This window comes from Podarcis erhardii, assembly GCF_964252035.2.
Source record: "Podarcis erhardii genome assembly, chromosome: 11".
NCBI classification, from domain to species: domain Eukaryota; kingdom Metazoa; phylum Chordata; class Lepidosauria; order Squamata; family Lacertidae; genus Podarcis; species Podarcis erhardii.
The window spans coordinates 39,594,921-39,738,192 of NC_138501.1; the positions used below are offsets into that span (position 1 = coordinate 39,594,921).

The 143,272-nt window shown below is 45.2% G+C and overlaps 4 protein-coding genes and 1 long non-coding RNA gene across 6 annotated transcripts; 3 read left to right on the forward strand and 2 right to left on the reverse strand.

Moving 5' to 3' along the window:
* Nucleotides 1-9,574: 9,574 nt before the first annotated feature.
* LOC309352878 lies at nt 9,575-10,809 on the forward strand. Its single transcript, XR_014161434.1, has 2 exons — nt 9,575-10,666; nt 10,704-10,809. It is a non-coding gene; the product is annotated as an uncharacterized lncRNA (long non-coding RNA).
* On the reverse strand, nt 10,517-19,778 carry LOC309352786 (F-box only protein 4-like). The gene is made up of 7 exons (XM_081881612.1): nt 19,056-19,778; nt 16,421-16,656; nt 15,634-15,854; nt 14,157-14,229; nt 13,511-13,680; nt 13,100-13,278; nt 10,517-11,721 (listed from the first exon to the last, which is right to left on the reverse strand). Exons 1-7 carry the CDS (start codon nt 19,230-19,232, stop codon nt 11,632-11,634), a joined length of 1,146 nt encoding a protein of 381 aa, XP_081737738.1. The 5' UTR covers nt 19,233-19,778; the 3' UTR covers nt 10,517-11,631.
* A 643-nt stretch (nt 19,779-20,421) lies between these two features.
* RIMOC1 (RAB7A interacting MON1-CCZ1 complex subunit 1) lies at nt 20,422-29,540 on the reverse strand. The gene is made up of 6 exons (XM_081881661.1): nt 29,337-29,540; nt 27,982-28,088; nt 25,495-25,641; nt 24,219-24,350; nt 23,317-23,431; nt 20,422-22,511 (listed from the first exon to the last, which is right to left on the reverse strand). Exons 1-6 carry the CDS (start codon nt 29,431-29,433, stop codon nt 22,225-22,227), a joined length of 885 nt encoding a protein of 294 aa, XP_081737787.1. The 5' UTR covers nt 29,434-29,540; the 3' UTR covers nt 20,422-22,224.
* A 4,796-nt stretch (nt 29,541-34,336) lies between these two features.
* LOC309352808 (F-box only protein 4-like) lies at nt 34,337-42,293 on the forward strand. Of its 2 annotated transcripts, none has more exons than XM_081881654.1 (7): nt 34,337-35,536; nt 36,812-37,047; nt 38,082-38,302; nt 39,935-40,004; nt 40,482-40,651; nt 40,901-41,079; nt 41,668-42,293. In XM_081881654.1, the coding sequence occupies exons 2-7, from the start codon at nt 36,833-36,835 to the stop codon at nt 41,755-41,757; spliced, it is 945 nt and encodes a 314-aa protein (XP_081737780.1). In that variant the 5' UTR covers nt 34,337-35,536; nt 36,812-36,832; the 3' UTR covers nt 41,758-42,293. The 2 variants fall into 2 exon arrangements, with proteins under 2 accessions (XP_081737780.1, XP_081737781.1); XM_081881655.1 differs by lacking the exon at nt 34,337-35,536 and adding an exon at nt 35,975-35,991.
* A 6,548-nt stretch (nt 42,294-48,841) lies between these two features.
* On the forward strand, nt 48,842-107,530 carry OXCT1 (3-oxoacid CoA-transferase 1). Its single transcript, XM_081881537.1, has 17 exons — nt 48,842-49,074; nt 55,062-55,170; nt 56,513-56,603; nt 65,093-65,228; nt 69,359-69,508; nt 70,097-70,203; nt 72,090-72,150; nt 77,595-77,702; nt 83,861-83,975; nt 84,103-84,197; nt 84,295-84,343; nt 85,955-86,027; nt 87,065-87,140; nt 98,994-99,083; nt 102,194-102,274; nt 102,738-102,839; nt 106,107-107,530. Exons 1-17 carry the CDS (start codon nt 48,988-48,990, stop codon nt 106,146-106,148), a joined length of 1,572 nt encoding a protein of 523 aa, XP_081737663.1. The 5' UTR covers nt 48,842-48,987; the 3' UTR covers nt 106,149-107,530.
* Nucleotides 107,531-143,272: the final 35,742 nt, after the last annotated feature.

Sequence of the window (143,272 nt, forward strand, 5' to 3'; positions counted from 1 at the left end):
TGAAGCAAAGTTCTTAACCCGAGGTACTATTTATGGGTTAGCGGAGTCTGTAACCTGAAGCGTATGTAACCCGAGGTACCACTGTAATTTGTTTTTATATATATAATTACATTTTCTGTTTTACAGTTTAAAGTACTCGTTTATACATCCTTAAGATATCAGTGACTTCCCTTCTTTCCATGGTTCATTTTACAAATCATAAATCCCTGCATACTTTACAGAAACTATACCATTCAGTATTCCATTATTACATCCATCATAACTTGTTTACACTGTTGAATTTATCTTAATGCTGTCAGCATTTTCAGCTGTACACAGTTATTTCCCTTATATTCAATAACCATTTTCCAATCCACTCTAAACGTATGTTCTTCTTGTTCTCTTATTCTATATGTTAAACCATCCCACTAATTTGGCTCAGAAGGATACCATGGTCATTAAGTGTCCACAGAGAGATCGAATAAGAATAACAGAATTGCACTTCTACTGACAAAAGCATTTATCATGAATGTACAACCCATTCAGAGGAACGGGGTGTGGGTGTGTACAGTGTGTACACACACACACACACACACACACCCTCCACTCTTAGCTTCTACCTCCCCTGCTCTCCAGTGACTCCATTTCCCTCCCCCCAAGTCTTTGACAAAACCCAAATTTTCCAGAGCTTTTGATTTTACTTCTGTGAAGCAGGAAGGAGCCATGCTGTAAGGGGACCCAGAGACACACAAGTAAAGTGCTAAAAGCCCCAACAGTTTGTGCATAGCTGTAACTATGAGCACCCACATACCTAGAGCACTGTGTGTAAATCTGCTCATTTCCTGGTTCCCTGCAGACTTCGGAGAAATATCAGCTTGTTTACTTCATACTAGTCCTTGCTATATATTAGGTTTCTATATATGTCTGTGCGCATGCACGCACACATACATTCCCTGGAAATTATCACTTCCTGAAATGAGATGAGAGAATCACACCAACCATCAGCCATAATTATGGAAACCAAATAATTTGTTTCCAGTGCAATTTACCATTTGCATTTGGTATGACTTTGTGTAGAGGCTGGTGCATGCCAGGTATGTTATGTGAGTGCTCTTACTGTCATTATGCACCTGGGTAATGATTTCCATGAACACAATTACCCAGTAGCTCGCTCAGGAATAGATGTGTTTTTTTAAATTTAATGTCATCTTTCCTCTGCTATCTCATATAGGCAATATGTTGTTTAACCAGAAGAATTCAAGGGCAAGGGTGGTAATATGGCACAAAATCTGGTGTCCTCCCAATAAATATTTCTTGTTGTCATAATAATTCCTTTTGGTACAGTTGCATTTTTAATGGCTCTTCCCAGTAAGTACCCAAATAAATATAAATTTTAAAAATTATTATTATAATTTTGCGCCCCCTCAGCTTAGCGCCCTGTGTAGGGGAACTGCCTGCAGCACCCTAAATCCAGTGTTGCTGAAGGGCCTACTTACTCCTCAAAACATAAATCTGATTTACGAGTTCTGTGATAAATTGTTTGGTCTAAATCTTGTAGCCTCACATGCCAATTACAGGAGGTGGTGTTAAAATTTAGCATTGTGTTTATGCTGATACAGGACCCTCTTCACATGCACACCTAGTAAACTTTTGTATGTGTGTGAATTGGGAAACTGAGAGGATCTGCCACTTTTTTATACATTACCACCATACGTTTAAACCATACATTTAAACAGTGCTTTTTTCTGGGGGTACACAGGGGTACGCATACCCCTAGACATTTTGTGAGTCTAATTTTGGCCTCATTGATGGGCAGTATTTCAATATGAGTAGGGAAATGAGAGTACCCCTAAACAGTTTTTTAGAAGAAAAAACACTGTGTTTAAAGCACTATGAAACCAATTTAAATAGTCATGGCTTCCCCCAAAGAATTCTGGGAGCTGTGGTTTCTTAAGGGTACTGAAAGTTGTTAGGAATTCCCTGTCCCCCTGGCAGAGCTACAATTCCCAGAGTTCCCTGTGAAGGAGAATCAGTTGTTAAACCACTCTGCAAATTGTTAACTCTGTGGTTGTCTGTATAGGAGCATCGCTGTGTGATAATGTACTAAGGCAGTCTGAGAATGACCGCTCCCCACTTAAAAAACGGGGGGCGCCCTTTGCGTGGACGCGCGCAGCCCTGGATCTGGAGTGGCCCCATCAACATAGGCTTTGCCTTCCCTCAGGTGGGATACCTGGAGGTCCCCGCCTACCCCAGTGAGTTGTCCAATCCCACCTGGGGGAAGCGTTGCCAGGGAAACCAGGCCAGGTAGGGGGAGGGATTACCTGCCCACACAATAGAGGGTGGATCTTAATTGGTAATCCTCACTTGGCTCCAGAGCTTCTCCCACCCTACCCACCCTCAGTTAATGTCTTTTTTTGCAGGTTAACTTTTCTTCATAGGTTTTGCAGGTTAACCTGTCTCCACAGGTATGCGGGCGCTGCTACGATAAGGTCGCTGTTAAAGGGCCGGAAAGGAATTTCCCTGCATTGGCAGGTTTCGCCTTTCCCGTAGCAAAACGTCACAACTTTGGCGGTATCAGGCCTTGGGCGGAATCCTTTAGTCCATCTTCCTCTTTGCGGCGGCGATACCAGGGTTCCCCGTTAAAGGGGTTTTTGAAGGGAGGCTTTGGCCGTACGCTGAAAGGTCGTCATTGCTCTCCCCTGCGGCGGCGTAACGGGGGCGGCTATCTCTGCTTGAACATATGTTCTCCAGAGCCGGCCCATCCCCCCCACACACACTGGATAACCCTGATGCTCCCTAGGTCCCCGGCTGGGGACTAGGGAGGGAGAACGCCCAATGCCTGAGCCAAGGTCTACCCACATTTGAAATTTAATAAAGTTGTGGCCAATTTAATCCCATAGCACGTTGTCTAGAGTCGTTATTCCACATGACGGGGGGGACCACTCGGGATCTGGGGACTCCGCCTGTCCACGCAATTCAGGGTGCCCACTGCTAAGCTAACTTACTAACGGGTTTCCTGTTTCTGGTGCGACAGGAATGAAGCCGCTTCCAACACTGCGACACACACACACACACACAGAGAGAGAGAGAGAGAGAGAGAGAGAGAGAGAGAGAGAGAGATAATCAGATAATGATGGGGGAATTTCATTTTCTGGATTCCTCTTCGGTTGGAAGAGAAATCAGGCTCTCATCTGCAGTTTGCCATCATGGCCTGGCACTTGCTTCCCCATGGAATGTGAGGGCAGGCAAAGACACTGGGTGCATGGAGCACTCCGGCTGCTGCGACCCTCGCCCCAATCCAGTTCCTGGAAGCACAGGTTAATTGGATTTTAATTGAAGTAAACTACACTGCCAGAGACAACGAGGTCAGAAACTGCAAAAACAACCCAACTACAAGGATGTGAATGGTTTGGATTGAGAGTGGATTTCATTCAGTGAAGAGATGATGAGGGGAGGGGAGCCCACAGTTTGCTTACTTAAGGTTTTTCTCTACATTTATGATATGGCAACACACACACACACACACACACACCGAATGCAAGTTTTATTTTAAAATATCTGCACAAGTGAGGATGGAAGAAATTGGAATATAATATGGAATTTAACAAAATTGGAACTTTGTGTTTGAGAGAAAGGAAATGAGAGGGAAGGGGGGAAGAAATGCTGTGCTTTTAAAATATAGAGCAAAATCCTCCCTAACCTCCATTATCCCCAAAGGAATGTGTTTTAGATAAGGATAAATGGCCATAAATCAGCGGCAAGGAGGAAAGGAGTCGACTAGCTGGGAGAATAGAAGTTTTTGGATTAACTATCTGCAGTCTGGATTCAGACTGTTATTCCTAGGCTGGAAAAATGGCAAAGACGGCTTGTTTACTGGAAGCTGAATCACTGGACGAAGTGATGCTGTGACTTTTGGAAACTGTGAGATAACAGCTTCTCCTGAGACATGACAGGAACCATCAACAGTTGCAGGATTAAAAGATACACCATATATGGATGGGAAAACACCATGGGGAAAATTGCCACACACAGGAAAGAATAAGGATTACAGCTAAAGTTCCTCACTTGAAACGTTATAAATTACCTATTATGCCAACACGAATTGAAATTACAAGATTGTAGCTGTTATATAAGGGATTATTATATATGAATAGAATGTAATGGAAATTATTAAAATTTTGGAACGCAGAAAAAATGTAAAAGAATGAACTCATCAACTCTAGCATGCAAGGGGGCCAGTTTAATTAAATTGTATAATTTTGGCGTTTGAATAATTGGGATTAATAATTGTATTAATTGGATAGAATTGGTATTGTTACAATGAGGCTGTTATTGGAATATTGAAAAATCAATTTAAAAATACGTATTTTAAAAAAAGTTAACTTACTAATGTGTTGGTCCTGAGGGATGCACGAAACCACTTTTAAAAAATATGAAAGCACCCTGAGAAGAGCCAGCAGATAGATAGATAGATAGATAGATAGATAGATAGATATTGCACATACTTCTGTAAAACAGGAAATCTATGTCTCTTTTTTCGAGTTACATTTTCCACAGATCAGTTTCATTTGTTGAGACATTAGTGTTACATTAGGAAGAAAAGGGGGAAAGAGGTGGAGGGGGGAATGGTGAGTGGGGTGGGGTCGGGTATCAATGCTTCTATTCTTCTACTTAGTGCATGTGTGGGGTTTTGTGTCAGTGTCGTTTGTGCGAGTTCTCTTTACTATTCGCTTGCATTCCTTTGGTGGTGAGAGAGGTTGGGGTTGGCCTAGGGCAGTGATGGCCAAACTTGGCCCTCTAGCTATTTTGGGACTACAGTTCCCATCATCCCTGACCACTGGTCCTGTTAGCTAGGGATTATGGGAGTTGTAGTCCCAAAACAGCTGGAGGGCCAAGTTTGACCATCACTGCCCTAAGGTGTGGTTGGTTGTCTTTGATTGGCTGTAGTGAATTTTTTTTTCATGTGTGAGTGGTGTGTGTGTGTTTGGATCAGGTTAACCAGATTGATTCAAATGCTATTGGTGGGTCCTTGTTGTCTTGTTGGGCTATGTATTGAATTGAAATACTTTATTGTTACTTGTACAACTTGTATACAGTGAGATTACACGAGCACCCCCCACTCAGCTCTCTTAGTCTTAATACCCCTCGTTTACTGACACACACACACCAAACCCGAAAGTCAGTTGCCCTGTTGTTATCTTTTCATTCAGCAGCCTAACAGCCCACGGATAGAAGCTGTTCTTTACCCTGTTGGTGCGACTAATCATATCTATATCTTCTGCCCGAGGGCAGGAGATCAAGAAAGTGCTGGCCAGGGTGTGAATCATCCCTGATAATTTTCCTCACTCTCCTGAGGCAATGTTCTTCCGCGATGTCATCCAGCGGATTCACGGGGCAGCCCATAATATCTTGTGCTGTATTCACCACCCTCTGTAGGCACTTCCTATCAGTTGATGTCAACCCAGCATACCACACCATGATGTAGTATGAAAGGACACTTTCTATTGTGGACCGGTAGAAGGAGATCATCAAATGCTGATTGACATCATTCTTTCGCAATACTCTGAGGAGATGGAGTGTCTGTTGGGCTTTCTTAACCACCTGGGTTGTATTGATTTTCCAAGTAAGTATGTGATAAAGGGGAAGGGCATCTTCTTCTATTTGCCCCCATGTCAGTTTCAGTTTGTTCGTTCATTTTTCTAATAAGGCTGTTTCCCATACTATTTGATACCATTGGTCTATTTCCTGACAGGTCTCTCCAGTGTCTGACTATGATGTTTCTGGCTGCTGAGAGTACATATTCCAAACCCTTCCAATCTGGATTCCCCCAGCCCAACTTCGCAAATGAGTCAGCAGACTTTTAAACAGGAACATCACCAAGCTGCTATTCTCCCATGGGGAAATTCATCTTTGGGTTTGTTCCTCTAAACGGCTTTAATTTAGTTTGATGTTAGCACTTGTCAAGTAATATGCAAGCCCTACCTTCCACAGTTTCCAAAGCTAAAAGCACTTGTTTTGGTTCAGTTACCTCATATGCTAATTCAACTTTCAGCAAAAATGCCCACAAGAATAAACACTGGCAGTTTGATGCTGCTTCACAGACTTGCTAATGGCGCTTATTTAGAATATCGTTGTTACATTTGTTTGGTATGTTGATCCTTTGGGAGACCAAATCACAAGCAGAGGGAATCATCTGCTAGCAAAACAGCACACTGGAACGTCTACAATTATTACAGGCTTTCTGGTAGGTTTGGTCTATGAGAGGGATAGTCATTCCCAGGGATGCCAAATCTGGAAATAACAGATTCTGGTCCCTAGGCAGAGCCTTGGATGGGATGCCTATGAGTTATACGGCAAAGTCAACCCTGAACAGATCTTGCAATGTTTTCAGAGAAGGATTTATTGTGGGGTGGGTGCTCAGACAAGCATTTCATCAATTTTTTTTGGAGCATCCACACAAGTTAATGCAGTTTTATCCTTCTGGGGTAGGGTGGTAGTGGTAGGAATCCTGTAAGCTTTTCGTAAAAAAGTAGACTGTTGCCAATCCCCCATTTTGAGATCTGAATGACAACTTACAATATGAAGCTCCCTTAGACAGGAGGCAGAGTCAGGACCTGGCATTTTTTGGTCAGTTCAGAGGATGAGTCTATTGTACAAAAAGTCAGTCAAAAGGAATCTAAAATCTAAAAGCCTGCTCAACTTTCTCTACTCTGCCCCTATTCCAAGTGCAATTTCCGTTTCTTCTTGGTTGCCGTTTCCTCAATCTTTCTCCTTTGTAGGGAACTCCACGTTACACTCAATGAGGGAGCAGTACAGTTGTACCTTGGTTTTCAAACAGCTGAGTTCTCGAACATTTTGGCTATTCCAGTTTGTGAACTATTTTTGGAAGCCGAATGTCTAACGGGGCGTCTGCTTCCTGCAACCAACCAGAAGCCGCACTTTGGTTTCCAAATGTTTTGGAAGTCAAACTCATAGTTATGCACAAAGTCAATGAGTCTACAGTATCCCCATATGCACACACAACAGCTGAGCTACACTAGGGCTGCCAAACGCCCCAGACGTATACAGGATTTGACCCTCAGCAATCGGCAAAACATCTGGGAAAACCCAGACAAATGGCAACTCATTCCGAAATTGTTGTTTTTGCAGAAAAAGTGCTTTAAAACTTCAGAAGTTTGCCCCCCCTCCCAAAAAGCTCAACAACTCTTTCACACAAACATTTACACCTGAATGCAAAATGCAGATAAGATAAAAAGGAGCTAGATTTTTTTTTTCAAAATTCTGTTCCTTCACTCCTGTGTAACATAGGTGACACCTGGTGGCTGGGAAGGAGGTGCAATAGTTTGAACACTTGCTTGCAGGTAAAGCCTGAACTGCATAGTAAACTTACTTCTGAGTAAACATAGATTACTCTTTTGTACAGTGGAGTTTCGTTTGGAAGCTCCTAAAATATCAGGAGCCAACTCTGTAACAACTTAGGAGCACGGCTTTCCATGCGGCAGGGCTGGTTCCAGGGGGCAGCATCCCTGCTGAGACTCAGTAAAAAAGGTAAAGGGACCCCTGACCATTAGGTCCAGTCATGACCAACTCTGGGGTTGCGGCGCTCATCTCACTTTATTGGCTGAGGGAGCCGGCGTACAGCTTCCGGGTCATGTGGCCAGCATGACTAAGCCACTTCTGGCGAACCAGAGCAGCACACAGAAACGCCGTTTACCTTCCTGCCGGAGCGGTACCTATTTATCTACTTGCACTGGGATTTGAACTGCCAACCTTCTGAACGGTGAGTCCTAGGCTCTGTGGTTTAACCCACAGCGCCACCCACAGTTTGTACTTTAGAGACACAACTAAAGACATATTTGTTCCGATAGGTTTTTCCAGCTGGCCCAAAAGGTGTTCATTCTGTATAGTTTATTTATTTTATTTTTTTTATAAATATTTATTAAGAGTTATTCATTTACAGTAAAAAAAAAAAAATGAACATAACATTGCATATCACATATTTTCTTATCACTTCTGGACTTCCTCACATCTCCCGCTTCTACGTTCTAGTTTAATACACTTAAAACAACAATTTATTCCCTTATCTCCCTCCTTACTGTCAAATTTCGAATATATTTCAAATTTTAGATACGTTTATTCCAATCCTTACAAAAGAAAATTTAATTTAGCCTAATAATTATCTAAAAAAAGAATAGGTTTTTCATCTTATATTTAAATTATCTTCATGATTTACTTCATCTATTTTGATGGTGCCAATTTGTCTAAAATCAAGCATCCTGCTTAACATTCATACAGTTTACAATATTTTTGCAGATAAAGCTTAAATTTTTTCCAGTCCTCTTCAACGATTTCTTCTCCCAGGTCTCGGATTCTGCCGGTCATCTCAGCCAGTTCCATATAGTTCATCAGTTGCATCTGCCATTCTTCCAGTGTGGGTAGATCTTGATACAGATAGGTAGCCGTGTTGGTCTGCCATGGTCAAAACAAAATAAAAAAATTCCTTCCAGTAGCACCTTAAAGACTTAACTCAGTTGGTCTTTAAGGTGCTACTGGAAGGATTTTTTTTATTTGGTAGATCTTGAGTTTTCCAGTGTTTAGCAATAAGTATCCTTGCTGCTGTTGTTGCATACATGAAAAAAGTTCAGTCTTTCTTTAACACCCCTTGGCCGTCATTCTGTATAGTTTAAAAACCTAGCTTTATTTATCTTTACTTTTTTTTTTTTAACATAAGTCACCTTAGTCTTAAGAGGAAGGCGATTCATACATTTTAATTTTTTTATTTAACAAAACATAGTAATATAATTTGACTGTAGCAAAACCTTCAGGCAGTTTAAAAGAAATATTAGAATAATCAATTTTAAATCATTTAAAGACAATTAGCAGTAAATTAAAACACGTCTGTATCTACAACTGTTACAACTCCCCCCTCCTTCCTGTGGGCTGCTTTGTCTATTGCCCTCCACTAGTGAAGTCTACATTTATTTTTTGACATTTATACCCCATCTTTCCGCTAAGATGCTCAAGGTGGTGTCCATGCCTCCGCCAATCTCACTACAGTCCTACACGGTAGGTTAAGGTGAGAGACAGCCACTGGCCCAAGTGAGACTCATGGCCAAGTCAGGATTCAAACTCTCATCTCCCAGGTCCTAGTCCAGCATGCCAACCACTATTCCACACTGGCTCCAACTTGTGCAGGAAGACTTCCTACTTCAAGGGAATGGGCATAGCAATGCAAGGCTGTGGTAGAGCTTGCTTAGCTATATATATGTATTAGGCTGTAGATTATGCTGTAGGCACGTACTCAAAAGGAAGCGGCTTGTGAATTTGGGACCTTTTAGTTAATAGGAGGGACGCAGGTGGCGCTGTGGGTTAAACCACAGAGCCTAGGGCTTGCCGATCAGAAGGTTGGCGGTTCGAATCCCCGTGAAGGGGTCAGCTCCCATTGCTCGGTCCCTGCTCCTGCCAAACTAGCAGTTTGAAAGCACATCAAGGTGCAAGTAGATAAATAGGTACTGTTCCGGCAGGAAGGTAAACGGCGTTTCCGTGCGCTGCTCTGGTTCGCCAGAAGCGGCTGTTCGCCGGCTCCCTCGGCCAATAAAGCGAGATGAGTGCTGCAACCTCAGAGTTGCTCATGACTGGACCTAATGGTCAGGGGTCCCTTTACCTTCAGTTAATAGGAAAGGAAACTAAGAGTGGGCACACACGGCGTGGAGGAAGAAAATGGATGGGAAAAGGTTGTTCTTCCTCTTTCATAATACCAGAACTTCGGGATGGCCAATGAAGCTGAATGCAGGCACATTTAGGTCAAAAGAAAGCCCTTGTTGATGCCATGCATAGTTAAAACTATGGAATACTACAAGAGGTAGTAATGGCCAGCATGTCTTTAAAAAAAGGTTAAGACCAAGGTTTCCCAAACTTGAGTCTCCCACTGTTTTGGGACTACAATTCCCATCATCCCCAACCACTCGTCCTGCTGGCTAGGGATGATGGGAGTTGTAGTCTTAAAAAAAAAAACAGCGGGAGACCTAAGTTTGGGAAACCCTGGTTTAGACAAATTCATGGAGGATAAGGTTACTGATCACTGCTGGCCATGATGGCCATGCTCTCCAACCACTGCCGGAGGCAGTATTATTAACTACAGCTAACTTTTGGAGGAATATTTTGAGTTTTTCTCCTTTGTTTTGCCATGCCTCCCTTGTTCTGGTTTTCGTTTAACAACTGGCAACTTATCACAGTAAACACACATCACTGTGAGAAACAGTAGACACACATGAAGAACTTTATCCATCCAAAGACACGGTGAAATTCTCCTTGCCCCAAGTAGGCATGCAGTAATGTGTATGTGATTGAATGTGTTTGTAAAAGGAAAACCTTTTCTACAGTCAGCCAAACTCAACGACCTTCAAAATACCCCCTCTGTATAAGCGAACATTTAGTAGGGCATTCAACCTCATAGCTTCATATGGCCAAGGAAAGAAACCTCCATAGTATTTTTTTTTCTTCCTGCAATGTTCCAACAAAAAGCGTAAATAGAAAGTGCTGTGATATTGTTTTATTTGTTCTCTTTCACCAATGCCCTCCTTTTTTTCCTTCTGAGAAAGCAATATTTGTAGTTTCCAGTAGAACTGGGTTCAGAAAGACATTGCATTGTATTTCAAGTTATTGTGTTTGGTTTATACCAGCAACAGTTTTCTGTTTTGCAGGTGTGAGTTAGAGAACAAGAGGTAAGGTTTGATTGATTGTTCCCAATGAATTTGACCAGAGCAAGTTTCTTTGTTAAGATGTTTTAAGTGGTTTTCTGAGACATACGGTAAGAGCGAGAGAGCGAGAGAAAGAAAGAAAGAAAGAAAGAAAGAAAGAAAGAAAGAAAGAAAGAAAGAAAGTTAGTTTTTGTATGGGTTTTAGATTGACCCCTGAAGGAAAATCATTTTCGGAAACATGTTGGGCATTAACAATAAATTTGGGTGGGGGCACATGGCCAACTTTTCTCTTATGTGCACTTGATAAAATGGTCATTCATATTCTCCACTCCAAGAAATGTCCATCAGTTACCCATCTATTGCAGAGATTCCACTAAACGTGTGCATTATGGTCCAGAATTACCTGGTTAAAAGCTTGACATTCCAAATTGCATTAGATACTGTCAGCACCATCAACAGCCTAACACAACTAGAATCCAGCAAGCCTGGCATCACCACATGGCATCTTTGGGCAGCTGCCAGTCCCCGCCCCCCACCTTACTTTTTAAATGAATAAATCTGGTGCTCAGGATTGAGTGCCTACCATCGTAATTCTCTGGTGCTGCCCCAAAGCAATGTTACATTGAAGTCACTGTGGGAAATTTAAATGGCAGCAGCCTGGCACCTCTCAGAGGAGATTTACTACTGGATAAACTTGCCAATGGGGAGGGGCACTAGCATAAGAGGAGCGCCACCACTATGCCAATGCCCCCCCCCCTTAAGGTATAATCCCTCCCTTTTCTGTATTATCCAGTCTGCATTTTAAATAGCAACAGGTTTAGGGCAATGTTGGTCCGTGTTATGCACAAAAACCTCTTCTCAGCTCGTGTCAAATTAGGGAGAAATTGCTTGTAAATAAGGCATTTGTTTTCTTTTCTTTTAAATCACACTGGCATTTGTAAGCATGCCTGATTTACTGGGCATTTTTACATTCGGTTTCTTCCAGTAGCCACTGAATTCCATCTACCAGTCCATCCAACGTGGAAACTTCAGTATCCTGAACCTGTAAAAGCCAAGAAAGAAGCAAATGTCAGTATCTTACACAAAGCTAAGGTGCTTGAGGTTTCAGCTTGATCGGCATGGAGCTGAAACAAGAGTTTGGATTTGATATCCCGCTGTATCACTACCCGAAGGAGTCTCAAAGCGGCTAACATTCTCCTTTCCCTTCCTCCCCCACAACAAACACTCTGTGAGGTGAGTGGGGCTGAGAGACATCAGAGAAGTGTGACTGGTCCAAGGTCACCCAGCAGCTGCATGTGGAGGAGCAGGGAAGCGAACCCGGTTCACCAGATTATGAGTCCACTGCTCTTAACCACTACACCACACTGGCCTGCTTTCTGCAGGCATTGCCTCTGTGAGCAAACTTCCTGTGGAGTGAACTGTTTTACACCATTTATCTGGCAGGCATTGGCTCCACCAGTCATCAGCTAAAGCCTGCTTTCCCTTGGCAATGCACAACTCGCGATGCACCTTAAGGCTGCCAATTGGAAGCTGCATCTCTGCCTGTCCCACACCTGGTATCACATATGAAATGTGAGCAGGTGAGCACAGTGCAGGGAAAATGCCCTTGTGGACTAAGTCTGGCCTGCAGGCTGCTATAGACATACAGTCGGACCTTGGAAGTTGAACGGAATCTGTTCTGGAAGTCCGTTTGAGTTCCAAAACATTCAGAAAACAAAGCGTGGCTTCTAATTGGCTGCAAGAAGCTCCGGCAGCCAAGCAGAAGCTGCAGAAGCCCTGTCGGACGTTCGGGTTCCAAAAGAACGTTTGCAAACCAGAACACTCACTTCCGTGTTTGCGGCGTTCGGGAGCCAAAACGTCTGAGTTCCAGGGTGTTCAGAATCCAAGATACGACTGTACAGTGGTACCTCAGGTTAAGAACTTAATTCGTTCTGGAGGTCCATTCTTAACCTGAGGTACCACTTTAGCTAATGGGGCCTCATGCTGACGCTACGCCGCCACTGCACAATTTCTGTTCTCATCCTGAAGTAAAATTCTTAACCCGAGGTACTATTTCTGGGTTAGCAGAGTCTGTAACCTGGAGCGTATGTAACCTGAAGCATCTGTAACCCAAGGTACCACTGTAATCCTTTGGGTTTTGTTTTTTTAAAAAAGCCATCCTAGGTACAGGCCAGTTCTTTAACCTACAGTTAAATTCTATACAGATCTACTCAGAAGTCAGTCACATTGGGTTTAACAGGGATTACTCCCATATAACTGAGAACAGATTGGCAGCCTCAATTTACACCAAGTGGAGTAATAGTGCTTCCAGAACCTATTGTCAATCTGTTTCATAATTCTAAAAGTGGAATGCAGGCTGGGGCAGACACTTAAACAAAACAAACAAGAGCAAAATAATAATAATAAATAATAAATGCTACCATCCATGGCCGCGGGCCAAGCAGGTTCAGCTGCAGCTGATGCGCCATGTAAACACAAGGAATCCTTTCGATCTCAGCACAGGAAACGCAGGACAGGACAAGCAGAGGTCTATCTGTAGGGCCAAGGACTGGGTCAAGCATGGCTGCCAGCCAGTCAAATTCAAGTTGACGGTTGTTTCCTGCAAAAAGAGAATGAGGAAGATAAAGGCTTTGCCACCCTCTGCCAGCTGTACCCTAAAAGCTATGTTGGCATCATTCAGAAGCCCTTACATTTATTTAGTTTGTAAAGGTTTTCATTGGTATAAAGCATATACACACAACTAACTATACAGAATACAACAGATCCCCCAACAGATTGGGTGGTATAACATAATTATTCCTTTTTAACCCACACAGAGCAAAGCTCCTTACTTTTATCAACCTCGGCATCTGCAGCATAGATGAACCCATCAATTTGTCTGCACATGTTTTTAACGGGCTCGATCAGATTGTAATGTGTTTTCCCATCAATACTGGACTCCGTAGAGAACATCTTGTTGACAGGATCAGCGTCCTCTTCCTTCGCTCTGAGTCTTTCCTTGCTGGAAAGAGAGGAGAGAAGCCAGTTTCTTCAGATACTATGCACGAAGGAAGGAAGGGAGAAACTACGCAGAACTGAAGTTGCTAAGGACTAGTGCCTTAAGAAAGAACAGTGTAGTCTTTTGTACACATCTAGGCCAGGCAGTTCAAGCAGACGAACAATTCACAGGTCTACTCTGGCTCTTGGGGATCCAAGTTTCCACATTCCTGCTGAGTGAACAGAGCAAATGAGGCCATGTCCCAGATTGTGGCCAAAGGTTTCCTTGGAATAAACCTGCACAGAATAAGCACTTCTTGAAATGGGCTTGATCTCCTCTTGAGACAATCCAATTAGTGTTTGAAAATTCCTGTGTGAATCTACACGATGATAGAATCTAGAATTTTCTTCTTTTGGGACAATCCTATCCCTGTTGGAATACCGTTACTCGAGAAGAAAAAAGCAAGCAAGCGAAAAACAGCACCTTGGATAACAACTTACCTAGTTTTTGTATACAATGTCAGAATGGTGAATTTCTGGCCATTCAAACGAAATGTGACCCCTGATCCTATCCCTGTTTGAAACAAAGAAAGAAGAAATGAAAGGCAAAGAATTTGAGAGCTGGTAGGTTTTCAGAAGATCATATATGAATAATAATAATAATAATAATAATAATAATAATAATAATAATAATTTTATTATTTGAATCCTGTCCATCTGACTGGGTTGCACTCTGGTCACGCAGCTTCCAATAAAAACATAATAAAACATCAAACATTAAAAATGGCCCCATACAGGGCTGCCTTCTGATGTATTCTAAAAGTTGTATGGTTATTTATTTCCTTGACATCTGAAGGGAGGGCATTCCACTACCAAGAAGGCCCTCTGCCCGGTTCCCTCAGAGGCAGCCTAGTGTGTCATTTGAAAGCATGAACTGGAAATTCCCCAGATATAATAGACTGGCACTGATATTAGGCAAACTGAAGCAGCTGCTGTTTTAAGCGTCATGGACAACAGAGTGGGGTTTTTTTGTTTTGTTTTTAAATTGTGTGATAAATTATTTAGGCTCTGCTCCAGGGAGGGACAGAAGGGCTTGTGTGAATTTTCTAATATAGGTGCCGAAATAACTTGACCAACCCTGGCTTTGGGCATGTGGACAAATAGGCCAACTTGATCCTCTACTTTAGGCAGCAAAAAGCCACGGCTTGGTCCTGTCAAATCCAGTGAAGTCCAGTTGTGGCCGAGTCTGGGGTTGCGGCGCTCATCTCGCTTTATTGGCTGAGGGAGCCAGCGTACAGCTTCTGGGTCAGGTAGCCGGCATAATTAAGCCGCTTCTGGCGAACCAGAGCAGCGCATGGAAACACCGTTTACCTTCCCGCTGGAGCAGTACCTATTTATCTACTTGCACTTTGACGTGCTTTCGAACTGCTAGGTTGGCAGGAGCAGGGACCGAGCAATGGGAGCTCACCCCGTTGCAGGGATTCGAACTGCCGACCTTCTGATCGGCAAGTCCTAGGCTCTGTGGTTTAACCCACAGCACCACCCGCATCCCCTTGTCAAATCTTAGTCCTCCATTAATTCACAGAACCACCACCCTGGCCAGCATGCTTTAGGAGAGACAATGGGTCAGTGGCAAGGCACAATACGTGGCACCTTCTGTCAGACGCTCCCTAAGACAGCAAGACAACCCACTGGGCCATCAGCTGAATCTTACTTCTTCAAAGGGTAGCTTGGGGCCTACAGGGGGCAGGCTGCATAACACACACACAAACATCCAATCACTACCTCCCCACCAGCATTTGCCACCTGAAGCCTCTGCCTCTCTCTGCCTAACGGGTAGGGCTGGTCCCACTCTGCCTCCAGATGAACCACGTTCTGTAGCAGGGTCAGAAAACATCCCACACAGTATAAGAAGGCTTCAAATGTTCACCATGGCCCTTTTCGTTTGCTTGTTTAAAAGAAAAGAAAATGACGTTACCGTGCATTTGTCTAGAAGGTCTACCGGCCAGCGGCAAAATATGTGGGCTCGCCATCATTCTGTGCACCAAAGACTCGTCCAGATTTTCCAAGCCCGGCCCAAACATTGCAAAGCGAGGCTCTGCCTGCGTGATCATCGACTGCAGAAAAGAAGTGACGGATCCGTAATAGGGCCGGCCGGCTTTCGGACATCTTTTACGCCTGGAGTAACACTTCTTGTACCTGTGTAAAAATTAAAAAGCAACAACCCACCCCATAATAATGAAAACTGATTGCCAAATCTTAGGAGGAGTAAGGCAAGACTCAGCATGAGTTGAAGGGCCCCACAAAAGAAACACAAGAAAATGCTCAGTGCTGAGAACTCGGAGAGCCCAACAGAATTTAATGATATACGAATGGGCAAGTATATAATTGATGCCAAGAGTTAAAGAATGTTTACAAAAAGAGGAGTAATTTTAGAATCAGGCTTTAGAATGAAATTGTACCTTTAAATTACTTATTACTGAAGAGCAGTCCATTAATTTATGCTATCATAAATCCTTTTCCTTTTTTTGTTTTATATATACATATACATATACATATACATATACATATACATATACATATACATATACATATACATATACACACACATATAAATAAAATATGGATATACATATATATATATAAATAAAATATATATAGACATATATATATACATATAAATAAAATATGGAAGCATTCAACACAATCCTTCATATGCCTATAAAGATGTACATTACCTATATGGAATTTTAGAGGATACTTACGCAGCCATGTAGTCACATGAGGCACTATTATGAAGTTCAAAAATGGATTTATTAAATATGTTTGCATCAGGAACTGACTCCCAATCAATAGAATGACAGGAAGGAAGATCGCGGATGAGAAAATAACGCCATAGCAAGGGATCTTGGATTGTTAGCTTCCAGTAGTGGTTGGTGCTTCCCAAATTACTCAGATCTTTGGGTGTGAGGTAGGACATAATGTATAACTTCACATCTATCTGGAAAATAAAATTTAAATATTTATGCATAAATCATTTAGGAAACATAAAAACTTAACAGCAGCCGCTGACAAAATTTCCTCTTCACATAAGAATGCATATTTTTAAAACAAGGTTTACTGCAAAATATATGCTAACGGTATCAGATCCAGGCAGCTTTACACCATGCATATAGAACCCATGGATTCCCTGAAAGAATCTTGGGAATGGTAGTTTTCCCCTTACAGAGCTATAACTCCCAGCACCCTGAACAAACCGGAGTTCCCAGGATTCTTTGGGGGAAGTCATATGCTTTAAATTTATGGTGTGAATATGCCCAGCAATGGACCTCCAAATAAAAATAATAATGGCATACTAATATATACAAATAATCCCCTGATCTACCTAATACAGTGGTACCTCAGGTTACATACGCTTCAGGTTACAGACTCCACTAGCCTAGAAATAGTGCTTCAGGTTAAGAACTTTGCTTCAGGACGAGAACAGAAATTGTGCTCCGGCGGCGCGGCGACAGCAGGAGGCCCCATTAGCTAAAGCGATGCTTCAGGTTAAGAACAGTTTCAGGTTAAGAACGGACCTCCGGAACGAATTAAGTACTTAACCCGAGGTACCACTGTAATGTCTCATAACAGCCAGACATCTTTAATCACTAGATCCAGCAAGTATTAGAATTTAAGCAAGGCTAGGGGTGCTAAACAGGGTGCCAGACATTTAATCCTTGGGTCCAGCAAGCATGAAAAACACATCAAGCCAAGTAATCGCCTGGGTGATGGACCACTAAGAAAGCAAAGGAAAGGGGTCTCTATGCAAGATGTCAAATTTGTGGGGCCCCTTCTTCAGCTCTCAGATAAGGACAAAATCCTAACTTTGAGAGCACCTTTCGCTGTGATTCGACCTAGAGGAAAAAGCTGAAGTCTGGAAAGGCAGAAGAAAACCCATGGAAGATTTTTGCTGCAATCCAAGGCTGTGGTTATGGGGAAAACAAGACCATTTTGTTCTGTGAACTCCTCCACCGTAGGCTCAGGTTGTATATATGTGTAAATAAACCCGATATCATAAGGATACCGCAATCTCAGCTGTGCCTCATTCCCAAAAGGAAACACAGACCCTGGGTGAATAGGCACTGGGACCCCCGGAGTCTCACAGCCCTCAAAGACTGGAATGGCATGCAGCAAAATATTGTTACAAAAGCTGGGTGCCACTCCCACTCTCTCCATGATTCCAGGGGGTTCCAGGCACTCACCCAGGATCTGTGTTCCTTTGGAGAATTGAAGTCGTGGCCGAGCCTGTCGTAGCTTTGAGAAATATGGTTTATTAACCTGTTTACAGCTTCAAGTGCGCATGGAGGGAACCCAGATCTTACACATGGTCATTTCAAGAGGGGCTTGTTCCCTGAGCCATGGAGTCCAAGGCATTTATCCTAATTCTGCTGTTCCTAACAACTAAGCATCCTTTATTCAGTTGCATTCTAATGGCCAGCTCTTTTGGTGCTTTGAAGTACTAATGGTTAATCTCCCCCCCCGCCAGGTGTCACCTAACAAAGAGGTTCCCCTTACTTCATCAGCACCTGTAGATTGACTGGGATTAAAGACTGGTACACACTTAGGACATTTACCCAGGTTTACTCTGGGTACGCGGGTGGCACTGTGGGTTAAACCACAGAGCCTAAGACTTGCTGATCAGAAGGTCGGCGGTTCGAATCCCCGCGATGGGGTGAGCTCCCGTTGCTCGGTCCCTGCTCCTGCCAACCTAGCAGTTCGAAAGCACACCAAAGTGCAAGGAAATAAATAGGTACCACTCCGGCGGGAAGGTAAACGGCGTTTCCGTGTGCTGCTCTGGTTCGCCAGAAGTGGCTTAGTCATGCTGGCCACATGACCCAGAAGCTGTACGCCGGCACCCTCGGCCAATAAAACGAGATGAGCGCCGCAACCCCAGAGTCGGTCACGACTGGACCTAATGGTCAGGGGTCCCTTTACCTTTACCTCTTCACATGCTAATTGCTGATGCTCATAAGTCCACAGATTCCAATACTCTTGGATCCTGATGACATTCTCAAGATCCAGTCATTACACATCAACACCTCAACCTCCTTGCATAACTCCCTAATACATAGAGATTGTCTTATAACATATCCCAGTTATAACACAGAAATTTTACTTAAAAACTAATATTCACTAAACCTAAACATTGAGCACCACAGATCTTTATAATATTAAAATAAAATAAAAATTGGAAAGTGCAACTGCCTGGCGTCAAAGGGGCGGGGCCGTGAAGGGACCAATGGGAAGCCCAGCGAACAGGAAGCTCCAACGGGGAACTTTCGGCAACATTGCTGGAAGCGGCGGCCGTTCCCCTCGCTGGGATGCGCCAGGCGGGCTCGGGGGCGATGGCGCGCTTACCGGCAGGGCCTCCAAGGCGGTGGGCGTCGTCTGCTTCTTCTCCTCCTCTTCCCCAGCTCGATCGTCGCTCTTCGGGAGCCTCCCCGGTTGCTGCTGCCCCCACTTGCCGCGCAGGATGCGCAGGCTGCTTCGCAGGAGCGTCTCCAAGCTCTGCCACTCCCCGCCGCCCTGCGCCATCGCTCCGGGGCGCACCGGCAACCCTCCCCGTCTCTTCTTACTCAGCTGCGATTCAGCACCCCCGGCACTGCAGCAGCTGGAATCCTGCGCCCCTTGGCGTCGGAGCCCGGATCCCACCTGGAGGTGGGTCTCAGGAGGAGGAAAGCGGCGTCCGCGCAAAGGCGAAGCGCGCGGTGGCTCCCGGCGGCCGCTGCTTGCGCGCAAGTAAAGTCTGGCGAAGAAGCCGCGCCCCCCACCGGGATTCCGCCTCCGGTTTGTTCCGGAGGCGTGGGAGGCACTCGGGCCACCTCCCCTCCAGCCCTGCTGGCAACTGCGCGCTGCTGCTCCGGATTCGTGGCCAGCGCCACATGGTCCTGGGTTAGCGCGCGAGCATCGCAAGAAGCCAAACCCCCGTGATTAAGCATTCGCAGCCGCGTGGAAGTTCCAGAAGTCGTGGTGCAATAAAAATACGCACCAAAGTACGCATGAATAGTGGTCAGGGGTGATGGGAGTTGTAGTCAGTAACATCCGCTGGTTGGCTACAGTGGACACGGAGCAAGCTTCGTTTTCTTCTGCTCTAAAGGGTAGGACACGAACCAATGGCTTAAAGTTGCAAGAAAGGACTTAGCTCAATCGGCAGAGCATGAGACTCAGGCTCAGGAAAGTGGTTTCAGGCTCCACGTTGGGCAGAAAATTCATTGCAGGGGTTTGGATTGGTTCACCCTTGTCCTCCCTTCAAACTCTACAGTATTCTATGACATGGCAGGAGTCACCAACACTTCCACAAATCCATTCCATTCATTATCTCCCATCTGTTTCAAAACACATTAACCCATCCCATCCTCCCAGCTTGACCCCCTTCCATTTTTTGCCTCCCCCCATCAGCTCTGTGCCTCAGCCCCACCACCCTATGCAGCTCTCCATCTTAAAAAAGAACCAGCAGACTTGGCTTTGAACATTGCTTCAAAATGATACAGAAATGGTATCTGACCTAATTATGACTACAAAAATTACAATTGAAAAAAACCAAACCTGGAAAAAGAGCTTACATCCTATTATTTTTGAAAGGCTCAAAAAGGTCTTGTCTCTTGTGACAATGGCTAAATTAACCTACTATAGGAGAATGCAAACTGACCCACTAAAATTATGGAGAAAGGAGTGTTCCTGATATACTGGAATAATACGGTAAGTACAATGACAATGTACAACCTTACGTTGTTTTCAATTTATTGAAATGTTATTAGTTGGGTTTTCTTTTGCAATGATACATTTTTATTCATACAAACTTAAAAAATAAATAAAAAGATGCTTCCATTGCACACCAACCTTTTTTAAAAAGCCTAAATGTTGCAAGTGGAGGACAGTGATTTTCGAGGAGGAGCTGTCTGCCGTGCTGTCATCCCAAATTGTCCCTCCCGTGCCAATTAAGCCCTTTAAAAACCTGATGTAGGATGCAAGCATATATTTATTGTTAGGCCTGCCCTGCAGCATGCAACAGTTCCAAGGTGGGAATTAAACCATGCTAATGAATAAGCATTAAATGGAAAGGTTATTCTGTTGTCTTCCACCTAATCCACGTAGAAGAGGGAAGTATGAACAGGCAGCAAAATGCAAAAAAGGGCTGTCAAAGAACAAAACATTGCCAGAGCAGCCCAGGAAGGACTGAGCGCATTCAGTGGCCACATGGTGCTGAGTGGCTGGGAGAATGAAATATTCTAGAAAAGGAAGACACCCAGAAACAGAGCACTTTACTGAGACATTGCTGCAGTTTTCACTTCTCTGCTGGGGAGCAGAAATTCAGCAACATCAAAGTCACTCCAGAAGTGGTAGCAACCCTAGAACTCCTGCAAACATGGAAATGACATCTAATTTTTATTTTGCATCCTTGTGTGCTGCTTGTCTCTGTGCACGGGGTTGATGCCAAACTGGGTTTCCTCCAAAGTCTTAGGTATCTTCAATGGGTAAAATAATAATAATTATTAATAACAGCAATAATAATAATATGTAATGTAATTGCAGCTACTTGGTAATCATTTTTAGTTATTTCTAAGCAATTTCGCATGTGTTTTATGTACCAAACCAAGCAAAGCTAAATTATATGGATTTTAACCAGAACATCTTTCTTTGGTGCTGCTAACACAGCAGTTTGACTTCACTCCCCGCCCCAGCGCACTCCATTGTCTCTAGACGGATGCCAACAACTAAGGTTTACCTGAAACTCTACCTGGAGACCTATACTCTGTCGGCAACTGGAGCAGCTTCAGAAGGATTACTGTAAAATAACTTGTACGGCAGTTTCGTAAACAGTACAGAAATTAAGTCAAGATATGCTCTGAAATGTTGTGTATTTGTTTAAAGGCACAAATTACACCTTCAGGTTTGCAAGGAGCTATACAAGGTTGCCCCCGGTTTTCTGGGAAGGCACACCATCTGCTTAAATCAGGGACAAGGAACTGCCAGCCTCTCTGCCAACCCCAGCCCACAACACCTTTCCACCTGGCCTCGGGTGCCTCCACCTAGGCCCCAACCCCCTCCTCTGCAACTCCCTCCATCTCCTCTGCTGCAAGCCAGCCCCCTGCTTCCCAGTCCCTCCCTCATTCCGCTCAGCAAAAGCGATGGCTGCTGGGAGAAGGAGAGTTGGGAAACTCTAGTTCCCATTCTTTGTGGTCAGGCCTCCAAGCTGCCTGGAGTTTTGTTGACTCTCAATTCTCTCCAGCAAAAGTGGAAGCTGCTACAAGGAGAATGAGCCAGACAAGACACTGGGAATAGGTAGGGGAAGCATCCTTGGCACCTAACCCAACAAACATTCCTGTCGCTTCAGAACTTCCAAGGCCAACCGTGGTTAAGTGAAGATTTGGAGGAAGGGGGAAAAGTAATTTGTGGGGAGATTAAAAAAAGCAGTGCTCTAACCACCCGTGCCATGTGGTCCCCAATGGATTATTTGCAAGGGAATGTAGCCTCTAAAAGGAAAAATAATGTGTCCCCCCCCCATTTCTCAGTGGCCTTAAGTCAATTAGGCAGAAAACTGCTTAAAATAGTCCAGTATGAGCTTTGCGTTTTTGGTATCCCAGTCATGCAGTCTCAACGGTCCTTCGCACACAGTTATGTATTTCAGGAGCACTTTCTCTCCCGTCTCTCGATGGTCCAGAACTTCGCTCTGTGAGCTTCCGGGTTGCTCCCTGCTTGATCCTGCCTCTACGCTTCGACTTCGTTCCTTAACTTCTCTGCAGTACTTCAGTCCCCAGTAGCACATTTCTCCGCAGTACATCATAGCCAGCAGGTGGGTGTCGCTAAATATGCCTGCCAAAGGTAGGGAAGAGAAGCAGCTGAAGGCAAGCAGTGGTGCTGAATAGGTACAACTTCCATCTAATAGCTACATTTCGCAAATGACAAGGCTGCAATTTGTGAGCAACAAACATACAAGAGAAATCCCTAAAATTGCACCAAAGGTAAATACATACACACAGTGTGTGTGTGTGTATCTATCTATCTATCTATCTATCTATCTATCTATCTATCTATCTAACAAAAGTCAGCATTTATTTGAATTATTCTGTCCCTCTTCATAAGTTCTGTAGTGTGCAGCATAAAGCTCCCAAGATACTGGTCACAGGTGGTTTATTCCAATTGGGATACCAATGTAGTTCTTGTGGAAAGGGGAGTGTGCAAGCCAGTGGCCCATGCATGGAACAGTAAACCATGGTTTAGCATTTGTCCATTGACAAAAATCTCACAATTTACTCAAGGGTGATACTTTTATAGACTGTGATAACAAAAGCAAAAATAAGCTTATTGTCGCATCAACTGTGTTCTTTTGCTTTCCTGTTAGGATCATTTAATGTAGAAGATAAGGCAGGTAGTAATATATATCCTTTACTTGTTCCTATTTGGTTTCTCAATCAGTTGAGAATGCTTTCTTCCTACTTAACCAACCACCTCCTAAGGTAGGCAAAAAATAATCAAAATTATAGATGGGGCCTCTGGAGGGAAAGATAATGGGTGGCTTAAAATAGCTTATATCCAAGATTATCTTTGATTTGTGGTTCTTTTAAACAACTCCTCTAAAAGAAAAGTAGACCAAAAAAGCACCGTACGAAATATTTACCTTCATGTATTAATCTAGCCGTGTCCGTGTCTTGAAACACAAAGTCCTCAATGGGGTGATCAGAACATCTGAACTCAAGCATCTTTACCAAGTACTGGATTCCTTCATTAAGAAACTGAAAGAGAAAATATAAGCACTGCATTTTATGTATTTAGTCTCAAACTTCATTTCCTCATTCTGAAAGAGTGCCCCCCCCCCCTTCTAGTCACAAAGCTGAAGAAACAGTACTAAATATGACAAGGAGGACTCAGTCATGGCATGAGAGCCGTCAGGTGCAAAAGAACCGCTTAATTTACACAACTCTTAAAGAAGGCAAACACAAGCTGTTGCTTTAATACTGAGCCAGGCGACTGGACTTTACAGCTCAGTATTATCTACACTGATTGGCAGTAGCTGTCTGGAGTCTCAAGGCTGGGCAAGACTCCTGTCAATGGCAAAGATTGAACCTGGACCTTCTGAATGCAAAATACGGGCAAAACAAAATAAAAAAATTCCTTCCAGTAGCACCTTAAACACGGCTACCTATCTGTAAGCAAAATACGGGGTCTGCCATTGAGGTACAGTCCTTTACCTACAGTCAGGTAACCTTTCAAACCTTTCAAATATACTAAGGAAAAGAGACAAACATTAAATTGTAAAGTAAATCTGGACAAAGATTGGCAGGATCTATGCAATCCTAAACATGCTGGGCTTTATTTACCAAGTTTGCATGATGTCAACTAACAGAGCAATCCTAACCCTGGCTGGGCAGCAACACAGCATGATAGAGTGTTGTAGCCACGGCTGTATCTGCAGTCCTGCTGCTCTGCTGGGCAGGACTGAAGGCAAAACCCTGCTCTCTCCACCGTTGTCTCAAAACAGAAGGGTGCCAAAAACAACTTTTTAAGCAGAAAGGGATTTACCTTTTTGAACAAATCAGTCTTATTCATCAACCTCTCCTTCCTTCCTTTCACCGTGTGGCAAAACATGTAGAGTAAGGCTCCTCTCCTCCAGTAAAGACATTCCAGCAGTTCTACACCAAGCACTGCGAGTGGCTGGAAATGAATAAATAAATCAGATATCCACATTGATTAAGATGCCTAAACCTTGAATAAAAAGGGCAAACATAGCCTATTTGGAAATGAGTTGGTGGAATGAGTTTGAGGTTGTTGTTTTTTTTAAAAAAGTGTTTCATATCTTTTACTATGAATGTCTCCCAATGGCATGAAACAAATCAGATTCGTATGCTGTATCCACACTCTCAGGGATTCAGATTCACAAGACACAGGAAACCCAACTGTTTGTAGAACTACATATATTGAACAGAGCTGACTGGGTGCACAACTAAAACTCTGCCACACGCAAAGCCTGTCTCAATTTATTTCCCCCCTGGGCTTCCCTCATTGCATTATTTCCATTATATTCAAACACCTCAGGTTACAAACACTTTGGGTTACAGACTGCGCTTTTACTGTGGTGAAATAAAACAAAACAGACAGGCAGGGTCCTATCAGAATGGGTGCAATCCAATGTACCCTTGAGCAAATCTTACTACAGTGAAACTTACTTCTGCATGAAACATGCATAGGATTTGTGTCACACTGTCTTCCAGTAATCTAGCTAATGAGTAGAAATGCACTGAGGTAAAGTTATAAGCAACAGGTGCTTATTTTAAATATATAATTTCATTTTCTTTTATTAAAATTCAATCTTAAGGCAACTCAATGGGTGGTATTTAACTAAGTTTTACTCAGAGTAGAGCCACTGAAATTCATGAACATAACCAGGTGAGTTCCATTAATTTCAGCAGGAAATTACCTGGAATAAAACTTAGCTAAATAGTACCTAAAAACTTTAAATTAAGTTATGTTGCTTTTATTTAGATGCGGGCCACTGTATGGCATTATCCTCTCACATCTTAGGGACCCCACCACCAACACAAGAATTCTAGCTTGAGGCCTGACAACAGTGAATTTCCCTAAATAAAAGTTAATACAGTTCAACACAACCATCGGGTGTCAAGTCAGTACTTATTGCTGATAATACCACTGAATGCTATAGGCTGAAAAATTCAAAACAAAGAAAATGGGAATACAATCTGAGCAGAGACACTGAAGGTAAGAGGGCTTATAGATTGTTTTTGTGTGTTACATGAAATTTAAAGAAATATAGGTGAATGAGACTTAACACAGTACTCACTTCTTGAGAGGTACCGCTTTCATCAATCAAGATCTCTGGTTCTGAAAGTGCGTTGATTAGTTCCTCAACTTTCTGCAAAGAGGACTCCTCTGGAAAGTCTTCATCGACAAGCTGGTTCTCCTCAAAATATGTGATATCCAGGACGGCCTTTAAAAAGGTGGCAGAATATCAGCACCACAATCCGCAACCTGTTCCGTCCTTCCTAGCTGACCGTTCACCCTGTCCAAGTAAGCTCTGAGTAGTACGATATATCTTTATTGTCATTGTCCCATGCAGGACAATGAAATTGAAAAACTACATAAAACTACGTAAAAACTACATAAAACTACCACAAAACTACATAAAAACTACATAAAACTACCACAAAATTACATAAAACTACTACAAAACTACATAAAACATTAAAAAAAGCCCTAAAAACTCTAAAACCCTATTTTAAAATACACTATACTGTAGAAACCCCTTATGCTGCGTTTAGAACCAGAATTGCATTTGCATAGAAACTGTTTCTCAGGCAGCTAGTCCTGGCCTTTATAACCCTATACCTTCTTTCAGAAGGCAGAAGCTGAAAGAGATCATTTCCGGGGTGCGTATTATCCTGTGCTATCTCTGCCGCTTTCTTATGGCACCTGGCAGCATAGATTTGATCTAAGGTGGGAAGAGTACACCCAATTATTCTCTCTGCAGTCTTTGCAACCCTGGATAGCATTGTTTTTCCCCAGGCCATGCAGCTCCCAAACCACACACACAGACCACACGCTATGTTACTAGTAGGTCACGAAGAGTCGGACACGACTAAACAACTAAGCAAAGTACTATGTTAAGGCAACTTTCTAAGAAGGGGATTTAAAGCAAACCCCTTCTACACTCTCCCCTCTCCCCTGACCAGGCTGCAAGGATTTCTAAACCATAAGTTTACAAACCACAGTGCAAAGGATGGATTTGCTAATGCCAGCATTGGGCTGGATTCAACCTGTACAAGTATTTTCATTGCTGTATCCTAGAATCCCTTTCCCAAGATCAGGATAGCATGTTAGAATATACAAACTGGGGGGGGGGGGGCATGCATCAGTAATCAGTGCAAGACCACATTTACCTTCAACACTTCCAGGTCACCAATACCTTCTCTGTAACCTCAGAATTTGAAAATTAAGCATCCTGTGGTGGGTATTAGCATAACAGGTCTGCTATTCTCTGCCTTGACAAATATACTGATGCAATGAATCAGCTCAGCACCTCAGTTTTAAGGCTGTTCTGGAAGGGGTCGACTTCAGTGGTATAAGACATGTTTTACAAGCAGAAGGTCCCAGCTTCAGTCTTTGGCATTTCCAGTAAAAAAGGGATTAGGTTCTAGGTGATAAGAAAGACCTTGTAATGTTGCTGTCAATCGGAGTGGGCAAAGCTTGACTTTATCAATAAAAGCCTGATAAGGCAGTTTCCTATATGCCTGCTCTACGCTGGCAAGAATTTGTGCTAGCAAGTATTGCTGTGTTTATCAACCACTGTCTTAAGTCATAGAATCATAGAATCATAGAGTTGGAAGAGACCACAAGGGCCATCGAGTCCAACCCCCTGCCAAGCAGGAAACACCATCAGAGCACTCCTGACATATGGTTGTCAAGCCTCTGCTTAAAGACCTCCAAAGAAGGAGACTCCACCACACTCCTTGGCAGCAAATTCCACTGTCAAACAGCTCTTATCTGGGGCAAGCAGTCTGAGCAAATCTAAGAACAGTGAAGGTCAGAAGTTATCATGTCATGGCTATATAACCGTATCCAGTGCTTTTTTTTTTTTTCTTTAAAAAAATGTTTAGGGGTACTCTCTTTTTGACTCAATAAAATCACCATTTTATAGTTCAAATCGGGGAAAATAAATACAGTAAATGGACAAAAGTACAAAGATTCACAAAATGTTTAGGGGTATGCGCCCCCCCCAAAGCACTGACAATATCAAGCACTCTTAATTTCTTTTAAATAAAATTAGAAAATGAAACAGAAACAGTAACAGTAACTAGAATATAGAACTGCTCTACAGTTTAAGCCACAGAAAGATCAAGGCAGAAAACTGCATTTGAGCAAATTTAATAAGTCAATGGAATCACAAACGTCAGCTCATCTTAACCACCATTAAGCTAGTTTTTTATTTGTGTCACTGAAATTTGACAACAGCACCTCAGTTTATACATACAAAATAGGGTAAATAAATAAATAAAATTAATATTTATACCACACCCATAAACTAGTTCATGTGCTGCCCTGTCTGTTCCTTTAAACATACAACTCTAAGATGTATTCACAGTGCTATTAATTTTAACCCCATTCCAGTTTAACCACAAACAAAGCATTTATTTCATAGTGACTCTTTCACTGGGAAATTCTCTTACTCGCCAGTACGAACCATATTACCATTCACATACTATGAATCCTATTGTCCAAGCATGCTTAAAATTGCAGCCTGAAAAGCTGAAAATTCAGCACTGCACAGTACCTGCGTATAAAGTTGCAAGAGTTTGGAAAGTGTGCCATTTTCTCCCGGCTGGTTACAAAGGTCTGTCAAGTTTTCCAGTGTAGCAGAAGCTTGCATTAAGAAGGGATCTGTTGATTAAAAGAGACAAAGACCTTTTCAAAACACAATCCATATGAAACAGTATTTCCCCCACAAACATCATTGAGATATTACAGTATTCAGAACCTGTAAAACATTAGTGGCTCATGCAAAAGCTTCTGCACAACCCAATGTGGGGTTCGAAGCAAAAGTCTCATACTGAGCTACAAAGGTGCCACAAAAAACATGCCCGACTAGTACAACAATCCATTATATTTTTTAACCATTTCTGGATCCATGGCCCCCAAGAAATTAGAAGGGGCTCAGGTGTGATACAGAACCCCAACCCCCAAAACCCTCACAACATAGATAATGAATGAGAACCCCTTTACAAATCCAGGAGAACGCAGCTGCTCTCAGGAGCAGAGAACCTCCTTTGCATGCCAAGGCCTCAGATTCATCCAGGTAGGGCTGGCAAGGTGCCTTTGACTGAATCCATCAGAGAGCCGCTGCCAGCCAGTGTTGGCAACAATAAACTATATGCGCCCATGGTGTGGATAAGGCAGTTTCCTACGTCCTTAGGTTTGCGATCCTATGCAGACCTAGACATCTAAGCTGGGAAGAAGGCCTTGCTTCTGGTTGCACCTCCATGGGCATATACAGGGCCGGATTTAGGTTTGATGAGGTCGTAAGCTACTGAAGGTAGCAGGGCCCTTTATATGTCCAGCTGTCCTTTGTCAACAACAAATTGTTGGCTTTTTGTGTTGAATATATACTATATGGTGATTTATGGATCTAATAGGTATCTAAAGCCATTTGCACATGTTGCCATGCAACCAATCCATGCAGAATGTGGGCACCCTAAATATTGAAATGAGCAAACCAGTGATATTTTAGGGAGCAGGCTAGCAGGCAGGGGCCCATTACTTACATCATAGGAGCCTACACAACACAAAACACTGTTGCAGTATGTAGGTTTTATTTTATTTGTGTGTTTTTTCTTATATTTTGGAAATGTACATCGTTTTCCCCCTTTTTTGCAGGCCCCCCAAGAGAGTGGGGCCCTAAGCTATAGCTTGTTTAGCTTATACGTAAATGCTGCACTGGGCACATGCCCTACAAATGCCGCCGCCGGTGAAAAATACCTAAGAAATGGGAGGTTTTTAATTACGAAAAAAACAAACCCTAAAACCAAGGACCGCCCAATTAAGCTTCAAGGGGAGAGTGGGAGGTTCAATGCAAACAGGAAGCGCTTCTCCCCGCAGCGGGTTTCGCAGTTTTAACCACCCCGCTCTTACCCTCGGAGCCTTCTTCGCTTTGGCTCGAGCGCTGCAGCCTGCCTTTGAGCGCCGCAAGCCGCAGCCGCAGCTCGGCAGCGAAACCGGCCCCGGCCATCTGGAACGCGCGGAGCTCGCCTCCCAGGTCCGGGCTGGCAGCTGCAGCGCAGACCACGCCTCTTTCTTTCTTTTCCTCGTCACGTGATATGCTCCAGCCCAAAGGAGGGGAGGGGGGAGGAGGAGGAGGATCGCGCCGCGGAGGCTTTGTAGCCACGAGAGATAGGAAAAGTATAGAAGGGGGCAACTTGCCTGGATTCCTGGGCTTTAAAACCGCCGAGGCCACTTCCGGGTTTTGCGACACGCACGCGCACACCCCCCCCCAGCCATCGATACCGCAGATCTTGGTCCGGATTTAATTCACAGTGGAGCATTTGTCTCTTTTTCTTTACAAGATCGGTTTGAAAGGCGAGCTGACTGTAGGTCTAAAGGACTATACACCGCCTTGGGGGGGGGGGGGGGCAGTTGTTGTAAAGTCAGCAGCTCATTTGCACCCATCAGCTCTGGAGCCAGGACAGGGTCCTGGTATCTGAAGAAGTGTGCATGCACACGAAAGCTCATACCAAGAACTAACTTAGTTGGTCTTTAAGGTACTACTGGAAGGAAATTTTTTTTTATTTTGTTTAGGACAGGGTCCTGTTTGTTTTTGAGCTTTGAGTTTGGAAGTAAGAAAAACAAACAAACTTGAACGCTCTTTCAAAATGGGGGAATGACGTTCACAGCCTAAATATATAAAATGAGCAGCACTTAATTCCCTCCCCCCTTCGGTTTCTTTAAGATGCTTGAGTTCAGTCAAATGTACTCACCACCCCATCGAGGACACAGACAAGGCTAGATTAATTAATGATGAAGATAAATACTGTATTTTCTCCCCTCGTCTTTCAGAGGAGCTGTTTAGAAGAACCATAAACCAAAGCTATCTTGAATATAAACTAGCTTAAGCCACCCATTATCTCTGCCTCCAAAGGCCCCATCTATAATTTCGATTATATTTTTTTTTGCCTACCTTATGCGGTGGTGGTTAAGTAGGAAGGAAGCATTCTCGACCGATTAAGAAACCGAATAGGAACAAGTAAAGGACGTGTATTTCTACCTGTGTCTTACCATCTTCCAGATTAAATGACCATCACGGGAAAGCAAGAGTTGATAGGGCAATAATCATCAAAAGTAAAAACATAACCGTTAAAATTTCGAGGGGATTTTATTTGTATTTTGGAGCAGGGGGTGGGAACCATATTTTTATTAGACCCCGACTTCTCGAACTTCCACGCGGCCGCAATTGCATCGCCCATCGTGGAGATTCTGCTTGGCCGCGAATCTAGAGGCGGAGTCACGGGGGGAGGCTGCGCTCCGCCGTTGCGCAGTATGTCCCAAAGGAGCCACCGTAGGGCGAGGGCAGAGCAGCCCCGCCCCGCCTGCCCGCCCTCGCGCCGCTTCGAATTGACTTTGAATTCAAAGCCGCGCACGGAACGCTGCCCCTCCCACCGCTCGGCAACCGTCACTTTCCTGTCGTTAGCGGGCGGGGTTAACCCTCGTCGCCCTTTCGGCCGCCCTCCGCCCCGCTCGCCACGTCCTGTCAGGGCGAGGGAATGGAGGCCCGGCGGGGCCTGTCCCAGGCCAGCCCCGGCGCTGAGGGAGACCAAGCTAGGGCGAGCGGGCAAGAGATGTCGCCGCCGCCGCCGCCGCCACTACCACAGCAGCAGCCACCTCGCCGGCTCCCGCTGCCTCTGCTCTCCTCCTGCTCCGGGTGTCTGATCTGATCTGTGCCGGCGGCAGAACATTATATTGGCCGGAGGGGACCTTCGCGCCGGCTGCGAGGTGACCGACGTCCCCATAAACTGCAAGGCTGCCGACGGAGGAGATGGGAGGGATTGCCAGTTTTGTCGTCGCCCTGGGTTACAATACCCTAAAGAAACCCACTGCCTTCACCCGCGTTGCGGGTTTCGAGGCCTATATCCTGGAAACCAGATGGCTAACTCTCCACGATGACCTGACCTGCCTTTTGCGGGACTCCCTCCTTCTTTTCCCTGTTCAGGGAAGTTTTTTAATGTGTGACATTTTCATGTATTTTTAATCTTTGTTAGAAGCCGCCCAGAGTGACTGGGGAAACCCAGCCAGATGGGTGGGGCACAAATAATAAATTATTATTATTATTTGCTAGGATCCCTCTTAGTCCCAGAATAAAACAGCCGAGAAAGAAGAAGAAATGGCGCCACCCCAAGCTGCAGCAGCGATGCCCTGCGTGCCCAAGGCTTGGGAGAGTTCATTGCCGACAGCAGCCGTACAAAACCAAACCAAACAACTGGATGCTTTGCCGAATTCTAAAAATCCGCCTGGACACCATTTTTAACACTGAAAAAGAGGATGTGACCTTGGGGGCCAGTCACTGTCTCTCAGCCTTACCTACCTCACAGGGTTGTTGTGGGGATACGATGGGGGAGAGGAGAACTGGATTTGCTGTCTTACCTCTTTGGAGGAAGAGATGAAGATAAATGGGGTGGATGGGTAGGTAGGTGGGTAGGAAGACAGGTAGATTCCCCTCCCCTTTCAAATAACTCAGTGACACTCTCAGGATACAGTCATGGCGGCTCATGGGACCCTCAGAATCAGCCAGCTCAGCAGCGTATTGTACTAAGTCCCAAAGTGCACTTGGAGCAGCCATGAACTCAGCTAGGTGGCAGTTGACTCCAAAGCCAACTGAAGGCATTCTGGAATTTCCCTGTCCATGCATGGCCCCCATTGTGAGTTCACCAGCCCAAGGTTCTCCAGAACTCCCATTGGCTGATCTTCTGGAGTAGACAAAGATTTCCTGGGCCCCGAAGGCATAGAGAGCCCTAGTGGCTGGCATCTGCCTGCCACCTCCCCCTCAGCTGGCCTCCAGCAGAAGGGTGCCTGGGAGGGATGCAGCAGCTCAGGTGCCCTGCAGGCCCTGCGCTGGCTGCAAAAGCAGCGTGGGGGGCAGCGCCCAAGCCACTGTCCCTCCCAGGCGCCCTCCAACTCACAACGGGGCAGGGTGCCTTGATGTACCACCACCCCACCCCCCAAGAAAAAAATGCCCAGGGCAATGCCCCCCCCCCATTCTAGGCCCCTGGGTAGGTAGGAAGACAAGTAGGTTCTTTTTACCTTCTAAAGAATTGCATGTTTCCGCCTTCCAGCCCCTGGCTGCACCAGTCCTTCATTTCATTCAGGTAATGGAGGGCAAAACCCCCCCAAAAGACAGGTGGCACAGATGCTACTTAGCACAGCCATTATGATGGAGAAAGGTGCCACCCTGATGCCTTCCTCAGAGACACTGCGTGGTCCACAGACCTCAGGATTGTGTGCTGCTGGAGCTGTGTCCCTCCCATGTTGCCTGCAAAGAAGCGTGGGGCTTGCGCCCAAGCTGCTGCATCCCTCCCCGGCACCCTCCACCCAGAGGGCAGCTGAGGGGGAGGCGGCAGGCGGATGCCAGCCTTACACTGTTTTTTCAGGCAGCGCAGGACCTGCAAGGCACCCAAGCCACCTGCAGGGCACAGCTAGCCTCAGTGACACTCTGGATGGGGCATGCTGGCGAGTCTGGGAATATCCCCCCCACCCAGTTTAGGATATTCCACCATTCTTTAGCAGAGTTTCTTTTAGCAATGTTTCTTTTAGGAATTTGTTCAATACAAGTACTGTATATGTCAAACAAAGCTTTAATAATAAAGAAAATTGTAACATAACATACTGTCTGAGAGAAACTAAAACAGCATCATGCGGCAAGAATGACAGTTGGCCTGTCCATTTGAACTTAACCGAACACCCAAAAGGAGGGGCCGATTCCAGAGCACAACACATAAGCCCTGCCCACCTGATGCCAGACATCCTAATAAATGTCACAAATGTTACAATCTCTTCACTGTGCCTAATTTGAATTAATAAAATTTAGTTTAGCACATAACTTCTCAAAACTTTCTTTCATTTCAACAAAGGCTTTGCTAAAATATCAGCTGTCATTTCCATTGTTGGACGATGCTGCATTTCAATAAACCCATTCTGGCTCAAATCTCTTATTGTATAACATTTTAGGTCTATGTGCTTAGTACGTGTATTTATTTACCTTCCCTGACCGCACCAATTTCAGACAACCCTGATTGTCTTCCATGACCTTAATGAGCTTAGAATCTGGCATTCTGAGATCCTCTAAATTAAAAAATGGGTAGGCAAACTAAGGCCTGGGGATCGGATCCGGCCCGCGGACGGTCCGGGAATCAGCATGTTTTTACATGAGTAGAATATGTCCTTTTATTTAAAATGCATCTCTGGGTTATTTGTGGGGCAAAAGAATTCATTCATTTTCCTCCCAAAAATATAGTCTGACCCCCACAGGCTCTGAAAGACAGTGGATCGGTCCCTGCTCTAAGCCATTGTGCTTCTTCACATGTTTCTGAAGCAGAAAAATACTCTGCTGTCATGACTTCCACACAAACAAATGGGAACAAATGCACAGTAAAACAGTCTAACCTTTGCATAACCTTGGGCCAGCAAATTTGGATGAATGCTCAATAAACAGCTCATCTAGAGGCGACCTTTGTTTTTCATTCTGCACTGGATTACTTATGCATGAATGTAGCACATGAAATGCAGACTATGTGAGGTGGCTTGAAAGTAACTGCCAAATAAGGTGTTCTGTATACCTGAATGGATACTCAACGTTATAAGAAACTTAGATGAATGCTATCTTGTGGCACACGTGCAATTTTGATATAATGAAGTGTTTCAGAAGTGAGTTTTATGTAGCAGATCTTGCAGCAGGTTGAATAGCATCTGCTAATCAGAAAAAGCTCAACACAGAGATGCAGCAAACGTGAATACTGTAAATGTAACCAGTCTCAATCACAAAGTTGATTAAAATGTTGAAATTTGCTGTACCAAAAGATTATATTACATTTTTTAAAGGATTCCACGTCCGACAATGTGCCTACAAAGCCATATTTTTTACTCCAGATTCACTACATGCATACAGTGTAATCCAATTCTTTAAAAAGCACACAGGAAGTTGCCTTATAAGCAGCTCAGGCTATTTGTCTACTTAGCCTACCACAATCTGCCCAGTGTTACCGGTATCTGCTTAGCCTTCCCCAATCTAGGTTCCTCCAGATGCTACGCAAACAGATGTGCTGTCTGAGGCTGATGGAAGTTGTAGTCCCAGGCTGGCCTTCACTTGGGTCCATAAGAAGTTTCACTTTATAGCCCCCTTTCAAAAGACTGTTGGTTTGCTTTTGGGATTAGAGGTAGACATGCTATTAATTTGAGCCGACCCCCTGACCCCATTTTACAACCAGTGCTAGTAACATTCACATTGCAGAACGGGACATTCTGGTATATCTGCTCTTGCAAATTAAATGAATGAGAATGAATTTCAGCCAGTAAACCCAAATCTGACAAACTGAAAGCTGATGCCACAATTTATTGACTAATAGTGTTTAAGGTGTTCGGTTGTTTTTTATTGAGGCTGAAGTTTTAAACGTATTACTAGAGAGTAAGGCCATTTCAACATACAGGGGACTTGCATCAAAGTAAACCTCAAGAGATGGTTGTTAAGTAGGAAGGAAGGATTCTCAACTGATTAAGAAACCATAGAGGAACAAGTAAAGGACGTGTATGTCTAGCTGGGTCTTATCATCTTAAACGTCATATGATCCTAACAGAAAAGCAAAGGAATATAGTTAATGTAACAATAATCATTAAAAATTAGAAATATAATAATTAAAATTTCTAGACGGTTTTATGTGTACTGTATTTTGTAGCGGGATGTGGGGACCATATTTTTATTGCACCACGACTTCTGGAACTTCCACGCGGCCGCGAACGCTTAATCGCGGGGGTTTGGCTTTTGCGATGCTCGCGCTCTAACCCAGGACTAGAATCCGGAGCAGCAGCGCGCAGTTGCCAGCAGGACTGCGGGGGAGGCGTCCCGAATGCCTCCCACGCCTCCGGAACAAACCGGAGGCGGAATCGCGGTGGGGGGCGCGGCTACTTCTTCGCCAAACTTCCCCTTCTTACTTGCGCGCAAGCAGCTTCGCCTTTGCGCGGACGCCGCTTTCCTTCTCCTGAGACCCACCTCCTGGTGGGATCCGGGCTCCGACGCCAAGGGGCGCAGGATTCCAGCTGCTGCAGTGCCGGGGGTGCTGAATCGCAGCTAAGTAAGAGACGGGGAAGGTTGCCGGTGCGCCCCGGAGCGATGGCGCAGGGCGGCGGGGAGTGGCAGAGCTTGGAGACGCTCCCGCGAAGCAGCCTGCGCATCCTGCGCGGCAAGTGGGGGCAGCAGCAACCGGGGAGGCTCCCGAAGAGCGACGATCGAGCTGGGGAAGAGGAGGAGGAGAAGTAGACGACGCCCACCGCCTTGGAGGCGCTGCCGGTAAGAGCGCCGCCGCCGCCCCCCGAGCCCGCCTGGCGCATCCCAGCGAGGCGAACGGCCGCCGCTTCCAGCAATGTTGCCGAAAGTTCTCCAGTGAAACTTCCTGTTCGCTCGGCTTCCCATTGGTCCCTTCACGGCCCCGCCCCTTTGACGCCAGGCAGTTGCACTCTTTATTTTATTTTATTTCAGTATATTGCTGTGCGCCACCCCCATTTCAGGGGTTCCAGGCACTTACCCACGGTCCGTGTTTCCTTTTGGCAATGAGGCACAGTTGAAACTCTGGTGTCTTTATGACATATAATTTATTAACTCATATATACAACCTGAACATATGATGGAGGGGTTCACAGCATTGACACCCCAAAAGGGTCTTGTTTCTCCCATAGCTGCAGCCCTGGATTCCAGCAGAAATCAGGCATGGTTTTTTTCTGCCTTTCCAGCTGACAGCTTTTTTCCTCCAGGTCACATCACAGCAGAAGGTGCTCTAAGACTCAGACTTTTGTCCTTCTAACTACCTGAGAGCTGGAGGAGGGGCACAGAGCCCTCTCTCCTTTCTCTTTTGATGGCCCATCCCATTTCCTTTTCCTTCTTAATGGCCCATCACCCAGGTGATTTCCTGGCTTGATGAGCTTTTAAGCCTTGCTGGATTCAGGGATAAGAAGTCTGGCACATAGTTTTAACACCGCAAGCCTTGATTAAATTCTAGCACTTGCTAGATCCAGAGACTGAAGAGGTCTAGCACCCACAAACTCCTAACACTAAGTTTATTAATTTTTAAGAATACCACCTGCAAAAAGTCAACAAGATGCACAAATTGATTGCATGAAAACAAAAATATATATGTGACTCTGTCAGGCTGTTTGGGACAAGGCTCCAGGCCATTGCTGGAGCATCTCATAGAAGCATAGAATGGTAAATTTGGAAGGGACTCCCCGAGGTCATTCTTTTATATACATATATATATATGTATATATATATATATATGAATGATAGGGGCTGTTGTTATGTTTTTATGTTTCCTAAATGATTCATTTATAAATATTTAAACTTTTCCCCCCAGATAGATTTGAAGTTATACATTATGTCCTTCCTCACACCCAAAGATCTGAGTAATTTGGGAAGCACCAATTGCTACTGGAGTCTAACAATCCAGGATCCCTTACTATGGCGTTATTTTCTCATCCGCGATCTTCCTTCCTGTCGTTCTATTGATTGGGAGTCAGTCCCTGATGCAAACATATTTAATAAATCCTTTTCTGAGCTGCATAATAGTGCCTCATGTGACTACATGGCTGCGTAAGTATCCTCTAAAATTCCATATAGGTAACGTACATCTTTATAGACATACAAAGTTTTGTGCTGTATGTCTCCTCATCTTCTTTTTAAACAAAAACATAACAGGATTTAAAATAGCATAAATTGATGAACAGCTATAAACATTCAGTAATACTAAAACCTGATTCTACAATTACTCCTCTTTTTGTAAACATTATATAACATTTGGCATCAATAATACACTTGCCACTAAATAACATTAAATTTTATGCCGTCCCAGATTTACTTTGTGTGTTAGCAGATTGCCTTCGACAGTTAGTGTATGCTATCATAGAATCATATTACAGTGGTACCTCGGGTTACAGACGCTTCAGGTTACAGATTCTGCTATCCCAGAAATAGTACCTCGGGTTAAAAACTTTGCTTCAGGATGAGAACAGAAATCGGGTGGCAGCAGCGTGGCGGGAGCAGGAGGCCCCATTAGCTAAAGTGGTACTTCAGGTTAAGAACAGACCTCCAGAACGAATTAAGTTCTTAACCCGAGGTACCACTGTACCTCCATTGTTTACAACACAGCCTTTGCTTAAGGGTTCTTTGTTGCTTCCCTCTTGACCATAGATGGCGATGTCTTGATGGCATAAGGATCCACGCTCAGAGAACTGAGTTTGCTATTAGCATATATTCCAAGTGTTGGTTTTAGGCAGTGATTTTTTTTTCAAGGAAAAATAGGTGCTGGTAGTCACCATGAAGTTGTTAACAGTAAGTGTCACAGTAAGTTTGAGTACTTTCAAAGCTAACAAATGTGCACCTCACTCTTCCTTGGAAAGCTCTGAGCAGCTTCCTTTGGGCTCGCAGAATTGTCCCACCTGGTTAGATTCAGCTGCGTTAACTGTGCTGAGCATTTTTTTTGTCATTTGTGGGACCTTGCAGCTCATGCTGAAAAACTTGTCTTACTCCTTTTAAGGTTTTACAGTCAGTTTTCATTATTATGGTGTGTGTGGTTTTTTTCTCTCTGTGTATACACACACACAAACACACATTCTATATACACACAGGTACAGAAAGTGTTGCTCCTGGCGTAAAAGATGTCCAAAACCCAGCCAACCTACTTCTGGATCTGTCACTTCCATGTTACAGTCGCTGATCACACAGACAGAGCCTCACTTTGCAATGTTTGGGCCTGTGTTGGAAGAGCTGGGTGACTCTTTGCTGTACAGAATGGCGGTGTGTCCGGAGATCTGGCCGCTGGCTGGTTTTCCTTCTGGACAATTGAATGGTAACATGATTTCTTTATCTTAAGCAAGCAAACAGAAAGGGCAATGGTGAACATTTGAAGCCTCCTTATTCTGAGTGGGATGTTTTCTAACCCAGCTACAGAACATAGTTTAATTGGAGGCAGAGTGGGGCCAGCCCTACCATTAGACAGAAAGAGAAGAAACAGCTTTTCAAAAATATATACTACTTATCTAATACTATATTGTTTATGAGGGACAATGAGTCAGTGGCAGAACAGAGGCTCTGTGTATTCCAATAATAATAATAATAATAATAATAATAGTAATAGTAATAGTAATAGTGATGATGATAATAATAATAATAATAATAATAATAATAATAATAATAATTTATTATTTCTACCCTGCCCATCTGGCTAGGTTTCCCCAGCCACTCTGGGCGGCTTTCAACAGAACAGTAAAAACAGAATAAAATTTCAAACATTAAAAACTTCCCTAAACTTCCCTTCAGATGTCTTCTAAAAGTCAGATAGTAGTTTATTTCCTTGACATCTGGTGGGAGGGCATTCCACAGGGCGGGCGCCACTACCAAGAAGGCCCTGTAACCTCACTTCTCACAGTGAGGGAACTGCCAGAAGGCCCCGGCGCTGGACTTCAGTGTCCGGGCTGAATGATGGGGGTGGAGACATTCCTTCATGTATACTGGGCTGATGCCGTTTAGGGCTTTAAAGGTCAGCACCAACACTTTGAATTGTGCTTGGAAATGTACTGGGAGCCAATGTAGGTTTTCAGGACTGGTGTTATATGGTCTCAGTGGCCACTCCCAGTCACCAGTCTAGCAGCTGCATTCTGGATTAGTTGCAGTTTCCAGGTCACCTTCAAAGGTAGCCCCACATAGAGCGTGTTGCAGTAGTCCAAGTAGGAGATAACTAGAGCATGTACCACTCTGGCAAGACAGTCCACAGGCAGGTAAGGTCTCAGCCTGCGTACCAGATGGAGCTGGTAGACAGCTGCTCTGGACACAGAATTGACCTGCACCTCCATGGACAGCAGTGAGTCCAAAATGACTCCCAGGCTGCGCACCTGCTCCTTCAGAGGCATAGTTGCCCCATTCAGGACCAGGGAGTCCCCCCCACCTGCCCGCCCCCTGTCCCCCCAAAACAGTATTTCTGTCTTGTCAGGATTCAACCTCAATCTGTTAGCTGCCATTTATAATCTTCTAAGAACTTAGAAGGATGTGGGACGCGAGTGGCGCTATGGTCTAAACCACTGAGCCTAGGGCTTGCCGATCGGAAGGTCAGTGGTTCGAATCCCTGTGATGGGGTGAGCTCCCATTGCTTGGACCCAGCTCCTGCCAACCTAGCAGTTTGAAAGCAAGCCAGTGCAAGTAGATAAATAGGTACTGCTCCGGCGGGAAGGTAAACGGTGTTTCCGTGCACTGCTCTGGTTTCGCCAGAAGAGGCTTAGTCATGCTGGCCACATGACCCGGAAAAACTGTCTGCGGACAAAACTTCGACTTCCTCGGCCAGTAAAGCGAGATGAGCGCCGCAACCCCAGAGTCGTTCGTGACTGGACTTAACTGTCAGGGGTCCTTTACCTTTTTAAGAACTTATCAGTTTTAAACAGGTGTCAAATTCTTCACCTTTCTTTTCTTCTTTCTTTGTCTCAAACAGGGATAGAATTAGGAGTCACATATCATTTGGATGGCCAGAAATTCAATATTACACTGTGTACAGAAACCATGTAAGTGTTATCTGAGGTGTTGTTTTTTGCTTGCTTGCTTCCCTACCCCTTCAAGTAACAGTATTCCAACAGGGATAGGATTGTCCCAAAAGAAGAAAATTCTAGATGTCCATCATTATGCCGATGCATATGGGAATTTTCTAATAGTAATAGGATTGTCTGAAGAGGAGAGCAAGCTCGTTTCAAGAAGTGCTCATTCTGTGCACGTTTCTTCCAAGGAAACCTTTGGCCACAGTCTGGACATGGCCTCATTTGCTCAGTTCACTCAGGAATTGGGGGACTTAAGATTACTAGGAGCCAGAGTAGACCTGTGAATTGTTCATTTGCTTAACTGCCTGGCCTAGATGTGTACAAAAGACCACACTGTTCTTTCTTAAGGCACTAGTCCTCAACACCTTCAGTTCTGCATAGTTTCTCCCTTCCTTGCTGCACAGTATCTGGGGGAAAAACCAACTGGTTTCTCTCCTCTCTTTCCAGTGAGGAAAGTCTCAGAGAAAAGGAAGAGAACACCAGTCCCGTCAACAAGGTGTTCTCTGCGGAGTCCGGTGTTGATGGGAAAATGCATTACAGTCTGAACAAACATTTAAAAAACGTGTGCAGACTAATGGATGGGTTCATCTATCTTGCATATGCTGACACTCAAAAAAGTAAGGACCTTTGCGCCATATGGGTCAAAAGGGAATAATTATGTGGCTATACAACCCAGTAGGGTCTAAGAATGGGGGATCTGTTGTATTTTCTATTGTTTTCTGTGTGCATGTGATTTATACCAACAAAAACCTTTTTAAAATTTAAATAAATAAATGTAAGGGCTTCTGAATGATGCCAACATAGCTTTTAGCGTACAGCTGGCAGAGGGTGGCAAATCCTTTATCTCCCTCACTCTCTTTTTGCAGGACACAAGCGTCAACTTGAATTTGACTGGCTGGCAGCCATGCTTGACCCAGTCCTTGGCCCTACAGATAGACCTCTGCTTGTCCTGTCCTGCATTTCCTGTGCTGGGATCAAAAGAATTCCTTGTGTTTATATGGCGCATCAGCTGCAGCTGAACCTGCTTGGCACACGGCCATGGATGGTAGCATTTCCCCCCTTCATTTGTTTAAGTATCTGGGATCATGAAACTGATTGACAACAGGCTCTAGAAGCACCATTCCACATCGTGTAATTGAGGCTGCCATCCTATTCTCAGTTATATGGGAGTAATGCCTGTTAAACCAATGGGACTGCCTTCTGTGTATACATGCTTAGAATTCCACTGTAGGTTACAGAACTGGCCTATACCTTTGATGCCTTATTCTTTTTTTAAGGGTTGGTCAAATTCATTGAGATTATGTCTATAGCAGCCCACAGGCCAGATTTGGCCCACAAGGCCATTTTCCCTACACCGGCCTTACCTGCCCTCACCTGACGCCATCAGGAACAGGTAGAGATGCAGCTACCAGCACCCAATTGGGAGCCGTAAGGTGCACCACCATTGCCAAGAGAAAGTGGGCTTCCAACACTTGCTGGATCAGCAGTGTGAACCCGTTCACCCCACAGGAAATTCGCTCATACAGGCAATGCCTGCAGAAAACAGGCCTTCATCTTTGCCAATCAAGCTGAAGCCTCAAGCACTTTCGTTTTGTAAAAGATACTAACATTTGCTTATTTCTGCATTTCACAGGTTCAGGACACTGAAACTTCCACCTTGGATGGACTGGTAGATGGAATTCAGTGGCTACTGGAACAAATCAAATGTAAAAATGCCCAGTAACCAGGCTTGTTTACATTCATTCACATATACATTACTGCATGCCCACTTCTGGCAAAGGAGAATGTCACTATGTCCTTGGGCATGAATGGGTGGATAAATTTCTCCCTGGCACATGTGTGTGTTCACAGTTTCTTCCACTGATGTTTGTCTACTCTGATAAGTTACCACTTGGTAAATGAATACTCAGACCTAATACTCAGACATAAGAATCCCCCACTACAACAACTCTATTGAATTGGGATTCAACTTCACTTTACTGGCCCCATACAGTCCACCATAGCTTCCAGGTCCAACACCTTTGCAGGCAGAAAAGCACACCCAGTTCAGAGGGAATGGGAAAACAGAGCTGTGTGTCATCAACATACTGATAATATACTGATAATATTTTTTATAACAGGCAGCCTTGTTTAGGGAAGTTTTTAATGTCTGACGCTGTATTGTTTTTAATATTTGGTTGGAAGCTGCCCAGAGTGGCTGGGGAAACCCAACCAGATGGGCAGGGTATAAATAATAAAATATTATTATTATTATTATTATTATTTATTATTACGACGCTATGCTGTTTCAAAATTCATAAACAGAAGACATATAATATGTGCATGGAGTCACAAATGAATAAGAATCAAATAAATGTTCCATAAATGGTAGGAGTGGTAAGTCAAAGATTACTGAAATGGAGGCAGAATGCCTTTCCACAGACAATATCCTACAAACATGAGATGATGGGTGCTCCAAACATTGCAATAGGGTGCTCCGAGCACAGCAGCAGACAGTACAGTTCTTCCAGGATAATGAACTGATACAATGGTACCTCTGGCTGCAAACGGGATCCATTCTAAAGACCCGTTTGCAACATGAAAGGAGCGCAACCACAACCGCGCATCTGCACATGCGCGGGTTGCGATTCGCCGCTTCTGCGCATGCGGGTTACGTCATTTTGCACTTCTGCGCATGCGCGAGCGGCAAAACCCGGAAGTAACCCTTTCTGGTACTTCTGGGTTACCGCGGGACGTAACATGAAAGAACGTAACATGAAACGGACATAACATGAGGTATGACTGTAACAGCTAACAATAATATGAAATGAAAACCATTACATTCAAATACAGTCCAGTGAAAGAAAAGACAGGCCTGCATGTTAACCAACCAATAATAAATATATACCAAATTAATAGTCCCCAAAGGTACATCAGATGTTCCATGGATCAGGTATCACTAAAAAGTGTTGTAAGCTGATAATGCAACAGACTGAAGAGAGTCTTGATGACCTGCTGTCTCCAGGGGCACCTACAAGTCAGCTCCGAACTCTTCTGCCTGTGTCTAGTTGAGGTCTATGTTTAGCCCTAGTCTTTATGACAAGCCCTCTAGACGTACCTCAATCCAACCAGCTTAATCATTCACATATAGCAGCTCCTTTGCCAGTCAAGCTCTTGATTGATGTCAGGAGAACAAGGCTGGGAACATATCTGTTGAAGGCTTTAGAACTGGCAAAAGGTTTTGTGACTGCAGTTATAGTATTGCAATGTGTTCAGCAGATCTAGAGTTTGTTGCAGAGATTGCTGTATTGAGCAAGGCAGGACTGGGTCAAGGCATTTTTCTGCCTGAAGCACTTTCCTGCCTTTCCCTGAGAATCCTTAAGGACAATATCACCATGCAGCTTATATATAGAGTGTAACACGTACAGTGTGTTACATGAACAGAGTAGAAATAATCCTTTGAATATTGTATTACAGTCCAGAAAATCCTGTTCTTGAAGGTTTTATCAGACATGAATTGGCATGTTGGTTGTCAGCTGCTAAGAGGATTCTGCTTATAACAGTGCTACTGTCTTAGCTTCAATCTCATCATCTTGTTATGTACTCTTCATGTAGCGATTTCCCCTGCTAATAGTAAAGAAACCAGGGATGATCGGATATAGCTGTTGTCACAGATCATCTGTGACTAGCACTGCAAGGAGCAGAGTGCAGTGGTACCTTGGTTTAAGAACAGCTTAGTTTATGAACAGCTTGGATTAAGAACGCTGCAAACCCGGAAGTAGGTGTTTCGGTTTGCGAACTTTGACTTGGAAGAAGAACATGTTTCACTTCCTGTTGCGTGTGTTCCATTTGTAAATTGAGTTCCCCGCTGCTATGGGAACGCACGCCTTGGTTTAAGAACGCTTTGGTTTAAGAACGGACTTCCGGAACGGATTAAGTTCGTAAACCAAGGTACCACTGTAGTTTATTTATATCCTGGCTGTCATCCAAGGAGCATAAGGCTGTACACATGGTTATCTCCCCTTTCCTTTATCTTCACAACAACCTTGTGAGGTAGGTTGTGCTGAGAGATGGTGTCTGACCCATGATCACCCAATTAAGATCACAGCTAAATGGAGTTGTGAATGTGAATCTCCCGTAACCCAGCACTGACCAAATGAAAGGCTGTCCTGGACAATGCAATACAAAATATATGCAACATGACAGAGACACATTCATGCAACTGGGCACAAAAACCTCTTCCATTGTTTTCAGAAAGTGCAGCTAGTAGGGTAGCATATATAATGAATTTAATTTGTTATTTTCCCCATTCTATTGACTTTTGTGCGTATTCTTTGGTTGGAAGGCTGTGTCACAAAACTGGGATCAATAAGAGTTTCAAAGGATAGCTGTGTTCCGGTTCAAGAAGTGCAGACCAGGTAGCTTCTTATTTTAAAAAAAAAAAATCAATTTATTCCTCCTACTCTACTTGGAATCCCTTTTGAGCCATGATTCTCCATGGGTGACCTTGTGTAACTAATGATTTCTTTGCCTAAGCAACCGAATTAGGTGGTGGTAGTTCAAATAAAATGAATTGAACATACACTGCAATTCATTCTTGCAACATGGCAGGAAAAGAAAAGTAGGAATAAAAACAAAATGTGTGCTCCATCCGAGAAGATGAATTCGGGAAAATTCTCATGACTATTCATTCCTTTAATACCATGTTTTCCTTGGATTGTTTCCAATACTGCTATGACCAAGTTAGTGTTCTAGTGGTTTTGATTAAGGTTTAAGAAAATTAAGACTAGTGTCGGTAATGATTAACTTACAACAGGTTTAACCTAGTTCCTTCCATCACATTAACTCTGGCAAATTATCCCTGTTCAGCATAAGAAGTTCCAAACTCCAGCTACTGTTCCCTGCAAAATGTATGATTTTTGGTTTGTTTTTGCTGGCCAGTGTTACTCAAATAAAACTCAAAATGGTAGTGGAAAATCCTGTACTGTACATTCTGGAATGGCAAGGATGGGAGTATGCATGTTCAGTATGCACTTAATTTTTAAAAGGCAAATATATCTACATCTAATTTAATTTGCAGCTGTATGTAGAAAAAGAAAGCTAGAAAAATTGACTAATTTGATTTTTTTAAAGTAAAAAAATCAGTTCATCATATATATCCCAATTCTTTTTATAACATTATGTATTCATTCTCCATCTCTATAATTTCTATTTTTCTTCCAATGTATTGCATCACTTAATCTCCACTGCCAGCAAACATTAAGAACATAGATGGGTAGATAGGGTATTTCCACGGATAATTAAAAAAAAACTAGGAAGAAGTTCAAAAATGTTAGAATATAGGATCAAATTTAAAAGCAATATCAGTCTGGTCAGACTGCTGGGCAGCACAGAATCAGATGTGTGAGTGGATAACTGTGCAGTCAACTATAAGGATGATTTTAAATTGATAACCAGGTCCACTGTGTAACAGGCTCAAGGTTCTTATCCTACATTAGCTGGTTGTAATCACAAACTCATAGGACCCTGAGGATCATCCTGTCTAACCCGCTGCAATGCAGGAATATGCAGCTATCCGTTATGGGAATCAAACCTGCAACCTTGGTGTTACCAGCACCACGCTCTAACCAAATGAGCTATCCCCAGGTTAGGTAAGTCAATATTCATTTCCCCAGTGTTTCAGAGTTACAGTATGCATAATGCCCACCTCCAATCAGCGGCGGAGCAAACTGATCGGGCGACTGGGGTTGCGTGCATGCCCGGCGCCCAGGGGCGGGGCCAGCCAGGGCAGGATGCTCCATGGGGCCTCCAAGGAGTCTGGCTGTCTCCTCCCACTCAGCCACCTTACAGCTGGGGGAGGCAGCGGGCGAATTTTTGGGCAGCAGGGAGCCTGTGCGTGCCCAAGCCACCGCGTCACTCCCAGGAGAGACGCATGGGTCGGGCGCGCTGCAGGCCCCATGGTGATTGTAACTTAGAAATCAGCCCTGAGTGCTCACTGGAAGGACAGATCCTGAAGCTGAGGCTCCAATACTTTGGCCACCTCATGAGAAGAGAAGGCTCCCTGGAAAAGACCCTGATGTTGGGAAAGATTGAGGGCACAAGGAGAAGGGGACAGCGGAGGACGAGATGGTTGGACAGTGTTCTTGAGGCTACCAGCATGAGTCTGACCAAACTGCAGGAGGCGGTGGAGGGCAGGGGTGCCTGGAGTGCTCTGGTCCATGGGGTCACGAAGAGCTGGACATGACTAAACAACAACAATATGCATTGGCAGAAAAGAACTAGATAAAATAGTAGTCAATTGCAAAGGTGATTCGGGCATTTAACCTGGCACATTCTACCTGAGAACCCCTTGCTATTCTATCTTATGCAACAAATAATTCTTAGGAGACGTGATCGTGGTTTATTGCATCTGCAGTACCTGATGTCTTTATGGTTATTGTTGCTTTTCTTTTTGTTCCCTTTGTGAAAGATGCCATGGCCTTTGGCCAGTGCAATAAAGTTGTTGTTGTTGTTGTTGATGATGATGATGAGTGCCGCCCGGCATTTTGTCACCCCCCTCGGTAGTGACACCTGGGGTGACCCGCCCCCACCACACTCCCCTTCCTCTGCCCAAGCCTCCCAATAGCCATACTGAAGCTGCAAAAGAGGGGCTTGCTAAGTAAATTCATGACAGAGGCTGCATTCACACTAGGGGCTTCCTGATTCATAACTCTTAGCCGCTAAACTGCACTGATCTGACTAAAAAACTGAAAGGTGCCACAACTACGGCATGCCTGATATTTGGGAAACAGTTTTATCAGCCAATGTAGATGCTTGCTCTCATGTTTCATTTGTGCGTATTGTTGTTTAGCCATAAAAAAGTACCATTAGAAGGAGCCATGCAATGACTATGCATAACGCGCATTAATTAAATTGCTTCATTGCACTGGCATATTTAAACTCTGAAACCCAAACCCTAATATTCATTTGACTCCTGCTTTTCCTGAAAAATGACACCATGACATATGACTGCAGGGTTCAAATGCTAACTTCAGGCTGTCAGATGTCTGTTGCTGACTTAGAAGCTGACTGCTCTAAGCCGGGACGGACACATCTTTTATTTTTGGGCCCTGTTCTCTTCTGCAGACAGTAGCCTGAGTGACAGAAGGGTATTCTGCTGCAAAGCTGATCGGACTCCGTGATAAAATATGTTATGTACTGAAGTTCTCACCCTGGGCCAGCAAACAAAATATGTGCTCCCCAACTCTAGGGGTGCTTCACAGTGATTGAACACATTTATTTGGACGTAGCAGGGACATTAAACACAGAGAAATCCAATGTAAAACTGAACAAAAGAGGTCTTTTGCACATACAACTTCTGGCAGGCCAAACTTCAAGAGATTCTCAGAGGACAAACCATCACTAGGTTACTTTAATCAAGGGGTGGAAAGGCGTGAAACACCTACCCCGCAAAGGAGATTAGCCCCTTGAAACCCCCCAAACATCAACAAGCTAAAGGGCAGGGATTGTTGCACTACTCTGACAGCGTAGCTCTGTGAGGCTCTAATTCTGAACAAACTACAGTTCCCAGAATTCTGGGGAGCAGAGACTCACCATAGTGCTTTCAATGTATGGTGCAAAAGGAGACATGTTCTTATTTCACACCCTCACTAGGAAGCATATTCCAGGGCAGAATAGTTACATAAAGGTCTGATTTCTTTGTTGTTTTAATGCAATCTGCAGGAACAAATGGAAGTTATGATTTCTGAGAGCAGATTTTGCTGCTCTGTACTGTACAGGAAAAGCCAACTGTACAGGAAAAGCCAAAAACTTCACTGCTTTTAGCTGAGGTTTGATATGCAGAAATCAGGAGTAAAAATTTTCATGGGATGCAGGTAAAATGAAAACCTGCTAATCTCTGCAGAAATAAAAGTGCTGCTACAGGGAGCAGCTACAGGGGCCAGTTCACAAGCGGGCAACCCCAAAAAACCAAACCCCAAGGATCCATTAAAATCCACTCCTTAATTTTATTTTGTCTTTGGAAGTTCGTCCTATCACTTTACAACCAATTTACTCAAAAATCAGCGCTATTGATTTCATTGGATCTGACACTCGTCATTGCAGTGTGTACTCGGAAGTCTTACTGAGCCCAATATGGCTTACTCCCTCCCAAGTAAACTATGTCTAACCTTTTGCATCCCTAGTCGTCCTTACCCTGCTTTATTGAGTGAAAGCTCCATTCGTTTTTGCTCTGTAGTATTTAAGCCTATATTAAGTTTTTTCTTTGTATTACTGAATTCATTCTGTGTTTGCTAAATGGGTGGTTTTCGTTATTTCTAATTTACTGACATGATCTGCATTGTGTATTCCCAGGGTGCTCCGTTGTGCCCTTCCGAAAGTTTGCTGCGAGCTGCTCCTTGTGGAAAAGCGGCAGATAAGTCAAATCAACTAAACAACCAAAACATTCGGCTCGGTCGGGGGCATCATTAGCACAATTGTATATTTATTAAATTTGTATACCATCCTTCGTCCGAAGATCTCGGAATAAAACCACAAAGTACATAACGAAAACAAGAGGAAAACCAAACCAAACCATCCTAGAAACACGTTTCAAAGGACACAGTCTGCGAATCTGTAAGGGCGCCGTTCCTGGGAGCAAGCGCCACGGAACCCAGAGCGCGCCCTGTTGCATCTCCAATTCCCAGGCCGAGAGGCGCCTCTGCGCCTCCTCCAAGGAGCCGGTGCATTTCTCCAGCCTCCAGCTTGGTTTTACAAGGGGTTAAAGACGACGTCAGACGTCGAGCCCCCTAACCCTCCCCCAGCTTCGCATCCCATTTGGCAGGCGCGCCCTGCTCTCTCTTTTTTTTCCGGCAGCCTCGCGCCGAGGGGGTTGGGCATCAGCCGCCGCCGCCGCCTCCTCCTCTTCTCCTTCTCCAAGGCCGCTGCTCGCCCCGGCTCCTTCCTGCTCGCCTTGCCCGCCGCGAAGCGCACGAAGATGGCGGCTCAGAGCCTCCTGGCCCGCTTTGCTCGCTGCCTGCCCGGCTCCGGCACGGCGCAGCTCCTCCGTCGAGCCCCGGCCAAGGTAAGCAAGCGCGCGGCGAGGGTTGCAGAGGACCCTTCTGCGGCGGCTTTGTGCGCGCTTACTCGCAAGGAAGCCTCGGCAGCCTCTGCAACTTGGACCGGCTCGCCGGCGCAGCTTGAGCCTTAGCAGGAGATCGGGTTTCGCTCCATGTGATGCAAAAATCCTCCCCTACGAAGGCGCAAGAGGAGGCCAGGCTGCTTCTCTCCGCCACCTGCCCCACTTTTTTCTCCTGGCCACTGGGCAACCTTTCGCCCCCTTCCCCCCTAAACAGCAACGCGTCCCACTGACATTTCCATGCCCTCTTGCTCTCTAACCCGCTCGCCGGCCTCCTGGCTCCCTTCCCTTTGGCCCCTGGCCGGCTCTGAGCCGTGGATGAACCTCCTGCTCGCCTTTCCCTTCGTTGCGCGCGAAGGTTTCCTTGCAAAGGCGTAAAGATTCCCCCGCGACGCGCGGCAGAAGGAGCGGCGCGCCTCTCTCCTTCCTTGCGCCCCTGGGCTGACCAGGCCGGAGGGGATCCCTACCTGCTGAGCGCGCGTCCTTCAGCGGAACCGAGGCGCCTGTTTGTTTAGCTGACCTTGAGGAAGAAGGCAGGGAGCGAGCTTTGCTTGCAGGCCCGCGCTCTGTCCCTTTCTGTCCCCATCCCCAGGGGCCTGGCTGCCTAAGTGACTTAGGATAGGAGCAGGCTGGCTGGCGGTAAGACAGGCCTAGCCAGAGGTCTTGCATCTTTCATTAAGGCGTTCCCTTACGCCTCTTGGAAGATGTGGAAACACAGAAACAGGTACGTTCCAAATAGAACTGGTATAGTCAGGTGGGGTCAGGATTTATGTTGGGGAGCGAGGTGGCGGCAGGAGACCCACCTGTCATCCCCCTCTGTCTGACTGCCTAGCCGATTGGGAATGAAATGTCTCAACAACAGTTGTTTTAAAATACTTTCTTTTGACCCCAAGTGTTCAGGGGGGAAAAAACTCCTGTCAAAATCTTTCTACAATTTCTGCTTTTAGTTAAGTATTTTTATTTATTTTATTTCCTTGGCTACGCCCATGAGTGTGGTTGCACAGTGTGATTGTTTCTCCCCTCCCTTCTACGCCCTTCAAGGAAAGTCCCCCTAAATAAACTGGGGAAAAAACCAAATTTAAAAAGTTTTAAAGAGCCAAATAGCATGCAGAAAGCAGCAAAATTCTAAAGTTTTTGTTGTTTTTTTAGAACGTTTGCTCCCCGGGGCTGATGGGAATTGAAGTCCTAAACATTTGTTTATTTGTTGCATTTATATCCTGCCTTTTCTGCAAGGAGCTCAGGGTGTTGTATATGGTACTCTCTCCTCATTTAACCCCCCAAAGAGAATCTGGTTTGCCTGGTTGGCAAACGCTAGTCTAGGCTGTGTTTCTGGTCTGGACTGTGCCAGCCCTACCTAGAGACTGAATCTGGTACTTTTTGCATGCAAAACAGTTGCTACCTTTTGAATAAGAAGACAAGCCTGCTGGATCAGGCCCATTCAGTCCAGCATCCTCTTCTCACTGACCAGATGCCAGTGGGACATGAGCAGAATAAGTGGTATTCAGAGGCCCGATTCCTCTCGCAGCAGAGCCAGAACAAAATATAGCCGTGACTTGTCTACCCAGTGCCAGAATTAGTGGGATGCAGGTAGTTCCCCTGCCCAGGGTGCCAAGATGAGGGGGCGCAAAACAACCACCACAACCCTATATTTATGTGGGTACCTACTGAGAAGATCCATAGGAAAGCAACTGTACTAAAGACATTACAGTGGTACCTCGGGTTACATACACTTCAGGTTACAGATTCCGCTAACCCAGAAATATTACCTCGGGTTAAGAACTTTGCTTCAGGATGAGAACAGAAATCGTGTGGCGGCAGCAGGAGGCCCCATTAGCTAAAGTGGTGCTTCAGGTTAAGAACAGTTTCATTTTTTTAAAAAAATTCTTTTTATTAATTTTCACTTAAGTAACCAAAAAGAAAAACAAATAAACAGTTGCAACCATTACATAAATCCCCCAAAACACGAAAAGAAAATTAAATAAATATCTAAGCATAACATAAAAATAGCAACCATTTCCCATTACAATTCTTTGTCTTCTTATTCATCTCATTATATCTTTAGATACTTAAATCGTTCCTTTATACACCTATTGACTTCCATCCCTCCCGGTTTCAGGCTTCTTAATAAGAACAGTTTCAGGTTAAGAAAAGACCTCCAGAACGAATTAAGTTCTTAACCTGAGGTACCACTGTATTGTGAAAATTAGCAATGCGGTGGCAAATTTTGTCCTTGCTCAGGGCACCATATTTATTACCAAAGTCCGCCCCTGGTCTGATCCTCTTCTAAAGCCATCCAACTTGGTGGCTGCCATTGCCTCTTACGGGAGCAAGTTCCATGGCTCTGCTAGTCTCCTGCTTTGGGAAGGAAGACAGGGTGTGTCACTGGGGAGGGAAGCAATAGCATAGGCTTAGCTGTGTTGTGCCATAGACTCAGGCCCTCTGGGCTCTTCTGCTCTTGTCTAGAAGTGCCCCAACTTTCAGCTGTCTGCACTAGAGGTTGGCCATTTCTGTTCTGCAAGTGAGCATGTAATCCTGTGCTGGTACCTAGCAATCTCTTGTTTATTGGGACACTGCTTCAGGTGTGTTCTAGATTTCCTGACTAGATTTCCTGACAAGGCAATGGAAACCTTGTAGGCCAGATTTAATGTCACACCAGTAGATGCCACAGAATTCCCCTCCCTCCCTCCTCATTCTGCTCTTGGAGGATTCCCCAGAGGAATTTTAAGTAGAAGTCCTTCACTGGATGCCACAATTCAGTGTCACCCAGTGTTTTTAACATGCTGGACACAACTTTTGTCAATGTGCATAATAATATTGGCTCACAAAGTTTCCATATGCAGAAATTTGAACTGCTGCACTGCAGTATAAATTGGAGGCTAGCTGTAGCTCTGTGTCAAAGGATAAATGACTTTGACCTAGTCGGCACACTTTGACTGGCTGAGAGATGTGTCCTTGTTGGAGAAAGGGGATGAACTGGTTGCTTGGTGTTTCTGTTGTTGTGCCAGTGTTGACGAAGCATAGCATGTGACTTTCCATGCTGGGGAGAATTGTTGGCTAGTTCTTCTTAAAGTATCTTGTGCAGAAGGCAGCCAGAAGCTTCTGGTTAAGAAATCCTGAGTGCTCCATTGCTCATTATTTCTGGGGTTTATTAGTAAGGAAAATGAGTTCCTCCGCCCTCCTATTTCCTATCCCTGTCTCTGTTTATCTGCTTAATGTATGCTTAATACCGGTAATTTGTCTACAAATATGGCATAATTTTACATATTTGGTCAGGACAGGAGACATCTCAGATTTTTGTAAATAGGTAAGAAGTAGTTCAGATGTCATGGGACGCAGGTGGCGCTGTGGGTAAAAGCCTCAGTGCCTAGGGCTTGCCGATCGAAAGGTCGGCGGTTCGAATCCCTGCGGCGGGGTGCGCTCCCGTCGTTCGGTCCCAGCGCCTGCCAACCTAGCAGTTAGAAAGCACCCCCGGGTGCAAGTAGATAAATAGGGACCGCTTACTAGCGGGAAGGTAAACGGCGTTTCCGTGTGCGGCTCTGGCTCTGGCCAGAGCAGCGATGTCACGCTGGCCACGTGACCCGGAAGTGTCTCCGGACAGCGCTGGCCCCCGGCCTCTTGAGTGAGATGGGCGCACCAACCCCAGAGTCTGGCAAGACTGGCCCGTACGGGCAGGGGTACCTTTACCTTTACCTAGTTCAGATGTCATAGGATTACATGGAGGATGTGTTGCTATTAATCAAACTTACTCCTAGGTAAATGGGTATACAGTATAGCAGGCACCCCCAAACTCAGCCCTCCAGATGTTTTGGCACTACAGCTCTCATCATCCCTAGCTAACAGAACCAGTGGTCAGGGATGATGGGAATTGTAGTCCCCAAACATCTAGAGGGCCAAGTTTGGGGGTGCCTGCAGTAAAGTATACGCTGTTGGATGGATTTCCCCCTTAAATTGATTTTTGAATTCTGAATTTATTGTTATTCACATTTTATACTGTATTTTAAGCTGTTTTTTGTTGCATCAATTAAGTGTTTTAAATTTGTTGTTAACCGCCCTGAGCCCAGTTTTCTGAACTGGGAAGGGCAGGGTATAAATAAAAATTTATTATTTATGATTATATTACAAAACAGGATTGAACCCTCTGGGCCAACCACTTCTTGCAAGAAAGTAACACGTAGAGCCAAACCAAGCTGGATTAAAGTCCTGCCAATCAGTTGATGTCACCTGCTCATTGGGTGATGTTGCTTGATTGACAGGTGACCATGAAAAATGGCTTCAGAGCCCAAAATGGAACTGGCCCATGGATTGGAAGTTCCCCACCTTGCTGTATCAGAATGCATCCTGAGACAACATTTCTAAGATCATTTATTAGGGAGTACTGTATGTTTCATAGAATTCAGTAGAACTAGCTGCTGACTAAATATACTTGCACTGCCAGGTTTATTAAGAGGTTTACCTGGTGTTGCCATTTAGAAACACCCACAAGGTGACTGACATGTAGTTGAAATTCCAATAGAAAGGGTTTTCACTACAATAGAATCAACATTTTACTGTGTTGCCCTAGCTATGTCTACTCAGAAGTGCTGTAAGTCCTGTTGAATTGAATGGAGCTTACTTCCAGGTAAGTAGGGTTATGATTGCAGCCTTAGAACCTTGGATAACTTAAGACTTTGTGTTGTTTACTCAGATGGCAAAACATTTTCAAAAATAATAAAGAATTGTAAATAAATTTTAAATAGGAACATAACTCAATTGTATGTCATTTTACAATCAAGTATATGTTAGTATGACTAGACAGATCCTTGTTTATTTAAAAACTATTTATATATTGTTCTTTATAAGATATACCACATTAGTTTTACTAATTAAAATTAAACACTCAGCCTTGAAGTTTACTGGGTCACCTTGGGCCAGTCACTAACCTACCCCCCCCCCCCCAGGGTTGTTATTCTGTGAGGATAAAATGGGGAGGGGGAGAACAAAGTATGACACCTTGAGCTCATTGGAAGAAAGGTAGGATATGAATGGAATTTTTAAAATAAAATAAAATAAAATAAAATCCATAAGTATCCATGTCTGCAGAATCAGAATGAAATTTAATGGCTTCAATGGAATTTACTTCCTACAGGATTTTAGCCTGTGATCTGTGGCAATTGCTTCTAAGTTAGTCTTTTTAGAATCTTAACTCTGATTCTGCAAGCTTGTGAAGCTCAGGCATTTTGTTGAAATCTGAAATATACTCACCCTTGCCCTAGTTGCATGTCTAGAGAAAATATATTTCCTAGGAGTTGCTTAAGATAGTAGTACTGTCTGTTCAGACACTGTTTTCTTTAATTAAAAATGTGGCCAGACATATCGAGGGCAGACCCCTAAATGTGGTTTTGGAAATTCAAGTTTACAATATGTTTATTGCTTAAGAGTATCGGTATTTGTAATAATACCCTTACTTCCAAGCTGCAAAGAATAAACAAATAATTTAAATCTTTCCCCTGCTGTCCTTCACCTAAATACAGTATTTGCTAAAGTGATTCAGAGCTCATATTATGCAGAATATGGATGGAACTGCAGCTCCTTCTGATGTTTCAGGGTGCATTGCCTGAAAACTTTCAAGCACAGTAGCTAGAAATTTGCCCTTTTAAAAAGGAAGGAAAGCAAGCAGAGTTTATTGGGAAATTCAGCATCACATTCATTTTATTAGTTGTATGGTTGTATAAAATGGCAGCATACATGTCGTTTTGACCATAGTGACGTACACCCTTCAAATCTAGTGTTACCCATGAGCCTCTAGCATGCATTCTTTGCACTTTTTGATCAGCACAAATTTCTTGTGCATGTCTTTCTAAAAACTGCTGGCGGGATATCCTTTGTTACTGCGAATGAGCACCTAAGGTTGTACCTTGACGCTTTCTCCCCTTTGTTTCTTCTACTCTTTCTAGAGCTGTGGCTGCTATTTTTCAACAAGCAGCCACCACAACACCCAGTTTTATAATGATCCGGTGGAAGCAGTAAAAGACATACCCAATGGGGCCACTCTCCTCGTTGGTGGTAAGTACTTAGGAATCTACTTGCTCAGTTTTATAAATTGGAAACATTTCTGCTACTCCATGAACATAAATGATAGGCTTTAGATTTTCAGTACTTCAGACAAAACATACTGTATTTTTCGCTCTATTAGACACATATTTTCCCCTCCAAAAATGAAGGGGAAATGTGTTTGCGTCTTATGGAGCAAATGCAGGCTCCTTGGCTTCAGCGATAGCAATGCGAAACCTCTGAAGCGCAGTGGGAACGCTCCTGCCGTGCTCCGGAGGCTTCACATTGCTTTCGCTGAAGCCTGGAGAGCGAGAGGGGTCGGTGTGCACTGACCCCTCCCGCTCTACAGGCTCCAAAGATAGCCACCTGAAGCCTCCAGAGCGCAGCGGGAGCTCCCACCATGCTCCGGAGGCTTCAGGTTCCTTTCGCTAAAGGGTAAGTGTCCCTTCAGCTAAGGAACCAGCCTAGGAGACACACCTAGTGCTTTTAGAGCTGCAAAAAACACCTGCGCCTACTCAGACTTATTGTCTTCAGTGGCTTTGTGTATCTATGGGCTTTTCAGGGATGGTGTTAAAATGATGGGGAAGCAAGCATAAAACACTTTTTACGAGTAACGTTTCTAGGGCAGGGTGAGGGCTTCAGAATGCAGAGTTCTCACGTCAGGGCATTAAAAATACTTAAAGCTGAGAGCTCTTAAGACTATAAAGGGCTGTGGTTTGGTCTCTGCTGACTTCAGAACTGTACCTTTATCACCAAGAGAATTGCTCTAGAAGTTGAACAGCCCAGGGCAATAGAAAGATAAGTAAAGGAAGCATTGTGTACGTTGTTTTATTGTTGTGGAGGGAGAGTCATTATATAGGCCAGTAATTTCACAAAGGGGAGACCAGTGCAGAGTTCAGTTAAGAAGGAAATGGTGTTGGTCCTGTCCACCTGTCAAAGTTAGTCCGCAGAGGTGAGGAAGAATTGAACTGCTGCTTTCTGCAGGTTTGAGTGTTTCCACCCATGGTTTCAGGTGCTAGTTGGGTTTTTTGCCGCTTGGCAAACCACATCATTTGATCACAACACTTAGATTTAATAGGATCCGTGTGTTTTGGGTCGGCTTACTAGTGGGCTGAAATTTGTGGTCTCCATTGGCCCTTCCCATTCCCCATATCTTCTGGGTATGCAAACAAAAATGGGGGTTGTGTTGGCTTTGAAGACCAGCATAATATGGGAGAGACCCCTTCTTCTGGGTTGGAAGGCAGGGTCCATCATGTGCTGCTGAAGAAAGTCCCTGCTTGAGGTGAACGAATGGTTGATGGTGGGTCAGTTTTGCAATGGAGATGTTCACTGCTGAATAATTTGTGTTGCATAGGTTTTGGGCTCTGTGGCATCCCTGAGAACCTCATAGGAGCACTGTTGAAGACTGGTGTAAAAGGGATAACCGCTGTCAGTAACAATGCAGGGTACGTGTGCATCTGTTCTTGGAATAGATTTTGTACAAAATCTAATTGGGATTCTCTTTTTGCAACTGGTGATGGACCCGAGCCTGTGTATGTGTGAGGAAGCACCCTGGTTTCCCTCTGGAGGAACCCACATTTCAAAATAGAAGACTGTTTTGGCATAAAGCGATATATACATTTATACAGTGGTGCCTTGGTTCTCAAATTTAATCTGTTCCGGAAGTCCGTTCCAAAACCAAAGCGTTCCAAAACCAAGGCACGCTTGGATTAATCCGTTCCAGACTTTTAAAAACAATCCCTAAAACATGAATTTAATATGGATTTTACTATCTAATGAGACCACTGATCCATAAAATGAAAGCAATAAACAATGTACTGCAGTCACACAATCAGTCAGTAGGTAGCTGAACTGGGTTCCACACAGTCACAAAAACAAAACAAAAAGGGCCGCAAAATAAATAGCAAAAACAGACAGACTTCAGCGTAACACTCAAAACAGAAGTGTTGCACTCAAAATGGAAGCGTAACACTTGAAACGGAGCACGTTCATCTTCCGAAAAGAGTTCACAAACCGGAACACTTACTTCCAGGTTTGCAGTGTTTGGGTTCCAAGTTGTTTGAGTACCAAGGCATTTGACAACCAAGTTACCACTGTAATTAATGATAACTTGAAATGATGAGGCTGGTACTACGCTAAATGCATTATATACAAGTGCAATGAGGGCTGAGCTGCCAGTGGCTGCTGTGCCTGGTTACATTCACATAAGCAGAGCACCGAGAGCTGCATTTTCATTTAAATTAACTTTGTGCCATGTTATCACTGTTAACAAGTGTTTACAAAACACCAGAGGGATTTGGATGCTTGGTGTAAAAGACCTGAATCTGGTTAAACATTAATTAATAAATAAGGTTTTCCCTGATACTGCTATTTACAGTGTAGCTAAATGATAAGATCATGCTGATATCCTCTATAATCAAAACACTTTTAGTCTTTTTTCATTACCCAATTTGAATGTCATTGCTGGAAACTTGACACAGTACTTGGAATACATGAAATGCTCAAGGTTTTTTTGGTGATGCTGAAGAATATATATACACAAGATATACATATATTTACATATCTATATATATCTATAAAGGGACACAGGTGGCGCTGTGGGTAAAACCTCAGCGCCTAGGGCTTGCCGATCGCATGGTCGGCGGTTTGAATCCCCGCGGCGGGGTGAGCTCCGGTCTTTCGGTCCCAGCTCCTGCCCACCTAGCAGTTCGAAAGCACCCTTAAGTGCAAGTAGATAAATAGGTACCACTTTATAGCGGGAAGGTAAATGGCGTTTCTGTGTGCTGCGCTGGTGCAGGCTCGCCAGAGCAGCTTCGTCACGCTGGCCACGTGACCCGGAAGTGTCTCCGGACAGCGCTGGCCCCCAGCCTCTTAAGTGAGATGGGCGCTCAACCCTAGAGTCGGACACGACTGGCCCGTACGGGCAGGGGTACCTTTACCTTTATATATCTATAGCTATGCATACTGTCCAGATAACTTTTTGTTATGGGACGTCATGCAAATTGTGGAAACAAAGAAAATTATGCTTGTTGCACCCAGTGTTAATCTTCTGCAGTCCTTTACATATCCCCCCAGTTGTGTGTCAGATCTATTACTTTTCTTTTGACTTCAGTCATATATTTTCTTAATGCGTGTCAAAAGGGGACAAAGGGTATATGGGGTCACGATGACCAATATTGGCTAAGTTCCTGGGTGACCTATTTTAAATTCTGCATCCCTTGATGCTGGCAGCAGTTTCAGCATTCCCGAGTGCCTGGCTCAACCAGTTGCTCTGCTGCCCTACGCTACACCTGTGAAGAAGCTCATTGAGGCATTTTCCCAGGGCTTGGGTTCCTGCTTTTTGTATGGGGGTTCTTGTTGTTAATTAAATTTGTATACTGATTGGCAACTTCTTTGGGCTTGTGGGCACATTTGCAAATGAGTGAAATCAGAAAGCACAGGTGCTACAACCACACACACAATCTCTCTCTCTCTCTCTCTCTCTCTCTTTCTTCTTCTTCTTCTTCTTTCCCTCACCTCCAAAAAATAAGGCTGCATGTTGGTTTGCAGCCTCTTTCTATGCAACACTGGATTGGCTATGGATTTGTTTGCTTTCATTTCATCTCACAACGGCACCCAATTCTCACCTTGAAATAAATGGAAATAACTGGCCCTAAATTATTTTAGCATATTTCCCCAGATGTTAACTGTGTTTATTTTTGAACTGACAGTTTCAACCCTACACACTTCAGAACAGCACTTTCTTTTTATAGGGGGAAGGTTACTTCAGCATTCTGGCAGGTCAGACAGTCCCGGTAATAATTCCTAACATATGGAGGCTCTGAATATTCACACACTGTCAACAGGGTTGTTTGCTGTTCAGGCGACAAACGAGGAATGGAAACACGGGAGGCTTTCCAACCCTGAAGTCAGCCACTGTATTAGAACAGTCTGTCATGCAGGAGAGACAAAAAGATTAACCTTGGCTTGCAGCCCCTATTAGATGTCATTTAAAATTTATTTATTTATTTATTTATTTATTTGGTTCTTCGAATTACATTTTTACAATCGCATATCCAACATGCAACATAAAAACAAGATTCCAAAGAATCTCCTGGACTTCCCTCCTCCCCTTTGTGGGTCCTATTGTTAACCATTCCTTCCTGAATCCTTTATAGTAATCTCCATTAAATCCAAAAGTCACCATTAAACTACAAGTGCTATTCCAATCCTACTAACAATTTTAACTGTTTACAATGGTTTTTAAGATAAGTTATAAATTTCTCCCATTCTTTATTAAAATTTTGGTCTTCCTGATTTCTGATTCTTCCGGTCATTTTTGCCATTTTGGCATAATCCATCAACTTATTCTGCCATTCTTCTCCGATTGGGACTTTATCTTCTTCCCAGGCCCTATTAGATGTCATTTGCTAGGCTTGTGTTGTGAGTATTGTGACTGACTGCATGATAGCCATAATGTATAACATGAAGGAGGGGACCCCTAAAAACTTGAGGTTTCCTTTTCTGTTGTACTTCTATTTCCTTCACCCTCAGAGTGACCAAGAAACAGAAGCTGTTCTAGGGAAAAGAGAGCACACAAATGAACTGAACTGAGCTGGGGTGGAGAACCATTGGCCATTCAGTTGTGGTTGGCTTTCAACTCCCAAGAGAGCCCCAGCCAGCATGGTGGTAGCCAGGGATGATGGGAGCTGTAGTCCAGCAACACCTGGAAAGCTACTGGGTCCCCATCCTTGGCGCAGAGGAGGGCTTTCCAAACTTGGGTAGAGACAATTGGTTGGACCACAACTCCCATCATCCCTAGCTAGCAGCCAGTGGTCTGGGACGATGGGAACTGTAGTCCAAAAAAACAGCTGGAGACCCAAGTTTGGGAAATCCTGGCCTAGAGCACTGGTCTTCAACTGGTGGGTCCAGGATCCACTACTAATCGCACTTGGGTCTCAGCAGGAGCACTGCCAATATGTAAGTACAGTGGTACCTCTGGTTATGAACTTAATTCGTTCTGGAGGTCCATTCCTAACCTGAAATTGTTCTTAACCTGAGGTACCACTTTAGCTAATGGGGCCTCCTGCTGCCGCCATGCTGCCGGTGTGCGATTTCTCTTCTCATCCTGAGGTAAAGTTCTTTTTTTTTTTTAAAGGATATTTTATTAAATTTTTAACAAAAAAGAAGTTACAAGACAATAGACAATAAAAAGCACAAAAAATACAAAAACAAAAATTTAACATAAAATAAAAAATAAAAATCCCTCTTTTTAGTTTCTTACCGTTTGTTTACTTATTTTCCTGACTTCCTCACACCTCCCTTTTTTGTATTCCATTTAAGAATTGGTTCAGCAAATTCATACCCTCTTGATTTACCCTTAATTATTTATCCTCACGTATTATAGCTTCAAATTTTCGTCTAATATCAATCCATTCTTGCAAATTCTTATTTTACCTTATTACTAAAACCACTTCATTTCATTTCATTATCATTAACATTCAAAAGTTTAACAATTCAATTTACCGTTAATTTCTTTAACCTTATCTTACCTTCAAAGCAATAAAATTTCAAAATTTAAACCATATTTAAACTTAACTCCTTCAAACCTTTCTGCTAAAGCCAATTAATTCCTTTCCAGCACATTCTAATATTTCATTAGTATTACACTAATTCCAAAAATAAAAAGATATATAGAAAGAAATTCTCATTCTAGTTTTATCCAACGTCCCTTCTTCCTGGTTTCGGGTAGTGTCAGTCCTTTCACCATTATATCCTGCCCATCAATCTGGTGTTCTAATATCTGAGGCTCTCAGGTCCCTTCTATGCCCCCTCTGCAGGTTTTCTTGTTCCTGTTTGTACTTGCACGCATCCTTGTCCCTTGTTGGGTTCTTACGTAGTTTCTTCCCTTTCTCCTTGGGGAGTGAGTCTCCGGGGAATTCCTTACAGTAGTATTCTCCATTTTCTTTCATCAGATTGTCCCATTCCCCGCTATTCCACTCCCCTATGTTTAATTTATAATCCGAAAGGTAGTTGTTCCAGGAATATTCATCAACTTGTTTCACAGTCCCACCAGAGCTAGGAATTTCCTTAACTCCAGAATCTTGCAAATATTCTCCAAGTTCAATCTTCCAATGTTGCAGCTTTTGGTTGTGCGGGATTTTGAGTTTCTGTAACTTTTGAGGTGCAATCGCCACCTCTTCCATCTTCGTCTGCCCTTGGACTTGCCTTATTAAACCAGTTTCCTGGGTTGGTTGTTGTAAAGTTTCTTTAACTTCGTTCCCTGTTAGTTCATATTTGCTGGCTGCAGCAGATATAAAATCCAACTTTTCATTCATCAAAGTCACTTTCTCATCCAACTGCTGCAGCACAGCATTTATTTTGCCAAGGGCAGAAAGTAAAACTTCCTCCCTGTTCATTTCTGTTCAAGGTCAAATAGCTGGTCCCACGGTCAAGTTTTCACAGCTGTTATATCTTCCCTGTGAATTACAGCAAACACACTGACAAGCTCCCTCTAGGGGACACAGTTTCTATTTAACGTCCATCTTTAAAATGTATCCAACAAAGGGAAATTTACTTTCGATTTTCAGGTACTTTGTTTCCTTACAGTACAATACAAACAAGCAGAAAGCAGCGTTAGAATTATTTTGTTTCTCTTTTATTTCTGTCTGTCAAAAGTGTTCCGTTTTCAATTAATGGACATCTCCAACGATTTCTGTCCTGACATCCTGTCCCCAGGTTTGGGACGATGGAAGCTTATATTCTTTCATTCTCTCTGCAGGATTAAGAGGTCAAAATTTCTTTTCCCCTTTTCTCCTGCTGTCAAGGGGGGTTTTGATGGTTATAAATGCAGGAAATTTCAATCTTGGAATCAATTTTCCAGGCTATTTAGCTTGCAAGATCTTTGCTTCAGTCTATTTACAAAAAGCGGAAGGCGGACTTCCTGTTTACACCTTCCCGCTTCAGTGCCAAATTCAAGTTTGTTCTTTTGATCAAAGGAGCGATTCCTTTGATCTCCCGATCTTTCAATTATCCTACTCACGGGTTGTTGTTTAAAAGTCGAATTGTCACAGGAAAGAGGACAGCGCTCTCCGGCATCAGCTGTGCAGCTTCGCTCCGCAGAAGTAGCGATTGACTCTCAGCACCGCGCCAAACACCCCGTCCCGCTCCGGAGCCCTTTGCAGGGTTCCTTTGCCGATCGGGGGCGGGGGGGGGGCGCAAAAGGTGCCCGCCGAGTCCCACGGTCGCAGGCTTCACCCGCCTACGGTTTTACCCTGAGGTAAAGTTCTTAACCTGAGGTACTACTTCCGGGTTAGTGGAGTCTGTAACCCGGAGTGTTTGTAACCCAAGGTGTTTGTAACCCGAGGTACCACTGTATTATAAGGCTAGGGCCAGGCGACCTGGGGGCTAAATGTGTCCTCTACCAGACCTTTCCACCTGGCCCTCGGGACTCTCTCTAGGCTGCACCTCTCACCAGCCCTGCTCTGCACCCCCTTTTAAGTGCCCTTTGCCTGGCAGGAATGTGTCCTTGAACTGTGGCAATGCTTCTTGCTGTATGGAGATATAGGTCTTAAAATACCAACAACACCCACCGGCTCCCTCTGCATGGCTGAAGTGCACAAAAGTTTGGAGCTGCATCTTTTGCTCTGCCCATTTTTGCCTCTGGCCCCACCTATTCTTGGCACATAGCCCCCAGAAGGTTGTGTGCAAGGGAACATGGTCCTCGGCTAATACTGAACAAAACATGTATTTGTGACCCTACGGCAGCATTGCAGGGAGTTTTAACACCCCTGTTATGTGCAGATGCCAAAGTTACAGCTGCATTCTGTGCTGCAGTAGAATCCACTACAATTATCCTTACTGCTGTTTGCTGCTACAGTGGTACCTCGGGTTACATACGCTTCAGGTTACAGACGCTTCAGGTTACAGACTCCGCTAACCCAGAAATAGTACCTCGGGTTAAGAACTTTGCTTCAGGATGAGAACAGAAATTGTGCTCTGGCGGCGCGGCGGCAGTGGGAGGCCCCATTAGCTAAAGTGGTGCTTCAGGTTAAGAACAGTTTCAGGTTAAGAACGGACCTCCTGAACGAATTAAGTACTTAACCCGAGGTACCACTGTATTTCCATATGTATGCAGTGGTACCTCAAGTTACATACGCTTCAGGTTACAGACTCCGCTAACCCAGAAATAGTGCTTCAGGTTAAGAACTTTGCTTCAGGATGAGAACCCGAGGTACCACTGTATCTGAATTAGTGATGCTGAGATCAAAGTAAGTAATGCAGGCTGTTTGCTCTTGCTCCCTGGCTGTGAGTTAAAGTGGTTCATCTCTCTCTGTGTGTGTTTCTGCGGATGGAGGCATGGCTTTGCTTAGGGGCACCGACAACTCTTTAGGAACATGATTCTGTAATCCTATCGGCTTCCATAACCTCAGCTTTGCAGCTGTTGTCTGATGACCCCTTCTAGCCCCGTTTCCTATCAGATAATTAGTGGATGATAATGGGAGATGTATTTCCCTGTAGTTCACATCCGGCAGTTTAAAAGCCTTGGGGCAGCATTAAATCTTGCCTATCCTACCCACTCCTGTTCCTGCCATCGTTCACCAAGTCCGTTTCACGATGGCAAGTGGCTTATGGTGACTTTTATGACTTTATGGCTTGGAGTTAGGCATGCAGGAGCCAGCCTTGCAGGATATTTTGCCAGATGGGCCAGTCCTATAACCTAGAAAGAGCAAGAGAGCAAACTGAAAAATTCCATATAATTATTGATTCTGAATTACAGTGTGTCCTCTGTCCAAACTGTTGTCCTAATGCTGAAGAAGATAATACACTCACAATTTCCATTCCTGGCACCCCCAGATTTAGGTGGGGGAAATAATGTCAGTTGGTGAAGACCAGTGTTTCCCAAACTTGGGTCTCCAGCTAATTTTTTTTGAACTACAGTTCCCATCATCCTTGACCACTGGTCCTGCTCGCTAGGGATGATGGGAGTTGTAGTCCAAAAATGGTTGGAGACCCAAGTTTGGGAAACACTGGTATAGACCCAAAGTAAGGAGCCTCAGGACTGGGGTGGGACGGTGCAAAATGTGACCTTCCAGCCCTCCTTACCTGGACCTCAGGACTCTCACCAGGGCACACCTTCTCTTGCAACTTGACACCAATTACTGTCTTTGCTTCATCCTCTCCTTGATGTTCTTTGCCTTGAACTCTGATCATGAACTCTGGGTCTCCTGGGTAGAGGACAGTGAGGGGAGAAACTAGCTTAATGAAAGTGATATTTACATTCATTCTCCACCCGCTGTTGACCCTGGCGCTGCCCATCTCTAGCAAGTGGCCCTTGGAAGGTTGTCAGAAGGGGAGGAGGCAAAAAATGGTCCCCCACTCCTAGTACAGTCGTACCTTGGTTTTCAAACAGCTTTAGTTCTCAAATGTTTTGGCTCCCGAACGCTGCAAACCTGGAAGTGAGTGTTCCGGTTTGCGAACTATTTTTGGAAGCCGAACGTCTGACGGGGCTTCTGCGGCTTCCGATTGGCTGTAGGAGCTTCCTGCAGCCAATCAGAAGCCACACTGTGGTTTCCAAACGTTTTGGAAGTTGAACCGACTTCCAGAAGGGATTCTGTTCGACCTTTGAGGTACGACTGTATAGACAAATGAATTGGGTGCAGGAATGTTCTGTCAGCTTCTTTTTGTTACTGGCAAGATGTAAGCACAAACTGATTGCCTCATCGCTGGTCCAGCTGTGCAATACAATTAGTGCCACCTAGTGATGGGCCTTTGCAATTCTAACACAGAGGTACTTGTGCAGGTTATTACATACAAAACTCAAAGGGTGATGCCAAGTATGGCATATCTATCTTATTCTCCCTTTTGGAAGGCGGGTGCCCCAGGGTGGAATTTTCATGATATTCTGTGGCATTCGTTTCGTTGTAACTGTCGCCCAACAACTTTTTCTGTGCAGGGTAGACAATTTTGGGCTGGGACTCTTACTCCAAACGAAGCAAATCAAGCGCATGGTGTCGTCCTATGTTGGGGAGAATGCAGAGTTTGAGCGGCAGTATTTATCTGGAGAACTGGAGGTTGAGCTTACACCACAGGTAGAACACCTTTCTTAAGGGGCTAAATATTTTTTAAGAAAATGTGTTTCATTATTTAGCTAATAAATTTATAGACATGCACGCAACACACACATGTACACACACACATATATAAACAAAAATGGAGTACTAAAACAAGACACTGAGCAGTGCCATCTAAAAATTAACAACAGGAAATGCCTGAACAAATAAATACATTTTTTAACAGGCCTGTAGAACACATCACAGCTCACTCCTCTTGGATTTGGCAGGAGAAGGTTCTACAGAGAATCGCTGCTTTGGAAAAAGACTGCTTCTGCTTTGTCACCAGATGTCAGCCTGCTAGCTGTGGCCATTTAAATATACCTAATAGAGTGAACCTTGGCTTCTTGACCTGTTCTGGGTGGGGTTAGACTCCCCTGGAAGTTGTAGCTTGAGGTTTATCCTGGATCCAACATTTTCACCAGAGGCTCAAGTGGCCTCAGCTTGGAACATCTGTTTTCAGATTCTGCTGGTTCACCAGTCCCTTTTGGACAGAAATGAGTTGGCCACTGTACTACTCCAGACCAGATGATTCAATGTGTTTCATGTGGGGCTGCCCTTGAAGACAACTTGGAACTTCCACCTGGTCCAACACGTGGCTTCTAATGAACTTAAGGGAGCTCCTCTTGGAACTTGCATAGCCCCTGCTCCAAAATAGCTGTGTAGGTTTCCAGTTTATTTCCAGGCCCAACACTAGTGTTTGAAGCCCTGAATGACTAAGGCTTGCAACATGGACCACTTATGAAGACCATCTACAACTCATCGAAAGATTCCATCCAAGGTGTCTCTGAAAATTTTTACACATCACTTGGGAAGACAGGCGAACTAATGCCAGTGTACTGGAAGAAGCAAAGACCACCAGTGTTGAAGCAATGATTCTTCAACATCAACTTCGTTGGACTGGTCACGTTGCCTGATTATCATCTTCCAAAGCAACTACTCTATTCCAAACTTAAAAATGGAAAGCGTAATGCTGGTGGTCAACAAAAGAGGTTTAGAGACTCTCTCAAGGCAAATCTAAAAAAAATGTAGTATAAACACCGACAACTGGGAAACACTGACCTGCAAGTGCTCCAATTGGAGAACAGCCTTTACCAAAGGTGTCATGGGCATTGAAGACACTCGAACTCAGGACGAAAGGGAGAAACGTGCTAAGAGGAAGGCACGCTTGGCAAACCCTCACCATGACCAACTCCTGCCCTGAAACCAATGTCCCCACTGTGGAAGGATGTGTGGGTCCAGAATTGGCCTCCACAATCACTTACAGACTCACTGTGAAAACCGTGTTTATGGAAGAAACACGTGTTTATGGAAGAAACACCCCAGAGGACAGGATCACACTTCAAAACGACCTTGACAGATTAGAGTACTGGGCCAAAACAAACAAGATGAATTTTAACAGGGAGAAATGTAAAGTATTGCACTTGGGCAAAAAAAAGGAGAGGCACAAATACAAGATGGGTGACAGCTGGCTTGAGAGCAGTACATGTGAAAAGGATCTAGGAGTCTTGGTTGACCACAAACTTGACATGAGCCAACAGTGTGAAGCGGCAGCTAAAAAAGCCAATGCAATTCTGGGCTGCATCAATAGGAGTATAGCATCTAGATCAAGGGAAGTAATAGTGCCACTGTATTCTGCTCTGGTCAGACCTCACCTGGAGTACTGTGTCCAGTTCTGGGCACCACAGTTCAAGAAGGACACTGACAAACTGGAACGTGTCCAGAGGAGGGCAACCAAAATGGTCAAAGGCCTGGAAACGATGCCTTATGAGGAACGGTTAAGGGAGCTGGGCATGTTTAGCCTGGAGAAGAGGAGGTTAAGGGGTGATATGATAGCCATGTTCAAATATATAAAAGGATGTCACATAGAGGAGGGAGAAAGGTTGTTTTCTGCTGCTCCAGAGAAGCGGACACGGAGCAATGGTTCCAAACTACAAGAAAGAGGATTCCACCTAAACATTAGGAAGAACTTCCTGACAGTAAGAGCTGTTTGACAGTGGAATTTACTGCCAAGGAGTGTGGTGGAGTCTCCTTCTTTGGAGGTCTTTAAGCAGAGGCTTGACAACCATATGTCAGGAGTGCTCTGATGGTGTTTCCTGCTTGGCAGGGGGTTGGACTCGATGGCCCTTGTGGTCTCTTCCAACTCTATGATTCTATGATTCTATGAAGACAATCTTACTCGGCTACAAGTTATCGCCAAAGAAGAAGGCTTAGGCCATCATATCTGAAAGACCACCTCCTTCCCCACAGTCCCTCGTAGGGGTTTGAGGTTGACAGAAAGGGTCCCTCTTGGTGTTCCACCACCCTTGGAGGCTCAGAGGACATTCTCCACAGCAGTCCCTTAGCTGTGAAATTCCCTCCCCATAGAGGTGTATTTGGCACTTCCATTATTTACCTAAGAATCGCAGCATCACAGAAGTGCAGAGATGTCTTTACCCTGGTCTTTGACACCTGAGACACCCCATTCTCTTAACTAATTTGGTTTAAACGGTTCTTCATATTGTATTTTGAAACCTTCTGGCGAAGGGCGGCTAAGAAATCATAAGCTGGGGTAGCTCAGTTAGCAGAGCATGAGACTCTTAATCTCAGGGTCGTGGGCTTGAGCCCCACATTGGGCAAAATATTCTCGCATGGCAGGGGGTTGGACTGGATGACCCTCGTGGTCCCTTCCAATTCTGCGATTCTAAGCCCAAACCTGGAGGCTTTTCCCCAGCTCGGTCTTATTTGTGGGAGTTCTTAGGGCTGACAGTTCTAACTGGCTGGACAGAAACGTTACTGCTGCTTCTGTGTGTTTTTGGAAGAGTCAGATGTTCAAAACAAATCATGAGGAAAGTTACAGTAAATAGAGAGCAGATAGTCCATAGGGCACACATTTACCAATAGGTATTGGTATCTTAAAAAGCAGAGACATCACCTTGCCAACAAAGGTCCGTATAGTTAAAGCTAATGTTTTCCCAGTAGTGATGTATGGAAGTGAGACCTGGACCATAAAGAAGGCTGATCGCCGAAGAATTGATGCTTTTGAATTATGGTGCTGGAGGAGACTCTTGAGAGTCCCGTGGACTGCAAGAAGATCAAACCTCTCCATTCTGAAGGAAATCAGCCCTGACTGCTCACTGGAAGGACAGATCCTGAAGCTGAGACTCCAATACTTTGGCCACCTCATGAGAAGAGAAGACTCCTTGGGAATGACCCTGATGTTGGGACTGATGGAGGGCACAAGGAGAAGGGGACGACAGAGGAGGAGATGGTTGGACAGTGTTCTCAAAGCTACCAGCATGAGTTTGACCAAACTGCGGAAGGCAGTGGAAGACAGGAGTGCCTGGTGTGCTCTGGTTCATAGGGTCACGAAGAGTTGGACATGACTAAACAACAACAACAAATTGGGTGGGTAGAAAAGAATTGTTAGAGACAGGTTTTTAAAGTACAGATGCTGCCATCTTGTGGATCAAACTTAAGTATGGAATGAATTTATTCAGGCCTTTCTGAGATCAAGCAATTTTTTGAAAGGTTTGCAGGTTTGCTGGCATGCTGAATTTCCTAGCAACAATAAGTACTGTATCATATCCATAAAACAGGCCACCGTTGCAAAGGTGGAATAAAGCAGGTTCTAGCCAGCAGGTCCTAGAAATTGTCTGTTGCTCTGGCAGGATGTTCTCCCATAAAATATTTTCATGGACCCTTCTGCCTTTCTCTGTTGTCTTTGGTGATCAGCTTTCATGTCACCTTGGGATAGGCAGCTGTGGTTCTCCAGGCCAGGCAGCAGAGTGCTAAGAGAGCCTGTGACATCAGAGCAGGCCAGCCAATGAGATTCGAAATCTCGAAACTATGTGCACCTTCCGTGAAACCAAATCCCTTGATGAGTGCTGTTCTGCATACTTTTGCATTCAGATGGCAGTACATGCTGTTTGAGGGAAATTGGAGCTGTTTGGTGGACAACAGGCAGAAGAAGTCAAAGGAGAGAAAGCAGGAGAAGTAGGGAGTTTGAGAACAGGATGCTGGACTAGAAGGGCCATTGGCCTGATCCTGCTGGCTCCACTTATGTCCTGAACAACCTGGGAATCTCTCTTGTTATCGGTCTCTGTACTTACCAGTCTCTTTCCTTCTAGGGCACCCTGGCTGAGCGCATTCGAGCAGGAGGAGCGGGTATCCCAGCTTTCTTCACCAGCACGGGGTACGGGACTTTAGTGCAAGAAGGAGGGGCTCCGATCAAATACAACACAGATGGTACTGTTGCCCTTGCCAGCGAGCCCAGAGAGGTAAAAGATCATGCCTGTGTGTTTTAATGGTGGAGCTAGGGCAGCGGTAGGGGACCATGGTTCTTGGGAAGAGAGTCCATAACAGGTAGACAGAGGGCCTTCTCGGTGGTGGCGCCCGCCCTAGGGAACGCCCTCCCATCAGATGTCAGGGAAATAAGCAGCTATCCTATTTTTAAAAGACATCTGAAGGCAGCCCTGTTTAGGGAAGTTTTTAATATTTAATGATGTATTTTTTTTAACACTCGATTGGGAGCCGCCCAGAGTGGCTGGGGAAACTCAGCCAGATGGGTGGGGTATAAATAACAACAACAACAACAACAACAACAACAACAACAACAACAACAACAACAACAACAACAACAACATTATTATTATTATTATTATTGTTATTATTATTGTTATTATTATTGTTATTATTTATTTAATTAAAACCATGTGAGGCTTTTGATCAGTTAGCATCAGCCATGCCCCCACCCCTATTGCTTGGCATTCTGAAAAGGAATAATTTTAAAATGCCAACATGGGAGGGAACAGTTTTCAAGATGAATAACTTTTCAAATATTTCCTCCCGCTCTCGACTTCTCACAGGTGAGGGAGTTTGACGGGCGACACTATATTATGGAAAAGTCGATAACAGGGGATTTTGCGCTAGTGAAGGCTTGGAAATCTGATCGCGCCGGGAACATTATCTTCAGGTACAGTATTGCATCTTGCACACAGAGCAGATGTGGTTTTCTCTAAAGCAGCAGTTTTCAAAGGGTTCGCCAGGAAATCTTGGACTTCCTTTGGAAGCTCACCAGAGTATCCTGAACGAGAAGATCAGTTATGATGGACAAAGCTGACCCGTCAGTGTGCAAATGTTCTTCCCCTGTAATACGCAGCTCCAAGGGGGCTCCCCCCCCCTTGTGTTGGGATGCACCTGCAGCTCACATGGGGCACATTATGCTCACTTGACTTGTATAATAATTTAAATTTAATTTAAAAGTTGTTTAGCCCACTCTTCAGGGTTGGGTTTTTTTTTGTTATGTTTAGGTTTTGAGTGTGTTAATGCAGACAGTTTTCACCCAGAGGGACCAATGGTCTGACTCTGTTTCTTATAACCTGTGAAAAGTGGAGATTTAGGAAATATAAGCATTGAATAGATGGAGAATGAATTTATAATGCTATATAAAAAAAATAGGGTTGATCTGAATTTTTAAAAAAAGAAATCTGCATTTCTTGTATCTGTTCTTGCTCGGTGCAACTCGGTCTGACCCTTATGTTTCCCTCCCCTTATGGTCTTGATTTATTGGCTACTTTAAAATGAGGCTGCATTTTAAATTGCACTTTAACCTGTATTTTAAATTGCCCCCCCCTATTTCCCCCCTATTATGTTTTTACTGTGATTTTATTGGTGTTAGCCACCCTGAGCCCGGCTCTGGCCGGGGAGGGTGGGGTACAAATAAATTATTATTATTATTATTATTATTATTATTATTATTATTTATTAAATACCCAGATTTGGTGACCGCAGGGACTCTTTTAGCATTTAATAAAGCAAAAGTGTCCAGGAGGGGGCAGTAGAAGCCCAAACATTTTTTATGATGTATGAGAAGCTCAAGATAGAGAGAAATATCTAGAAAATAGGATCTTTTGATTCAGTTTTGAGGCTGCTCTACCAAGGCTTAGAGTCTGTGCCTTAGAGCATCATTTGAGACGCATTATCAGAAAAAACTTGACATCTGTATAACGATGGGATTGACCCCCCTGTTTGCTCTGGTCACCAACCCTCCCCCCCATTCCCTTCCCCCTTCTTCCTCCATGTACAACACATGCAAACAAAGACAGCTCATTTCCAGGAACGGAGAGCTGCTCTTGCACTCAGATCCTCCTTGCTGGTTTCCCATAGCATTTGGTCGGCCACTGTGAGAACAGGATGCTGGACTAGATGGGCCATCTTACGTTTTTATATTCTTAAGCATATGTCTGATTTTTATATAACACCCCCCCCCCCAAAAAAAAACCACCCAACCAATATTGTGTTTGCCATGGGCCTTGGTTTGCTAGTGGGAATCTTCTGGGTAGAAGGCAATGAAGTATTTCTGCAGTCAAGTCTTGCTCTTTCCCCATTCAATGGTCAAATAGGTGTCACGAATGATGTGCAATTTGGATAGCCTCCTTTCTCCCCTCCACGTTGCAAAATGTGCCCTGGATGTGCATCCTGTTGCCCAGTTTATTTATCTGGGAGTAAACACTGCTGAACTCAGTGGAACCTACTTCCCAGTTGACACTTAGAAGGAGCGCATTGCAAAGTCCCCCCCCCCCCCTTTAAACAGTAGCACGCATGCACACAAACACACACTGCATGGTAAACAAGCCTGCAATTTTAAATGTGTTCTTAAACATATCCTATGTATGCAAAGATCTATATGTTACCACCTTACTGCTATCTTCTCCCTCCTTCCTAATTCCTTTAAATTTAGGTTGACCCAGTGCTTTCCCTGATATTACAGTAATATAACAGCCTGAATGTGAGCAGAAAATACTCTCCTATCTTTTGCTTTCAGTTACTTTACCTTCCTCTTTTCTCTGCCTCAAATAGGAAAACTGCAAGAAACTTTAACCAGCCCATGTGTAAAGCTGCCAGAACAACTGTAGTAGAGGTAAGGTCAAATAATTTTTACTTGTACTTCAGAGCTTGCAAGGACTCCTTACAGATCTTTGCAAATTGCTCAGATGAAGTTGACAGATACTGTATACATGCAGAACTGAAACCAGGCATGATGTTCTGCTCCAGTTGAAGATGATATGCCTTTACCTGCAGCAGGGATGGAAGAGGGAAGGATTTTGGAAAAGTCCAAATGATGACAAGCTGTGGTATCATTTCCGTAAACATAAAACCTGAACACCTGTTTCTGGTAAACAACTATGAAAGGCCTAGTGCTCACCTGAGGCCTGCAGCCTGAAGGTGGAGACCCGCAAGATTTAATGTTCCTCCACCAACTAAACTAAACTAAATTATATTAAAATTCCATTGCATAGAAAGCAATATCAGCAGGGAGGATCTCAGAGTGGTTTAACAGTCTGTTCCTCTTCCCAGGGAACTATGGGAATTGTAGCTCTGTGAGGGGGAATAGGGATCTCCTCACAACTCTCAGTACCCCCAGCACACTACATTTCCCAGGATTCTTTGGGGGTAAGCCATGGCTGTTTAAAACAGCATCATACCTCTTTCAGGTATAGTGCAGATGAGATCTTCAGCTGTATTCTGGCATACCAGTCTTCCCATTCTTGTGCTTATGTAGCCAAAACCTCACTGACACTCAAGAAGTACCCAGCAGACTTGAGGTAATAATTATACGCAGGCAGAAAAGCAAATCTGTAGCTAAAATATAACCTGACATACTGAAAAATGGGGAAATGGGGAAACTGAGAACTAGGTAGCAGAAGGGAATAGAATAGACTGGGTGGAACAGGTTTATGTGAATATATAGATTATATAGAGTGCTATATAACCATCTTGTTTTCTGGATATCAGTTCCTGGTTCACACTGAGAAGCTATTTTTGGACTCCGCCAGACAGCCTGTTTATTGAGCTTTCACTCCGATCTGCTTGTCCAAAACTTACTCAGAGGTTATTTTATAAATAAAATTTGTTTCTCACCCTTTCTCCCAAATGAGCCCAGGGTGGTATATGTCCAATTTTTCACTTGAGCTTTCAATCAGATTTGTTTGCAGGGAAGATTTATGACTGTCAGCATTCATCCTGATTTTCTGGTTACTCTCCTAGCCCCAAAAGATTCTGTGGTGGTGGTTTTTTAAAACAGATTTGTTGAGCGAGGGCAAACAGAGCAACTTTGAGGCACTTTTAATTTCACAAACCTGAGTTTCCAGTGTGCGCTTGTTAACCCTTCTTCAAAACAGCGGGTGTTCTGAAGGCCGTAATTATTTGATTGTCCCCAGGGATGGAAGAGAAAGCTGCCCTTACGCATCTAGAGAGAAGTTGAAGAATTTTGTGTAGCTAGGATTGGGCACAAGTATACCCATCCCATGGAGTTTTCTTGGCAGGGATACTGGAGTGGCTTGCTGGTTCCTGCTCCAGGTGGATCACGTTTGGTCAAAACTCTCCACTATGACCTGTCCATCTTGGGTGGCCCTGCACGGCATAGCTCATAGCTTCTCTGAGTTACTCAAGCCCCTTCGCCACGGCAAGGCAGTGATCCATGAAGGGATCACTTTGCCAACAAAGGTCCGTATAGTTAAAAGCTATGGTTTTCCCAGTAGTGATGTATGGAAGTGAGAGCTGAACCATAAAGAAGGCTGATGGCCGAAGAATTGATGCTTTTGAATTATGCTGCTGGAGGAGACTCTTGAGAGTCCCATGGACTGCAAGAAGATCAAACCTATCCATTCTTAAGGAAAGCCCTGAGTGCTCACTGGAAGGACAGATCGTGAAGCTGAGGCTCCAATACCTTGACCACCTCATGAGAAGAGAAGACTCCCTGGAGAAGACCCTGATGTTGGGAAAGATGGAGGGCACAAGGAGAAGGGGACGACAGAGGACGAGATGGTTGGATAGTATTTTCAAAGCTACTAACATGAGTTTGACCAAACTGCGGGAGGCGGTGGAAGACAGGAGTGCCTGGTGTGCTCTGGTCCATGGGGTCACGAAGAGTCGGACACGACTAAATGACTAAACAACAACATACCCATCCCGCGTCAAATGAAGAGACAAACCCCAATGCAGGATATAAACAGCAAATGGAGATAAAAATTCCAATGCAGTCCAGGGAAGATTGAGCATGCTGTTTTCACATGCCATTATTTTCTTTTTGTATCCCATTTGTAGAATACTTTGTAAGTGGAATGGTTCCTTACCAAAGGGAAAAACAAAAGCTAGGATAACAGAAGCCTAGTTTTCCTCCTGATTTTTGAGATCCTCATTCATTATGGAATAGTTGGGAGACTGGAAGATGAGGTTTGATTTAGCAAGGAAGAGGAACAAAGGGGTGGGGGTGGGGCTCAGATCTGAGTGCAGAAATGCTCTTTCACCCACAACTAATTAAGGAAATGTAATTAAAAACCCTGCAATGTATCTTTGGTTACTTAGCAACGCCATTAGAATGCTGCTATCGCAGGTACAATGGACTTTCATTACATTGTGGGACAGGAATGAATAGCTCCATTAGTCACCAAAAATTGTGGTGTTGCTTTCATTGTTAACGATGAGACGCTGAGAAATGGCCATGCTTATAAATGCACACTCTTATATTGCTGATAACAGTCCTGGCTCTTGCGTCCCCGAAACTCTGCTTAACTCTAATTCTACCTCGCAAATTTGAATTCCGAGATGCGCCACACTGACTATGCATCAGCCAGAAAGCTGCAATAGGGGCTTTGGCCTACCAGTGAGTTTCTTCAAACACAATTCAAAGTGTTGGTGCTGACCTTTAAAGCCCTAAACGGCCTCGGCCCAGTATACCTGAAGGAGCGTTGTTCCACCCCCATCGTTCAGCCCGGACACTGAGGTCCAGCTCTGAGTAACTTCTGGCAGTTCCCTCCGTGCAAGAAGTGAGGTTACAGGGAACCAGGCAGAGGGCCTTCTCGGTATTGGTGCCCGCCCTATGGAATGCCCTCCCATCAGATGTCAAGGAAATAAACAACTATCTGACTTTTAGAAGACATTTGAAGGCAGCCCTGTTTAGGGAAGTTTTTAATGACTGACTGATGTTTTATTGTGTTTTAATATTCTCTTGGAAGCCGGCCAGAGTAGCTGGGGAAACCCAGCCAGATGGGCGGGGTATAAATAATAAATTATTATAATATTATTATTATCTTGCCCCTTTTTTCTAATTCAGGGGTAGCTAACCTAAGACCCCCCCAGATGGTGTTGAAATCCATCTCCTATTAGCCGTAGGCAGCATGGCCAAAGGTCGGGAACGATGAGAGCTGGATCCTCTCCAACAACATCTGGAGGGTCAAGGGTTGCTTCTTGGATCGTGTCCAAGCTTCCACACAATTACTTTTCCGTATCCAACATTACAGCGTTGGCCACTCAAAAATGCTTTTATATACTGGTGTAAGATATGAATTTGCACCTGCTGAATGGATGAACTTGGGCATCCGTCTTTAGCGGCTTCCCAGCTGCAAGGATCCAAGAATTAGCATTTTGTGTCCAGGAAATTCCTGTGGCAATTGTCACTAGTAGTGAATCTTTCCACACTTTCCTGCCAAGAGCAAAGGTTTGTACCCAAGATTCCCAGATACACCAGGCTGCAGTGCTTCATGCATCTTGGGAGAAAAGTAGGATATCAATACATACATACGACAATGACAACAACGTATTTGGCCATGATGCCATCTTGGTCTTCCACATTTCAGCCTTAGGAATCCATCTAGTTACTGTTTTTAGAGCTCTGGTTCTGTTTTTCCTCTTTCATAGTTTAAGGTGGGGGGTAGAATTAATGGTTTGAAAGGTTTATTAGAAGGCTAGAATAGAAAGACATTTTTCCTTTGGTGTTCTGCTGGGTACCTACTGCTGTTTTGCAAAGTAAGGCAGGATGGGGAGAGGCTTGGCTGTTTGCTTGCTTCTGTCAAATTGGAAAATGGTGCGTTTTGTTGCTTCCCCCACCCCCATGGTGCTCCTCAATCCTATTTGGAGTTTCTGTGGGGAAGAGTCTTGCTGTGCTTCAGCTATTATGTTGCAATGCGCATCTTGAGTTATGATGAGTTTCTCCGACTGGCATTTCAAAACGCTTATTCTTTTATAAGCCCATGGGGACAACCCACCTGCTTAAATAAATAAATGTCTTTGGTGTTCTTAGCACATGGGGTGGCAACATGTGCATTCTGCACATGTTATGAATTGAAGTGTCCCAAACTATACGCTCAGAATAAATGCGTGCTCATATATATATATTGCTTTGTAAAATGCTCCTTGCTTCCAAGAAGTAAAGTGAAAGATCATGGATATATGAAGAGAGAGGGAAAATAGTTTATTCTCAAATATTTTCCTCTTGGAAAGGCGTCGTATGGAGAGAAGCCTCCTAGTGACTGTAGTAGCTGCTAGTTCTCAAAGCAGCTACAGGCACAGTTGCACCTTCAGGTCGCACTTCTAAGCCATCACCTTGGCTGCATCTTTGGTTAAAGAGAGGACCATTGCACAGTACCTCACTGTGTTGCTGGAGAGAACAAGAATGTTAAATACTGGCTGGGGACTTCCTGTTCCCGTCTGGCAATTAATAGCAAGACCTTGCACTGCTGAGAGTGTGAATAGGCAGCTGAGGCGGCTTTCTCCTCTAGCATAAACATGCGAACATTACCTGCTTGGCTTCAGGCTCTTTTATACTAGAATATTCAGTGTGGAAGTTTTGGTGGGGTGTTAGGAGTCAGTGTAGTATAGTGGTTGGCCTGCTAGACTAGGAAAGGAGAGACTGGATTTTAACTCCCCACTCTGCAGTGAAGCTCAGTGGGTGATCTTGGGACAGCAAACTACCTTGGGGAATGGGTGGCACGCTTGTTCTTGGGAACCACCTGACGCTCTTGACTTAAAAGCATGCTGTGCACATGGCACTCAGTGTGTATAGACACAACTTGTGAAATGCTTATTTGCAGAACCAGGAAGTGGGTAGTAGAGAAAGTCAAACTTCCAGTTAAAGGATCTAAGAAGAAGAAGAAGAGTTTGGACTTGATATCCCGCCTTTCACTCCCCTTAAGTAGTCTCAAAGCGACTAAAAATCTCCTTTCCTTTCCTCCCCCACAACAAACACTCTGTGAGGTGAGTGGGGCTGAGAGACTTCAGAGAAGTGTGACTAGCCCAAGGTCACCCAGCAGCTGCATGTGGAGGAGTGGGGAAGCGAACCCGGTTCACCAGATTACAAGTCCACCGCTCTTAACCACTACACCACACTGGCTCTCCCAAGCCCTCACCTCACTTCATAAATTGAGAGAGCTTGGAGCTATGTAACTCATTGTTGCTTCAAAAAAGAACCCAGGGACTTACCTCTTCAAAAGGAACTGAAGGGCCCTGCATGTTGCCATTTGCTAATCTTTGTGTACTGTGTGCACCCTCTGATTCTTACCCTTTTTGTTTTTCACATCTGCTCAGGTAGAAGAAATTGTGGACGTTGGTTCCTTTGCCCCAGAAGATATTCATGTCCCCAAGATCTATGTCCATCGCCTCATCAAAGGGGGAAAGTATGAAAAAAGAATCGAGGTAAGATTTAACGGGTTTGGGGCCATCCTGTGTGTTTTCCCATGCAGCCTGGGCACATTTGTGTTGCTGCTCTTATTTTGCATAATTATGGGTTTCGCTAGTTACAAGGAGTGATGCCTTCCTAGCACGGGTGAAACTTACCTCTCTGACTTCTAAAAAAATTCAACACACCCACACTCACCCAAGCATATCTTCATCCTGAGGGGTTGGAAACTTGTTTTTTTCCTCTCTTTTTTGAAAAAAACAAAAGCTGATAATCTCATCGGAGCTTGAATGTATAAGCAGTAAAACATTTTTGTGCCTCTGTGGACCTCAGCAGACACCATGCCGTTTCCATATCCAATTATAAATGAAGGTTGAATCCCAATGCGACCCACTTAACAGAACGCATCCTCAGCACTTCATTAATTACATCTGAATTTCACTAAATAGCCCCCAAAACTGCAGCTGTGTCCAACATCCTTTGGTGAGAAATAGTGGATGAATTCTGAGCTCACGTTTAGGATCCGGTTATTACCATATTTTTGCATTGGCAAGAAACCTGACCTGCCATCCTAGGATCTGGGGGTGCGAAGATGCTTGGCTGGTATGTTGTGTGTATGGCATGTGTGCCCAAGCATCCCTCAGTCTTTTAGCTTGGCTTACTGAAGTCAGCTGGGACGCGGCTAGCGCTGTGGGTTAAACCACAGAGCCTAGGGCTTGCCGATCAGAAGGTCGGCAGTTCGAATCCCCACGATGGAGTGAGCTCCCATTTCTCAGTCCCTGCTCCTGCCAACCTAGCAGTTCCAAAGCACGTCAGAGTGCAAGTAGATAAATAGGTACCGCTCCGGCAGGAAGGTAAACGGTGTTTCCGTGCGCTGCTCTGGTTCTCCAGAAACGGCTTAGTCATGCTGGCCACATGACCTGGAAGCTGTCTGCGGACAAACGCTGGCTCCCTTGGCCTATAGAGCGAGATGAGCGCTGCAACCCCAGAGTCGGTCATGACTGGACCTAATGGTCAGGGGTCCATTTACCTTTACCTTTACTTAAGCCAGCTAGAGCTCTTGTCTCTCCAAGTGCACGCCTCTTCTCTGGAGTATGTGTGTCGTTTGAGTGACCTTTGGGGGGGGGTAGCCAACTTCAGTTGCTCCCAGCCAGCATGACAAATGGTCAGGAATGACAGGATATTTTGGAAGGTACCATCCTGACTACCTCATGCCAAGAGGGGATCCTTTGGAAGCCTGTTGAGCAGATAATTGTGTTTCATGTTGCTGGTGGTGGGGCCAGGTGGCTTTCATTTCTTACGATTCTGTTGACCCATTATTAGAAGTGGTTTCCATACTGTTTTGCGAGGAACACTGAGATTAGGGAAGAGCTGCGATTCAGAACTGGCGCTCATGAGTTACATGCAAAAAGGTTCAGTCCATGGCAATCTCCAGCAACTGTAGAGAGAGAGACCCCTGGCTGAAACTCTGGAAAGCCCCTGCCAGTCAGTATTAACTGTGTTTTGGAGGTTTAAGTTATGTTTAAAATTTTGCACAGTGTCTATTTTTATTGTTGGCAGCCGCTTTGAGACCTACCTGGTGGAAATAAATAATGTAAAATAATTAAAAAATAAACGGACCCATGTTGTGACTCCCTGTATAAGGCAGCTCCATGGATAGTTTGAGGCAAAAAAACCCCCATTGAATTGGGAAGGAACACCAGGGCAGTGTCTCACATCAATTTGCACACCCTCTATATAACCTGCTTCAGAACTCTTTGCAGAGCACAAGGGGTCTGTGGCAGATACGGCACCGTTCCTCAGCAGGCATATCCATAGGGAAAGCTTTGCCTGAACATTTGTTGTTGTTTAGTCATTTAGTCGTGTCCGACTCTTCGTGACCCCATGGACCAGAGCTCACCAGGCACTCCTGTCTTCCACCACCTCCTGCAGTTTGGTCAAACTCATGCTGGTAGCTTCGAAAACACTGGCCAACCATCTCCTCCTCCGTCGTCCCCTTATCCTTGTGCCCTCAATCATTCTCAACATCAGGGTCTTTCCCAGGGAGTCTTCTCTTCTCATGAGGTGGCCAAAGTCTTGGAGCCTCAGCTTCACGATCTGTCCTTCCAGTGAGCACTCAGGGCTGATTTCCTTAAGAATGGATACCTGAACATAGAAAACTTGAAAAACTGACCCTTGTGATAAAACTCTTGTTTTAGTGCTTTGGTTCCAAGGCAAGGTCCTAAGGGCATATGATGCAGCCACCTTGCTGAAGATAAGCAGATCAGGGTCTGACCGGTACCTGGACAGGAGACCATTTTGGAACCTCCATATAGGTCACTTTGAGCTCCAGGGAGGAAGGAAGGGAGAGAGAGAGAGAGAGAGAGAGAGAGAATAAATAATTAAATGCATCTTATGTGTGCTGAACGATAGCACTGCTTACCTTTTCCTTTTGAGGCTAAGCATCAAATATTATTCCTGATTCTTCTTCAGCCCGATAGGAGGCTGGGTATAGATCTTCGTTACTGCATAGCCAAGCCATGATTGTTTTCAGTTTTTCTCCTGTTCTCCAGACAGGCTTCTCCCCTCCCTCCCTTCGACGCCACCCCCCCCCCAACCTCGTTTTTAAGTGTTTTATATCGTCTAGACCAAAGTTACAGTGGGGATTAATTTTGGTCTGCTGAGTTTTGTAATCCTTCTAGGGATCTGCCTTGTCAAAACAGGCGATGAAACGGCAAGCTCCTCTGTTTACTGTCTTAAGAGCGAGAGTGCCTATAAAAACTGCATCTACCTTGGAGGCTCTGGGCTCGCTTCTTCAAATGTAAATTGGTCTTGGACGGAATGCGGTTATCCACCCGAGTGCTGAGTGAGGGTTCCAGTATAAAGCAGATTTAGCTTAGAGTGCCTGGAAAAGGAAGATAGTTTATCATATTAGGAGAGGAATAATTATGGCTGTAATATCTAGCCTGGCTCTGGCTGGGAGAGCAAAACATCCCAAGGGAAGCCTAATTCCGATTTAAGCTGCTATTAAACATATCTTCGCGTTTTCTTTATGCCTCAGTTTCAAAAGTGAGAAGAAGCAGAGACTTGGGCCAAGATGCAAGTCAGAGTTTTAGATTCAGAAGCCTTGGTGCTTCGAATGCATGGATACAGTATACAGTCGTACCTTGGTTCTCGAACGCCTTGTGACTCAAATGTTTTGTCTCCCGGACACCGCAAATCCGGAAGTAGGTGTTCCGGTTTTCTTTTCTTTCTTTTTTTTTGTATATAATTTTTATTAAAATTTTCCATTATATCAATTCCAATATCAAACAATTTTCACAAATTTCAATTTTTAGACTTCCATCAGCTTCTCTGTCAATCATAGAATCATAGAGTTGGAAGAGACCACAAGGGCCATCGAGTCCAACCCCCTGCCAAGCAGGAAACACCACCAGAGCACTCCTGACATATGGTTGTCAAGCCTCTGCTTAAAGACTTCCAAAGAAGGAGACTCCACCACACTCCTTGGCAGCAAATTCCACTGTCGAACAGCTCTTACTGTCAGGAAGTTCTTCCTAATGTTTAGGTGGAATCTTCTTTCTTGTAGTTTGGAGCCAGTGCTCCGTGTCCGCTTCTCTGGAGCAGCAGAAAACAACCTTTCTCCCTCCTCTATGTGACATCCTTTTATATATTTGAACATGGCTATCATATCACCCCTTAACCTCCTCTTCTCCAGGCTAAACATGCCCAGCTCCCTTAGCCGTTCCTCATAAGGCATCGTTTCCAGGCCTTTGACCATTTTGGTTGCCCACCTCTGGACCCGTTCCAGTTTGTCAGTGTCCTTCTTGAACTGTGGTGCCCAGAACTGGACACAGTACTCCAGGTGAGGTCTGACCAGAGCAGAATACAGTGGCACTATTACTACCCTTGATCTAGATGCTATACTCCTATTGATGCAGCCCAGAATTGCATTGGCTTTTTTAGCTGCCGCGTCACACTGTTGGCTCATGTCAAGTTTGTGGTCAACCAAGACTCCTAGATCCTTTTCACATGTACTGCTCTCAAGCCAGGTGTCACCCATCTTGTATTTGTGCCTCTCATTTTTTTTGCCCAAGTGCAATACTTTACATTTCTCCCTGTTAAAATTCATCTTGTTTGTTTTGGCCCAGTTCTCTAATCTGTCAAGGTCATTTTGAAGTGTGATCCTGTCCTCTGGGGTGTTAGCCACCCCTCCCAGTTTGGTGTCATCTGCAAATTTGATCAGGATGCCCTTGAGTCCATCATCCATGTTTACCCATTTTTACCCATTTTCTAAATTTAATATTGCATTTTAATATTACTTTTACAATCCTCTTTCTGTTTAACAATACTCCTCTGCCTTTCACAAAGCCTCTTTAAATCCCACTAGCTTTGTTTGTTCACCACATATACTTTTCAGATATTCTGTAAATTTTCCCCAGTCCTCGATGAACTTGTGGTCCCATTGATATCTGATCTTCCCAGTTAGTTTGTCCAATTCAGAGTCGGTATTTCTTCCTGTTTCCATTTTTGGGCCATTAATATTCTTGCTGCTGTTACTGCGTATTGAAAGACTTTATTGTCCTTTCTATTTATTTCACTTCCTATTAATCCTAACAGAAAGGCTTCTGGTTTCTTTACAAATGTATATTTCAACATCTTCTTCAATTCATTATATATCATTTCCCAGAAACCTCTCACTTTCTTACACTCCCACCACATATGAAAAAAAGTTCCTTCTTGGTGCTTCGAATGCATGGACACAGTATACAGTCGTACCTTGGTTCTCGAACACCTTGTGATTCAAATGTTTTGTCTCCCGGACACCGCAAATCCGGAATAGTTTTCAAACTATTTTGGGACGCAGCTTCCATGGCTTCCAATTGAGTGCAGGAAGCTCCTGCAGCCAATCGGAAGCTGTGCCTTCATTTTCGAACATTTTTGGAAGTCAAACGGTCTTCTGCAACGGATTCTGTTCGAGAACCAAGGTACAACTGTATAAGCATCCTGGTAGCAGTCTTGGTAGCATCCTGGTAGGGACGCGGGTAGTGCTGTGGGTTAAATCACAGAGCCTAGGACTTGCCGATCAGAAGGTCGACGGTTCGAATCCCCACGATGGGGTGAGCTCCCGTTGCTCAGTCCCTGCTCCTGCCAACCTAGCAGTTCGAAAGCACGTCAAGCGCAAGTAGATAAATAGGTACCGCTCCAGCGGGAAGGTAAACGGCATTTCCGTGCGCTGCTCTGGTTCGCCAGAAGCGGCCTAGTCATGATGGCCACATGACCCGGAAGCTGTACACCGGCTCCCTCGGCCAATAAAGCGAGATGAGCGCCACAACTCCAGAGTCAGCCATGACTGGACCTAATGGTCAGGGGTCCCTTTACCTTTACCTAGCAGTCTTGCTGCTTCCAGGCTTCCACTTCCAGTTCTGAGATGCATGCAGGAGTGCCCCTGGCCTCTGTCTGCAGGATTCTTGTGTTTCTGAAGGGAGAATGTAAGGATGCGTAATTTCTCCCTCTCTCTATTTATTTACTTGCACTTTGACATGCTTTCGAACTGCTAGGTTGGCAGGAGCAGGGACCGAGCAACGGGAGCTCACCCCGTCGCGGGGATTCGAACCACCGACCTTCTGATTGGCAAGTCCTAGGCTCTGTGGTTTAACCCACAGCGCCACCCACATCCCAAATCTTGGCGTATCTGCAGCTAAAAGAATCAAATGGTCCCCCCTACTGAACGCAGCCCTGACTCACCTTCTTCAAACTGCTGAGCTAAAGGACATCCATACTGCGATTCTATCAGCTAACTCTGCTGCTGAGGCCATGAAACTATTCAAGACACTCACAGAAAGGCTGAAACTACACTTAACAACTGTTATCCAAAATACTGCCACAAAAAGGTTAACGGAATTTGCCACCTGGTTTGACTCTGAGTGCAAACAGGCAAAGAGAGCTTACTGTAAATATAGGACCTCCAAGTCGCCTCTCTTATTTACTGCATACATTTCTCTTCGTTTACGTTATGTGCAGATCAGGCCAGTGTTTAGCATAAACCAACGCAGGCCATCTTAAAAATGTTTCTTACTGCTTCAGGGTGCCTGAGACCTGTCTTTACCAACTGTGGTATAATATATGCTGGTCCTTAATGTTCCACGAAAGAGTGCAGCTGTCTCCACCCTTTTCACTCTGTTTGCTTTTCTAGAGGTTGTCGCTGCGCAAAGCTGAAGATAGCAAAGGCAAGCAGAAGAAAGATGGCGACAACGTAAGAGAGAGGATCATCAGGCGAGCGGCCCTTGAATTCGAGGATGGCATGTACGGTATCCTTTGGCTGTGTGGAACGCAGTCGCTTTTAAAAAAATTATTTTCAAGGCGCATTTGAATTCAATAAATTTGTGTACAGAATAAAGAACTCGGATCCGTTTAACCTTGACCGAACCGTTTAAGCTAACCTGGGTATTGGAATCCCACTGCTTGCCAGCAACTTCATCAGTCCAGAAATAACTGTTCATCTACAGAGTGAAAATGGAGTCCTTGGCTTGGTAAGAATGGGACATAGGCAATGGGAATCAATAGACAACACAACACAACCATTTGACTGGAAAGTTAATGCAAGTGTTTGTTTTGTGTTTTAACTAGGGACCTTACCCATCTGAAAGCGAAGTTGACCCTGACCTCATCAATGCAGGTTAAACCCGATTTTTGTCTTCCTTTCTCATATTTATACTGCCCTTCCTTCAAGAAGTTAATGGGGTGGGAGAGGAAAGCCAGAGAAACAGAATCGTGGGCAGCTTCAGATAGAGCCAGGCGGAATTCAAGTTTGATACAGGCATTCAAGAGCAACAGTCTCCTTTCTCAACCTTGGGTTCCCCAGATGTTGTTGGACCACCACTCCCGTCATTCCTGACCGCTGCCCTTATTGACTATGGATGATGGGACTTGTAGTCCAACAATATCTGGGAACTCGAAGTTGAGAAGTGTGGCCTGGGATATTGCTCCAGCAAAGGTCTGGAGCCAACTGAGGGTTTAAGCAAGTCTGCAGGTAGGTTAGAGTTTCTTCTTCAGGTATGAACTAGCATGGTAGAACAACGGGTGGTGGTGATCTCCTTTAGAAGCAGAGCCATCAGAGGAGGAGGCCAGATGTTCTCAGATAGGAGAACTGGGGGCAGTGGTGTTTTCTGGAATTCCCCTACACCAAGGTCTCTGATTGAGTGGAGTCTCTGAGGGCGATCCCCATGCCCATCTTTCTTGGATTCTCTAAATCCTGGGTCATGTCATGTACAGTGTTCTCCTTTATCTTCTCAACAACCCCCAGAGGTAGGTAGAATGAGTGCCCCATGGTCATTCAGCAAGCTTGATTTCCTGATACTATTCAAATATAGTCGTAACTTGGAAGTCAAATAGAATCTTTTCTGGAAGTCCGTTCGACTCCCAAAATGTTTGGAAACCAAAGTGCAGCTTCTGATTGGCTGCAGGAAGTTCCTGCAGCCATTCGGAAGCCGTGCCAGTCGTTCGGCTTCCGAAAATCATTTGAAAACCGGAACACTCGCTTCCGGGTTTCAATCGTTTGGGAGCTGATTTGTTTGGGAGCCAGGGCATTTGAGATCCAAGGTACGACTGTGCAGCATTTGAATGTCTCTGGCATGCTGGCTCTTAAGTAAGCTTTAATTACTCTGCAACCTTTATATAAATATATTTAAAAGATTGCAGAGAAATTAAAGCTTACTTAAGAGCCAGCATGCCAGAGACATTCATATATACATATTTAAAAATCTGTGTCTAAAGGAATGTCACAAAATTTTATCAGAGTCACTGGCAAGGATCTTTGTTCGCTAGCATTCTCTCTTGGAAGAGTCTACTTGAAGTTTGGAGGGACTCTTGTCATTTGTGTTTTATTGCTTTTGTCTTTCTGTTTTCCTCACCCCCCCCCCGAAAAAAGAGTACAGTCATACCTCATGTTACGTTTGCTTCGGGTTGTGCGTTTTCAGGTTGCATCCTGCGGCGACCCGGAAGTACCGGAAACGGTTGCTTCGGGGTTTTGCTGCTCGTGCCTGCGCAGGCGTGCAAAATGAGTCATGTGCATGTGCAGAAGCGGCGAATCGTGGCACGCGCAGACACGGGTTGCATTCTGCTCATGTTGCGAATGGGCCTCCGGAACGGATCCCGTTCGCAACCAGAGGTACCACTGTAGAAGCTTTGTGAAGCCCTGTTGTGTGACACAGACAGCATCGATTCCCAGCACCACCCTGGGATTTTGCCTGTTGGCCATAGCAAACTTAACACCAAGTTTCTTCTACAGGCAAAGAGACGGTCACCGTGCTTCCAGGGGCTTCCTACTTCTCTAGTGATGAATCTTTTGCAATGATTCGAGGGTATGTAATGAAAAAACCTAATTTGCTAAATGTCAAGAGCACAGGCCCAGCTGGTGCCTGAACTTATTAGTAACCCACACCAAAGTGACTATCCGTCAGTCTTCTGTGAAACAGCAAAATAATTAGTAGCTGGGTGTTGGAACTCAATAGATTTAGCAGCTGGGTATCGAACTCAAAATAGTCAACTCAGCTGGTGCTGTCAGTTGTCAGGCCAACACTTTTTTTGTACTAATCTTTTGTGTTGTATGAACAGAGTATTAAGGGTGATTTTGTGGTACAGGCTGTGCAGTGATGTTTTGTTTTTACCGTTACTGCCTTGGTGTGTTGTTTAGCAAATGACAAATGGTACCAAGTTTGACATGTAGATAATTATCCCAGGCCGCTGAGTTCAGTGGGACATAATCCCAGGTAATGACACTACCCTTATATCTGCCTTAGAATTCAATGGATCTTACTCCTCGGTAAGTGGGTATAAGATGGCAGCCTCAACGTGCATGGGATTTTAGTCTTGCAGCTATCCAGCGGCACTTGATTTTTAAGCTATTTTTCTGCCCTTGCTTTTATAGAGAGGTACTGTTGGGATGCGGGTGGTGCTGTGGGTTAAACCACAGAGCCTAGGACTTCCTGATCAGAAGGTCGGCGGTTCGAATCCCCGCGGCGGGGTGAGCTCCCGTTGCTCAGTCCCTGCTCCTGCCAACCTAGCAGTTTGAAAGCACGTCCCAGTACAAGTAGATAAATAGGTACCGCTCCGGCGGGAAGGTAAACGGCGTTTCCGTGCGCTGCTCTGGTTCGCCAGAAGCGGCTTAGTCATGTTGGCCACATGACCCGGAAGCTGTACACCGGCTCCCTTGGCCAGTAAAGCAAGATGAGTGCCACAGCCCCAGAGTCGGCCACGACTGGACCTAATGTTCAGGGGTCCCTTTACCTTTTTACTGTTCAGGAATGGTTAGAGGGCTTGTAGATGGAACAAACAAAAACTGTGCCAGAATTTCTGATGCCAAAAGCGTGCTCGTTTCTTTCTTTGTTCCTTTTATCAGGGGACATGTTAATCTGACGATGCTTGGAGCGATGCAGGTGTCTAAATATGGTGATCTAGCCAACTGGATGATTCCTGTAAGTAGATGGAGAAGGGTCCGTGTTATGCATTTGCATCACGCATTTTATTCAAAGCGTTTAGAAGCGTCTTTTCATTTCACTGAAATGATGTGTTCTCAATAATAGTAAAAATGACTCCTTTTGGATGCATGCAGTGATCCCAATGCTTTGTTTTTGTTCTGTAATTGAAGAACTTCTCTCTTTTTTTTACATATAAAAAAATCCAGCATCAGTTCGTAAGTTCTCGCAAGAGCAGGGTGGGTGCTCACGACTCCTTCTAACAAAACATTTTATTGTGTAATCAAAGTAGAGAACGGGCTAGTAATCTTCACCTACCAATTGAGCATCAGAAGCTGCCTTATAATTGGCCCATTTAGCTCAGTATTGTCTAAAATGACTGGCAGTCATTTTATCAAACCTGAGACCTGATCAAACCTGAGACCCTTTGCATGCAAGACAGATGCTTCCCCATTGAGCCACAGCCCTTCCCTAAACATCTTTTGCTCTCCACTTTGTAATCTAGTCATTCCTAGGCACGTTGGCTTTTCCAGCAAGGAATCCAGCTGTCCATTAGAGAAATTGGCAAAAGCATAAATGTAGGTGACAGAATGAATTAAATCAATTTCTAGAAGTAAACACACATGTAATGTAGTCACCATCATCATCACCATAATATGGGCTGTTTAAAAAACTGTCCCCCCCCCCTTATTGCAAGGATTTCCTTTTCTTAGTGTGTATGACTGTAGTTCAGAGTCTATTCACCTCCCACTGAGAACTTGCAACTTGTGATATTTCACTCTCAGCAGTTAAGCCTTTTCATGCAGCCTCGCCTGACACCAATTTAGGGATCCTGGAAAAAATAGTGTGGTTCACTCTTGAGGCTTGACCAACGAAAGATGAATCTAACAGAATATTTAGGCCCTCTTTGCTTTGCTTGGAATCCGAAAGACCAATGGCTTCTTAAGAGTTAACCTGTCCTTTGAATGTGCTCAGTCCAACTCCTGTTAGCCCCAGCAAGCATGGCCAGTGGTCAGAGATGATTAGACTTGGAGTCCAGCAAGATCTGAATGGCCATCATTTCTTCCTGCTGTAAATGTGTTGTTAGTCTTTAAGATCCTCACTATAGTCTAGTTTCTTAAAAGAAAGTCTGCCTTGGGCTGGAGTCCTATGCACAATTGCACAACCTCTGGGAGTATGTTCCATTGAACTCAATGATGCTTACTTCTGACTAAGCATGTAGGTATGAATGAAATTATTCTTTTCATACTCTACTAAGCTCCATGTGAACAGTGGGGCTATTATTTTTGAAAGAATGGGGGGGGGGACCCCAGCCTACCCCTATACCCTCACCCCCCAGATTTTAAAGACCCAACCATTTTGCAACACAGCAGCACCAGGGGCTTCCATTTGAAAGAGAATAGTCAAAACTCTGCTTCCCTATAATTGAGCCCATTTGTGCATCTGAAGGAGCTCTCTTTTCAGACGAGATACACCTTCATTTGAAATAGGAGGAAAATAATACGTTCTGACATAAAACATGCACAAGTCATCATTTGTACGATTTGCAGGAGGTGTTGCCAACCCTGTAGTGTGTCCATTTTGAAAAGGCTTGACGTTCACTAGCAAATTTTCCTTAATAGTATTTGAAGCACTAATTACTGTGGATTGATTTTTTGGGTTTTAGCTGGTTCTATCTCAGTGTTTCCCAACCTTTTTTGGGCAAAGGCACACTTGTTTCATGAAAAAAATCTCGAGGCACACCACCATTAGAAAATGTTTAAAAAATTAACTCTGTGCCTATATTGACTATATATAAAGTAACTCTCTTTAATAGGAATCAAATAAACACAAATAAAGTATTTTATAATTACTTTATTATGAAATAGTAAGTAAACAGAAATATGAAAAATTATAAAATACTTTATTCAGTGAACCTGTGAGGGCCCGCCCTTTGCAGCAGCCGATTGGCTGCCGCCGTGGGCAGTGAATATTAATGATGTATCATTTTTGTGCTTCATGCTGTGGCCACAGACATGTGATCTGATGGTGAATTTGGGGTGACCCAATGCAAAAATCCTGAGAATCCCTGTGGATCCATGCTTTTAAACCACATTTTAAGTGGGGAGGGAAGGAAAAACACAGAACGGACAAGGAGCACGAGAGGGGTGTGCAGAGAAGCAGCTGGCTAAGAATGCAGGAGAGGGATTTAACGGGGAGGGAGGAAAGGAAGGCAAAAGTTTTCCCTCACCTACTCACCCAAGCCAGCCAGCTCACACGCTCTCTCTCTCTCTCTCTCTCTCTCTCTCTCCCTCTCCCTCCTGCCTGCTTGCCTGGAGGGGAGGGGCTTTCCCTGCTCTTTGTTCCGTTTGAGCAAGCACAGCAAGGAAACAGAGGCGGGTGGGCAGTAAGACCCTGAGGCAAGTGTGGCTTGTGCTTGCTCAGCAGCTTCTTCACGGTGCTCCGCGGAACGGTGTTCTTCATCCCGGCGGCGGCGGCTCCCTCTCTTTCCTCTCAAGCAGAGCGGCCTTCCTGCTCCAGCCGCGCCTGCGGAGTTTCGAATCTGCCGCCGCGCGCAGGGTGACGTCACGGCCGCCGCCGGGCCAATCCGCCTGCTCGGCCCCGCCTCCCTTCTTCTCGCCTCCCTCACGAGAGGAAGCGCCTCCCTCGCGCACGGCGGATGCAGCCTGAGCAGAGTCCCCTCTCGCTTAGAGCAGTGTTTCCCAAGCGGCACACGAGGCAACGTGTCGCGGCACACTAGTGTGCCGCGGAACACCGGTTGGGAAACACTGTTCTATCTTGTAAAAACAAACAAACACAAAGCACAATTTTAAACTGGTTCTTTTGTGATGAGTTATCTGGAATGGCTGCATCAAGAAGTACATTTGGCGATGAATTACATTGCTCTTCTGGGTGGAAACCTCCCCCCCCCGACAGAAATGTTGAATATGAGGCTGTAGTTTCTTTGACTAATGATGCTTTTATATTGGTAAAATAGCCCTGAGCCATTGAAGATCACACTTTAAGAGCAATGGGATAGGAGTTGGAGGAGAGATTAAAAGTGATGGATGAGGTCTCCTAGGGATTTATTAATATTAATACCATAAATACTGATGCTGCTGCTCTGATGCAACAGCAAATAAACCACTGAACCGGTGACAGATGCCCTGAGGCTAACTGTTGATGAATCCTGAAGAATAAATTTGGGGAAAGTTCTAAAGTCGGCATGCAAATGCTTCAAAACTTTCTGCCAACTTTTATCAGCTCTCCTTGTATTCAGAAAGGGGTTCTTGCAAAATGCCTGCTCCTGGCAGCTGTCTCCTGGGCAAAACCATATTACTGAATATGCCTTATGACGAGGCTACCATGGCTACCATGGCGGCAGGCTCCCCAAGGAAGCAGGCAGAGCCATTTCTAGCCTCCTTGAATGCTTCTTTGTAGTGCTTGTTCGCAAAGGCCCTTAAAGTTGCTTTCCTGTTTATCTCCACAACAACCCCACAGGGCAGTAAATATTGCAGGGTGGGGGGAAAGTCACCTCATCGTGACTCTTCCGCTTCAGAAATGGTAGACTAACTTACAATGACAAACCTAGACAGCATCTTAAAAAGACATCACCTTGCTGACAAAGGTCTGTATAGTTAAAGCTATGGTTTTCCCAGTTGTGATGTATAGAAGTGGGAGCTGGACCATAAAGAAGGCTGATCGCCAAAGAATTGATGCTTTTGAATTATGGTGCTGGAGGAGACTCTTGAGAGTCCCATGGACTGCAAGAAGATCAAACCTCTCCATTCTTCAGGAAATCAGCCCTGAGTGCTCACTGGAAGGACAGATTCTGAAGCTGAGGCTCCAATACTTTGGCCACCTCATGAGAAGAGAAGACTCTCTGGAAAAGACCCTATGTTGGGAAAGATGGAGGGCACAAGGAGAAGTGGACAATAGAGGATGAGATGGTTGGACAGTGTTCTCGAAGCTACCAGCATGAGTTTGACCAAACTGCGGGAGGCAGTGGAAGACTGGAGTGCCTGGCGTGCTCTGGTCCATGGGGTCACGAAGAGCCCTTCCAGTGAGCCTTGAGTGCTCACTGGAAGGACAGATTCTGAGCGATCGATCTTTGGAGCTCGATCGTTGAGCCGTGGCCTCTGATAGCTTTACGATCCCAATCAGTCGTTTACAGCGTCCAGCACACTTCCTTCCTAGCTGCGCAACAAATTCTGCTGTCTCTTTAGCCACGGCTTAGCAGAGTAGCATACAGCGGTGTAAAGCAGTCTTTTTCTCCTTTTTCTCCATGCAAGCATACACAGACAGGTTCGTCTATTTACAGCTCTTTATTGGAACATTTCAGCCCATCGCTGCTTGCAGCCATCTCTCTCTCTCAAACACACAGAGAGAACATGTCCGTCTCTCTCAAACACAGAGAGAACAGAAAGTACAGGAACAAGCTCCTCCTCAGCTTCTAAAACTGACGTCAGAAAGTGACGCACACCTCAGAACACTTAACCAGTTAAGTTCTGAACTCTCACACCCCCTCTTGCGTTGCTTTCTGACAAGATCTTGGTAACATCTTCAGCAACACCTTGTGAGATCAATCCCTTCCCCAATGCCTTGTGCCCTCCCTTGGAGTACCTGTTAGGCATCTGTGGAATCACCTCACAACTCTCAGAATCGCACTGTGCGAAACTTACCCACGCACCTGTGGCCTGGTACCTCTCAGGTGGAATACCTTTGGTTGTGCGACTGGATCGCCTAGGCACAAACTCTGGTGTTTCCTCTGGCTCACTGTCACCAGCAGGTGTGACCTCTGCATCACGGGATTCCCCCTCCGACTTAAAGCGTCTTCAAATCCTCTCCATTACACTCACAGGAGAACTAGGCTCACTCTTGGGCTGTCCTTTTCTAACAACTCGTGGGGATGCCCCATCCTGCTCCTGACCTTGGTCAGTGACCTGATCGTCATCAGCAGACTCAGCCTCTCCTTCCTCCTCAACAGAACTGTCCTCTGGATCAGAGAGACATTCTGAAAGAACATCACGCTGTGCAGAAATCTTTGGCCTTTCATCCTGCTCAAAGAACTCAGCGTGTTTACTGATCAGCACCTTACTCTGATCACCTGACGGGTAAGCAAATCTCCATGCACGAGCTTCTGGCTCATACCCACAGAAGATCATTTTCTGGACTTTGGCTCCATCTGGCCCTTGCAAAGCCTTAGGCACAGGGACAACCGCAGGAGATCCAAACTTGCGCAGAAAGTGAACCTGGGGTTTTCTGCCATTCAACAAAGAGTACGGTGTGTCACCTACCAGTGAGTTGTAGACACGATTCCAGGTGAAACACGCACATCGGACTGCCTCCAGCCAAAACTTTGGAGGTAACATAGCTTCCGTTAGCATTACCTGTGCAGCCTTAACCAGAGCTTCACTCCTCAGCTCTGCCACCCCCCTCTTATTGGGTGAAGTAACTGTGTAACGTATTTCTCTCTTGTGAAAGAACTGCTGCAAAGCAGAACCAGTGTACCTAGCATTTCTGTCACTGACGATTGCCTTCACCTTGGTGGAGAACCTCTGTTCTACCCCCTCAATCCAGCTCCTGATCAGCTGTGCTGCATCCTCCCTGGATTTGAGACCATGAGTCCAAGTGTTCTGCGAAAAATCATCCTGAAACGTTAGCAGATACCTGGCCCCCCCTAGACTCTGTTCCTTGACAGGATTGAACAGATCTATGTGTACCAGCTCAAAAGGTTTAGTGGTTACCCGTTCCACCTTTGGGTAACTGCACCCTTTCACCTTCGCCTGCTTGCAAGTGTCACAATTAATGGCACTTTTACAATTTCTAATTTTACACCCTCTGGTAACCTCAGGAAGCACTTGCAAATCCTCTACAGGACTATGAATGGTCCTCTGATGCCATGCGCAAACACATTGAACATGAGTGGGAACTGTAGCACGCTGCGCCTGTGCTCTCTCAACCTTCCCCTCACCCCCAAGAGACGTTTTAAGAATGAAAAGATCATTCTGCCCCTTCTTAACCTTGGCAAGTACCCTCTCCCCTTTGGAGATTGTGCAGACATCATCCTGGAAACAAACCTGAAACCCTTTTTTCAACAAGTAAGGCACAGATAACAAACAGTGATGCACCCCTGGGACGATACAAAAATCCATCTGTTCCTGCAAAACAGAAAGATAAACATTAGCAAACTTAGAAATTTTAGTTCTTTGTCCATTTGCAAACTTAACAGTCTGTCCTTTTGGAACTGCCGTGCAATTCCACATCTCGACTGCAGGGGTCTCTGGAACCATGTTGCGGTTAGCTGCAGAGTCAATAACAAGATTCAGCTCCACACAGCTGTCTTCAAACAAAGCCATGCTAGCAGTGACTTGATAAGACTCTTCCTGTTGTTTACCACGTCCGCCGGACTCAAACCCACGCCTGCCTGCCTTTGCAGGCTGGTTGCCATGGAAACCCGCCTGGTTCCCATGAGAAATGTCCTTCACAACATCCTGCCGTGCCTGTGTGCTCCGGTGGGGGCAACTGCCACGCAGACGTTGAACTCCAGTGGAAAAACACTGCCCGGGGCTCCTCCCAGCTGGCCTGGCCTTCCTTCTCCTGGAACAGCGCCTCCCACCAGCCTCGCCCCCTCTGAAGCTGCCTCTGAAGCTCCCTCTGAAGCTCCTCTCCGCTCCAGCACTTCCTGTGGAAAGTTTCTTAAACTTGCCTTTGGAACTCTTCGCCCCCCGATCTGCTCACCAGCGCTCCTTGAGGCCGATACATCGGGAAATGGGCCTGCCAGTCCAGCGTCTCCAGGGCTCTGGCCTTCTGCTGAAGCTTCACACAAGCCCTTCAGCACATCCCAGGCAGCCCTTGCTGACTGTACACCCTCCAAATGAGGCCTCAGCGATGCATGAATGCATGCTCTGAGCATATCCAGCTCTTGTTGCATTTTCTGCTGGCTATCTTCCCAGCTAAGGGGTGGTACTTTTGGCTCCCTCTGGCTTCCTTCCCAAAGCCCATGGACCAGGAACCAGCCCCTTATTCTTTTGCTCCAGGTTGCCCAACTTTTTAAAGTGAGCTTTTCCACCGGTATATCCTGGCTCTCTGCCATCTTCTCCCGTTCTCCCAAGGTGCCCCACAAGCTGTACTCACTCAGTACCAGCTGATTCCGGCTCCTGTCCGTGGAGAAACAGCCCAGCTGCTCCGGCTCAGCTCTGTGTCTCAGCAGCTCTCTTGCCTCTCAGAAGCAGGCAAAAACTCACTCTGCTTTCCGGCATCAGGCTAGACTCATGGAACACAGCTTCCAACCTCCGGCCAACCTCCGTGCCGACTTCTAAGCATTCCAGTGGCTCAAGGCCAACTGCTTTACGAGCGTTGACTGACCTCCATAACCTCTGAGAGATCGATCTTTGGAGCTCGATCGTTGAGCCGTGGCCTCTGATAGCTTTACGATCCCAATCAGTCGTTTACAGCGTCCAGCACACTTCCTTCCTAGCTGCGCAACAAATTCTGCTGTCTCTTTAGCCACGGCTTAGCAGAGTAGCATACAGCGGTGTAAAGCAGTCTTTTTCTCCTTTTTCTCCATGCAAGCATACACAGACAGGTTCGTCTATTTACAGCTCTTTATTGGAACATTTCAGCCCATCGCTGCTTGCAGCCATCTCTCTCTCTCAAACACACAGAGAGAACATGTCCGTCTCTCTCAAACACAGAGAGAACAGAAAGTACAGGAACAAGCTCCTCCTCAGCTTCTAAAACTGACGTCAGAAAGTGACGCACACCTCAGAACACTTAACCAGTTAAGTTCTGAACTCTCACAAAAGTCACCTCATCGTGACTCTTCCGCTTCAGAAATGGTAGACTAACTTACAATGACAAACCTAGACAGCATCTTAAAAAGACATCACCTTGCTGACAAAGGTCTGTATAGTTAAAGCTATGGTTTTCCCAGTTGTGATGTATAGAAGTGGGAGCTGGACCATAAAGAAGGCTGATCGCCAAAGAATTGATGCTTTTGAATTATGGTGCTGGAGGAGACTCTTGAGAGTCCCATGGACTGCAAGAAGATCAAACCTCTCCATTCTTCAGGAAATCAGCCCTGAGTGCTCACTGGAAGGACAGATTCTGAAGCTGAGGCTCCAATACTTTGGCCACCTCATGAGAAGAGAAGACTCTCTGGAAAAGACCCTATGTTGGGAAAGATGGAGGGCACAAGGAGAAGTGGACAACAGAGGATGAGATGGTTGGACAGTGTTCTCGAAGCTACCAGCATGAGTTTGACCAAACTGCGGGAGGCAGTGGAAGACTGGAGTGCCTGGCGTGCTCTGGTCCATGGGGTCACGAAGAGTCAGACACGATTAAACGACTAAACAACAACAACAAAACTTACATCCCAAGTAACTGGACAATGACAGTTCTCTTTCTATTTAATTGCTCATCGTCTAACATTGTGTATGCCATCAAATGCCAACTGTCCTTCAGCTCTCTATATTGGACAAACAGGCCAAACCTTACGCCAAAGAATAAACGGACATAAATCTGACATCAGGAATCACAAGACAGAGAAACCAGTAGGAGAACACTTCAATCTCCCAGGACATTCTATACAAGATCTCAAAGTAGCTGTTCTATTACAAAGGAATTTCAGAAACAGACTGGAAAGAGAAGCTGCTGAATTGCAACTTATTACCAAACTTAAAACCATGGAGAGACCTGGTCTGAACAAAGACATTGGATTCTTATCTCATTATACATGACAAAGCCATTTTTCACCTTCTCACCCCTTGCTTTTTCCTGTAAGACCTATTGCAGTCGTTAAGAGTCGTCAACAGGCTCATCACAGCTATCTGCCAATCACCCATTCCCACCACCCTCCTGAGTAATACCCCTCCCCACCTTCTCACTATATAGAAGGGTCTGGTGACTTCTGTTTCAGTGTATCTGAAGAAGTGTGCATGCACACGAAAGCTCATACCAAGAACTAACTTAGTTGGTCTTTAAGGTGCTACTGGAAGGAATTTTTTTATTTTGTTTTGACTATGGCAGACCAACACGGCTACCTATCTGTATTGTGGATATAGGATACTGTATTTTTCGCTCCATAAGATGCACTTTTCCCCTCCTAAAAAGTAAGGGGAAATGTGTGTGCGTCTTATGGGGCGGATGCAGGCGGGAGGCTCTGCTCAGCGCTCACTTTAAAGAGCCGCTTGGAGCGTGCGTGTGGCTCTTGGGGGCTTTCCCCCGTCAGTCCCTTCTCCTTCCTATGGAAAAGCCCCCAAGAGCTGCACACACGCTCCACGCGGCTCTTTAAAGGGAACACAGCTCTTGCAGGCTTTTGCGGAAGTTGGGGGAAGGGACAGAACCCTGCCCTTCTCCCTCCTCAGGGAAAAGCCTCCAAGCGCCACACACACGCTCCATGCGGCTCGTGAAAGGGAGCGCTGAGCAGAGCCTGAGATGCATACAGGCTCTGCTCAGCGCTCCCTTTAAAGAATTCCCCGCCCCTTGCATTCCCCCTCTAAAAACTAGGTGTCTTATGGTCAGGTGCGCCTTATGGAGCGAAAAATATGGTGTATAACCATGTTTTGGAAGCTTTGAGTGTGTATGTGCTCAGATTGGCATTTGTATATCTTTCTGCATTGCGCTTGAAGGATTTTTGAACCAGCTTTATGCTTTTATTCCTTGTACTGCCGGGGGGCGGGGGGGGGGTGTCAGCATAGTAATTTCCTTGCATTTCTTGGTAAAGTTCATTGGGCTCTTCTTTCCTCCTCTGCATTCCTCCAGATCTAATCTATCTGTTGGAGATAGCAATATGATGACAATAGTTCTGTAATTGTACCATTCTGAGGCTGGTAGTCACTTGGGGAAAAAATGACACAGCAAATATATTTCAGGGCAATTCATCTTTGGTTCTTTCCAGTCATGTACTTTTTTTATTGAGGAAATGGGAAAACAAAGTATTCAAGCACAAGGGGATTGCTTTTGTTGTTTTTTAAAAAATAACTCAAGCTGCAGTAGCAGGTAGTGGATATTAAGATTTGTTTACATTTTACACACAGTACTTTACATACAATACAAATATATATATATTTCAAACATACTGACTTGGGGAAGAAGGAAATTTTGTTCAAGGCGTCCTTATGGTTAGTTTTTCATGACTTTCAACGATTTCTAAAACTGCAAAAAATAACATATTGCCGAGCACTTGTTTTTGTGCTGCTATTTTTAAATCTTTGCAATTTCTTCCATGGAAGGAGGGTATGAGTAGAAACTAGCTTTAACACCTTACCCCAGTGGTTTTCAACCAGTGTGCTGTGGCTCCCTGGGGTGCCTTGAATGATGGTCAGGGATGCTGCGAGCAACACTGGCCTCTGTCCCTCTTTCCTTCCTTCTCTCCTTCCTCTGATGCCCTCTCACGTCTCTGCCTCCCACACAGCTGTTTATTGCAGCAGCTCTGGCTACAAGCTCCCCAGGCGAATGGTGCCTCTGGGGGTGGCCAGGGGGTGCTTCCCAAGTCCCTGTGGGGCAGTGGGGCAGCTCAGAGACCAGGGGCTGCAGCTGCGACTGCCCAGAGGACTTCCAAGGCGAGGGGAGAGGAGGCTGAAGGAACTCTCCACAAGGGAGGGTGTTTGAAGAAGGGTAAGAGGCTGGTAAGAGGGACGACAGAGGATGAGATGGTTGGACAGAGGATGAGATGGTTGGACAGTGTTCTCAAAGCTACCAGCATGAGTTTGACCAAACTGCGGGAGGCAGTGGAAGACAGGAGTGCCTGGCGTGCTCTGGTCCATGGGATCACGAAGAGTCAGACACGACTAAATGATTAAACAACAACAAACAAGATGCTGCCAGTTCTGCAAGCAAAGGGTGACATAACTGGGCTCCTGAGCCCCACAGGGGAGCTGCAGAAAGAATGTAGTTGGTGAAGGGAGCCGTGGACTCAAGAAGGTTGAAAACCTCTGCCTTATACGATGCAGAGCCAGCTCTGGTTAGCTGCTGCCTCGGTTCTAAACAGGTTTATTTGGGTGTGGACCTGTTCATTGGGTAAGGGTCTTGGCTCAATGGTAGTGCATCTACTTGCATGAACAAGGTTCAATCCCTGGTATCTCCAGGTAGGACTGGGAGAGATCCTTGCCGCAAACCTTGGAGAGCTGCTGCCAGGCAGGTTAGACATTATTGAGCTTGATGGACCAATGCTGATCCTGTCCCTGCTGAATTTTCAAACAATTGGGCCAATCCAAAGAACCAGCTGTTTAGATACGTCAAGGCAGTCACACGAGGCTTTCGGCAGCAGCGCTTGCTTGGCGGTCTTCTGCTTCACATAAAACAAATCGGAATTACCCTTCAGGTGAATGTGTGCAGTTGTCACCTACATGCTGGGAAAGCACTCAGTCCTTCCTCCTGAAAGATCCTGGGAAATAAAGTGAATTAAATTAAATTCAAGTTTGCCATTTTGAAATGACTGCATTTCCCAAACAACCATGCACGCTAAGTGGTTGCTATCAGGTTTGCAACTAAATTGAGCCTTTCAGTGGCCTAGCAATATAATCCAAAACTTTTGGTCACACAACCCATGTGTGCTGAAGAATTATAGTTATTTGGAGACAAGACGCAGTTCCTCGTTTTGCCCATCAATCTTCTTTCCCCATAAATAATATGGTAATACTCTCAAAATGGTATGCTTGTGATATGTAGAGACTTGGAGATGTTATGAAGAATAATTTATTCAGAGAGAAACTAAAGGGACCGTTGGCATAATTTTGCATTTTGTGCGGGTTTGATGCTTGTTTTCCAAAATCTGTAGATTAAATGCATCAAAGCAAAGAGTGTTGGTCTATTGAGCTGTGCTATTGACACCTGTTCTTTTTCTTCTTGTGTGAAATCTTCTGTTTTTAGGGTAAGATGGTGAAAGGCATGGGAGGCGCCATGGATTTGGTGTCCAGCTCAAGAACTAAAGTGGTCGTCACTATGGAGCACTCTGCAAAGGTAATCTTTTTATAAATATTCTCTTCTTGTGGATTTCTCCTTAGACTGAAAACATACCCTAGGTTCTGTCCAATTCTGTGTGCACAGAGTTCCAGTCACACAATGGGTCTTCTTCTCCTCTTGTGTTTTCCTCCAACTTTCTGGAGCAGGTTTTCAGGGTGCACGGGTTGTGGGGAGGAGGAGAAAGTTTTGCTGCACGAGTGGAAGAGCAGATTTAAAAGCCCGTGGCTACTAGCCATGATGGCTGTGCTCTGCCTCTACAGTCAAAAGGGACATGGGTGGCGCTGTGGTCTAAACCACTGAGCTTCTTGGGCTTGCTGATTGGAAGGTCGGTAGTTCCAATCCTGACGATGGGGTGAGCTCCCGTTGCTCGGTCCCTGCTCCTGCCAACCTAGCAGTTCGAAAGCACGTCAAAGTGCAAGTAGATAAATAGGTACTGCTCTGGCGGGAAGGTAAATGGTGTTTCCGTGCATTGCTCTGGTTCGCCAGAAGCGGTATAGTCATGCTGGCCACATGACCCGGAAGCTGTACGCCAGCTCCCTCAGCCAATAAAGTGAGATGAGCGCCGCAACCCCAGAGTCGGACACAACTGGACCTAATGGTCAGGGGTCCCTTTACCTTTACCTTTTATGCTTCACAGTTGAGGGATGTGTTGGTGTTTGTGCAAATGGACCAATGGGAATATGCTGCAGAATGGGACTGTGTAATACACATTTTAGAAATAATAATGCTTTGACCCTTGACCTTCAACCTTTGGGCTAAGCATGAGTCTTCCCTTATTAATTGCTTGTGGGGAGATTTGATAGGACGATGTTACAAAGGTTGGGCCAATATCTCTGTTCTTCTATTCCTATTCTGGCGGCTATTTTTCTGTAGATGCGGCTTCAGAAAGGTTTTAACCAGTGACAGTAAGATCATATTTAACTGCAGTTAAGCAAGATCATATTTAACTGCAGCATTCTGCAATGCTTGGGGTCACAGCGGCTGCCTGGAAAGCAGTCTTCTTTCCTCAAGCCTGAGCATTTCAATCTCCCCGGGATGCTTAGAAGGAGATATTGCATGACCTTAAAGGTATATCTGATGGGTTGATGAACACTTTTCTATAAAAATAGCACAGATGAATTGTTCCTTTCCCGGGAACAGAACTTGGAAGGTCCTTGAATTAAGCATTGTCATTTCCCCTTAAATACCTGTCAGTTTCACTCGGGGGGGGGGGCTAGCTGCCTTGAATGCAGAAACAGATGTTAACTGGTAGGAACTGGAGTGAAGCAATTGTTCCTTGACATAAAGTGGGGAGGGGGGAGAATAAATTAAAAACCCATTTTGGTAGGCAGAGTCGACACCACTGTAAAATTCGTAAAATCATCACAGTTTAAAGGGACAGTGCTTGACTACCCAGGAAAGCAGTTTTATTTTATTTTTTTGCAATTGGGGCAACCTGCAAGGAGTTGGAGAGAGGGCTCGATTTTGCGAAAAACATTATAGGCAACAGTTTTGTTTTTGTTTTTTTATGTTTTTATGTGCCAATCATAAGAGAACAACAGGGCAAGAGTAGGAAAGATTTTAAAATAATCCCAGATGCCCCTGTCCTTTACAGTGTTGCCTGTTCCTGCATATAAAGGAGGACATACCATTGCAACAGTATATTGGGACAATTTTTAAAATTGTTATCACAAAATATGAGCAGAGAATAGCTGTGTATCGTTGTAGGCAATGCTACTAGGAAACTTCAATATTCCTGGGGCACAATTTCCGGGCACAATTCAAAGTGTTGGTGCTGACCTTTAAAGCCCTAAACGGCCTCGGTCCAGTATATCTGAAGGAGCGTCTCCACCCCCATCGTTCTACCCGGACACTGAGGTCCAGCACTGAGGGCCTTCTGGCAGTTTCCTCACTGCGAGAAGCCAAGTTACAGGGAACCAGGCAGAGGGCCTTCTCAGTAGTGGCGCCCTCCCTGTGGAAGGCCCTCCCACCAGATGTCAACGAGAACAACAACTACCAGACTTTTAGAAGACATCTGAAGGCAGCCCTGTTTAGGGAAGCTTTTAATGTTTGATGTTTACAGTATTTTAATAATTTTTTTGGAAGCCACCCGGAGTGGCTGGGGAAGCCCAGTCAGATGGGCGGGGTATAAATAATTTATTATTATTATTATTATTATTATTATTATTATTATTATTATTATTATTATTATTTTATTACTACTACTACTGGGGAAAATGCCGTTTTTACTCATAAAGTGAAGCGGCATTAACAGAGCTATTTTAGAAAAATACTGATAGTATTAGAACCTGCTTCTGTGTGGTGAATCCCAGAATGCACCAATAATTTCTGGCCAGGCAGCCAACATGATTCCTTTTAACACCAATGTTGCTGTCTGCTTCCTCCCTTGAGAAGGGACATCACAAGCATGGAAAGGAACTATATGGTCTAGCTGTGATTTTTGCATTGCTGGGGGTTGGACTAGATGACCCTCCGGGTCTCTTCCAACTCTATAATTCTTTGATTCAGTGATCTGCCGAACCCATGTGGTTCCTATGTCTGTGTTTCATGGTGTCCCAGAAGTGAGCAGGAACAGGGAGTGCGGAAGTTATTATCGTATTGCTATTTTTATCTATAAAATTTGCACCCCGCCCTTCATCCGTAGATCTCAGGGCAGTTCACAGCATAAAAATACAAGACAAAAACACAAAATTCGTAAGGAAAACAAGAACAAAAGCAAAACAAGCAAGTAACTCCCACCCCCTTCCACAAACACATTTGAAAGGATATAGGATGTTGCAAACTGGTTGAAGAGGAACGTTTTCCCCTGGTGCTTAAAGATGTATAACGAAGGCTCCAAGTGAACTTGAGTGTATGCCAGTCCTGTTGTGTATGCCTTCTTGAGTAAGTCATCGTTACCCATGTCACTAAGGACCTCAGAATATTTCAGCAATGAATTCGTGAGTCTTGCACAACAGGTCCAAACACAGTGGAAGCTTCTGAGCTGGAAGTAGCATATATTTGTCTCAATCTGAAGTTACTGACTGCAAGTCCTTTTGAATTTCAAGCAACTAGTTTGCTCTGACAAGCTGATCATTCATTTGTATGTGTGTGTGTGTTCACTGTAGGGCAATGCCCACAAGATTTTGGAGAAATGCACTTTGCCAATTACGGGAAAACAGTGTGTGAACCGCATCATAACAGAAAAGGTAGGTTATCTTACGTTCGTTGCATTTCTGATCCATCTTTTTTGCTGAGCGGCTTGGGAGGGGCATTTTTATCTTCTCGATAATCCTGTAATGAGGGTTTGAGTTGCCCATGACTAACTCTTGAATTTTAATATCCTGGCTCCCTTGATGAGAAGGGGTGTTGCAAACCTGGCCCAGGAAGAAGATGCAGATGTCTCTCACACGCTATCAGCTCTTGTAACCGTGCAGCAGTCAAGCCATATTTCCCAAATACTACAGTTTGCATAGCAATCTTAAGTCCTTACTTCATTTTATTTAAGGCATTTATAACCCCATCCAGCCAAAAGTGCTCCCGAAAATCAGTGCTAAGGTGGAGGGAATTGGTATTTATCAACTTGAAGCATTGGCTTCATTCAGCTAGCAAGGCTCCCTTCCTTTCCTTTTCTTAGACCGAAACATTTTGCATTTCTTTCCAAACCTGCAGGCTGTGTTTGATGTCGACAAGAAAAAGGGACTGACGCTGATTGAAATCTGGGAAGGGCTGTCTGTGGATGACATCAAGAAAAGCACTGGTGCTGAGTTCACAGTAAGTCACAGTCTGGCTAACATTGCAGTTGCGTTTCTTGGCTCTGAGGGAGCTTGGTAAGGAAGCAAAGATCAGCCCAAATGAAGGTTTATTTATGCCGCTTGTCCATGCTGCAGGTGCAAAAGACTGCTGCAGGAGTTTGTTCTGGAGAGGTTTCTGGTGCTTTTGGAGAGGGAAGTATGAAAAAAGGTTCAAACACACACACACACACACACACACACACACACACACACACACCAGGTTCCATTTGTTTGGTAGGATTTTATTTCTTAAATAATAATAATAATAATAATAATAATAATAATAATAATTTTTATTTATACCCCGCCCTCCCCAGCCAAGGCCGGGCTCAGGGCGGCTAACAAGCAATAATAAAAACAAGTTGAATGAATACAACTTAAAAACAAGATTAAAATACAACAATTAAAATATTGAAACATTAAAATATTAAAATGCAGCCTCATCACAGGAGGAGAAAGGAAAAAGAAAGAGGGGGAGGGAATCAAATTGGCTCCAAGCCAAAGGCCAGGCAGAACAACTCTGTCTTACAGGCCCTGCGGAAAGAAATCAGATCCTGCAGGGCCCTGGTCTCATGAGGCAGAGCGTTCCACCGGGCCGGAGCCAGAGTTGAAAAGGCCCTGGCTCTGGTTGAAGCTAATCTAACTTCCTTAGGGCCTGGGACCACTAGGTGTTGCTATTTATGGAGCTTGAGGCTCTCCATGGGGCATACCGGGAGAGGCGGTCCTGTAGATCTGAACAGAGAATTGAAAGTGGGTGGAACAGTGAGTGTAAATTTTACCTTTCTTAGTTTCTTCACACACTCACATATCCCGACTGATTCTTGCATGAGTGGATGGAATTTGAGGACACGTTCCATCCAGCCGAAAACACCCAGGATGCAAAATCAGTTCCAGTGAGGACTGTGGCCTGGGGAAAGCTCAGAGTGGGTACCACATTTACCTCCTGAGCTAGCTACGTTTACTTTCCTACTCCTACTGTACATTGAATGGAGGGGACGCCACCTTCTGCTTTGCTTCAGGCCTGCTCTGTGTATCTGTATTCACGCATAGATTGAATGTGGAATGAAGTGAATATCTTGCTTTTAGCTGGGAGCGTTCGGTTCCCAACCAGCAATTTGCTCACTTCAGGGACTGCTTCAAAGAGAGAAGCCTCAGGGAAGTCCTGGAAACTTGGCTTGCTGCTAGAACCGTGTGAAACTTAATTTATATGTCTTGTTCAAAGCAGGGCCTGTACACTTTGCACCAAAATGGCTCCCCTCAGAAGAAGAGAAACCACGCAGCAGCACTGTGGCTTCTTTGGAAGGCTGTGACTGAACTTTCTGATTTTCACAGCTTTATTAGAAAGAGCACCCTCTAGGCAGCATGCAAAGCAGCCTCATAACAAGGGAGGAGTGATTTACAGCCTTCTGTCTTTTTTATGAAGCTGATATTATAAGCAGTCCGCTTGGGATTTTGTTGGGCCCCAAAGACAAAACTTTGACTTTCCCTGTGCCCTTAAATCAGATCTGCTACAGCTTGGCTTCAAGACAGATTGTCCCACCAGGACGATTTTCATTTGTACGTGTCAAATTTATCATCTGAATTACAACGCCACCATGGGGGGAAAAAATCAACCAGAATGGAAAGCTGTACCTGGATAAATCGGATATGTTTTGTTTGTTTTTAAAGTGAGCAAGTCTACAAACAGCAAGATTCAACTGCTTTATCTTCCCGTGGAATCTTGGTTCTCTGTCAGGGGACACAAAAAAGCATTAAGGCTGCAGGCCTATACTCACTTCGTGGGAGCAGTCCCCATTAACCTCAGTGGGGCTTACTCCCGAGTAGGTGTATAGGATTGCACTGCAAGGCCAAATACACTGGCTTCCAGAACATAGATGGAGAAGTTTGGTGTGTGCAGTAGAATCCTTAGTTCCTCCAGCTGTTCTCTTTCTCATGTAATCATCACATTCTTCTTTGCAATTGCTAGCATCGATCATCTGTCATTAGCGCACCTGTGGCTCATAGATCAGCCATAGTAGGAGACAGAAAAGATGATTATTTCAGAGAGTTGGAAATGGCATTTGACATGGCTACATTGATGTTGGGGCAAAATGGCAAATGGAAACTGAATCTGTAAAAAAAAAGAAAAGTCTTTCTCACCCCTGGTACAAATCAAAAGGGGCAGGACGGAACCTAGGAAGATGCCTTATATCGAGTCAGAAAAATGGTCCAACTAGCACACCGGTGGTGCTGTGGTCTAAACCACTGAGCCTCTTGGACTTGCTGATCAGAAGGTCGGCAGTTCAAATCTTCGCGATGGGGCAAGTTCCTGTTGCTCTGTCCCAGCTCCTGCCAACCTAGCAGTTTGAAAGCACGCCAGTGCAAGTAGATAAATAGGTACCGCTGCAGTGGGAAGATAAACGGTGTTTCCATGCGCTCTGGCTTCCCTCACAGTGTTCTTTTGTGCCAGAAGCAGTTTAGTCATGTTGGCCACATGACTCGGAAAGCTGTCTGTGGACAAACGCCGGCTCCCTTGGCCTGAAAGTGAAATGAGTGCCACACCTTTGACTGGACTTAACCATCCAAGGGTCCTTTACCTTTACCTTTTTTACGCTGGGTGGCAACAGCTTTCCTGGATTTCAGGTTCAGGGGTCTCCCTCAGCCTGGAGACACCGGGGCTTGAACCTGTGTGTGTGTTCTCTGTAGACATAGGATGTCATGTTGTCCAATCCTGAGCTCACTGTGAGACCACAAAGTGTGTATCGATTTCTCCTGTAAATCATTACGTGAGTATTCTGGTAGACATAAGTGATGTATGGTATTAATCAGGAGACAGGGAACCATCTCAGTCCAGATCTTGATAGCCTTCAGCTTCCATAAACTTCACCCAGCATGGTCTCTCCTTGGTTTCTGCATAGTCATTGCTGAAGGACTTGGGAAGTTGCCCAGCAACATCTGGAAATAACATATTCACCATTCCTGGCCATGATACTCTGATATCTCACTGGGAACAGGGATCATGGCGCTGTCAAATTCAGCATCTATATAAATGGATAATTGCCAAGAAAATCCAGCATGGTCACATTTTGATTTCGAAAGAAGAAACTTCCAAAAAGGAGGGGAATGATTAAAATGGAAGCTGAAAGGCAAAATGGAGAGGGTCATATCTCTCCAAAATACATTCTAGATGCTCAGCTAGAAGGTATACTGCATATGGCACCAAACCTGCATTATTCGTCTGTTGATTTTTCTTTTCTTTCATCACTAGGTTTCGCCAAAGCTCTCGCCAATGAAGCAGATTTCAACTTGAAAAGTAGACTGGGCTTAACATCCACGCTTCCAGCGAAGGGGAATCAAATGTCTGTTTTGCAATTATGCATTTTAAAGAGGTCTTTGTAAAGTAGTTTCTTTGGTAGTTAGCGTTCAGGCTGACTATGTAACTAGAACTATGTAAATGTTTATTCACAAGCAACAGTGCAGTTTCCAAAAATAAATCCTAGCTGGTACCTAGATATTTATAATTGCCACACTGCAGGTTTGACTGCAAATAAACGCTGGCAAGAGACAATAGCCTGTTTTGGATGATCCTATCTTGGTTTATGAAGCGGAGAAACACACGAGCCTTTTCTTGGAGCATGTGCAAGCCACAAATCACCCAGAAAGTCTTTAGTTAGCCAAAGTTTCCTTTGTGTGGGTGTGAACAAGCCAGGATCTTCAGCCACAGCATGGCTTGAGATCTTGAGTTGTTCCAAAGCTGGTAGCCATAGTTTCCTGGTTTGGATGAAACAGGTGACTGTGGTTCAATAGAAGCTCCATTCTTTGCTGCGCAAATGGGCTGCAGGTGTGGGCAACAGGCTCGTGCATATCTCTGCTTAAGCCGAGATAGGATCAAACACATCCAATCCCTTGTAGATGTGAACGTTAATACTGTAACTCTGTATGGAGGCAGAGGTCACTTCCACGCACAGAACATGCTAATTTGCAAGTGCCTGTACGGTAGGCTGCAACTGCGCACACACAAAGAAAGAGGTACAGGACAAGTTGTTGGTTTTCAAACATGTAAATAATCAGATGTTTGGATATTCAGGAGTTCTACTTACAGAAGTTTGCATAGCTAAAAACCTGGGCAGGGGGAGCTGTTTATATTCTGTAATTGAAAGTCCGTGTTTTGTTAAACCACCATGTTTCTGGTCTTCAGGGCTGCAAAGACAGGCTTGAAAGTCTGTGAGCTCTTCCTGCTGAAACCTCAGAAACCAAGGAGAGACATTTGCTTTTGAGATTTCCAGCAGTAAGGGAATTGGGCTTTGTGCTCTGTGTTAACTAACTCCTTCCCCTTCTTCATAAATAGCACTTAGGACACTTTTGTGTTGAATTTTCAGAGTAGCAGTAAATGAAATGCTAGCAGAATGAGGTATGCAAAATAAACAGGGGATGCAAATTTAATTTGCATAAATTATGCAGGCCACAGAATGCAGCTGTACTTTATACAAAATTTGGGTTACCTCGGCATAGGATTTTCATTATTTAAGTTCTATAGACAGCCCTAGGTTGCATAGGAAACATAACAGTGAGTTGATAAGCTTTCAGATAATGGAAGTTTGTTGAAATTGAAGCCATTGTCCTGCTCTCATGGTTATTTTTTTTTTAAAAAACTGACTTCTTAATAAATGCATACAGAGTTGCATGTTTACAGTTAGTGTCTGGATTCTCCCTTCCCCTTGATATCAACAAATCATTCGCACAAATATCTAGCGACACAGTGGGAGCAAGGTAGGGCCTTTTTACGGCAGTTGCTGTGCCATTTATCTGTTTGTATAGTAACTATGCCACCCGAAAGTGGACCTTTCCCTCCATACTTTAAAATGGTAGCAGGTCACATTTCTCTCTTTTTGCCCTTAGCAGTTCCAAAGATGGTGGAAATGTACGAATTGGATTGTAAAGATCTTATCTAATACTTGATTAATAAAGATTCCTAAAATAAAAAGAAATTACTGGATGAAAGCTACATATTAGAACTGGGGCAACTGAGAACCAATGTCATATAGCAGGCATAGGCAAACTATTGTTTGGGACTACAACTCCCATGATCCCTAGCTAACAGGACCAGTGGCCAGGGATGATGGGAGTTGGAGTCCTAAAACGTCTGGAGGGCAGAGTTTGCCTGTGCCTGTGGTTTTCAACGTGGAAGACTTAGTTTCAAGTCCCTGTTTAGCGATTAAGCTCAGTGGGTGGCCTTGGGCAACACATTCTCAGCTTAACCTACCTTAAGGGTGGCTGTGGGCTAAGGTGCCATTCCTGGAGGAACATTGATGGGGCTCTGATGTGCTAGTGTTTGGCTCCTTCTCGGAAGACGTGTTCCCTCTCTCTCTCTCTCTCTCTCTCTCTCTCTCTCTCTCTCTCTCTCTCTCACACACACACACACACACACACACACGTTTCCTCAGTAAGGCTCAATCACCACCCCATCTCATCTTGCTCAAACTTTGGCAGTGGTGGGGAATCACAAAAGTGCCATGGGTGGTGTCCTTTATTAATGGTCCCCTCCTTTTTTCTCATAAAGGTTACATCAAGCACAATGGTGTCCTAACTCCCTAAGTTTCCTGCGTGAGTTCAGACTTCCATGCCTTGATCCATGGCATTTGGGATTCCTTCCCAAATATCCTGTGCTTTTTTTTTTCTTTAAAAAAAATATGTTTGTGGGTACTCTCATTTTGATTCAAGAAAATCACTGGGAAAGGAAATGAAGCTGCCATTGGAGGTGGTAACAACGAAAATGACAAATCACCGTGCTAGATTCCGACTCCTACTTCACACATTAAACACTCGCTTCCGTCTGAGACTTGGGAAACACAGCGACAGGAAATGAGGCCGCCATCGGGGGTAGCAAAGGAACTGATGATTCACCGTGCTAGAGAAGAAACGGAAATTTTAATTTTTTTTAGTTTCTTCTCCTGTTAGATTAACAAAATGTTTAGGGGTATGCATACCCCCAGAAAAAATCTCTAATCTGGCAATCTCTAATCACCATTGCCAGAAGCCACAACTTCTTCCAGAATCAACACCCTAGGGCCCTGCAATCCTACAGAGTTTAGGTATTTGCCCCAAAAGAATAACATTGAAAGCCCAACTACAGTCATACCTTGGGCTACAGACACTTCAGGTTGTGCGTTTTTGGATTGCGCACCATGCTGAACCCGGAAGTACCGAAACGGGTTACTTCCGGGTTTCGGTGCTCGCACACGCGCAGAAGCACTAAATCACGCTTTGCACATGTGCAGAAGTGGCGCTGCGGGTTGAAAATGTGCCTCCTGCACGGATCACGTTCGCAACCCAAGCGTCCACTGTACTGTACTATTCCTCAGGAGCCTAAGGATGGATATTGTATTATTATTATTATTATTATTATTATTATTATTTATTCATTCAATTTTTATACTGCCCTTTATAAAAAAAAATCCCAGGGTGATGTACAATGTTAAAAACACATAACAGAGCACCAATAATAATACAGTGGTGCCTCGCAAGACGAAATTAATCCATTCCATGAGGCTCTTCGTATAGCGGTTTTTTCGTTTTGCGAAGCAAGCCCATTCACAGCTTAGCGGATTAGCGCTATTAGCGGTTTAGCGGCCTTTAGCGGATCAGCTGATAAGCGGCTTAGCGGCTTAGGAAAAGGGGGGGAAGGGGGGGAAACCCGCTGGAACTCGCAAGACATTTCGTCTTGTGAAGCAAGCCCATAGGGAAATTCGTTTTGCGAAGCGCCTCCAAAATGGAAAACCCTTTCGTCTAGCGGGTTTTCCGTCTTGCGAGGCATTCGTCTTGCGGGGCACCACTGTACTGACATGCTTTCATCAATGCTGGATGACCCAAGATCATATTAGCAGGTGCCCCTGCAGTGTCATCATTTTGTGCGATTATCAGGGGGAAATGAATCAACTTTACATCTTGACAGCTGATACCTTCTTTTATGGGTGATGGTATGCATGTATGGCAGTGCTTCCCCCGTGCCCCCAAAAGCACTTGCAGATTTCTTCTTAAAATATACAGTTATGGTAGTGGTCATGACAGGCTTTGGGAGGTCTGTAGCTCAGTGATAGGGCATCTCTTTTTCATGCAAGAGGCCCTGGGTTCATTCCCTGGTATCTCCAGTTGGAGCTGGAAAACCTGAAATCCTGGAGTGCTGTGGGCAGGACTGAACTAAGTGGACTTTTGAGGCAACCGCCTATGTTCCTGTGGAAAATAAAATGAGAACTAGAATTTTTCATTTGTCCTTCACAGCATGGGAATTGCTAAATACTTAAACGAGATGCAGGCCCATCATGACACACATTAGCAGGTCCTAGTATAGTGGCACCTCAGGTTACATATGCTTCAGGTTATAGACTTCGCTAACCCAGAAATAGTACTTCAGGTTAAGAACTTTGCTTCAGGATGAGAACAGAAATTGTGCTCCAGCGGCGCAGCAGCAGCAGGAAGCCCCGTTAGCTAAAGTGGTGCTTCAGGTTAAGAACGGACCTCCAGAACGAATTAAGTACTTAGCCCGAGGTACCACTGTATACAGATGCCCCTGGGCAGCTTAAGTTTGTAGATGTCAGGCTTTGGGGACTCTGCGTCCTCCCCCACTTTGGCTGTAGATAAGCAGGACAAAGTGAACAGAGCTTCTTGCAATTTAAAGGGTTTTTAATAATCACAACAAAAGAACAAAACATCCGTACTCAAAATAAAAGTGTTCCCAATTAAGGATCCCCCCCACTTCCCCCCTAGTCACTTCCATCTTGCAACCTGATCTTGCAACCTGCTTTATATGTCGCCATGTTATCTGCTCTACGTGACCTTGGACTGATAGGCTGAATACTTTCCAGCGAGAGAGAGAGTCTGTTATATATCATTTATACCCTGCCCATCCAGCTGGGTTTCCCCAGCCACTCTGGGCGGCTTCTAACAAAAGATTAAAAATTCATTAATACATCAGTCATTAAAAACTTCCTTAAAAAGGGCTGTCTTCAGATGTCTTTTAAACGTCAGGTAGTTTTTTATTTCTTTGACATCTGATGGGAGGGCTCTCTTCCTGTTCTTCATTTTACTGTTCGCCCCTCAGTTCTTCCTAACTTCGATCTTCTGAACTATGTCCCTCTGCAAACCACTGTTCCAAATCTATACTGATCTACTGCTCCTGGGCAGCTTAAGAATCCAGGTTGGGGGGGGGGGGAGGCTCCCACCATTTTCAATCACCTCAGACAGTAGCTGACTGAACTCCCACCAACCCCGCGCTTTCCAATGTACCCAACTGCCCTAAAAGCTAATAGTTTAGAATCACGTTTAAATGGAAGGAAAGAAGCAGGAAAACCAGTGGCCAGTGGGCACATCTGGGATGTGGAGAAAGTGTTGTGGGTGCCAGTCACAAAATGGCTGCTGTGGGAGTGTGGCGTGGCACAAAATGGCTGCTGGTTGTGTGTGCAGGAGAAGCAAACGAACTGAGTCTTTCCTGAATTGTGGATCATTGAGAAAATATTTACTGAGACCTTTCTCTGGGGCCAAAGGTACCAGCAGGCTACAGGCACATACTGTGGGTGCCATGTTGGTGACCCTAAAGTCAATTACTTTCTGAAAGAAAACGGTTACATTCAAAGAACTGAAGGCATCCTGCTTGGTCCGTGGTGCTTTCCTGCCACTGTCCCACTGCATCATCATCATCATCATCATCATCATCATCATCATTTATTTATACCCCGCCCATCTGGCTGAGTTTCCCCAGCCACTCTGGGCAGCTTCCAATCAAGTGTTAATACAGCATATACAACAATACAACCTCACACAAGACACCTGACCAGTTCTTGAGGATTTGTGGATACTGTCCTGGAATAGAATATGATGCAGGATGAGCTGGGAGAGGAAATCGGCAAACGCACCCCCCCCTTCCTCGCTTATGTGTGCAGAAATGCCTTCTGATGGCCTTGCACAAGGGACTCATTTGGATCCAAGTTACTGAGTGTAAAAAGAACGGGTGACACACTGCAAAGATCCTTGGGAACAAGAAATTTCACAAGGCATAAAAATTTAGCATTTTCAGTTCCAATAGCACCCTGGTAAAGGTTTGTCATGCAGGGTTACCAACACAACAAAGCCATTCCCGCTACAAGTCAATGCCTAATAGAAAATCACTGAGAGAAATATGGCTGTTCTCTAAATACATAGAGAAAGGCTGTACAGCAGATATACCTCTTTCCAGAGGAAAGAGATACGAAGTGGACTCTTGGCAACAATAAAGACAAATGCCTTGTTGTTATCAGTATTAATAGATCTGTACTGGGTGTGTGTGGATAGGGAGAACTCTCCTATCCTGTTGAAATGTCTGAGAGCAATTTTATGCCTGGGTATCTGTGTGAAGATAAGTCTGCTGCCCCATTATTCAATTTGTTGGTTAAGAACAGTGAGAACTGTGGAGAACTCATTTTACAGGCACCATTTCTCGTGTTCTAGCAAACAATTGATGGCTGCCATTATCACATAAAAAAGGCCCATTTTGCATTATTCTCCTGTGATTATGCGACTTGGACTGAGTGATTTAGAAAGCCTTTTTTAAAAAATAAAAGGGCACAAAATGCTTGAGGTGAGATGGGCAGAAAGTGCATTTCATTGCTTTGAACTTAATGTCACTTATCTAAGAGCAGTCCAAGGTTGATGCTATTTAACCTCTTCATAAGCCCAGGATACCCAGCGTCTGTGCTTCTTTATTTTTAACAGTCTTGTATTCCGCCGTTGTATGTATGCTCTTTCTTACTCCAGCCCGACAACTTGGCAACTGTCAAAATTCTTCCTGATCAACACAGTTATCAAAGGACTGCAGGCTGTGAGGATCCAGTGAGTTGCAATGCAATCCTATGCAATGCAATCCTATGCATTTCCATGCAGTAAGTTCAATGGCACTCACTTTCAGATGAGGGTGCATTATCAGTCACTGGACATCTGTGCTTGGCAATGCTACATCAGTTGAATTTCTACTGCTGGAAATGCAAGTACAAGGTGGCTGTTTCCATCTCTAAACAGCCCTAACCTATCCATCAGCTCATATTTTCCATGTTTTGGGGAGCCAGTGTGGTGAAACCACAGAGAGCCAGTGTGGTGAAACCACAGAGAGCCACTGCCTCTCCTTGAGAACCAGTGTGGTGTAGTGGTTAAGAGCGGTAGTCTCCTAATCTGGGGAACCGGGTTCGCGTCTCCGCTCCTCCACATGCAGCTGCTGGGTGACCTTGGGCCAGTCACACTTCTGTGAAGTCTCTCAGCCCCACTCACCTCACAGAGTGTTTGTTGTGGGGGAGGAAGGGAAAGGAGAATGTTAGCCGCTTTGAGACTCCTTAAAGGGAGTGAAAGGCGGGATATCAAATCCAAACTCTTCTTCTTCTTCTAAGGATTGTAGGGTCACAGCCACACTATGCATTTAAAGCAATACTACAACACTTTAAACAGTCATGACTTTCCCCCAAATAATCCTGGGAACTGTAGTTCGTGAAGAGTGCTGAGAGTTGTAAGGTGACTCCTATCCCCTTCAAAGAGCTACAGTTCCCATAGTGGTTTAATAACACCTCTTCCCAGGAAAGTGGGAATTGTAGCTTCAAGTGGCACAGGGGGGTTCCTAACAACTCTAAGCACCCTTCACAAACTACAATTCCCAGGACTGTTAAAATGGTATTGTGATGGGATAATGAGCTGCTTGTGCGTAAAAGCTTGATCCCTCTGGGGTTTGGCTGGTCATCCAAACCGATGCACTAACGGAGCCCCCAAAGCATGACTCCGTCAGTCGCTGGTAGAATCTGACAGTGGGCGTCTACGGAATTTACGCCAACATAAAAGCTGTTTGACGGACATGCGCCTTCGTGACTCTCTGCGTGACAGTTTCCGGCGAAGGGTGGGAGTTCCCAACGGGGGTCCCGTTACCTCTCCACTACTCTCACTGGAAGCATCCCAGAGCCTCCCCTCCGCTGTGACTCCTGCACTCCCCCTGCTGGTTCCCTCTTCTGCTGCAGATTCTCTCCTATTCTCCTGGAGCCTGTCCACCACCTGTCTCTCCGATGGCAGTTCCCTGACATCCACCTCCCCCCCAGGGCCCCCTTCACCCCCTCCCGCCTCCTCTCCCACTGGCGGTGAGGGCGGAAAGCCCCTGAAGGAACTCTCCTCGTCGTCCGAGGATTCTAACACTTCTAGCCACGGCGTACCGTCTCTCTCCCCGTCTTCCTCTTCTTCGTCGGAGTCGGCTTCTTCACCCACCCCTGACTCTGGGAACCCTTCAAACTCTCCTTCCTCATCGGTGGTCCCAAAGTGTTCCCTTCTAAATCGAGCCACGGGTTGCGGTTTTCTTGGGAAACGCTGATGAAATGTTTCTATTAAAACCTCGTCATTGACTACCTCTGCTGGTACCCAAGTGTTTTCCGACTCTGCTTCCCCCTCCCATTCTACCAGATATTCCACCTGATTCCCCTTCCACCTGGAATCAATGATTCCTGCCACGTTCATGTCGCGCTCTCTCTCTTCTATCACGGGCGTTTGGGTGGCCTCTCTCTCACGCTCCCCCCACTCACGTCCCTCTCGGTATGGCGACAGTAATGACCTGTGAAATACTGGGTGTAATTTCATGTGACTGGGCAGCCTGAGTTTGAATGCCACTGGGTTGACCTGCTGTATGACCTCAAAGGGTCCCAATCTTTTGGGCCTCAATTTCTTACTCCCGCCCTTGAACGGTAGCCCTTGGGTGGACAACCACACCCGGTCCCCCACCCTTATAGTTTCACCTTCCCTCCTATTTCTGTCTGCTTGCTTCTTATATTCTTCCTTGGCTTTCTCTAAGTTAAGTTGAAGCTGACGGTGGATCGCCTCCATCTCTTCAAAAAAATATTCCGCCGCCGGCACGCTCCACCTCTCCCCTCCCTCTCCTGGGAATGCCCGGGGGTGACACCCATAATTTGCCAGGAAGGGACTCATCCCTGTGGACACGTTCTCCGCGTTGTTGTAGGCAAATTCTGCTAGAGGTAACTTATCCACCCAATCATCTTCTCTGTCTTTTACATAACACCTCAGGTATTGTTGTAAAACCCCATTTGCCCTTTCCGCTTGCCCATTGGTTTCTGGGTGCCGGGCAGTTGAGAAATTGAGTTCTACGTGCAGTAAGCTCATAAGTTTCCTCCAGAACCTGGAAGTAAATTGTTTCCCTCTGTCGCTCAAAACCCTCAAGGGGGCGCCATGCAACTTAAAAATATGTTCTACAAACAACTTGGCGGTTTCCTCCGCTGTGACTGCATGTGAACAAGCTATAAAATGACACATCTTGGTTAATTGATCTACCACCACCATGACAGCTGTTTTGCCTTTGGATTTTGGCAGGTCCGTCATAAAATCTATGGATACTGCCTCCCATGGCCTTTCGGGCGTGGGTAAGGGTTGTAATAGCCCCGCTGGCGCCACCCTCTCTCCTTTCGCTCGCTGGCACCTGTCGCAACCCCTGACATATTCCCGTACGTCCTCCCTCACCTTGGGCCACCAAAACTCCCTGGTAACCAACCACATGGTTTTGTGCTGTCCAAAATGTCCCGCTGTGGGGCTGTCATGCAACTGCTTGAGTACTCTGCCCCTCAGTTCCCCGTCGGGTATGTACAGTGCCCCTTTGTAATACAACGCCCCGTTCTTTTCTTCAAACCCCCCTGTGTTCTCCTCTGTCCTCCGGAGCTCTCTGAGTTTCTCTTGGGCGTATTCATCGTTCTCCGTACCCTCTATCAGTTCCCTCTGCCCCACCAATGCCGCCCCACACACCCAGCGGTCTTCAGGGATTACATGCCTTGCCTCAGGCGCTCCCTCCCCCTCTAAGTACTCAGGTTTCCTGGAAAGAGCGTCCGCCCTCACGTTCTCGGAGCCGGGCACGTAACGAATCTCAAAGTGGAATTTGGAGAACTCCTGGGCCCATCTCACTTGTCTCTGGTTCAGCACTCGGGCTGTTCTCCAGTATTCCAGATTTTTGTGGTCAGTTCGGACTTGAACCTTGTGCTGCGCCCCAATCAGCAAGTGCCGCCATTTCCGGAATGCTTCATGAATGGCGAGCAGTTCTCGGTCGTACACTGTGTAGTTCCTCTCGGATTTGTTCAACTTCCGCGAGAAGAATGCACACGGTCTCCATTCAGACGTATCTTTTCCCGGCTGGAGAAGAACGGCCCCCACCGCTCGGTCTGACGCGTCAGTCTCCACTCTCATTGGTTGTTGTAGATCCACGTGCAAAAGTTGCTCTTCCGACGCAAACGCCTGCTTTAAGCGTTCGAACGCCCTCTGCGCTTCTCCCGTCCAAACAAATTTCTTTTTGCTACTAAGACAATCCGTGATGGGCGCTGTTAAATGGGCAAAGTTTTTGATGAACTTCCTATAGAAGTTTCCGAAGCCCAGGAACCTTTGCACGTCCTTCTTGGTCTTTGGTGTTTTCCATTCCAGTACCGCTTGAACCTTGCTGGGATCCATGGCCAATCCCTTGTCAGACAACCGGTACCCCAGGAATTCCACCTCCTTGGTATGAAACTGACACTTCTCCAGTTTCACCCACAGCCGGTTTTCTCGCAGCTTGCTCAGTACCTCTCTTACATCTCGCACATGCTGCTCCTCATTGTCTGAGTACACCAGGACGTCATCTAAGAACGCTACGCAGTTCTTGTAGAGCAGTGGCCCCAGGACGTGATTCATGAATGATTGAAAGCAGGCGGAGCCCGCTTGTAATCCGAAAGGCATAACGAGGTACTCAAAGGCCCCCAAGGGGGTGAACATAGTGGTCTTCCACTCATCCCCCTTTCTCACACGTATCAAGTTATATGCCCCCCTAAGGTCCAGCTTGGTAAAAATTTTCCCTTTTCTCACCCGTGTTAGAATGTCATCAATTCTAGGCATAGGGAAAGTCACTGGTTCTGACACTGCATTTAGGGCCCTGAAATCACATACAAGCCTGGGCTTGCCCGTGTTTTTTTTGTCCACAAAGAACACTGGGCTGCCCCCCACCGCTCGTGACTCTCTGATGAAACCACGCTTGAGATTCTTGTCAATGAACTCCCTTAACTCCTGCATCTCACTGTCTGACATTGCATACAGCTTGCCCACTGGCAATTGTGCTCCTGGGAGTAAGGTAATTTGACAATCAAAGGGTCTGTGCGGGGGCAGTTTATCTGCTTCTTTTTCGCTGAATACGTCAATCAAGTCAGCGTATTGTGGTGGCACCCTCCCCTTGTCCATCACTTCCATCCCTGCTAGAGTGGCCCTGGTGCCTGCCTGAGCCTCTCCCTCCTTGCAGTGTTCTAGGCAATGTGCTGATCCAAAGGAAACCACTCTCTGATGCCAGCCTACTAGCGGATTGTGTAGCGCCAGCCAGCTCATACCCAAGATAATAGGAGCTCCTCCCAAGGTGGCTACATTAAACGCTATCAGTTCGGTGTGTCGTGCCACCCTCATTATCATTGGTACAGTCTGTTGGCTCACTTCTCCTCCCAACAGCTCCCTCCCATCAATCGTGGTAACCTGCAAAGGCTTACTCAATGGGATAGTCTGTATCTGGTGTTCAGCTGCAAACTCTTTGCTCATGAAATTACATGAGCTACCTGAATCCAATAGCGCTTTTATCTTCAGTGGGTGTCCGTTTGCCAGTTCCAGCAACACCTCTATCACAAGCGCTGGTCTTGGAGGTTCCGGCGTGGGCACATTCATTACTCCCTGGCCTGGCTGCTGTGCCCTGATGTTGGCAACCAGGCGTTGGCTTTTACTTGCTCCGTGATTTCTTCTTCCTCCTTCCCCCCAACAGTTCCCGCCATCCCTTGCCATTCCTTCCTTTGCGGACAGACTCTGGCAAAGTGACCTGGCTGTTGGCAGAGATAGCATCTCTTGCCGCTCTTTCCCTCCTTCTTCCGCCCTTCACTGGTGTTTGAAACTGCGCGCGCGCGCGCTGTTCCAAGTTCCATCGGCTCTGCTGGCGGGAAAGGCTGCTCCGGAATCTCTGGAATGCGGAAGTCCTTCCAACGTTCCCCCTTTCCTTCCCGCTTTTCCATAGCTCTAGCTTCCTGGTGTGCCCCAATGGACAGTGCTGATTTAGTCAGCTGATCCATAGACTCCGCCCTAGGCGCCCGGGAAAGTTCATCTTTCACTGCCGGAGAGAGACCTTCTTCAAACAGCATTTGAATAGGTTCACTAGCAAGGTCCCACCCAAGTCTATGAATCAGCATGGTGAACTCAGTCCAGTACTCACGTACAGATCGGCTCCCCTGTTTACACGCCATTAACTGCCTGCGCACCACTCCGTGCTCGATCTCGCTGGAAAACATCAAGTCCATGGCGCGGAAAAACTTCATTGTGTCCTTTAAGATTTCATTATTGGCTGCCATCAGGGGCCGAATCCAGTCCCTCGCCCCTCCCTCTAGATGGCCAATCACGTACGCCACTCTAGAGTTCTCGTCGGGGAAGTCATCAAACAGTAGATTGAGAGCATATTGCATCTCTGTCCTAAAGGCTTGATAGTTCCGGGGATCCCCCCAAATTTCTGCACCAGTCCAGGCACCCGTCTGGCAAGTGGGGTGGTCTTCCCCTTATCTGCATCTTGAGCCCTCCTCTCCTCGAGCCTCGCCGTTTGCAGCGCCAGCTGGACCTCCAACGCCCTGTACCTTTGTTTCAGGCTTGGACCTGCTCCAGCTCCAGCTCCTGCTCCTCCGGTTCCGGCTGGTTCGCTCATGATGCCTTCTGCTTGCACAAGCTGCTTTCAAAGACTGTCAGATTGCTGTGATGGGATAATGAGCTGCTTGTGCGTAAAAGCTTGATCCCTCTGGGGTTTGGCTGGTCATCCAAACCGATGCACTAACGGAGCCCCCAAAGCATGACTCCGTCAGTCGCTGGTAGAATCTGACAGTGGGCGTCTACGGAATTTACGCCAACATAAAAGCTGTTTGACGGACATGCGCCTTCGTGACTCTCTGCGTGACAGTTTCCGGCGAAGGGTGGGAGTTCCCAACGGGGGTCCCGTTACCTCTCCACTACTCTCACTGGAAGCATCCCAGAGCCTCCCCTCCGCTGTGACTCCTGCACTCCCCCTGCTGGTTCCCTCTTCTGCTGCAGATTCTCTCCTATTCTCCTGGAGCCTGTCCACCACCTGTCTCTCCGATGGCAGTTCCCTGACAGGTATCATAATGTTTAGAGGGCGGTATTCAACCAACTTATCGCAATAGCACATTACCACTAGGACAGTGTTTCCCAAACCCAACAGTCTCCAGCTGTTGTTGGACTACAACTCCCATCATCCCTGGCCACTGGTCCTGCTGGCTTGGGACGATGGGATTTGTAGTCCCAACAACAGTTGAAGTCCCAAGTTTGGAAAACACTGCACTAGGGCAACAGGGCCTCCCCAAATCTGGTACGGAAGGTTGGGGGAACCTGTAGAACATATTTAGGGGGAGAAGTCCAATTGCACAATGGAACCCTTAGTGCTACTTTGAATACAATCCACAGTGTGAATGTGGCCTAGGAAAAATGCAGCATTGCCTCCAGGGGTTCGCTGCCATAGTTCCTCCCTGTACTCTTCCAGGAGACCCATGATGTTGCTGAAGAATCCCTTCCTTTTCCTGTGTTATATATTATTCAAGTAGGTTCTGTGGCTAATCCTCTTCTCCCTTTGCCCTCTGTTTACTCAAGCAGGTGAAATTTGTGGTAGAATGCGTTCAAGGCTTGTAATCCGGGGAGATGAATTCAGACCGCAATAAAAATGAAAGGGCTACCATGAGGGAGAATCTTTGTCAAGCAATAATGCTAAAGGAACCTTTGTTTTGCTGCGCTATTGATCATCATGTCAACGTGTAATCCATGCTTTGTGAGAACCGGGGCAATCATGAAACACTTTGTATTTTGTTATCGTCCTGCTTCACATTTCACAACGCAGATGATTTCACAACACAGCTTCATTTTTTTCTAAATCTCCATAAGGATGTGGAGTGACATTTGTTGTTGAGGTTTTTTTGGGGGGGGGGTTATAGAGAAAAACAAGTGAGATGAGTTCTTTCTTTTTTTAAAAAAACAAACAAAACACAGACAGTTCTACCGCCAGCAGAGTTTGACATTTCAAATAAGGGGGGAAATGAAGATTTCTAACACCTTCTGCTTGGAAAACAGAGCAGTAAAAAATATCGAAACAGAACTGCAGGGAGGTGAGGGTTAATATTAGGAGGCGGAGCCACCTGCTTTCTAGTGGAATGTAGGCGGAATCTCCTTTGTGCTTGAAAGTGGCTATTTGGGTTAGTAGGAGGTATCTAATGCACTTGTTCCATTAGTGCAAGGATTTACACTTGAGCAATGGTACTTTCCCTGTGCACCTCCATGCGCTCCCCAAATTGACTCTGGAGAGTTGTGTGAACCCCCCCTAACAAATGTCAGGGGAAGGTGTACATGCTTGCACTAATGGAACAAGTTACTAAGCACTGTATTGTCTACCACGCCCTGAAAATGAAAGGCTTGGTAGTGTTAATATCAAAAATACAGCGGTGCCTCGCAAGACGAAATTAATCTGTTCCGCAAGTCTCTTCGTCTTGCGTTTTTTTCATCTTGCGAAGCACGGCTATTAGCGGCTTAGCGGCTATTAACGGCTTAGCGGCTTTAAGAAAAAGGAAACAAACTCGCAAGAACTGGCAAGATGTTTCGTCTTGCGAAGCAAGCCCATAGGGAAATTCGTCTTGCGGAACGACTCAAAAAACGGAAAAATCTTTTGTCTTGCGTGTTTTTCATCTTGCGAGGCATTCGTCTTGCAAGGTACCACTGTAAGCAGTTGGCTGTCTTCATAGGTGAGATGGTGTCTTCGGTGGAAGCTATGTAGAGAACGGCTCTAAAATGTTACAAGGAGAAATGGTGGTGGTTGTTATAGAAATTGCAGTCTCTCCCTCTGCAGCAGGGCTGTGAAACCTGTGCTTCTTGCTAGACTCACAACAGCCTCTACCCAACAGTGATGAGAGGTGACGCACCACCTTCCCCACCCCAGTGTAGAAATAGGGAGCCAGGAGAACCCACATTTAATCTGACTTGTGCAATGAAGCAGGATCTCAGGAAAAAAACTTAATCAGACCATTGTCCACCTAGGCCAGTGTTGTCCACACCAGGAAAAGGCCAACATGGTGCCCTCTGCCTGTTAGAGCACAGCTCTCGTCTTCCCTGAGCGTTGGCCATATTTGGTAGGCACTGATGGGGATCCCGTACCTTGTGCATACATACATATTCTAATCGCAGCTGAAGAGAGTCTGAGCAAACTGTAAGTTAGTCCTAATCCAAGTCAGTGGGTGGAAGTTGCTTGCCTGCCATTGCAAGCATAGGGCGAGGGAGGTAGTGCTGAGCATCTTCGGCTGGTAGGCTGCAGTTGCCTTGATGGCAAGCAAATTAAGAGCATATTCTGTTGGCCGATCTAGCTCAGTACTGTATACAAGGAGAGTTTGGATTTGATTTCCCGCTTTATCACTACCCGAAGGAGTCTCAAAGCGGCTAATATTCTCCTTTCCCTTCCTCCCCCACAACAAACACTCTGTGAGGTGAGAGAATTCAGAGAAGTGTGACTAGCCCAAGGTCACCCAGCAGCTGCAAGTGGAGGAGCGGAGACGCGAACCCGGTTCCCCAGATTACGAGTCTATCGCTCTTAACCACTACACCACACTGGTTCTCAAGGAGAGGCAGTGGCTCTCTGTGGTTTCAGATTAAGATCTCTTCCAGTCCTACCTGGAGATGATGGGGACTGAACCTGGGCTAGGCAGATGCTCTACCACTGAGCTAAGGGGCAGCCTGGCAACTGCTACGGGTACAGCAAGGAAAAAGGCAATTCTGCCCTCAAAATTCTGCTTTCTGGCCAGTGTTTCTGATGCCTGCAGGTAACAGCCGCGCCTCTCTGGCAAGTAAAAACAGAAAACAGTTTCCTTTTACCGCCTGCCTTGTTTTAGCATTCAGCACCATTTGTAGCTTGCTTTGGCTGCGCCCAGTTTGAGTAGCTCTCAAGCAGTTTAAAACGCAGCCTCATCTGCATAATTACCAGGAGCCTGATGATGCAAGTTCAGATTCTCAAACGCACGCTGCTCAGCAAGCTGTGAACACACAGACATGAATGCTGGTTGATTTTCATTGGGAAAAGTGAGCCAGCAAGGTGAGGAATGATAAAACACAAAGAGGCATGTTTCCTGTAGCTTACTCAACTGCTAATCACATTGTTAGGTATTATTCTGTCACAAAAGCATCCAGAGGATTCCATTGGACTCAGCACTTGTGCCCAAACTCTTTATAGTTTAATATTTGTGAGCAGGAACATCTACTGCAACACTATTTGTGTGTGTGTGTGTGTGTTTCTGAGTTTGGTGCGGGGGCGGAAGTAGGCTGTGTGCAAGATTCTTCTAGCTTTCCACGTTGAGGCGATAGCCTGGGCGATGGGCCATTAAGGGAAACAAAGGAAAGGAGCTCTGTGGGAGATGGCAAATGGGTGGTTAGTTAGAAGGACGAAGCCAGAGTTTGGAGCTGAGTTTCAGTGATGTGACCTAGATGGAAAGAGCCTGGAATTGAACCTGGAACCGTCTCCAAGCAAAACAGGTTCCCTACTAGCTGTGACCCTTCCCTAAATAAGAACACTGCATTCCCAGATTATGCATGCATGTACTATTAGCAAGTTGTAGGATTCCCCGTGTCTCTCCTGAACAAATCTGCAATTTAATTTCTAACCCAGTAATGCGAACGAGTAATTTTGAATCATTCAATTCACTTGCCATTATCTTGCAGCGGTCAATAGTGACCTTAACAAACTTCCACAAAAAAGCAGCAGGCTGAAATACAATCCATCATCCAGCAGTTTCTCAGCAGAGCTAAGCTTTGATTACCACAAGCATTTGATATCAAATGCAAATTTTGTTACCTTACTTGGCAGCTCTCCACCTGTGATGGCCTGGGAATCTGATTCAGAGGCTGAACCGGAGGAATCCCAGCCTGCCCAGGAGTCCCTGCCTCCAGGGCTGGCTGAGCTGGGGCAGGGCCTTGAATCTGAAGTGCCTGTACCTGTGTCAGATCCTCAGGAGCAGACACCGCTCTGGCTCTGGAGGTGATTGAGGACCCATTGCCTATAGGTGCACCTCTTCCAGCCCTGTCAGGGGAAGGTGAGCCTCCCCCTGGGTCCAGTAACCCTACAGCCTCTCCGGAGCTGCAGAGGCTCAGGGCAGAAAGGCGGAGGGAACTGGTTTCTCCCAGGAGGAGTGCTCACCTTAAGGCCAGGAGAGGCGGGTCACCTGTGGGCCGGGACCACCCCTGGCCTCAGAGAAGATAAAGGCCAGTCAGCCCGGTCCCAGGTTGTGGGAGCAACGTCGTTGGAAACCTGTTTCTGCCAGCACCCAGACCTGTTCTTCCAGAGTTCCCAACCTTGCCCAGCTCCTCGCTTTGGACCCTGCTTCACCCTTGGTGGACAGTCTCCAGACCCTCAACCCAGGACCGGACTCTGACCACGCCTCACAGTAACCTCCCCCTGGGGCACACCACCTATACTAGGCAGTGTTTCTAGCACCAGACTTTGAAATATGGCACCATTCTGCTGTGTGCGCGCTTTTTTTGTAGTTGTAGGCTAAGAGCCAAAGACCCTTCTAAGGTATGCCCATGCCCTTGCTGTGCTTGGTGGAACTTGACATTTTCTTGTAGTCTGGCATGCCCCAGGGCTATGTTGTAATTGGCTCTGAAACACCTCTCAGTTTCCAAAGAGATTTGTCATATAGAAACATGTACATACTAGTGCCCTCCAGATGTTGTTGACCATGCTGACTGGAGCTTCTGGAAGTTGCATTTCTAAAATACCTGGATGACGCCATGTTGGGGGAGATTGCTATATTGCATATGACAGGGGTGGGAACAATCTGCCACTCTCAATATGTTGTTGCACCACAACTCTCAGCAGCTCCAGCCAGCATGGCTAATGGTCAGGGATGAAGGGACTTGTAGTCCCAACAACATCTGAAAGGCCACGAGAAGCTGCTCTTTGAGAAGCAAGTCTGATGTTCTTCAGGACTTTGGATCTAAATCCGAATACTTCATTCCTGTTTGGGGTAACTAGTGTCTGTTTTGGTTCATTAACACGCCCTCTGTGGGGAATTGTTTCCTTAATAATATCAGTGTAATTTTCCAAAAGGCTCTTGAGTACAAATAAAATGTCACCCTGTGCTCCTTTGTCTATTATGTTGCTATTACTATTTTTTAATGGATTAACCATAATGGGTTTTCTCTTTCTTTCCAGAAGTGATTATTAGATTGCAAATCCTGAATTCATTTGCATCATACAAAGAGCCCAGACCACTGAACTCTATTACCCGAATGAGAAAATGCCAGGAAAAGGGCTTGTAGTATTATTTAAACACCCTCACATCTGATGGGAGTTGTTATGTTGGATAAATTTAAAAGGGGTTCATAGACTGGAGGTATCCCTCCCTGAAACACAAAAGAAAAGAATGCAGGCTTCAAGTGAAAATATAGGCCTTTGCTGAAACACAAATGCACATAGTGACGGCCTCAAAAATAAAGAGGAGGCTGCAAAGAACCACATCCAAAGCAATGTTTTTTATACACTTCCAGATTACACACATGATTTCTACCCACCCATAAAAGGATCACAGCAACCATAATAGCTGCAACCCAATGGCATCATTCTGAACCAATCAAAATCATTGATCAGCCCTCGTCATAATATCATGTGATTACACATAACCATTTTTCAGTGCCTTTCCTTATGAAGACTTTGACTAATTTTCCTGTTCATTAAATGTTTCCCAATATCCTCTTTCATCTGTGTACAAAACAATTCAACATTAATCACAATTGTGTCCTGGAACGGACATTCACTATGTACAGTACCTAAAAGCAGCTGGTTTGTACTACAAAAAAGGCAGGCAGAGGGGCCTGTTTAGTTTAGCTAGGCCATAGGCTTAAAAGAAAAAGGAATCATCAAAATGATACAGTTTAAAAAATTATTATTTTTCCCCAGCAGTTATTTTCACCATTCAGTTAGTACTTGAATATACCTCAAAGTGCTACTCCCTGTTAGGTTATAGTGCTGTGGATCAAAATTGCACTCCACACATGAAATTCCATTCTTTTCCCTACAATGTTAGGATTACTTACCCCATCTTGTGACATGATGTTGTTTTGCAAGCGGCTAACGACATTATTTGCTTGTTTGCTTATTTATATATTTCTGCATTCACATTATATTCAGTACATGTTATATTCACAGGATGGCTAACAGAATATCAGTAGAAGTACAATAAACACAATAAGATCAACAGAGAAATACCAATGAGCGTGTTTGGGGGACAGGCCATAGCTCAACAGCAGGACACATGCTCTGCATGCAGAAGGTCCCATCAGAAACTGAGAATACCCAACTGACTAAAAGTCTTTTCTTAGAAGGTGGGATTCCAGCAGTTTTATGAGCCTCCAGGTCCCCAGGGTTCATGAAAGCCATAATCTATCTCAAGTAGGCTAGCTCTATAAATAAATGAAGATTGCATAGACAATGAAATACACTTTGTTGGCCTTTTTATTAGGGATCTATATATATTCCTCATCTATTAATGAAACAGGATGGAGCAAGAGGAAGGCTGGATTAACCAAGTCCATCATCAAACCAAATATAATTAATGAATTAGTTGCCCCTCTTCTGTCAAAGTCCCAGCATCTTAATCTTAAAGCAGGCAGGCAGATCTGCAGAGCAGTGATATGCACATATGTCAGATTCATCTGTCACTCACTTATTTTAAAAACCTTACCTTCCCACCCCCACCCCGCCCTGACTGCATGGAGAACTCAGGGTTACTTGGTTACTTCTCTCAGCCAGGAACTCAAACCTGTCAGGAAAGGCTGGTGGTTTTCTAATGGGTAAGAGGACATATACGAATTATATTTAATCCTCTACAGACCCACATGTGTGGGTTAACTAACAAAGGGGGGTGAGTGGCTGGTGCCTGTTTTAAAACTATGGGACTAGCACATAAAGATCCCCAGTAGCAGAGTTTAAATCCCATCGTTAGGGAGATTAATGAAGCATAGGAATAGATTATCAAACCTCCATGATGTTCCATCTGCTTGAGGCAACTGGCCCCCTCTCTACCCTTATGCAATGAAACAGACTACACTTCGAAGTAAGTTTAAAATTGTTTTACTTACTTAATCCAAGGTCACAGTCATGCATTATCCTTTGTGCAGCAATATGAATATGTAGGTAAATATGTAGGTAAATGCTGCTGTTTAGGGAAGCTTTTAATGTTTGATATATTACAGTATTTTAATATTTTTTTGGAAGCCACCCAGAGTGGCTGGGGAAGCCCAGCCAGATGGGCGGGGTATAAATAATAAATTATTATTATTATTATTATTGGGTATAAAAATACAAAGGCAGCCTCAGATACATGTTTGAGGCAGGGAGCTAAATTGAGGCATGTCTGCCTCCATTATATGCAGAGAGAAAGTGGGGGTGGGATAGAAAAGGAAACGAGCCTTACTTCCTCTCAGGAGAAAAGGGGGCATAGCATCGCTGAGCCTACTCTAGAAATTTAGAACTCTGTGGTCCTTAACCCCTTCCCTTACTAACTAGCATTGTTAGGTTTGAATGCAGATCTCCCACCATTTCTACAACAGATGCTAAAATAACACTCAGACTTGGCATTCCTCAGGTATCCCCATGAGATCTGCTCTGGTCATTAGCTCATCCAAATGGCGCCCCTCTGGCTGTCCTTAGAAACTGCAGTTCTCAGGCAGGATCTGTTGTGGTCCTGTCTCTGAAACCCTGGACAACCACTGGAAGTCAATACAGCAGACTGATATTGAGCTGAACGGTACAATGGCTCAAAAATGCTTTTCCTATACATGAACCATCCATCTTACCCATTAGAGCTGGTTGGCAGGCCACCATTCAGATGACAACAATGCAGAAGAAAACGACCTTTGCTGCTGGAAGGTGTCTATTGGTGTGCTCCTGTTTAAGATTAGGAATAGCACACTCAACCCCCCACATATCCTGGTAAGGCTGGGGAAAGACTGAAGAGCCACTGCCAGTGAGTGTAGACAGTCCTGAGTTACATGAACCAATGGTCTGATGTGGTGAGAGGCAGCTTTGTTGTTTAGTCGTTTACTCGTGTCCAACTCTTCGTGACCCCATGGACCAGAGCACGCCAGGCACTCCTGTCTTCCACTGCCTTCCGCAGTTTGGTCAAACTCATGTCTGTAGCTTCGAGAACACTGTCCAACCATCTCGTCCTCTGTCGTCCCCTTCTCCTTGTGACCTCCATCTTTCCCAACATCAGGGTTTTTTCCAGGGAGTGTTCTCTTCTCATGAGGTGGCCAAAGTATTGGAGCCTCAGCTTCAGGATCTGTCCTTCCAGTGAGCACTCAGGGCTGATTTCCTTAAGAATGGATCGGTTTGATCTGCTTGCAGTCCATGGGACTCTCAAGAGTCTCCTCCAGCACCATAATTCAAAAGCATCAATTCTTCGGCGATCAGCTGAAGGCAGCTATGACTGCTCAATTCCCCTTTCCCCTTTCGCACATATATAGAAGAAACACATGTTTGAATGGATTCGCCTTGTTGCTTGTTTCATATTCTTATCTGCTCTTTTGTACTCTCTCTACTTGAGAGCTATATTCCCCACCCCACCAAAAAAGGGGTATTTTGATTATGAGCATGTGTTAGGTTCAAATTAATGTTTCTTGTGTTCTCAGATAGATGCGCATTGCAAGAAACATGGCATTCCATATCTGGAGCGCAGATTGTCAGATTGTCTCCTCGTATCAACTTTCTGGAATACAAGAATCCAATTCGAGCTGCTATAATTGCGAGAGCATAAGGTTGCCAGGAATAGCAGCTGCCGGACTTATCCGTTGACAGGCATCTTACTTATGAATTATTGCATCTTTTGCAATACCCACTTTAGTGCATTTTAACCAAGCAGGCTGTTCTCCCTATTGGCCAGATTCTCACAGCTCAGAAAGAGCGTTGGCAGTTGTCTCATAACTTGCACCCCTTTTACTTGCAGTTTTACCCGCAATTATGCATGGTGTGTTCCTTCATTGTTTAATTAGGATAATTTGTGTCCCTCCCATATATCATAAAGACACCACAGTCTACGCTGTGCCTTATTTTCCAAAAGGAAACACAGACCCTGGATAAGTGTGCTTGGAATCCATGGAATCTTGAGCCGCTGTGGAGATTGGGGTGACATATCTACATATTTATGGAGGTAGATTCAATAAATAAAGGAGATTGCATTGGGAAAGTCAGGCCAATGACGGCATGATTCACAAAATTTAATGAAATCAATATAAACAAAACTGCATTCATCTGGTAACACACAAGTGACTCTGATATGAGCAGTCCATCACAAGTGACTCCGATAATAAAGTCCAGGATGTTTATTGATAAATCATTTAGCCCACTCAAATGTTCTTATTTTGTTATGCACTCCCTACATCGAAGAAGTGAGTCGTTCCAGGGGAGGGTTAGGGAAACTGTGGGTAAGGATGGCCAAATCATTCAGTGCCAGTTTCTCTCAGTTTTTCATTTATCCAAGCTTAAACTCAGTTCTGTACATTTCCAAGCCAGTCTGCAAAGGTTTTCTTAAAGTCCTCCCAAAAATTCACTGGCATTTTTGTTGCATTTATCCTAATATACATATCTGTATGCAATTTTGCCTAATAGAAGCCTTTTGCTAAGCAAAATGCATATTTTGTATGTTATTGTCATCACAGCAGTGGGATGTAGTGGTTAGAGTGTTAGACCAAGACCTGGAAGACCAGAGTTCATAATCCCCACTCAGCCACATAGCTCACTGGGTGACCTTCGACCAGTCACTGCCTCTCAACCTAACCTACCTCATAGACTTGTTGTGGGGATAAAGTCAGGAGGGTGGAATCATGCATGCCACCTTCAGCTCCTTGGAGAAAATAGGTGGGATATAAATGCATAAAGTATACAAATATACATATATAGTATATGGACCTTTGCCTACATCACTTTGATGGGGAACCTTGCTGTGAAATTGGGGAAGGATTGCATTTTGGTTCCCATTTTGTAAAGTGTGGATTAGAAAGATTTTCCTTTAAGTGCAAACTGAATCAAATTTCTTGCACAACCCCACCTTGTTGTTCCTCATTGTTGGACTTCCAACTTCCATACACTTAGTCCATCAGCCAATACTGATCTCAGAGTAATAATTTCCGAAGCTTCCAATAAGACCCAGTAGCAGCATTATGCACTAGCTATAATCGTCAAATGCTCTTCAAAAACAGCCCCATGTGGAGCATGTCTCAATACTTTATCCTGGACGTGACCAAGCCATGTGTCCAGGTTGGCCTTCTCTAGGGAGGGCCACACCTGGAACAATAGCCAGAGCAGTATGCCTTAGCATTCCTGGGCACAGCCACAATCTGGCTACCATAACATCCACACTGGACCTGCCATTTTGCTGCTCACGCATCGCATAGATATGTTGCAGAGGTGCAACACTCTGGTGCGGGGCACTGGTGCAACATCACAACCAGAGATGACGTATTGTGTAAATAATAAAGCATATATCATAAAGACACCATAGTCTCTGCTGTGCCTCATTTCAAAAGGAAACACACCTGGAACCCCTGGATTCTCACACAGCTCGAGATTAGGGTGGCATGCAACATGAGCATGGCACATCTCATCTATAAAAGTAAATGCTTGCAAGACAAACTCACCACATTGTGCTCTGCTGGAAATATTTTGTTGGAGGACTCAATGTCATAAATCTCTGGAAGGAAGAGTTGGCTATCACCTTTCAGAGATTGTTGATGTTTTTCCAAGTCAAATGCTGATTTCAGATATAGAATCACTTATCTGCTATTTAAAATAACATGTTCTCCACATTTAATCCATGTGATGCACATCACTTCCCCCAGATAATATGATCTTCCATAATATGAATATTTGATATAGCATAGTTTAAGCAAGATGGATGGGGAACCCTTGGCCCTTCAGATGATGTTGGACCATTGCCGGTTTAAAATTTTGTAGCGAAATAATGTCAAGAGAAGAAAATGCATATATTCAAAGACCAAAGTGAGAGAGAAAAGGAAGCAAGATGGGTTTAGAGCCATGGCTCCCAACATGGGGCACACGCCCCACAGGGGGGAAATTTGATTTTTAAGGGGGGCAATTTGAGAATGAATTATTAACACATGAATAGTTCGCTTTTTGAATAATAAGAATTATATGTCACCGGGGAGGGAGGGCATCAGGATTTTAAGATGCTTAGGTGGGGCATAGGGACACTGGTGGCGCTGTGGTCTAAACCACAGAGCCTAGGGCTTGCTGATCAGAAGGTCGGCGGTTCGAATCCCTGCGACGGGGTGAGCGCCCGTTGTTCTGACCCAGCTCCTGCCCACCTAGCAGTTTGAAAGCACATCAAGTGCAAGTAGATAAATAGGTACCACTCTGGCGGGAAGGTAAACGGTGTTTCCGTACGCTGCTGTGTTTCACCACATGACATGGAAGCTGTCTGAGGACAAATGCCAGCTCCCTCGGCCTATAGAACGAGATGAGCGCGCAACCCCAGAGTCGTCCATGACCGGACCTGATGGGGGGGGGCTTTACCTTTAGGTGGGGCATGGCCAAAAAAAGGTTGGGTTCCATTGGTTTAGAGGAAGTTGGATGGTTTCTAAATAGAAGTGAAGAAGAAGAAGAAGGTTAGAACGGATGCATTGATCTTTAAGTGACAAGAAGTGGCATGACAACCAGCCCTGAGCATGACATGCATACGTAAAATGTATAATCACGTGGGAGGAGCTAGGTGTGCTCAGCCAAATTTCAGTCAAGTCCAAATCTAAAGATGCTCCGTTGTCAGACACCATGCAAGATTCCTTTACAGGCACTGCATGATCACGGTTGCCAATCACAGGGAGTACCTGTTTGCATTCAGCCCCCAATGTGTAGACAGTGAGGTGGGCAGGATTGGCAAGGGATATAACGGAGGGGAGCAGCCTGTTCGCACAGCCCTATTCTCTCTCATTGCAGTCCTAAGGATGCGGAGAGAATACTGGCCTAACAAGGCTATTGTCTGGATGGATGGCAGCAGGGGCGAGGAACCTCAAACCCAGGGGGCAAATGTGGCCCTCAAGACTTCTCTACCTGGCCCTCAGAACTCTCCACAGCTACACCTCTCACCAGCCCTACTTCATATCCTCCTTGAGTGTTTTGGCCTAGCTGGAGTGTGTCCTTGAATTCTTTGTTGCCTGGGGGGAGGATAGAAAGGGGTGTGTGACTGTGTACAGCCTACTGTACAAAGGGAAAAAAATCTCCTTTTTTGAGTCACTTTTGCTTCTAGTGCTGCCCACCTGCAGACAACCCCTGGGAGGCTGACCAGAAGGGAATGCCCTCAGTCTGAAAAAGGGTCCTCGCCTCTGGACTGCAAGTTTCTTCCCAGGAAAAGAAGCAACAGAGATCGTGACTCATTATAACTGTTGCATATCAGTTGCCTTTTTTTTCTGATACCAGAGTCCCTTAGCCACATGGTGGCATTTGCATCAATGTCTGTTGCTTGATATATCGAAAAATAAAGGTGTCCATGTCAGTGTGTAATGCTCCTCGTAACTGCCTTGCCATTTACACATACCACCCGCGGAGACAAAAACTTGCGCAGGAGTTTCATTGCCTTGGCATTCTCTGGCCTCATTAAACCTCTCCTTACCTTCTCCAACATTCTGCAGATGCAGCTGTCGTGTTAACTCAGTCTCTGATCCTATTAAGCTGTCGTTCTGAAGGTGGCGACAGACGTTACCCCCATAGCAGCCTTTGCTAACCTGTCCCCCCCCCCCCGATGTACAGGCTGAGGCTGATAAGACTGAAATCCAAAATGTCTAGACAGCACTATGTCGGCAAAGGTTGTTCTTGGACTACAACTCCCATCACCCCCAGCCAGCTAAGCCAATGGCTAAGGATAATGGGAGTTGTAGTCTAACAGCATTTGGGAACCTCAGGTTGAAAAACAATGGACACTAATTGGCAGCACCTATCCAGGATTTCAAGGGACGTGGGTGGTGCTGTGGGTTAAACCACAGAGCCTAGGCCTTGCCGATCAGAAGGTCGGCGGTTCAAATCCCTGCGACGGGGTGAGCTCCCGTTCCTCGGTCCCAGCTCCTGCCAACCTAGCAGTTCGAAAGCACGTCAAAGTGCAAGTAGATAAAGAGGTACCACTCCGGCGGGAATGTAAACGGTGTTTCCGTGTGCTGCTCTGGTTCGCCAGAAGCGGCTTAGTCATGCTGGCCACATGACCCGGAAGCTGTACGCCGGCTCCCTCGGCCAATAAAGCGAGATGAGCGCCGCAACCCCAGAGTCGGCCACAACTGGACCTAATGGTCAGGGGCATCTTTACCTTTACCTTTATCCAGGATTTCAGCCAGGGGGTCTGTTTTGCAATAAGACCAGCGCTTCCTAGGAAACAGGCCATGTTCGACAACTCACTTTGTAGAGCCATCCACAGTGGAAAACTCCAGCTTCCTCATGAACTGCAGGAAGATATATTGATATCTCAGTCATAACTTACTTGAAAACTTAGGATTAGGGAAAAAGGAGGTATTTCAATTTCCTCAAAGAGCGTGCGAGCAAGAGTGATTGAAAATATAGCCAAGGAGGTCTGACATTATGTGTCAGTGCAAAATAAATTTAGTAATAACCTGTCAAATGATCTTCCCACTGCACAGCAAGCGTTCTGACTCCATCATGATCACTAATGTACACAACTCCTGGGTTTTTTGATTGGCAGCGGGTTTAAGCAATCTTACGGGGTGGGGTGGGGTGGGGGGAGACATAGGCAAGGAGAGGAAATTTGTAAAGATCCATTGAAGTTAAGGAATTGCCAAAGCAAACCCACATTCTGGATTTCTAAAAGAAAAGCAAAGAGGCTGAATGGTTTCTTTCCCTATCTCAGCAATTTGATTATGTCACATCTGGAGCTCAACAAGAACTGTCTTAATTCATGCCAGGAAAGAAACAATTTGTGGACCACAATTATCAGCACGGATGTCAGGGAATGGCAGGACGCTGACGAGTGTGGACTTGGGGAAGGGGGGCTGGAGTCTGACTTGGGAGAGGGGGCCACTGAGTTGTGGGGGAACTGCACCAGCCAGGAGGCCAGAGTTAGAGGCAGGGGAAGCTTCAGAGATGGAGGGAAGGTGGAACATTGGCTGAAGAGGCAGGTTGAGTGAGTGAAGGGCTGGGTGCTTCCTTATCCTCTCCTGCACCACTGTCTCCTAGTACCAGGAGGGGGTTGAAGAGGGATGAGCAGAGGACATTTCCACACAGGCAAAGTCTCCGGCTTCATGTGTGCAGACTGTCGGGGGGTGGGGAGGTACATGGAGTGGGAGTAGCTCCCTGTAACTGCAACCTGCTCCATAGAGCACAGACCTGGCCACAGCTACCTAGACTGGTGTGGGGAGGTATTCAGAGCCATAGAAATGACTGTGTCATCTTTGACAATAAAGCGTTAACTATCTGCTGTGTGCTAGGGAGTGCCCTTGACAATGGATTACTTCCACTTAAGCCAGCTTGCTCTCATTAGAACCAAGATCTTGTTTCTGGGGGCTTCTCTACTTACGGCAGCAGCTCACAGGATCTGATGCAGGAGCAGATGCATTTAGTGCAGGCATAGGCAAACTCCAGCCCTCCAGATGTTTGGGACTACAATTCCCATCATTCCTAGTTAACAGGACCAGTGGTCAGGGATGATGGGAGTTGTAGTCCCAAAACATCTGGAGGGCCGGAGTTTGCCTATGCCTGATTTAGTGGTTTCACTTGTGTTTCGGACTGCAATTCCCATCAGCCCCAGCCAACATGGTTATGCATACAGCTGATGGGAGTTGTAGTCCAAAACATCCGAAGGGCACCACATTGGTGAAGGATGGTGCAGTGCATTATTTCTCAAATTTGGGTCTCCAGCTGTTGTTGGACTACAACTCCCATCATCCAGAGCTAGCAGGACTAGTGGTCAGGGATGATGAGAGTTGTAGTCCAACAATGGCTGTTGACCCAAGTTTGAGAAACAGTGCTGTAATGGAAGGACCCTTGGATGTGATGGAGTGGCAATCGGAAGATGTTGGCCTGGAGCAAAAATAAAGGCCCTTTCCTGCCCATTGCATTTTGATTCCCACCATATTGGCAGATACTCTCATCAGCCCCCAACCAGTATTGTCAGAAGCTGAAGTTCAGCACCACCTGGAGGGTTTCTGGTTCCCCCTTCATGGTCCACAAGATGCTTAAAGCAACAGCTGCTTATTTTGCAAAGATCAAATGTGGATTCTTCTATAAAAGTCTCATTTGGTCCTTTCATTGCTCTAGTCTTGATATTCGCCACTTGATCTTTTCAAACAATAAACAGCAGTGACAAAACAAATGTACGTCCAAGCTGCATCAGATATGGGAGAGAGGAGGGGGCAAGACATGCCCGCAAGTGAGTGCTCTTTTCATTATTCTGCTCTGATACCTTCCCTTGGAAGCTGGGGCACTCAGATCTCACAGCTTCTATTTAAAATGATAAATCAGAAGCATTAAGCACAACGGATCTCACGCGCAACGGACAGCATGAAACCGAGCCTGCTCAGCTGCCCAAGCAACCTTTCGGAAATGTCAGCGCCAGCAGAGTTGGCATGCGATGGCAATGGACTGAACTCCAGAGCCGTGGAGTTTTGGATGCTCCATCGTTTGACACCCTTCAGTGCTGAGCTCTTGTCTAATCATGACAGAGGGCTGCTTGGCATGCTCCTTGCCACGAATGCCTGCCATCTCGGAGGAACGGATTCCTCTCTCTTTCTCTGCAAATTAGGAGCAAGGGAATCTCAGACCCAGGGGACAACTGCAGCCCTGGGATAGCTCAGCTGGTACAGCATGAGACTCTTCATCTCATGGTTGTGGGTTCGAACCCCACGTTGGGCAAAAGATTCCTGCGTTGCAGCAGGTTGGACCAGACGACCCTTTTGGTCCCTTCTGACTCTACAAGTCTGTGTTTTTCTAGGCTTCCCTATCTAGGCTTCCCTCTCACTGGCCCTGATTCTAACCTGGAGCATGTTTGCTTAGCTGGGATGGGTCCCTGAACTTGGATATAGTGCCTCTTGCTTGTCTGGATGAAGGACTCAGAGGGGTGTAGAAACTAGCTCGCTGTAGAAATGTAAAATGCATATTGATTTGTCCAGCCACGTTTGCCTTTGCCCATGCCTACTTCTGGCATGTAGGGATGCGGGTGGCACTGTGGGTTAAGCCACAGAGCCTAGGGCTTGCCAATCAGAAGGTCGGCGGTTTGAATCCCCGCGATGGGGTGAGCTCCCGTTGCTCGGTCCCTGCTCCTGCCAACCTAGCAGTTCGAAAGCACGCCAGTGCAAGTAGATAAATAGGTACCGCTCCGGCGGAAAGGTAAACGGCGTTCCCGTGCGCTGCTCTGGTTCTCCAGAAGCAGCTTAGTCATGCTGGCCACATGACCCGGAAGCTGTACTCCGGCTCCCTCGGCCAATAAAGCGAGATGAGCGCCGCAACCCCAGAGTCGGCCACGACTGGACCTAATGGTAAGGGGTCCCTTTACTTTTACCTTTCTTCTGGGATGTGGCTCTCAGAAAGCTGCCCGGAATGGAATGTGGCCCTCAGCTGAAAAAGGCTCCCAACCGCTGCTCTAAAGCATACCTTCCTATAGGACCGCTCACTGTAGTGGAAATGCAGAAGACAATTGTATTTCGAGGAGTTAGATGGCATGTCCCTTTCCCTTTAACATCCCCAGTTTGAGGTCTGCTGGATTCTTTTGTTTCACACACCTGTCGCGAGTTTCTTGGGTTCTTCTGTGTTGCAAGTGCTGGCTGGATGCCCAGCTGCAGCTAGTGGGAGACTCTCAACCGCTTTGTATTAATCCCATCTCAGGGTCCTTGGCTAATCATGAGTAATGTCAGGTCCACTTGATCATCAAGGCAGGCTATAAAAGCCATAGGTGGGAGGGGCCCAGGGAGCTTCTACCCAGATCAAAGGACCTGATGCAGGGAGACCGATGGTCAGGGTCTTTCTCCTGCTGCTCTACCTGGGGCTCCGGGCAGCTGAAGAGGAGATTGGGTAGCCCCTGTTGGGTATGTTTTATTTTATGCTTTGCATGCCTGCTGTTTATTTGTTAATAAAACTGTTTTGGTTCCCCTTCCACCTCCTCATTCCTTTTGTCCTGATATCCTTGGAAAGAACTGATGTATTTGGCAGCACACTCACCTATCTTGGTGGGTGGTGTTGCGGCCAGGCATCCAAGCCCTTGCGATGATCTGGCTCGGGGATGTGGGATAGATGCCCCCTTCTGCTCTTGAGCCAAGGGTGGCATCTGTTGTTGGCATGTCCCCATGGAGTCGGTGCCCATGTTCCCAGCAAGCTGTGCTGGTATGTAAACAGACATGTGACATGCAACAGTTCTATGTCTGCAACTAAAGGTGGAATGGAATTTTCCAACAGTATCTGTGACACTTTGGGAGAAGATGACTAGGTGAGACAGACAGCAAGCCTTGTCCTGTAACAAGAAAGCCTCACTCCAACCTCAGGAGAATGGGAGTAGCTGCGGAGCCTCAGGCGGAATGGCTGGGCAAGAGAGATGATGAATGGTTCAAAGCCAGTCACAATCACCTCCCAGCATCAGCTGCCGGAAGTGGCCATCTCATTCTCTACCTAATGGTAGGGCTGGCCCTACAAATGAACCAGGGATGTTTTGCTCGCAAAGCTCCTGTTCTAATCTTGTTCTGTGGCAAGAGGCTTCATCCTTTTAAAAGGTGTTTTTCGATAGCACACCAACTGCTGGCAAAAACACAGAAGTATTTTGCAGTAAATGGTTCGTACAACCGCAGGCCAAAGCTTCAGTCTCGAACCGATTGATGCAGAATAAACGGCCAGGGCAAAAAAGGGGCTTTTAGCAATGGGTTCAGCCTTGAAACAATCAGGGATGTACACACTTGCAGGTCTAAAAATAAGCTTGGCCCGATCCCAGTTTGCATGGTTCTTAATGGATTGAAACTGAGATACTTTAGGGACTACGCTACCTCTACAGACCGTTCAAAAATAATCCTGCACTTTCAGATAATCTAGCTGTGGTATAGATTTTTTAGCTGTTGGGAACGCCGTGTTTCTCACTGCAGAACCTCCACCACAGAGGTCTTTGCTGAAAAAGATTCCAGGGCAGATGCTTTCCTTCCATGGAGCAATATCCACGGAACAACAGTATATCTGCATTCAAAATCTTCAAGGGTATCATGGCCAAACAACACATGGTTTTGGGGTGCGGTGGGGGAGGAGGGATGTGAATTGCATTCAACCCTTTGCCTCTGCATAGTGATGTCACAATGCAAATCACCTTCATTCCTTTTTATTATTTTTTAAAATTAAAACTTCAACAAAAAATAACAAATAAAAAACAAACAACCACCACAACAACCATAAACAAAGAAAATTATACACAACAACAATATCAAATTGATAAAATGGGATTCTCTGAATCCCATTACTCCCCCCCCCCCGTTCCTTAAATTCCCTTTTCAATTGCATGTCATTTCTATTCCAAATTATTTTTTTCTTCCTCAAATATCCTATATGAATTCTAAAATTACAAGTGTTTTTAAAATCCTGCCACTGTATTAACCTGTTTACAATACTTTTGCAAACACATAATAAACATTTCCCATTCTTTTTTAAACTTCTTATCATCTTGATTTCTCAGCTTTCCAGTTAGTTTCTCACCATTTCAGCATAGTCCATTAACTTGGTTTGCCAATCTTCTTTGGTCAGGACAGCTTCTTCTTTCCATCTCATTCCTAATCGCTTAGAAATGTTTCCTAAGACGCTGTGTTTTCAGCTGTACAGGCCAGGTGCCTCTGTATTTCCTTTCTCTCTGTGTGGTATCATCATCATCATCATCATCTTCTTAATTTTAATTAATTAATCCCTCATTGCATTGTGGACAATAAAAGATGAGTGGGGATTTGAACCCTGGTCTCCCAGGTCATAGTCCAACACTATAACCACTAAACCACACTGCCTCTTCACGCTGCGGCTTCAGTATTAATCACCCTTCCTCTGGGGCTACTTTTTGGGAGAAAAATATATCTCTAGATCTCTGCAGTTTGCCCTTTAGTTTTCTGCCTGCTTGTGCTAACAAGTTCTGCAAAATGGATGTGGATTTTATGTTCTTGACACACATTATTTGTCACACAGAATCACAGAAGGGACACCAAGGGCCATCTAGTCCAACCCCTTGCAATGCACGAATCACAGCTGACAAGTTGCCACCCAGCTTTTCACAAGCGCTCCGTTTAGAATCCCAACCTACGGAGTCGTCTTTTTTGTGTGTGCCTGCTGCTGGAAATAAAAATGGGTCTTTTACTCCTCATTTACTCCATGGAGTTAAAAACAGCCGTGTTGAAACAAGCTGTTAAGAACGAACAACACTGAAAAGAATAGATGGTGCACACGGATGAAATATAAAGTAATATTGTAGCAAAAGAGCTATTGTGTGGAATAAAGTAAAGAGGGGCCATTATTTGCCTCTTTGATTGCTTTCTAATGGGCTCTGATGGTCAGTTGATGTTCCTCAAAATAGCTAAGGATTCTTCTTCAGTGGTTTTTCCTAGTTTGAAGATGAGCTTTTAATGAGCCTTGGTCGTTTCTGGTTATGACAAACCCCTATGTTCCTGGAAAGGATGTAGAGAGAAATAGTTGTGAGGAAGAAAGTAGCCAGTGACTGAGACCAGAAATCTGATTATGATCAGGCTGGGTGCATGATGGGGCACAGTCCTAAAGCGCTCATCCTTTTACTGAATAAGTTATTCATTAATTGCATTTTGACACAAAACTGGTATCCACCTGTGTATATCAAACAAGACACAGCTTTCAATGAGATGAAAAGACTCATACTCACACATCGCCTAATCTTTAGCTAATTTTGTGTGTGTAATTGATTTCATCTTTTATTGTTAATGATGGTTTCATGTGTATTTGTTTTTAATTGGCTGGTGAATTTTAGTCATGTTTTATGCACTGTATATAACTTGACTTGCACACTACTTGGGTTATTTTGTGAACAAGCAGTTTATACATTTTTTTTAAAAAAATTGAAACAAACCTACAAACTGTTTGGCCTAGATCAAAGGAGGCTGAGTGAAGATATTATAGCCATCTTCAAATCTCAAAAGGGCTATCACATGGAGGAGGGAGCAAGCTTGTTTTCTTCTGCAGCACCTGAACCAATGGATTCAAGTTACAAGAAAGGAGATTCTGACTAAACTTCAGGAAGAATTTTCTGGTAGGAGCTGTTCCACCGTGGAACTGAGTCCCTCAGAAGGTGGTAAAGGGACCCTTGACCATTAGGTCCAGTCGTGGCTGACTCTGGGGTTGCGGCGCTCATCTCGCTTTATTGGCCGAGGGAGCCGGCGTACAGCTTCCGGGTCATGTGGCCAGCATGACTAAGCCGCTTCTGGTGAACCAGAGCAGTGCACGGAAATGCCGTTTACCTTCCCGCTGGAGCGGTACCTATTTATCTACTTGCACTTTGCCGTGCTTTTGAACTGCTAGGTTGGCAGGAACAGGGACCAAGCAACGGGAGCTCACCCCTTCACAGGGATTTGAACCGCTGACCTTCTGATTGGGAAATCCTAGGCTCTGTGGTTTAACCCACAGTGCCACCCGCGTCCCTCTCAGAAGGTGGTAGACTCTCTTTTATTGGACATTTTAAGCAGAGGTTGGATGGCCATCTGTCATGGATGCTGTAGTTGAGTTCCCTGCTTTGCAGGGGGTTGGACTAGATGACCCTCAGGGTCACAACTCTACCATTATATTATTCTATGAAACAGGCATTGGATTGCACTGTACAATTAGTCCCATAGAAACCAATGGAACAAGCTCACCACAACAGAAATCCAGGTGCTTTTGATGGGACTTGCAACTTGATCCTGCACATAGGGTGGTATTCAGCTAAGTTTTACTCAGAGAAGGCCCACTGAAATTAATGAACATGACTAGATTAGGTCCATTAATTCCAGTGGGTTCACTCTGGATAAAACATAGCTACATGCCACCCACAGTTACTTAAAGTCCCATTTGAATATTGTAAATAGAACTTGATTTCCATTTCCATTTCCATTAGGGCCAGGATTTCATTGCTGTCACTATACTGCCCCTGTAAGACAAACACTGATGATCCATCAACTCTAGGGGGCTGAAGACAGCTCGTCCCTGTCAATATTTGTTGGAAGGGGGCTGGGCTCCCTCAATGTTGAGAGGACCTGGTGTGAGTGATGTCATGTGTGTGGTGTGCATTTCACGTTGCAGGTCCAGCGGCCAGCTCCTCTAGAGTGCTCGGCCTCCTCTGTCACACATGCATTGCACATGTGACGTCTGTCACATGCATGTGACATGTACTGGGCCCCCTCAATACTAGAGGCAACCTGGTGCCTAAAGGTAAAGGTAATGACCAACTCTGGGGTTGTGGCACTCATCTCACTTTATTGGCCGAGGGAGCCGGCATACAGTTTCTGGGTCATGTGGCCAACATGACTAAGCCACTTTTGGCGAAGCAGAGCAGCGCACGGAAACACTGTTTACCTTCCCGCTGGAGCGGTACCTATTTATCTACTTGCACTTTGACGTGCTTTTGAACTGCTAGGTTGGCAGGAGCAGGGACCGAGCAATGGGAGCTCACCCCATCGTGGGGATTCGAACTGCCAACCTTCTGATCAGCAAGTCCTAGCCTCTGTGGTTTAAGCCACAGCGCCACCCGCGTCCCCAACCTGGTGCCTATATCAACCCAATAGAGAAGTCTCTTTCTTTTCACCTTGCATAACAGAACAGCCTAGCTCTAACAGTCTTAGCTGACATGCCTTGATGGCTCATCCTTGACCGCCCCTTCCTCCCCACTTGCCAATTCATTAAAATGCAGCTACTGCTACCTAAGTCGCCCTTGAGAAGTTGAATTCCCAGTCATTCCAAGACAACCTCATTTTCCTTACAGAAGCCACCGGCTTGGGCCTCCTGCCCCCTCCACCCCGTCCCCAAACCTAGCTATTCATCATTTTCTCTTTATATCCTTTAACATCAGGAACTGTCCTTGACCACTATGTTTCAGGCATGGTCTCCTGTCAGCAGCTGGAGCGATATTTGGCAAAGAAGATCCTTAGCCAGGTCTCCTTTTGTGTTAGATTCAGCTTTATCTAAAAGAAGGCACTCGGCTAGCCGGTCTTTTTAATTGGCACCGGGCCGTGTTGATTTGGATTTCTGCAACCCTTTCAAAGAATGGTCTTAGCGGATCAGACACGTGTCTCCTAAGTCCAGCAGTCTGTTGCCAGGAGCAATCTCTCTGGCTGGAGAAAGGCAGTTGTTTTTAAGAGATAAAATTGAAGATGGTTTGGGAGAAGCATTGCCTTCCATGTTGTGTACACTTATTTTTTTGGCCCCCCAGGCACCTGCAAGCCCAAAAGCTTCTGGGGGATTCTGAAAAGATACAACACCCCTGCAAAACCTGTTTACCAGAGGCCGACATGGAGTGTGTCTGTTGCTCACCTGTGGGCTTCTGCTTCTAATTGGTATCCTGCTTTCTCTGTTCAAGTGTGTGCTGCCTCTGCTCCCAAACACCCGGCCAGTTCAGTTTCTCAGCATGCTATTAGGGCAAAAATCAGATCAGTAGAGTCAAATGAAAGTATATCCAAACGCTCATTAGACAAAAAATCATTATGCATTATACATACACACCACAGATACCCCAAACAGCCAGACCTGCAAGTAATACTGTAAACAAATAAGAAACCTTAAACAAGCATTACATTTTTGTGTATTGCTGGTCTGAAGCAGCTGTTTTGCCAGAAACCATGGTGTGAGTGAGTACAGAGGCAGCATTTTTTCTTTCCTTGTTTGCCTTTTGCAAAGTTTCAAAGGGTTTTCCTGGTTCTCTCCCCGCCCCCATCATTTTGGTGTCAAAATTCTGTGGTATAGAACTTATTGGAAATTTTCCTGTGGGAATTGTTGATAATCGTTGACTCATTATGCAAATATTCACCTAACAAACAATTTCTCTTCAGAAGGCATTATGTTCATGTAGCGAGACTTCAGTGTATACCAACAGTTCTGAAACATGCCAATCACAGTGGTGATGAATGGTGGGTTATTTGTCTTTGTAAGAAATACATGCCTGATAAGCTCTAGTTTCAACAAATATGACAGATCTCAAAGAGAGCAGGGGCAACTCCAAACTGTCAGTATTTTGTGGGAGGGATTCAAGCACGTACTGGAAATTTAGGTTTGTGCAGCTGAAGTGATTTAAATGCAACATATATACTTAGAGAGCCAGTGTGGTTTAGTAGTTAGAGCAGGGGTCAGCAAACTTATTCAGCAGGGGGCTGGTCCACTGTCCCTCAGACCTTGTGGGGGGCCGGATTATTAATTTTTTTTGGGGGGGGGAATGAACCAATTCCTATGCCCCACAAATAACCCAGAGATGCATTTTAAATAAAAGGACACATTCTAATCATGTAAAAACACGCTGATTCCTGGACTGTCTGTGGGCCGGATTTAGAAGGCAATTGGGCTGGATCCAGCCCCCGGGCCTTAGTTTGCCTACCCATGAATTAGAGTGTTGGACTAAGACCTGGGAGACCAGGGTTCAAATCTCCGCTCAGCCGTGGGTGACTTTACAGTGGTACCTCGGGTTACATACACTTCAGGTTACAGACTCTGCTAACCCAGAAATATTACCTCGGGTTAAGAACTTTGCTTCAGGATGAGAACAGAAATTGTGCGGTGGCAGCGAGAGGCCCCATTAGCTAAAGTGGTGCTTCAGGTTAAGAACAGTTTCAGGTTAAGAACAGACCTCCAGAACGAATTAAGTTCTTAACCCGAGGTACCACTGTATTTATGTTATTTCACAAAATCTATACACTGCCTGAATGCTTAAAAAAACACCTCAAAGCAGTCCATGAAGAGAACCAAAACAGTTTACAAAGAGAATCGGGCCAGTCACAGTGCCTGTCAGCCTATCCTACCTCACAGGATTGTTGTGAGTATAAATGGAAAGAAAGAGGAAAACATGTTCTCTACCTCAAGCTCCTTGGAGGAAAGGTGGCATTTAAATGAAATAAATAAAATAAAAATGCAAACTGTCCTTTGCCGTTACAGAAGTGAGAGGACCAAGTGAGGTTGCGGGGTTGGGGGAGGCAAGCTGCAAGATCGACTGCAGGCACAGGTTAAAAGCAGCAACCGAGAGTCTGGAAGGCCAGAGTCAGGCATGTATAACCCAAGGGCCAGATTTATTTTAGGGTGCGAAGCAAAGAAGCCCAAGATTTCAGAAGGCTAGATTTCGGAAGGCTGCAGAGGCGAGGCAGGTGGAGATTACC

Bases quoted from the DNA above. Each gene is read 5' to 3' on its own strand.
- LOC309352786 (XM_081881612.1), bottom strand. From the start codon at position 19,232: ATGGCGCAGGGCGGCGGGGAGTGGCAGAGCTTGGAGACGCTCCTGCGA. The intron at 14,230-15,633 runs GTAACGTCATTT...TGTTTCAAACAG, and splicing joins ACCTTCTAGACAAATGCACG to GGATAGGATCAGGGGTCACA. The intron at 11,722-13,099 runs GTAGCATTTATT...TGGCTTTTACAG, and splicing joins TTGGCCCGCGGCCATGGATG to GTTCAGGATACTGAAGTTTC.
- RIMOC1 (XM_081881661.1), bottom strand. From the start codon at position 29,433: ATGGCCGGGGCCGGTTTCGCTGCCGAGCTGCGGCTGCGGCTTGCGGCG. The intron at 28,089-29,336 runs GTAAGAGCGGGG...TTTAATCAACAG, and splicing joins AAGCGAAGAAGGCTCCGAGG to ATCCCTTCTTAATGCAAGCT. The intron at 24,351-25,494 runs GTGAGTACTGTG...ATTCATTTCCAG, and splicing joins AAAGCGGTACCTCTCAAGAA to CCACTCGCAGTGCTTGGTGT.
- OXCT1 (XM_081881537.1), top strand. From the start codon at position 48,988: ATGGCGGCTCAGAGCCTCCTGGCCCGCTTTGCTCGCTGCCTGCCCGGC. The intron at 99,084-102,193 runs GTAATCTTTTTA...TGTTCACTGTAG, and splicing joins CTATGGAGCACTCTGCAAAG to GGCAATGCCCACAAGATTTT. The intron at 102,840-106,106 runs GTAAGTCACAGT...TTTCATCACTAG, and splicing joins GCACTGGTGCTGAGTTCACA to GTTTCGCCAAAGCTCTCGCC.
- LOC309352808 (XM_081881654.1), top strand. From the start codon at position 36,833: ATGTCCTTCCTCACACCCAAAGATCTGAGTAATTTGGGAAGCACCAAT. The intron at 40,005-40,481 runs GTAAGTGTTATC...CTCTCTTTCCAG, and splicing joins ACACTGTGTACAGAAACCAT to TGAGGAAAGTCTCAGAGAAA. The intron at 40,652-40,900 runs GTAAGGACCTTT...CTCTTTTTGCAG, and splicing joins ATATGCTGACACTCAAAAAA to GACACAAGCGTCAACTTGAA.